Consider the following 144,179-nt stretch of genomic DNA (forward strand, 5'->3'; position numbering starts at 1 on the left):
AAACAAGCCTGAAGCTTCGTGCTTCCTTTAGATGCTGGCCGGTGTTGCATGTACGGACCGATATTCACCTGGTTAAAATTGACGGTTTGAATCAGGATTTTGGGCACATTCCAGCCAAAGCAAAAGCAGCCTCAGGAAAGGCTGATCTGGAGTGACAAGGGCTGTATCTTTAACCCTTCTCCTTCCTCAAGTTTCTCCCATCTAAAGCATATCCGCTGGGCTTTTGCTACATGTCTCTGCACGTAACATATAAATGCTTAGAGGAGGATTTTAGGTAAGCCCTTTTAAATTCCATTTAGATCAACAGGAAAGTTCTGCTTTTCATTAAGGGTCATATTAAACATTGCATGAATCCTGCTTTTTAAATAGGGTGCTTAATGCTGCTATGTTTATTTTCAAGGGAATGTAACTGTGGGGCCCCAATCCAGCATGCCCCGCCCCCGTTCTGGATAGGTTCCCTGTTGAATATCTCTCCCCCCCCCCCCCCGCAATTGTTGTTCATTCCTGCACATTTGCAGCCAGAGTTGTCAGTGGGAAACCTGAGTGAGATCGGTGCTGGATCAGGTCCCCACGGCTATTATTCCTTTAAAAGTGTCATGCTTTAAAAATATATATTTGTGAATGAGTCCCTCATTGAACATGATGGGACATCTTCTGTGTAAGCATACACAGGACCAGGTTGTATGTCTGCCCCTCTTTAAATGTTTCGTTTTAGTTAGATCACGCTTAGCATTAATTGGATTGCAAACTGCCTTGGCTTGCTGGAAGGGTGACGTTACACAATTTGCCCCGCCTCGAAACAAAAAAAGCAAAAAATAACCGCCACCCACACCCACATAAAAAAACCCCTTGGCTTCTTGTAGAATCATTTCCTCTATTTTTGTTTGCTTTGAATCATTCTCCACTTTACACATCTCCCCCCCTTCCACCTTCTCTCCATCTGACATATCATGCAGACAGAGCTTGAATGAGTAACCTTTGCAAAGTTGCATCACTTGTGTGGAGGAAACAGCCATCTTATTTTCTGTCTCTTGCTGACCCCCTTGGCCTTTGTTAACAATGTAAAATACGTTTCCTTCCTGTTCACAAAGGATTAGATCAGCTATGGGTAAAACAATACGTGCACAGACAATACAGAAAACACTCCATCGCTTCACATTTGACCTAGATGTCTGTTTTAGAGTTTTGCCAGTCTTCCGTCTTTTAGGATATCGAGAGGGATTCAAGCACTTACCGGATATTTAGGTTTTCACAATTAAAATGTATTGTCTCTTATTTTGAAATTATTAAAACTGTTAGTTGCTTTTTCTTGCCCAGGGCAACCCAAAGTGTCTTACAAGCCAACGAAATGTTGCAGGCTTGGATTAAAGGTGCATATTGGGGACTGATCAGGTTGAATGCTATAACAACGCATTATCATTGTGCGCACAATAGTTTCCAAAGTACAGTGGTACCTCGGAAATCGAACAGAATCCGTTCTGGAAGTCGACTTCCAAAATGTTCAGAAACCAAGGCACGGCTACAGAAGCCACGGAAGCCCCATCAGACGTTCAGGTTCCAAAGAACGTTTGCAAACTGGAACACTCACTGGTTTGCGGTGTTTGGGAGCCAAAATGTTAAACTTGCAAGGTGTTCAGGATCCAAGGTACGACTGTATAGGAGAACAGATCTCTGCCATGAGGAGGTATCAGTGCAAAAGTCCATATAGAAAAGAACCATGAGACCAGGTTCCAACATTAAGGCAAGCTAGACTTTTGCTTGTTCCTGGCAGCAAATGCAGGAAGAATTGTGGATTGGGAATTTTTCAGCAGTGTGTACTAGTACAGTAGTACCTCGGGTTACATATGCTTCAGGTTACATACACTTCAGGTTACAGACTCCGCTAACCCAGAAATATTACCTCGGGTTAAGAACTTTGCTTCAGAATGAGAACAGAAATTGTGGGCGCAGCGGCAGCAGGAGGCCCCATAAGCTAAAGTGGTGTCTCAGGTTAAGAACAGTTTCAGGTTAAGAACGGACCTCTGGAACGAATTAAGTACTTAACCCGAGGTACCACTGTATGCTGCACATTCACATGAAGCCATCACCTGTTTTAAGCTATGGTTTAATGCAGGGGTCAGCAAACTTTTTCCGCAGGGGGCCGGTCATCTGTCCCTCAGACCTTGTGGGGGGCCAGACTGTATTTTGGGGGGGGGGGAATCCCCCCCACGACTCTCCCCTCCCTTCTCCACAGCACTGAATGAGCCCCAGTGGCTGCGTACCTGTGCCTTGCGAGTGGCAGGGGTTGGCGGCGGCAGTGGTAGCAGAGGGACGATGAGCGGCAAGAAAGGGCTGGCTCTGGACAGGGGCTGCTTAAAATGGCGCTCAGCCAACCACAGCTCAACAAAGCCCAGCCCCCTTCCTCCTCTAGGCAGGGCGGGGAGAAGCCAGAAGGAGGGAGGGAGGAGGCGCCACCGGGGTGTGTGTGTGGGGGGGAGGGGAAATGGCGCAGCCCGAACGATCAGAATCCCCACGCCGATTCCCAAACCGTCCGCGGGCAGGATCCAGAAGGCAGTTGGGCCGGATCCAGCCCCCGGGCCTTAGTTTGCCTACCCATGGTTTAAAGTAAGATGGGAAGTAGACCACTTCATTCAAGCAAAGAATTGGGACCACTGCTTGGGAGATTGCTCATATCCCTACTACAAAATAAGGGATGCAAAAAGATTTTTTTAAAAGAAGCACAAAGTATACAATCCCACTCCCACCTCAAGACGCAACAATCAGAAGCCCTATTAAAAGTAAAGTGACCCCTGACCGTTAGGTCCAGACACAGATGACTCTGGGGTTGTGGTGCTCATCTCGCTTTACTGGCCGAGGGAGCCGGCGTACAGCTTCCGGGTCATGTGGCCAGCATGACTAAGCCGCTTTTGGTGAACCAGAGCAGCGCACGGAAACACCATTTACCTTCCTGCCGGAGCAGTAGCTATTTATCTACTTGCGCTGCGTGCTTTCGAACTGCTAGGTTGGCAGGAGCAGGGACCGAGCAACGGGAGCTTAACCCATCACGGGGATTCGAACCACCGACCTTCTGATCAGCAAGCCCTAGGCTCTGTGGTTTAGACCATAGCGCCACCCGCGTCCTATTACCTCCCTGCTATTTCTGGTCCTCCTCTTGTTTGTCTCACTCAAACATTTCCCCCTTGATTGCCATAGTGACTAGCTGAAACTTAAATCCTCTTCTGATTAGTGCAAATAATCTATCCGCTCATGTACAGTGCAAATCTACACAGAGAAGAAAAAAAACGGGAGAAAACCCCAAAATAGCCTAAAGAAGGATTTAGTGGGTGGGTGGAGGGGGCAATATTTTCATTCCAACCTTGAATGAACAAATGTGACCCTTTTCCCAGTGAGGAATTTGAAGAATTTATCTGGTTTCCTGAAGGCCAAGTGATTGCTCTGTCTTCTTAGCTCCAGTTGCCATTGAGACAAAGTGAAATTGTACCTTGGCATACCAGAGGACTCAACGTAAATGCATGGGATCGACTTACAAACTCCACCCAAACAACCCCAAAACTTCACCCTGGCATGGAGTGTGGGATTGCATCGTTTATGCTGTGGGTAAAGGATTTATTTATCTATAAAAAGCATTTATATACTGCCATCTCGTAAAACTTCAGGGTGTTGCACAGCTATACGCAGACAATAAAACATGAAAAACCATTGGGGGGAAAAAGAGTACAAAATAACTCATAAAATGCCTGGCTTCTCAAGAAGATGGTAAACAGCTATGGAGGACTCAAGAGAAGCCTGAAAGCCAAGAGTGAGGGTGCCTGTCAAATCTCTGGTGAAAGGGTTTTCCATAGCATGGGATAAACATTAAATGCTTAATTTCTGTTTGTTAAGGAGACAAGTCAGGAGATGAGGAAGGATTTTGTTAGCTTATTTATCTTGCTTTCTATTCAATTGCATGGGTGTATATTCTGTATTTACTGACATGCGTAATTGTTCTTAATTTGTCTGTTGGGGTGGAATTGTTATATTTGTTGCTGTTCATATGATATGTTATGAGCGGCCTACAAATAAACATACAGTGGTACCTTGGTTCTTTTTTCTTCTTCTTTTTTGTACCATGGTTCTTGAATGTAATCCGTAATTCCGGCACCCCGTAAACAATAGCTGACAGCCGCATCAGACGTTCGGCTTCTGAAAAACGTTCGAAAACCAGAACACTTATTTCTGGGTTTTCGGCATTCGGGAGTCGAAATGTTTGAGTACCAAGGCCTTAGAGAACCACTGTATATTGATGGTGGCTTTTTTTAAAGAATGGAATAAAAATCAAAGGGATGGTTTGCAAAATGAGACGTGAGACCCAATTAAAGCCACTGGGCTCTTTGCCATTTATTGCTGCTTATCAAGGCTGCGGAGGAGAGTATCTGACCTGCCCAAAAATCTACAGGAATGTGTGGAGAAACCTGTCCCAGAGACCCTCAATTTCTCTTTTCAAAACCGTGGCTTTCCCCCTCCCAAAGAATCCTGTGAACTGTAGTTTGTTACGGGTGCTGTGAAGTTGTTAGGAGGCCCCTATTTCCCTCGCAGACCTACAATTTCCAGAGTTCCCTGGTAAGAGGGATTGGTTGTTAAACCACTCTGGAAATTGCATAGCTCTCGCTTAGCATCCTTCAACTACCGTTCCCAGGATCCTTTTGGGGAAGCCATGGCTGTTTAAAGTGGTATGATACTGCTTTAGAAGCATAGTGCAGATGGGGCCCAAGTTTAACCCCTTATGTGACACAGACCCAGTAATAATAATAATAATTTATTACTTATACCCTGCCCATCTGGCTGGGTTTCCCCAGCCACTCTGTTGCCGTCGCTAAGTGCCTGGAATGGGAATAAAAAAAAAAATACTTCCAAAATGCACGCTGCCACTCTAAATGGTTGTGTCCCGTGCACCCCGGCCTTGAACACAGCTAAAGCCATAGCTAAATTAATAGATTTGATTGTGAATTTAGGGAACACAGCCAGCCAACACCAGTAGTTTAGCTCCTGGACAGGAGAGAGTGCCGGAATCTAGGTCATGTGGGCAAAGTCTTCCTTACTGTGGCAACACACCCTCCAACATTTCTCCAATGAAAATAGGGATGTCTTATTCAATCATAATAATAATACTGAACTCCAGGCCTACCTGGTGGCAAGTTCCCAGTCCGGGGTCAACCCACATGTCCAAAGTCCAAACTGAAGCACAGTCCTGCACAAATCCTGGAGCAGTCAAGCCAGTGCCAGATTACAAAATAGGCAGCAGCCTACAGGCCCCACGCCTTTTAGGAGTCCTGCAACAAAAGATCAAAATAACATTGATTTGACCTGAAAAGCAAATTACAAACAAGCTTTCTTAGTTCAATGGGGTGGGGGGTGGGGCTGAGATTCTGACCGCTTAGGGGCCTCCACAGGGTTTAATCCGGCATTGATCCAAGCTGAGGTCTAACACCAACATGGGAGCAGACACAGCACCTCAGCTCTGCTTCCCTTTTACACTTTGCTTGCTGATTGCAGCATCTGGACTTGATGAGGCCTGTGACCCTCACCTGTCCCAAACCTAATCCAGCAGAGCAATCACACACCTCCCAGATCTAGCGAGCCTCACCTGGTCAGCTAGGAAGCTGGGCTTGGCTGTGTGATAGGAATTTTGAAGTCTTAGATATATGGTAATGTTCATTAGTGTACCAACCAAGCACGTACATAGATCAGCACGGGAAGACCAACCTGGAACCATTTTTGATTCCCAAACTGAGCAAATGTTTTCTCTGCAAGGTCAAAGTGGGAAACCTCGCCATTGTCTCTTTCCTCACAAATCCTGTCTTAAGGGCACATTTAAGATATGAATAGGGTGTGAGCCTGTGACCTGGCCCAGGAACTAAGTATTTATCATTACAAAAGACTTGCCAGGCTCCCCAGGCAATCCACAACATGCAAATTTCTGTTTTAGACCGCCTTTTCTGTGATGTAGGTATGATGTATCTGAGGGGTGGTCTTAGGTTACACCCCTTATGTGATGTATGTATGTTTCTGGGGGTGGTCTTGATCTACAGGGTGGCAATTTCAAAAGTCTTTATAAGGCCTTGCGCGCCCTTTTTCTGGGTTGTCCTCCGTCCTCCTGCATGTGAGGGGAGCACCCTGTTGCAACAGACCAATCAAGATCAAGCTTACTAGCTGCTTCTCAATATTCTCTGGTTGGCCTCTGTTATTTTCTCCTACCAACAGGGAACCTATGTAAGGACACTATATGGGCTCTTGGGTACCCCTTAAGGGAAAAGGGCAATTTTTGTTTACAACAGCTGCCTCAGCCTCCTGGACTGCCCCTCTCGCTGCTCCCTATGCCTCAGAGCCACTGTGTTTGTGGAGACAGGGGTCCCTCTGGCTCTGGTGATGGGTCCTGCTGCTCTGGTTCTTGTGAACTGACCCCCATTCCCTTGCCATTCTCCATCACCCAGTGAATACTTCCTTCCCTGTCCCCTGCTTGCCCCGGTGTGTCCCAGTCCCTGTGACAACCCTCACTGGGATCATTTTCCTCCTCTTCTTCCTTCCCATCGTCCTGCCAATTCATGACAATAATGCCCTCCCAACCTATATAAAAACATAATAAAACAACAACAGCAACAACAACTTCATTATTTATACCCCGCCCATCTGGCTGGGTTTCGCCAGCCACTCTGGGCAGCTCCTAACAGAATTAATGATAATAATAATAATAAAAAAGCGATAAAACATCAGACATTAAAAGCTTCCCTAAACACGGCTGCCTTCAGATCATAGCAGTCAACTTTCCCCTTTCTTAAGGGAAATTCCCTTATTCCAAATAGGATTCCTCGCAAGAAAAGGGACAAGTTGACAGACAGCTATGCTTCAGATGTCTTCTAAAAGTCAGGTAGTTGTTTATTTCCTTGATATCTGATGGGAGGGCATTCCACAGGGCAGGCGCCACCACCAAGAAGGCCCCCTGCTTGGTTCCCTGTCACCGCACAACTCACAGGGAGGAAACTGCCAAAAGGCCCTCAGCGCTAGATCTCAGTGAACAATGGGGGTGGAGGCGCACCTTCAGGTATACCTGGCCAAGGCCTTTTAGGGCTTTAAAGGTTAGTACCAACACTTTGAATTGTGCTCAGAAACGTACTAGGAGTCAATGTAGGTCTTTCAGGACCGGTGTTATGTGGTCTTGGCCACTCCCAGTCACCAGTCTAGCCGCCGCATTCTGGATTAATTGTAGTTTCTGGGTCACCTTCAAAAAATACCCTTCCATACCTTCAAACATTTCACCAATAAAAATAGGGACCCCCTAAGGAAAAGTGGGACATTCTGGGATCAAATTAGAAACCAGGATGGCTTCTGTAAATCCGGGACTGTCCTTGGAAAAGGGTCTGTGGTGTGGCGTATCCACTGCTTGAGTATCTACAATAGCAATTATTTCTAAATTGAAAGCTATGCATATAAAGCAGCACATGTGGGTGTTATGCAAATATCTATCCTCTTTTTTATGATACATTCTCTCTCCCCCCCCCCCCATCCGTATCTCTCTCTCTTTCTCCAGTGCATTAAGTGGCCAACTTAGACACTGACCAGATTACGATAGAAACTGTGCCAATTCTCTCACTCATTAAACAGCTTTAAGGCCTTGTTCCCGTGGCTCCAGTCACTGGGTGGATTACTCCTTGAGCAATTTCTAGACCAATTTTCACCTGTTTATTTGGGCATAAAAGGATTCTCTGCCACACTCCTCTGATTGCAAAGTAAACTCATTTGCAGCTGCAGCTCTGTCAATCTGTGCAGGCAGATTGCAATTTGGAGTTCAAATGAGGTAGAACCAGAGAAGTCTCAAACATTCATAGGAATAAATTAAACTCCAAGCACTTGTCCAAACAACTGCTGTTTAATTTGGAATCATCATATTGAGAATTATTTTCATATGAGCCACATAAAAAGTCTACCTTGGAACAAGGCTTTTTTAATGCCTCAATTCTTAATTGTAGATGAGGAAAATTACATTTTTTGCTTCTTGGAAGGGTAAGGTTCATTGCAAAATGTTCTCAATGACAATGCCCCCAACAATGTTCTTTAAAGAAAAAAGAACTGTGATTTTGCCTATTCCACATAAAAGGGCTATATTTAGATGTTATCCATTATAATCTGCTAGTTTTCTCCAGGCCCTTATTTGGAACAAACTGTTGGGGAAGCTGGGAAGTGTTCTGCCATTGCTTCCCTGTTCCAGGTGGCTAATGTACTTTAAAATGTCCTCAAGCAGTCGGTGGCAATTTAAATTTTTATTCCTTTTTTCCCTTTTTTCCTTTGCTGGGGGTGGGTGGGTGGGTGGGATTGTTGGTTGGGGATTAATTTTAGTATAACTGTTGTGTTCCTTTTTGTTGTTGTTGTTTTATTGGTTCTGTATAGTTTGTGTTTTGTTTTTAAGGGGTGGGATCAGGGCTGCCTGGGAGTGGCTCCCCAGCCAACACGATGGCTGGGACAAGTTCCACAGGGGGGGAAGCACTGGGACATCCGATCTCGGTGATCATGGGCAGGAGGCGGAGTTACGCTAAGACCAGACCATGTCATTACCGAGGAGGCAGGTTTAGTCGTTGTTTGAAGACTATCCCTGCCTCCGGGTCTGGCCTTGACCGGATGGATACTGGAATCAGCAAGGGATACCCACATGACCTGAAAGTGTTGCTGTGCAATGCCAGGTCAATGATGAATAAAACCACTGCCATCCACGACCTGATTGTGGATGGAGGATTTGACCTGGCATGTGTGACAGAGACCTGGTTGGAGGAAGCAGATGGGCCTGTCCTTGCCGCTGCTTGCCCACCAGGTTTCTCTTACGCACAGCAACCCAGGTCATGTGGGCGGGGAGGGGGGGTTGCAGTGATTTTTAGGAAGTCACTAGCTTGCACCGGGCGTCCTACTGGGAAGATCCAGTTTTCTGAGTGCATGTTCTGGAAGTTGGGCAATAGGGGCAGTACAGGATTCCTTTTGGTGTACCGACCTCCCCGCTGCACCAAGGATTCCCTGTCCGAGCTGCTTCAGGTCGTGTCGGATTTTCTCCTGGAGACACCTAGTTTGGTTGTCCTAGGGGATTTTAACATCCATGCTGACACGACCTTACAAGGGGCCGCTCGGGACTTCGTGGAAAGCATGGCCTCCATGGGGCTGTCCCTGAATAAGTTTGGCCCAACTCATAGTCATGGACATGCCTTAGACCTGGTGTTCACCTCTAGTGACGTGGGTGATCTGACACTAAGTAAAAGTGAAACAAAAGAAGTGCCATGGTCAGATCACTTCCTGGTGCAACTGGACTTCTCCGCGACCCTTCCCCTCTGCAGGGAGGTAGGACCAATTCGGATGGTCCGCCCCCACCACTTAATGGATCCAAATGGTTTCCAGAGAGTGGTAGGGGATGCTTTATCCCATGTTGATGGCCTTTCAGCTGATTCCCTGGTGGCCCGCTGGAATGCGGAGTTAACCAGGGCTATCGACTGTCTGGCTCCGAAGCGCCCTCTCCGATTGCATGGAGCCCGGACAGCCCCGTGGTTTTCTTCGGAGCTGAGGGCGATGAAACAATCGCTGAGACGGCTAGAGCGTCGGTGGCAGAAAACTCACTCCGAATCTGACCGGACACAGGTTAGAGCTCAACGTCGAGCCTACCAAGTGGCGATAGCGACGGCGAAGAAGACTTTCTTCGCCGCCTCTATTGCATCTGCAGAAAATAGTAGCAGGAGACTCTTTCAGGTGGTTCGCAATTTAACGGAACCACCTTTACCACCGGGGCCTTGTAAAGACCCCAAGATCTCCTGCAACGATTTTGCAAAGTTTTTTGCAGATAAAATCACTCATATTCGGAAGGAGCTAGACACCACCGTGGGAGCAGGGCTGGGGCGGGAGAGTGCTGGAGCTCTGTCTGGTCAAGTTGCATGGAATCAATTTCAATCCGTTACCCCCGAGGATGTGGACAGGCTGCTTGGACGCGTGAAACCAACCACCTGTCTCCTTGATCCTTGCCCATCCTGGCTAATAAAAGCAAGCCGGGAAGGGCTGGGCGATGGGCTCTGCGGGGTGGTGAATGCTTCCCTCTGTGAGGGAACATTCCCAGATCCGCTGAAAGAGGCGATCGTTAAACCGCTTCTTAAAAAACCATCTTTAGACCCGGCCAGTATGGCCAACTATCGCCCAGTCTCAAATCTTCCATTCTTGGGCAAGGTGATTGAGCGCGTGGTTGCTGAACAACTCCAGGCACGCCTGGAGGATGCGGACCATTTGGATCCCTTCCAATCGGGATTCAGGCCTCACCATGGGACTGAAACTGCCTTGGTCGCGCTGGTTGATGATCTCCGGCGAGCTAGGGACAAAGGTGAGAGTTGTTTCCTGGTTCTGCTGGATCTCTCAGCGGCCTTTGATACAATCGACCATAACATCCTTCTGGACCGCCTAGAGGGGCTGGGAGCTGGGGGCACTGTCATACAGTGGTTCCGCTCCTTCCTCCTGGGCCGTGTTCAGAAAGTGGTGGTGGGGGATGAGTGTTCAGACCCCTGGGCCCTCACTTGTGGGGTGCCTCAGGGTTCGGTCCTCTCCCCCATGCTTTTTAACATCTATATGAAGCCGCTGGGAGAGATCATCAGGGGGTTTGGACTGGGTGTTCATCAATATGCAGATGATACCCAGCTCTACCTCTCTTTTAAATCAGAACCAGTGAAGGCAGTGAAGGTCCTGTGTGAGTGCCTGGAGGCGGTTGGAGGATGGATGGTGGCTAATGGATTGAGGTTGAATCCTGACAAGACAGAAGTACTGTTTTTGGGAGACAGGGAGCGGGCTCGTGTGGAGGACTCCCTGGTCCTGAATGGGGTAACTGTGCCCCTGAAGGACCAGGTGCGCAGCCTAGGAGTCATTCTGGACTCACAGCTGTCCATGGAGGCGCAGGTTAATTCTGTATCCAGGGCAGCTGTCTACCAACTCCACCTGGTACGCAGGCTGAGACCCTACCTGCCCGTGGACTGTCTCGCCAGAGTGGTGCATGCTCTAGTTATCTCCCGCTTGGACTACTGCAATGCGCTCTACGTGGGGCTACCTTTGAAGGTGACTCGGAAACTACAACTAATCCAGAATGCGGCAGCTAGACTGGTGACTGGGGGCGGCCGCCGAGACCACATAACACCGGTCTTGAAAGACCTACATTGGCTCCCAGTACGTTTCCGAGCACAATTCAAAGTGCTGGTGTTGACCTTTAAAGCCCTAAACGGCCTCGGCCCAGTATACCTGAAGGAGCGTCTCCTCCCCCATCGTTCTGCCCGGACACTGAGGTCCAGCTCCGAGGGCCTTCTGGCGGTTCCCTCATTGCGAGAAGCCAAGTTACAGGGAACCAGGCAGAGGGCCTTCTCGGTAGTGGCGCCCGCCCTGTGGAACGCCCTCCCATCAGATGTCAAAGCGATAAATAACTACCTGACATTCAGAAGGCATCTTAAGGCAGCCCTGTTCAGGGAAGTTTTTAATCTGTGATATTTTACTGTATCTTTGGTTTTTATGGAAGCCGCCCAGAGTGGCTGGGGAAACCCAGCCAGATGGGCGGGGTACAAATAATAAATTATTATTATTATTATATTATTTAATCACACCCAAAGTGCAAAAATAAAAGAGCCAGTGTTGTGTAATGATTAGAGTATTGGATTATGACCTTGGGAGGCAAGGATTCAGACCCCAGCTCAGACATGAAGCTCATCTTGAGCCAATCACCATCACTCAGCCTAACCTAACCTCAAAGGGTTATTGTGAGGATAAAATGCAGACCCTCCAAGAGTCACTATATTCCAGGGACTGATACAGATTTATAGAAGCTGTCCGGGTTCTGATTTAATCCCGGAATGTCCTGCTTTTCCTTAGGATGTTCCTTTTTTCATCAAAACAATGTTGGTGGGTATGGTAGGATGTCCCTACTTTCATTGAATAAATGTTGGAGGGTTTAGAGTTATGCAACCCCTGAGCCAAGGAGATAAGTAACTACACAACCTTTAGAAGACATCTGAAGGCATGTTTTACTATGTTTTTATATATGCTGGAAGTTGCCCAAAGTGGCTGGGGCAACCCAGTCAGGACAGGGTATTATTATTATTATTATTATTATTATTATTATTATTATTATTATTATTATTATTGAATAGGACGTCCCTGTTTTCATTGGAGAAATGTTGAAGGCTATGAAAATGAGGAGGGGTAGAACCACGTATACCACCTCAAGCTCCTTGGAGGAAAAGGTGGTATATAAATACAGTGGTACCTCAGGTTACATACGCTTCAGGTTACATACGCTTCAGGTTACACACTCCACTAAGCCAGAAATAGTGCTTCAGGTTAAGAACTTTGCTTCAGGATAAGAACAGAAATTGTGCTCCGGCAGCACAGCGGCAGCAGGAGGCCCCATTAGCTAAAGTGGTGCTTCAGGTTAAGAACAGTTTCAGGTTAAGTACGGACCTCCGGAACAAATTAAGTAATTAACCCGAGATACCACTGTAAATGTAGTAAGTGAATAAAAATATTCCTTGTTAAGACAGGAATGCAGATGCTGACTGATGAGCCCAGTCGAGGTCCCTTATCAGTAGAAATGTTTCTGATTTGTCGCCCTTAAAGAAGCTTGGTGCAGTATATAAATAAAACCAAAGTCAGTTGTTGACCACAGGATTGTTTAGTCGTGTCCGACTCTTTGTGACCCCATGGACCATTGCACGCCAGGCACTCCTGTCTTCCACTGCCTCCCACAGTTTGGTCAAACTCATGCTGGTAGCTTCGAGAACACTATCCAACCATCTGTCGTCCCCTTCTCCTTGTGCCCTCAATCTTTCCCAACATCAGGGTCTTTTCCAGGGAGTCTTCTCTTCTCATGAGATGGCCAAAGTATTGAAGCCTCAGCTTCAGGATCTGTCCTTCCAGTGAGCACTCAGGGCTGATTTCCTTAAGAATGGATAGGTTTGATCTTCTTGCAGTGCATGGGACTCTCAAGAGTCTCCTCCAGCACCATAATTCAAAAGCATCAATTCTTCGGCGATCAGCCTTCTTTATGGTCCAGCTCTCACTTCCATACATCACTACTGGGAAAACTTTAACTATATGGACTTTTGTCGGCAAGGTGATGTCTCTGCTTTTGAAGATGCTGTCTAGGTTTGTCATTGCTTTCCTCCCAAGAAGCAGGCGTCTTTTAATTTCGTGACTGCTGTCCCCATCTGCAGTGATCATGGAGCCCAAGAAAGTAAAATCTCTCACTGCCTCCATTTCTTCCCCTTCTATTTGCCAGGAGGTGATGGGACCAGTGGCCATGATCTTAATTTTTTTGATGTTGAGCTTCATGACCACAAGATTACAGTCTATTAAAGCATAGGAAATTTCATTGTATCGAGTCAGGCTAGAAGTTAATCTAGCCAAATAATGCCTTTTCTGAATGCCTGCAGCTCTTCAGGGACTTTGGTAGAGGTCAAACATCTCCACCACCTCAGCCTTTTATTGGAGATACCAGAGATTGAACCTGCAGCTAAAGCAATGTGCTCTACCAGTGAGTTACGAGCCTTCCCTTTACAGTCTGCTTTCGATATAAAGCACAAGGAAAGGGAAAAAATGAAAATGGATTGCAGAAGGCAATCAGCCTGAAAGTTCTTCAGGAAAAAGATAAGTTTAGCCAGCTACTACTAACAGAGCTTTGAGTGTTTTTAGTTTTTGTGTGTTTCAGTATGCTTCTTCTTATGTTAACAGTGACATCAGTAAAGTTTCTCCCATTTCCCTTGTGTAGCATTTGTATTTAGAGATTTCATATAACACCGGTCTTGAAAGACCTACATTGGCTCCCAATACGTTTCCGAGCACAATTCAAAGTGTTGGTGCTGACCTTTAAAGCCCTAAACGGCCTTGGTCCAGTATATCTGAAGGAGCGTCTCCACCCCCATCGTTCTACCCGGACACTGAGGTCCAGCACCGAGGGCCTTCTGGCGGTTCCCTCACTGCGAGAAGCCAAGTTACAGGGAAGCAGGCAGAGGGCCTTCTCAGTAGTGGCGCCCTCCCTGTGGAATGCCCTCCCACCAGATGTCAAAGAGAACAACAACTACCAGGCTTTTAGAAGACATCTGAAGGCGGCCCTGTTTAGGGAGGCTTTTAATGTTTGATGTAGTACAGTATTTTAATATTTTTTTGGGAAGCCGCCCAGAGTGGCTGGGGAAGCCCAGCCAGATGGGCGGGGTATAAATAAATTATTATTATTATTATTATTATTATTATTATTATTATTAAACATGGATGCTATAAGAAATACTGTTTAAAAAGAAGGCACACTGATAAATTGTTTGGTTTTGTGTGTATATATATATAAATGGTCTTTATGTATTTCATTTTTAGAACCTTCTTTATAATGAGTACTTGTAAGTATTTCACAAGTGGTGGTGGCATTGGTTTTAGATTGCCTCCAGAGAAGGAACTTATCAATTTCTGAAACATGTTGGGCTTTCAATAACTCAGGTGCCTATTTCTCCTTTGCTTGTTGTTTCCTATCAGAGCTGCAATTTCTGAGGCTGTTCATTGCAACTAAAGGAGCAAATTCCAATGGTTTGAATTCAGCCAGTCTGACCACTAGCTCACCATGAGACTTCTGATATCAGAGTCATGGGTTTGAGCCCCGTGTTGGGCAAAATAGGACACTTCCAACTTCACAATTCCATGATTCTAATTCCTATAGACCAAAGAGGTGTGGAGGACTTCAGCCCAAATGATCTTTGAGTGGTCCACATGGGTAACAAGGACCAGCAGCAGTTGTGCAGTTTTATTTAGCTGAAAAACTGGGACCTTAGACATGCAATCCATCATCACTCTCACTGTTTACCCAGTTGTATAAACTGTGGATGGTAGCATTCCTAGCAGGGAAACCGTGTATTGAACGCTAAGCAACAAGCTGCTTCAGCTTTTGAGACTTGCCCTGTATCATCTTTCTGCTTCTCCATGGGCTCGTTCCAACTTTCCGCCAACAATAGCAGCTGGATCAATTGGGCTCTCACTTAACAGCCCTATCACTTAGTTAGGGCAGATCCTTTTCCTCCACCAATCCCAGTTTGTGCTTGCTGAACTTGACATCTGTGGCATTCAGGGAAATGCCAATTATTAGAATAGATCTGAGGGAATGGAGAATTAAGCTAAACATTTCCCAGAATTACATTGTTTTGGAAAATCGTTCCAATTCCATTCCGCGCTATCTACATTTTGTAAATAACATACTGCCATGATTTCTGTGTTGCAACAGTCCTTGGCTGAAAGGACTGTCAGGCAACATTGTCATCCTGTTGTTAATTCAACTTTACATAGTCGGCATGAACTTGAGAGACATTGTTAATACATTGGGGGCTTGGGAAGATTTGTGCTGATCAGTTGTTGATACCACGCCTCCCACGCCAAGGATATTTTTAGAGCTAACGTTTTCCTTGATATTTTCACACAACTCCCCTAGGTCTCCACACACAAAAAGCACAATCCCCCAGAAAATTAGTTATTTAAATGGAGCATGGACAAAATTTCCTGGTAGATTCTGCTAATTATTTTTGTAGAAAGTTTTGAACCCTTTGCTGAAGACCAGTGATGCCCTTTCAGGCCACTGTAACATTTTTGGCTGTGTTGTTCCCTCTACTTCTGATGTTCAAGATTTGGGTGTCGTTGCTTACGTGGTTACAGCAAGAATACTTATCGCAAAGTATTGGAAGACCCAAGATCTACCCACCCTGGAAGAATGGCAGATGAAGGTGATGGACTATATGGAATTGGCAGAAATGACCGGCAGAATCCGAGACCAGGGAGAAGAGTCGGTGGAAGAAGATTGGAAGAAATTTAAAGACTACTTACAGAAATATTGTAAAATTAATGAATGTTAAAATGATGTTGGATGAAAAGTTATGTGGTTTTTAGCTATAATGCTATAAGGAGTATGAAAAAATTGGACTATTAATAGACAAAAATCTAATGTTACATTATTTTAAGATCAAAGATTAGGATAAGTAAAGAGGGGAATGATTTGCTGAACTAACAAATTAAACTGGAATACAAAAAGGGAGGTTTGAGGAGGTCCGGGAATTAAGCAAATGAAAGAATGTGATGGAAAGATGGAATTGTTTTTTACTTGTATTTTTTCTTTTTTTCTTTTGTAAAACTCTAATAAATATCTTTTAAAAAAAAAACCGAAGAAAAAAAAACCAGAATGGTATCACCTATGGACCAAGAGCAATAGGCTTGGGAGAATCCCTAAAACTGTTTTTTTAAAAAATCAGTGGGAACTTTAGAAACAGCTCAAGTGATAAACTGAACATGCTCAAATGGCCATAGAATACTGAAAGGAGGACAAGGGACAGACTGATTCCAGGAGTGGCTGAAATCCTGAACACTCCACATTGCAGAAATTTGTTGCAGGACCCACTTGTAAAATATAATTTCTATTGACGGCCACTTGTCTTTCACAAGCTAACATGTCTTTGTCACTCACCTGGTACGTTATCACTAATACTAGTCGTTGGGGCTTTAAAAAAAAAAGTTGAACAAATTTATTTTTATTTCTTAAGCTACTATAGTAGGAAGTAGGCACTGAAGTTTCTGGATTAAAAAAAAATAAAATCAGTTTTAAAAAATACTTTATATTTTGAGATCTGACAGATTTTCCCACCCCATCTTGGAAGAGTGAACAAATGGGCAAATCAGGTTTAACAACAGCCCTTCAAGAGATGGAGCATGAGACTCTTAATCTCAGGGTTGTGGGTTTGAGTTCCATGTTGGGTGAAAGATTCTTGCAATGAAGGCGTTTGGACTGGATTATCTTTGCAATTCCTTCCAACTCTACAACTCTGGGCTTCTGTGATCTCCTTAATTTAAAACTGAATGCAGTAGTCGTACCTTGGAAGTCAAACAGAATCCGTTCCAGAAGGCCGTTTGACTTCTAAAATGTTTGGAAACCAAAGTGCGGCTTCTGATTGGCTGCAGGAAGCTCCTGCAGCCAATCGGAAGCCCCGTTGGACGTATGACTTCCAAAAATAGTTTGCAAACCGGAACAGTCACTTCTGGGTTTGCTGCGTTTGGAAGCCAAAATGTTAGAGAACTAAGCTGTTTGAAAACCAAGGTACGACTGTACTCACTTATGTCCCAGAAAGTGCACTTAAAATTGCAGCCGTAGTATTCTGTAGCACTTTTCCTGATTGTTCAGAGCATTATTTACCAAAATCGTATCAGATGTGTTCACACCCTAGTAAGGCCATCCAGTATGTTGGCTGTTGATGTGTAGGTGGAAATGGTGATTGCCTGTCTCTCCAATCATTCTACTAACCATTACATTTGACCAGCTTACCTTGTACTTATCACATTATTGTCTTTTCACACATGGACCTCTCTTTAGGATACTGGTGGTAGCTGCTCGAGAAGGGAGGAGTACACCCAGTCATTGCCAAGCCAGCTTTTGCTCCTTTTTGGGCACCCTTGCTTCTGCCTGCATCCTACAAGAACATAAGAACAGCCTACTGCAGCCTTTCTCAACCTGTGGGTCCCCAGATGTTGTTGAACTACAACTCCCATCACCCCTAGCTAGCAAGGCCAGAGCTGTATGGGAGTTGTAGTCCAGCAAAATCTGGGGACCCACAGGTTGAGAACCACTGGCCTACTGGATCAGGCCAGTGGTCCATCTAGTCTAGCATCCTGTTCTCACAGTGGCCAATCAGATGCTTCTGGGAAACTCTTTGAGTAGCCAGGTATACTAAGGTAAAGGTACCCCTGCCCATACGGGCCAGTCTTGACAGACTCTAGGGTTGTGCGCTCATCTCACTCTAGAGGCCGGGAGCCAGCGCTGTCTGAAGACACTTCCGGGTCACGTGGCCAGCGTGACATTGCTGCTCTGGCGAGCCAGAGCCGCACACGGAAACGCCGTTTACCTTCCCGCTAGTAAGCGGTCCCTATTTATCTACTTGCACCCGGGGGTGCTTTTGAACTGCTAGGTTGGCAGGCGCTGGGACCGAGCAACGGGAGTGCACCCCGCCGTGGGGATTCGAACCGCCAACCTTTCGATCGGCAAGCCCTAGGCGCTGAGGCTTTTACCCACAGCGCCACCCGCGTCCCTGCCAGGTATACTAGGAGGCTTCTATCTATATGGACCCTGGGTTGGTCTAGGAATGTTGGGGTAATGTTGAACTGGCCAATGGTAATTCCTCTTTCCGGAGAGCTTGGTTTAACTTCCATGAATTTGGAGCATGAAGTCCAGGATGTTGAGCTCCTCCCCCCAACCCCTCTTCCTTGTCCGTGCTGCAAACAACAGAAATTTTGCATCAAGGCAAAATTTGTGAACTTTCATCCCTCTCTAATCAAGCGTGCTGCTTACGAGGCAAGTCCAAGCCCCAGAACAATACAGCATGAGAGAAATTCTGGAACTTTCAGCAAAGCACTGCCAAAAGTGCTAACTGACACCCTTTTCAAGTTTATTTCGATTACTGAAAAAGGTTTTGCAAAAAGAAAAAAAGGATTGGGTTTAGGGAAACGTCCTACAAGTGAAAAGCAAACTCTTATTTGGCCCCAACAACCATTTCCAACATTTCTCCTTTTGTGGAGAAACGGCAGAGGAGGAAGTTTCCCAAGGGAATTCGTTTTTACAAGGCTACGGTTACTAAAAAGAAATTAACTTTTCAAATAGCTTGTGTGTTGTTGTTTTCACTCCAAGTCAAGGACAGAGAAAGCAAAGCATGTTGTCTAGTGTTCCCCTCCCCTCCCCTGGAATTGTGAACAAAATATTAGGTTACGCACAAGGGGAAGTATTTTCTGATGGGGGAAAACTGGTTGTGCGAATAGAGGCCTAAACAACCGTGCACATGGATAAGCTCGGGGGGGGGGGGAGTTATTGTAACAATGTGATATTGTTATTTTAGCTAGCACTATTAAGAATTTTAGGGACGCGGGTGGCGCTGTGGGTTAAAGCCTCAGCACCTAGGACTTGCCGATCGAAAGGTCGGCGGTTCGAATCCCCGCGGCGGGGTGCGCTCCTGTTGCTCGGTCCCAGCGCCTGCCAACCTAGCAGTTTGAAAGCACCTTCGGGTGCAAGTAGATAAATAGGGACCGCTTACCAGCGGGAAGGTAAATGGCGTTTCCGTGTGCGGCGCTGGCTCGCCAGATGCAGCTTGTCACGCTGGCCACGTGATCCGGAAGTGTCTGCGGATAGCGCTGGCTCCCGGCCTATAGAGTGAGATGAGCGCACAACCCTAGAGTCTGTCAAGACTGGCCCGTACGGGCAGGGGTACCTTTACCTTTACTATTAAGAATTTATGGCTTCTGAAGCATAGGAATTATCTTTTTAGGCCAGATCGAAATTCAATTCTCATTCTAAGGACCAGTAACAAATCTGCAGGGTGAAAAAGTCATCACATATATAGCAGTCAATATCAACCAATGTTGTTGACGATTCTTTCTCCATTCTTTCCATAGCACAAAGAGCAAGTCCTTTCCCCATCTCCAATAATATAACCCCCAACATGTAACAAGGGAAATAAGAATGGGGTTTATAATTAACTTTCAGGAGTTCTGGCACTTTATTCATACTGCATGTTTTAATATTTATTTCTATTGTTTTTATACTGTAACCTGCAACGAGCCTTTGCAATGGGGGATTATAAAACACTTAAAAATGATCCTCTAATTTACTTCTAAACAGAGCCTTGTTTCATTTCTCTCTATATAATTCTGATTGCACACTTGATTCAACACTTGGATGGCTGACAGCTTAAGATCCCTTTTTCTTCCCCACCCGAACAGTGAAGATATTTTATTAAATCACCACCGTTCTAGAGTGTATATGAGTCAAAAGGTTAAGATTGGCTTATTATTTTATAACAATTACGCTTGATAGCTAATGAAGTTTCTGTATGCAAATGCATACAGTGAAAAAACACATTATTTAAATTCCAGCTAAAATTAGGGTGGCAAATCATGCATCGTCAAAAAAGAAGGCTAAAAGGGGAGATTTGCATAACATCTGCATATGCTGACTGGTATGGATATAGATTTAGAATTATGAAACTGTAAACAGAGCTCACCAAAAGTGAGGAAGACTGCAGCTGGCTCATTCTGTTGTCCAACTGGAAACTGGTCTCTCCTGCCTTTTGTTCTTATGGTTCCTTATCTTTAAGCCAGGCAGAAAGGCTGAACATGTCCTCTGACATAGAATATATGGATGGCCACACTAGATGAAACAAGGTATACATTGCTTAACAGGCACAACCTGTGCTTATGGTCACCTTTTCAATATTGACTCAGCTTTGACACCAGAGACTTTTGGATCAGATTTTTGAATGCCCAAGTCGACAGGATTACTATATTTTTCGCTCTGTGACGCACCCAATCATAAGACGCACCCAGTTTTTAGAGGAAAACAAGAAAAAAAAAATTCTGAATCTGAGGCCCCTCCTTGCGCTATGCATTCGAGCGCTCCTGAGCCTTGCCAGGGGCTGCCGCTGCTGCTTCCAGCATGTCAAGGGGCTTACGAGGAATAGAGCCAGGCACCGGCTTGGGGGGCAGCCAGGCTCTCAGGAAGGCTCAAGAGAAGCCCGAGGCAGCTGGGGAAAAGAAGAAGAGGAGGGAGGAGGAGGGAGAATCAGGTTAAGGAGCCACTGGTCCATCCGCCCGTTTGGGGAAGCTGGATCTGTTGGCCGCCTAGCAGGGTTGTCCCTGCAGGTGGGATCGAAGGAGGCAGGTGAGACGAAGCGACACTCTTCAGCGAAGCGGGAGGAGGAAAGGAAGGGAGCCCTGACGGAGCCCCTTCCTTTCCTCCTCCCACTTTGCTGAGTGTGATGGCCTGGGAATCCGATTCAGAGAGTGAATTGGAGGAATCCCAGCCTGCACAGGAGTCCCCGCCTCCAGGGCCAGCTGAACTGGGGCAGGGCCTTGATTCTGAGGAGCCTGCACCTGTGCCGGATCCTCAGGAGCAGGCACCAGGTGAATCCATTCTGGCTCCAGAGGTGGTTGAGGACTCAGTGCCTACAGGTGAGTCTCCCCCTGGGCCCAGTAACCCTCCGGCCTCTCCTGAGCTGCAGAGGCTTAGGGCAGAGAGGCGAAGGGAACTGGTTTCTCCCAGGAGGAGTGCTCGCCTTAAGGCCAGGAGAGGCGGGGCTCCTGGGGGCTTCAGAGAAGATAAAGGCCAGTCAGCCCGGTCCCAGGTTGCGGGAGCAACGTCGTCATTGAAGAGCTGTTTCGGCCAGCATCCAGTCCTGTTCCTCCAGTGTTCCTGTCCTTGCCTGGCTCCTCCCTGTGGACCCCGCTTCACCTGTGGAGGACTGTCTGCCGACCCTCGACTCAGGCCCTGGACCTCGCCCCACAGTAACCTCCCCCTGGGACCAGCACACTGAGGAGGCGCAAGAGCAGAGCAAGAGGGAGAGCTGCGCGGCACCTCTTGGTCTGCTGGCTTCCCAGCGAAGCAGGATGAGGGACGGAAGGGCTCTGTAAGGGCTCCCTTCCGTCCCTCCTCCTGCTTCGCTGGGAAGCCAGCACAACAAGAGGCGCTGCGCAGCTCTCCCTCTTGCTCTGCTGGCTTCAGCGATAGCTGCGCAGCCTGCACTCTCTCCATAAGACGCACACACATTTCCCCTTACTTTTTAGGAGGGAAAAAGTGCGTCTTATGGAGCGAAAAATACGGTAAGACAATCTTCATTAAAATGAAAATGTCAATAAACCAAAGATAATTCTTTGAGAGCCATGCTCAAGATGGAATTGGACCAGAGATTTTGAAGGCTGAGCTAACTCCTAACAATAATACAAAATGCAAAAAGGTTATTTACACCTGCTCAGGTCGGTAAATATATTGAAGTTCGGGACACAGCAGCAGCCAGGCAATGTTGGGCTACACACTAGTCTGTGTTTCCCGGAGCTTCTGAAATGCTGTTCAAGGTAGACAGCTGTTTAAATTCAGCCACTGTGAGAATCTGGTTTTGATAGCTCTAATTAGCCCCCACCCCCCGAAACAATATCTACTTGTAGTATTTGCCCTTTAGAGTTCCATGGCTTAGAAATATTGGCCATACATTATTGGGCTGATTTCCAAATTGTCAAGACAGAGAGCTGACTTGTGACTCGTGGTTTGCCAATATGATTGCACACTAAGCTCTGTGAACTGAAATGGCAAAGAAGTGAAGCCAGGAAACCTGTTCCTTTTTGTTACAGAAATTTCCGGTGTCTAGAACAACCGACTTACTGTGCTAACCAAGTGGCTGAACTGGTTCAAGAGAACAGCTATACATGCTATGGAACTACAACATTGACTCTCCATATCTGAAAGGCACCTCGTTTTTTATTTCCCCTTTATAAAGTGCACAGACAAGATAACAACTTCCATTCTAGCCGAACATCTAAATCTGTGTGAGAATCAGAACTGAGCAAAAGACCAAAACTGGCATGTATGGATTCCCTTGGCAAGACTGCAATACTTGGACGTGATCTATTACCAGCATGCAGCTTTGAAACATGGAGACAATAATTTAAACAGAGGAGTTGTGGGTGTTTTTTGCCTAGAATTAATTTTCATTAGCTTGTTTTGTGCTGGTGAACTCTGTGGGAATTGGTGGAAAATATAGCAAAGATGTACTCGAATAAACAATAAAGTAGAAAACACATTTTATTATGAATGCTGAGACTGATTAAACAAGCTGAATGGTTATCACTAGGATCAGTGAAAGGGATGATGGATTACAACAGTGTACATTACTTTCAGTAACAATACACTGAAAATATCTTTCCTCATTATTATTATTATTATTAAAAGAACACCCCCTCCCAAAATATTTCTGCATAGGGAAACAAGAATAAGGATGTCTTTTACTGCATTACACCTTATCCCTGCACCAAATACCCACAGCAACACTTTCACCTGTATGTAACAACAGTGATAAAAATGAAAGCCAGCTTTTGTACATGATTTCCAGAGAAATATTTGCAGAAGTGCTCATGTTCATTGATTATATACAAGTTAGCTTCTTTATCACTCAGCGCTTTAATTTTTCTGCCCTCTGCAGCATCTTGGTTGGAGAATATGGTCGAGTTTCGTTTCCCCCACTTTAATGGAAAGTGATAAACAGGCAGTTTTAAGAAAATACGGCTACCAGCTATTCCTGGAGAAGGAAGTTGACAAGCGCAGTTCTAGGAGACAATATGAACTTTTTAATGGTGCGTCCTTGGAGATATTCGGTCCCCAGCTTACTTTGAACAACCAGTTCACGAACTACTTCTGCGTCTCGGGATACTTGTTGAGGTACACCAACTTTTCCACAGGGCTTGTTGTTGATCTGGAAGGGGAAAAGGAGACAGAGATGAGAACTAAAAGGAGATGTCTACAAATGGGCCCTCAAGTTTCTTGTCCATTTACCACTATTTGCTAGATAAATAATTCAGGTATTATTCAGAACTTTCAATCCAATCATTAGACTTCTGTTACCTTGCGTCAGCCTACCTTTTTGTTACTGTATGTTATCACATGTATAAAGGTAAAGGGTAAAGGGACCCCTGACCATTAGGTCCAGTCGTGACCGATTCTGGGATTGCAGCGCTCATCTTGCTCTTTAGGCAGAGGGAGCCAGCGTTTGTCAGCGTACAGCTTCCGGGTCATGTGGCCAGCATGACTAAGCTGCTTCTGGCAAACCAGAGCAGCGCACGGAAACGCCATTTACCTTCCTGCCGGAGTGGTACCTATTTATCTACTTGCACTGGCGTGCTTTCAAAATCCTAGGTTGGCAGGAGCAGGAACCGAACAATGGGAGCTCACTCCGTCACAGGGATTCGAACAGCCGACCTGCTGATCAGCAAGTCACATGTATAGCCCTGGGCGAATTTAGCCAATCCAGTTGGGTCTGGTTTTAAAAAGAAGTAATGCGTAAAAGGTCAGAGAGGCTGCCTTATAGAATAAATGAATCACAGAACAGAATCACAGAGTTGGATGGCACCACGAGGGTCATCTAGTCCAACTCTCTGCAATACAGGAATCTTTTGCCCAATGTGGGGCTTGAAAACCTACGACCCTGAGATTATATAGCTCTCCCGACTGAACTATATTAGTAGTAATGAGAAGCCAGCTTGGTTCACGTGCCACATTAGAATAACTATGGCTTCATATGAATGAGTAGCATGCTAGTGCGTGCAGATGAAATTATGTGGGCTACACTCCTCCCGCAGTTCTGCTGCAAAACAAACCATGGTTTGGGTTTGTTGTGTCATGAAAACCTAAGTTTGTGCCTTGTCTCTCTCCAGATAAACCACAAGCAGTAAACCTGCTTGTTTCCTGGAAGTCACAGGATTGGGGAGGAGTGGAGTGTCCACTATTTCGGCAGTGTGCACTGGAACACTACCCATTTCAATCAAAGTTAACTAGGGTTTAAACAAGGATTCAATTTGACATAGGAATCAGATCACTAAGTAGACACTGGTTAGTTTTTAAACAAGATCAAACCCCAACTTTTCCTGTTGTACATTATCAATGTATTTTCCAGACAAGTTAAAAGTACCATCTTCAATACATACAGGGCCAACCTGAGTGAAGGCATTATAGGGAAAACAGAAGAGCTTTTACAAAAAAGATGTTACAGAAAAGTGAGAAGGTTGGACACGGGGAGATGAAATCTAAATGGCATAAAATCTGGGGACAAGAGTGCGCCCTAGAAGACAGGTTGCATCCAATTCTTCAATTCCAGGCTATTAATATGCCACCAAGGAAGCACCAGTTTTTTAAAAGATGCAGTGCTAGATGCTATGATGCCCTGCATCTGACGAAGCATGGCAATAACACCTGGCACAACAGAAAACCAGATATTTACAGTGGTGCCCCGCAAGACGAATGCCTCGCAAGATGGAAAACCCGCTAGACGAAAGGGTTTTCCGTTTTGGAGGTGCTTCGCAAAACAAATTTCCTATGGGCTTGCTTCGCAAGACGAAAATGTCTTGCGAGTTCCTGCAGGGTTTCCCCCCCCCCTTTTCCCCAAGCCGCTAAGCCGCTTATCAGCTGATCCGCTAAGCCGCTAAACAGCTGATCCGCTTAGCCGCTTAACAGCTGATCGCTAAGCCGCTTAGCAGCTGATCCGCTAAGCCCGCTAAGCCGCTAATGGGCTTGCTTCGCAAGACGAAAAAACCGCAAGACGAAGAGACTTGCGGAACGGATTCTTTTCGTCTTGCGAGGCACCACTATATTTCATTATGTCTACAGCGCAGAAAGCAAGGGAGGTGACCTGTTTCATGTTGATCCTTGGACAGACACAAATGGAACAACAGAGTGTGATATCAACAGTGACAGAACTACAACTGAATGGGTAAGCAGCATGGCATTAGCCCGAGATATTGACACAAATGTCAAGTTGGGACTTTGAATGTCAGAACACTTGTGGAGCTTTATAAATGCAAAATCTGGAACAAGATATTATTTCACCTGCTGATCTTGATTTGTATACATGAAACTGCCGCCACAAATGACAACCCAGTGTCAGCCCCACGCCCCCAAATAACGTGCCTCTACATGACTAAGCAGGTCACTTTCCTGCCCCAAACAGTGGCAACAAAGGTGTGCAATGTGAGCAGGTAAACACAGGGCCAGGTATCGGAACACAGTCTAAGCAGAATATATGCCTTTTTGGGGGGAGGGGGGAACTTGGCTGAGGAATGCCATTTGTATCAGCAGCTCTGGGTAAAGGGTAAAGGGACCCCTGACCATTAGGTCCAGTCGTGACCGACTCTGTGGTTGCGGCGCTCATCTCACTTTATTGGCCGAGGGAGCCGGTGTACAGCTTCCGGGTCATGTGGCCAGCATGACTAAGCTGCTTCTGGCAAACCAGAGCAGCACACGGAAACGCCATTTACCTTCCTGCTGGAGTGGTACCTATTTATCTACTTGCACTTTGACGTGCTTTCAAACTGCTAGGTTGGCAGGAGCAGGGACCGAGCAATGGGAGCTCACCCTATTGCGGGGATTCGAACCGCCAACCTTCTGATCGGCAAGTCCTAGGCTCTGTGGTTTAACCCACAGCGCCACCTGTGTCCCTCCGTGTCATGTAGTTCTGCTCTAATTATTTTCATGTCAGACCATGATTAGACTTCTCTGTGGGGTTTTGTACCAGTGGAAGAATGCCCCAGGCCCAATCAGGTCCTTTTGTTTCCACACAGTCTCTTGTCACGGCCCAGCTCCCACCCCATGTCTCTGAATCGCATCCTGGGTATGGGCCACTTCCACTCCCAAGGTCACATCGACTAGATCTAGGGCTGCTAAAAGGACGGACTGGAGCGCAGTGGTGTTACACAAACTCTCTGCACGCAAACCAAGCTGGCAATAGCTCTCCAGATATAACTGGGAGAGATTTCTGCCTGGAACCCTGGAGAGCCATTGCCAGCGAGGGCAGGTAATACTAAACCAGGTGGACCAATGTTCTGAGTAGGAGTGACTGACATGAAGGAGGAGTGTTGGTCCTTTGACAGCAACATCACTACTGGTTAACGGTTTGGTGCAGGAACAGGCAAGACTGGGGTGATGTCAGCACACTGGCGGAGCCAATTCTGCACTGGTACGTCCTTGCTACTGCCCAGTCCCCACATGGCCTTGATAAGTGTCAGAAATGCTGCTGCCAGGAGTGGTTCCAGGCTACAGCCCTTCCATGCCAGCTACTCCTGACTCTGTATTAAGACAGCCAGCTATGACTTTCCAAGTAGAAAACACACAGTGATCACGAACTGAACCAACTGGGGAGGCAGGATTAAGGTGAGGGCTTCTGTTCATTTGAAACCTAAGCTTCTGCCATTGCTGAGTTTATTTCGAAGGCAATCTGCTGGGCCTTAACAGCAGCAAAATTAACCTCCCCCACATACAACCTTCTCCCTGATAGGTGATGCAAGAAATTTTAAAGATTTTACCATCACAACCAAAGGAAGAGTACGTGTTCTTACCAGAACGGAGACTTGCACTATTTCTGGCAGCTGTTCAGACTTTGGGTCCACCGTAGGCCAGGACTGCTGCAATACGTCCATGTGCCAGAGATGATGAGTGCAAAGTTTGTTTTGAGCGTGAGACAAGCCTGAAACACAACATCAATGGATTGCTTGTACTTAAAACGAAACATTTGTTTTCACAGTTTGCTTGCTCCGTTTAAGCACTGCCCAGAGCAGAACCGTTGGGAGTTTGTTTTAGCACAGAACAGCCGGCATCCTGTAAGCTGAATGTGTACCAGATTGCGCATCACAAACCAAAGAAAGCAAAATAGCTCTGCTGTCTGAAATTCAAGCAATAGGTTAAGGGAAGATGAGAAAAATAGTCCTATGCTATTCTTAAAGGGCTTAAAAACAGATGGGGTCAGGAGATTTAATAATAATAGTAATAGTAGTAATAATAATCTTATTAGACTTTTTAGCTGCTTGTCACGTGAAGCTTGTCTCCAGGCGACTTACACCACATTTAAAAACAAATATATTTACTTATTTATTGAATTTATATATGCCCTATACCCACAAGTCTCAGTACATTATGGTACAAGATACCATAAAAACAGAAAAAACCACCACCCCTAGAAGCCACAGCACACAAGGAACATGACAAATATATCTATTCATTAAAGCTTAATTTAGGCTACATAACAAATATTTATGGGAGTGAGCCCCAAACATAATGGGACTGTATTCTGAGGAAATATTTACAGGATTGCGCTGCAAGAGATTGTTATGGTACAAAAGAAAACTATAATACTTTCAAAATATAGTCCAGTCAAAGTTAGACACATGCTAATCTTCTGTCCTGCTGAAATGAACTACCTAATGTTAGCCGGCTCATGACCCCAGTCTGTTGGATAAAAAGCTAGATACTCAGCTTTTTGTAAAGCACAGAAATGGTTTTGGACACAGAGTCCTTAGCCTGAAACAAAATAATAATTATTTTTTTGTGGCAGCCAATTTTATTTTAACCACTTGAATATTTTAAACCACCTTTTTTGTAACTCAACCAAGGCAGTGTGCAACAAATCAAAACAAAAGCATGATAATATTCATTAGAAACAAGTTCTCTGTGCAGCCACAACACGTGGTCTTCTTTGTGTGGAGTAGTTTTCCAACAATGTACTTAGCCAGGTGGCAAAATTAAGCAGTCTCAATCGCAAGTGCATGCGTGAAACCTTTCAAAGTGTAAAGGAAAGGAATAAGCTGCTTGAACAGTGATTCATTTTTCTTGCTGGCCCTTTCTGGTTAAGACTTTTCCGTTTGTAAATGAGCTCAGTTCTTTCCTAGACATCACATGTTAGATGGGAAAGCAGAAAACATGCAATTATAGGCCACTCCTTATTCTTCTGTTCAACTGGGATTTCTCACAACATAACAAACCCTCCATCCCTCACCTTTCTGAAAAAAATAAGAGATCAGTGACATGGCGAATCCAGATATATAACATTAAAAAACAACAACCTCATGGGAGGAGAACTCTGGGACAACAGCAATACTGCAACCTTGAGATTTGTTGACGAGGAATTGCTAACTGAAGGCATACTATACAAAATTGTGAAACGATGCCACTTAGGAAAGCTAAAACAAAGTTGTTTTCAAAACTTGGAAGTTTCTGTTTATTTAGCTTATTTGCTTTTCTGTGCCAATTCTCACTTTTGGAACCCAAATAGAAGCCATCGTTACCGTCCGTAGCTCCAAGGTGAATTGAGTTTTCATTACTTCCCATATTCATAAACATTATAAAAAAGTCACAATCCTATACAGTCAAACCTTGGTTGTCGAACGTAATCCGATCTGGAAGACCGTTCAACTTCTGAAACATTCGACAACCGATGAGAGCTTCTTGCACTCAAGTGGAAGCCACGTCAGACGTTCAAGTTCTGAGGAATGCTCGAAAACATTTACTTCCGGGTTTTCGGCATTCAGGAAACAAAATGTTCCAAAATGGAGCCGTTCAAGAACAGAGGTTTGACTGTACACATATCTGGGAGTGTTTGAGGGCTTACTTTGAAGTAGACCTGTATAGGAGAGCACTGTTTATGATCCAAAAGCAGTTCCATCTGCTTAAACCAGGGATGGGCAAAATGCAACCCTCCAGATGTTGTTTCCCCCTCAATCCCAGCCAGCATGACCAATAGTTCAGGGGTGATGGGATTTGTAGTCTAACAAGATCTGCAAGGCCACAGATTGTCTACCCTGGCTGAAACCATCAGAAAGAAAGATTTTACAGAATTAGGAATTACTTGTCAAACTTCTTAAAAATATTTTAAAAGTTTCCAGATTCCAAAATCTCCTTCCAGATACCTAGATATAGCTGAAATGTTGGGTTCTGTTCCAGGAACTTGATAACTTCACAATGTGAAGGACAACATCGGTGACTGAACTCAACAGAATATATTCTTTGGGGGTGGGGGGAATTCAGATACAGTGGTGCCTCGCAAGACGAAATTAATTCGTTCCGCAAGTTTTTTCTTCTTGCGAGTTTTTCGTCTTGCGATGCACGGTTTCCCATAGGAATGCATTGAAAATCAATTAATGCGTTCCTAGGGAAACCACCTTCAGACCAGGTCCGGGGACAGTCTGTTCCCCGACCTCTTCTGAAGGCTGGGGGGGGGGGGGACAAGGGCTTTTTTCCCACTGCCAGCCTTCAGAAGGCTGTTCTGAAGGCTGGCGGTGGGAAAAAAAGCCCTTCTTCCCACCTCCCGCCCCGCAAGCTCCGGGGACAGGAGGGCTTTGCTGCCGACCGCCAGCATTTTAAAAGCCCCTGCTGTCCCGGGGCGATTTTAAAATGCTGGCGGGCGGGAGCGAAGTCTCTGCTGTCCCGGGGAGATTTTAAAATGCTGGGGGGCGGGAGCGAACGCTTCGCTCCCGCCCGCCAACATTTTAAGATCGCCCGGGGCAGCAGAGACTTCTCGCCCAAAGCAAGGGGAGCTCTCCGAAGGGCTCCCCGTGCTTCGGGCGACAGGCTGCCGCCCCAAGCCTCGCGCACCCGGCGGGACCTCCTGCCGGGTGCGCGAGGCTTGCAGACACTCGCCCGAAGCAGGGGAAGCCCTCCGGAGGGCTCCCCGTGCTTCGGGCGACAGGCTGCCGCCCCAAGCCTCGCGCACCCGGCGGGACCTCCTGCCGGGTGCGCGAGGCTTGCAGACACTCGCCCGAAGCAGGGGAAGCCCTCCGGAGGGCTCCCCGTGCTTCGGGTGACAGGCTGCCGCCCCAAGCCTCGCGCACCCGGCGGGACCTCCTGCCGGGCGCGCGAGGCTTGCAGGCACTCGCCCGAAGCACGGGGAGCCCTTCGGAGAGCTCCCCGTGCTTCGGGTGACAGGCTGCCGCCCCAAGCCTCGCGCACCCGGCGGGACCTCCTGCCGGGTGCGCGAGGCTTGCAGACACTCGCCCGAAGCAGGGGAAGCCCTCCGGAGGGCTCCCCGTGCTTCGGGCGACAGGCTGCCGCCCCAAGCCTCGCGCACCCGGCGGGACCTCCTGCCGGGTGCGCGAGGCTTGCAGACACTCGCCCGAAGCAGGGGAAGCCCTCCGGAGGGCTCCCCGTGCTTCGGGTGACAGGCTGCCGCCCCAAGCCTCGCGCACCCGGCGGGACCTCCTGCCGGGCGCGCGAGGCTTGCAGGCACTCGCCCGAAGCACGGGGAGCCCTTCGGAGAGCTCCCCGTGCTTCGGGTGACAGGCTGCCGCCCCAAGCCTCGCGCACCCGGCGGGACCTCCTGCCGGGTGCGCGAGGCTTGCAGACACTCGCCCGAAGCAGGGGAAGCCCTCCGGAGGGCTCCCCGTGCTTCGGGCGACAGGCTGCCGCCCCAAGCCTCGCGCACCCGGCGGGACCTCCTGCCGGGTGCGCGAGGCTTGCAGACACTCGCCCGAAGCAGGGGAAGCCCTCCGGAGGGCTCCCCGTGCTTCGGGTGACAGGCTGCCGCCCCAAGCCTCGCGCACCCGGCGGGACCTCCTGCCGGGTGCGCGAGGCTTGCAGACACTCGCCCGAAGCAGGGGAAGCCCTCCGGAGGGCTCCCCGTGCTTCGGGTGACAGGCTGCCGCCCCAAGCCTCGCGCACCCGGCGGGACCTCCTGCCGGGCGCGCGAGGCTTGCAGGCACTCGCCCAAAGCAAGGGGAGCTCTCCGAAGGGCTCCCCGTGCTTCGGGTGACAGGCTGCCGCCCCAAGCCTCGCGCACCCGGCGGGACCTCCTGCCGGGCGCGCGAGGCTTGCAGACACTCGCCCAAAGATTTTAAAATGCTGGGGGTCGGGAGCGAAGCGTTCGCTCCCGCCCGCCAGCATTTTAAGATCGCCCGGGGCAGCGGAGAAGTCTCCGCTGTCCCGGGAAGGCAGGCGGGGGGAGCAAAGACTTTTGCCCTCCGCCAGCCTTCAGAAGAGGTCCAGGACCTCTTCTGAAGGCCGGCTGTGGGCGAAAGTCTTTGCTCCCGACCGCCAGCAATTTAAAACAGGTCCCCGGAGATTTCCCTATGGGCTTTCGTGTTGCGAAGCAAGCCCATAGGGAAATTCGTCTTGCGAAGCGCCTCCAAAACAGAAAACCCTTTCGTCTTGCGGGTTTTCTGTCTTGCGAGGCATTCGTCTTGCGGGGTACCACTGTAATTAAACTAGTTTTCTGACCAACTTAATCCAAGGCCACAAATCATACGGAGGGGCTTTTACACCATCTAGAAAGAACAAGAATGACCATCAAACATAGCAAAACAGGATACTGTGAACAGAAGGAACTTTCTTTATTATTTAGGCAAAGATAGCAGAGCCCCACAACCCTGCAAAATATGCGTGAACTTAAAGCAGGGAGATTACTTATATGGGATATATACATGACACATATATTCTCTGCAGAATACTTCTAATGCCCTTCATTTGTTATGCCCACATGTGGGAGGACTATGAAAACTGGCCAGGCAACATAACCGACACAAAACAAATAGGAAAATCTTAAATGAAAGTAAAGAAGACTTCACTCTTGTTAATGTATCTTTTGCAAGATAACTTTTCTTGATGGGACTCCTAGCATAACATAAAGCCTTCCAGATCCAGTAATCTTACATCCTTATCTGGATAGAAAAAAATATTTTATTTCGCAAACAGTGAAGTATCTTATATGTGGTGTCTGAATGTTACTCAGATGCAAGGTTCCAGGAAGGAAACACGGTTTCCTAATCCTGTTCACATTTGCAAATTGCCAAGTTATCAGTCTGGTGAACTCTGGCCAGCAGTAAAAGGCTGAGTGACATGTTTTGGCAGTGAATACGCAGAAGGGATGACACGTGGGCAAGTGGAACACTCTGAATTTAAAAGGAGACACGAAGAGCAAACGAGAAAACATTGCTGAGATTATCAGAGAACAATTGGACTCCGCAAAATATGAAATATCAGGACAGTCTAAACCACTCTTAGTGTTCACTGGTTGAAGTGGATTTCATTCCTAGAAAGCAATCCAACTGTTTTGCTGTGAGGGTTACAAGTACTTTTCGACAACTAAATTGAACAATGGTACAGTTACGGCTTGAACAAAATGGTCAACTTCCTTGAAAAGCTTTACTATCACTAAGAAAACTGTTGCATAGTTCTTTTAGCTGAAAACCACGTATTTATTTAATGTGGCTTAATATTACAAAACCTCTAAACAATTGGAATACAGTCGTATCTTGGTTGTTGAAGCCTTGGAACTCAGACGTTTTGGCTCCCAAACGCTGTGAACCCAAAAGTGATTGTTCCGGTTTGTGAACGTTCTTTTGGAACCTGAACGTCCGACGGGGCTTCTGATTGGCTGTAGGAGCTTCCAGCAGCCAATCAGAAGCCGTGATTTGGTTTTGGAAGTCGAACGGACTTACAGAACAGATTCCGTTCGACTTCCAAGGTACGACTGTAAAAATCAAAATGTGACAGTGACATTCAGTAAGATTTCTAAAAATCAGATAAGAACAAGATTAAAACCAAAACAAACTATCACAAACAAAACTGAGCCATGTAAAAAAATGGAGAATTAAAAATTAAGATTTCAGGAAAGATTTGATTGTACTGGGGGAGGTGGTCTGAAAGGTATGCTTTCCCCTCGTGGTTTAGGGTTTTAAATGCCAGCAACAATGCCTTAAACCCTGTATTATGGTAGGTAAGAGCAGGACTCTGGGAAAATTCAATAATGGGTTTACATAAGCTCTTCTGATGCACACCATGACCAGAAAATGAAAAGAAAGGCTTATCTTGAAGAATTTTCTTCCTAGCAGAGGAGGGAATCTGCCCATATATTAGGCCTGCTGATCACAGATAACTAAAATATTCTTTTTTATGCAGAAGCTATGCTTGGCTGCTTTTTGAAATATGATTTGAAGCTCCAAGTAACATAGGGATAACAAGGGGCACTAAAATCTATTAGCTCAAGGCAGGCTACTAGAACAGAGCAAGACACAAAGGTAACATGAAATAAGTTCTCAAAGGACATTATAGCACTTAATTCAGCCAAGGGGAACACAGGGTAAATAAGTACGAAACATAATGTACAAGCCTGCACTCAAATAGCCCCCTCCTTACTGATGTGCTGGGCATGTAAGAATTATGCAGTAAACACTTCCCTGCCACAAAATCCTGGGAAGACAAAAAAGTCATTTATCTTGAGGGCAGTTCAAAGAACTTAATATGAGATTGGATAAACGCCAGTGTATGCTTTCCTGTTTGCTATTTCTCTCAGCCAGCAGACTTTTTTTTTTTTTTAAAAAAATTAAAAATCCAGTGATCAGTATTTCCTACTACGGAACGAGAACTGCTAGACAGATCTAAGCATCTGTCCTCTTGCATTAAAAGATAGGTATTTCGAACTGGTAAGCTGCTTGACTGGCATGTGTCATTCGAAGGCACAAACCACTTCGAAGCCCATGGCAGAGGAAAGGTCAGCTCAGTGAAACAGCATCTGCTTTGTGTGAAGAAGGTCCCAGGTTATCGATCACCTGCGTGTCTAGGTAGGGATGAGGGAGACTCCCTGCCATAAACCCTGGAAAGCCATTGCCAATCAGCATTGGTGATACTGAGCTAGATGGACCAATGGGCTGATTCCATATATGGCAGTTCCCTCTTTCTTAAGGCAGCACAGCAGCATTTTTTAAAATTAAAAACAAAAAACAAAAACACTACCCTATCTTTCAACAAAAGTAGAGACATCACCTTGCCAACAAAGGTCCGTATAGTAAAAGCCATGGTTTTCCCAGCAGTGATGTATGGAAGTGAAAGCTGGACCATAAAGAAGGCTGATCGCCGAAGAATTGATGCTTTTGAATTCTGGTGCTGGAGGAGACTCTTGAGAGTCCCATGGACTGCAAGAAGATCAAACGTATCCATTCTTAAGGAAATCAGCCCTGAGTGCTCACCGGAAGGACAGATCCTGAAGCTGAGGCTCCAATACTTTGGCCACCTCATGAGAAGAGAAGACTCCCTGGAAAAGACCCTGATGTTGGGAAAGATGGAGGGCACAAGGAGAAGGGGATGACAGAGTACGAGATGGTTGGACAGTGTTCTCGAAGCTACCAGCATGAGTTTGACCAAACTGCGGGAGGCAGTGGAAGACAGGAGTGCCTGGCGTGCTCTGGTCCATGGGGTCACGAAGAGTCGGACACGACTAAACGACTAAACAACAAAATCTTTCAACAACCAATGAGATTCAAGTAGAAAAAATCCCACTGAATAAATACAATTATAAAGATGTTGAGAAGTGCCCAGCTACCTTAAAGGCAAAGCCAGCCTACAGGATTGCTGCTTAACACCTGCCATCTCCCCTCCCTTTGTGCCCTAACTCTTGCACAAGAAGAACACCACGATTGGTGGGTTCATTTTCCTCATGGGAGCGGGGGGCGCAGAAACTACCAGTTAACTCCTTTGGCTACTTAAGCCATCTATGGCTTTTTAACTGAGGAGAGGGTATTGTTTGTGTTGGTCACAATGGTGTGTATTTTTGTGTTTTTATGCTGTAAATCGACCTGTGATCCTTGGATGAAGGGTGGTCGAGAAATTTAAATAAATAGAAAATCGAGCGAATTCAGCCCGTTTCCCCCCTGCCTCTGCATGGCCAGAGCATACAAGATCTGTGGATTGTTCGAAATATACAGTCAAACCAGGGACCCCCAAATAAAGAAGCCACATTAAGATTAGTGATGGAGATTTATGGGAGGAAGGAGAAAAACAATAGGTGGTGTAAAATACAAACAAAACAATCCCCTCTCTAAGGTGGTCTCGCTAGCGTCACGGGTAATCTTTGCTCATCACAAAAAAATACATTTGCGATTCCCTTTTAAGATTTCTCTTTAAATAGCTTGTGCTAGCTGGACAATCTCAAATGTACCATATTTTTCGCTCTATAAGACACACTTTTCCCCTCCTAAAAAGTAAGGGGAAATGTGTGTGCGTCTTATGGAGCGAATGCAGGCTCCATGGCTTCAGCGAAAGCAACGCAAAGCCTCCGGAGCGCAGTGGGAGCTCCCGCTGTGCTCCGGATGCTTCGCGCTGCTTTTGCTGAAGCTAGGAGAGCAAGAGGGGTCAAGTGTGCACCGACCCCTCTTGCTCTCCTGGCTTCAAGGATAGCTGCCCAAAGAGTGCTGAAGAGGTGCTGCGCAGAGAGGGAAAGCTGCGCAGCGCCCCTTCAGTGAAGCGGGAGGAGAAATGGAAGGTGCTCCATTTCTCCTGCCGCTTTGCTGGAGAGGAGCTGCACAGAGAGGGAGAGAATATTTTTTTTCTTGCTCTCCTCCTCTAAAACTAGGTGCGTCTTATAGAGCGAAAAATACGGTATTTTGTGATGAGCAAAGATGACAACAAATGGGGAATAACCCCCCATTTTAATCATGGAATGGGTGTGTGTATGGATGTGGCAGGAGCTTCCAATTAAATAGGTCCATGTGTGCTTAGGACCCCTCTTAAGCGCAGAGTTTTAGATGCTCAGTATGCCCATCCCATAGACAAGGGGCTGCTGGAGTGGGACACACAACCCAGCGGTTCTCACAACCCAGAAAAGTAGAAGACGTGAACTGAGACAGTTTTTTCATCTACTCCTGGAAGACAGAACAAATCGAGGCTGTGCACCAGGAGAGTGTTTGACATGCAGCAAGAAAGTCTCTACCTAACGTGGAAGGCAAAGTATTTATGCCACTCAGTTTTAAGGAGACAGATATTTTATTCTTAGGCTCCCCCCACCCCCCGACAAGATTTCCTGTACAGCTACTTCATTATTTTCTTTTACTTATTTTGGTCTACCTCCCTAACCCTGAAGGGACGCAGAGAAGTCAAAGGGGCAGCAAAACAGAGCTTTCACATTACGTTACATTAAACGACTAGACCAAGCCAATACGGATGTGAAAGAGCCACTGCAGAAGGGGAAGGGTGGGTCGAGATGTCCAAAAGAAGGGGGGGGGAGTGGGTTTTGCAAGAACTTTTGCAGCTGCAGTACCCAGAGGGATAACTGCGTTAGTCTGTAGCAGCAGCAGCAACAACAGAATCTAAAGCCCTTTAAAGACTAACACATTTACTGTGTCAAAGTTCTGCAGACCACAACCCACACTCTGATAAAGTGAGCGTTCAATGAAAGCGGAGGCCAAACTAGTGTGCCAGTCTTTAAAGCACCAACAACAGTTTTTACTGTGACAAAAGACCCTTACTGACAAAGGTTCAGAATTTAGCTCTTTTCTGTTCTGGTTCTTATGTGGGCTTTGTTTAACCTTTGTGCTGACCTTTAAAGCCCTAAACGGCCTCGGTCCAGTATAGCTGAAGGAGCGTCTCCATCTCCATCGTTCTGCCCGGACACTGAGGTCCAGCGCCGAGGGCCTTCTGGCGGTTCCCTCATTGCGAGAAGCCAAGTTACAGGGAACCAGGCAGAGCGCCTTCTCTGTAGTGGCACCCGCCCTCCCACCAGATGTCAAAGAGAAAAATAACTACCAAACTTTTAGAAGACATCTGAAGGCAGCCGTCTTTAGGGAAGCTTTTAATGTTTAATAGGTTATTGTATTTTAGTGTTCTGTTGGAAGCCGCCCAGAGTGGCTGGGGAAACCCAGCCAGATGGGCGAGGTATAAATAATAAATTCTTCTTATTATTATTATTATTTCCTGTTTATTTGTTGGTTTAGTTTATGCGGCTGTATTAATTTTATGGATGCTTCAGTGTTGCTTTTTGTCCAAGAACCACTCTATGAAATCTGATTGTCAACGTTCTCCTACCTAAGATCCCAGAACCCTAGGTGGTCCCTTCTTTGTAAAGGACCTTCTATTGAGGACCCAACTCCCCTTTGTTACTCCCCTTTTCATCTCTGGACAGCCTCCTGCTTTTTATGATTCAGCATCCCAGCCACTCCATCTTTCCTTCCCCTCTTTTACTGGCCCACCCACTGGTGGTAAGCAGTCTCAGACCACTTTTCGCTCCATTGCTTTCCTTTCCTCCACCTCAAATACTCTCTTTTCTCTCTAACACTTCCTCCTTCCTCCCTCATCATAGAAACCAACTCCTAAGGGATGAAGTCTCTTGGGGCCCCCCATGAAATATTTGAAGGGGCCGTCCCCAAGTCGATGGGCGTGGCCATTCAAATAGTGCCCGGGCACCGCGTCTTGTGATCGTTTATGCGGGGCGTGGCTTACCTGGCTCCCCCCCATTTTATTAAAGTTGGCACCCCTGCCCCTCATGATCCTCATTTTCTCTTTGCCTCCTCTGCACCCGAGAGCAAACGCTCCCGAAAGCTGCCTTTGCTATGCTCTGGAATGCTCTCAGCATCCTTCCAATGCCCAGTGTCTCTGTGCAACCCGACTTCCTGGACAGACACCTCTGCTTTGCATTGTGAGAAGCTGCGCAGAGTGCGCCTGCCCTCCCCCCCCCCCCAGTAGTACAGTGGTACCTCGCAAGACGAATGCCTCGCAAGACAAAAAACTCACTAGACGAAAGGGTTTTTTGAGCTGCTTCGCAAGACGATTTTCCCTATGGGCTTGCTTCGCAAGACGGAAACGTCTTGCAAGTTTGTTTCCTTTTTCTTAACACCGTTAATACAGTTGCGACTTGACTTCGAGGAGCAACTCATAGAACGCGGTGTGGTAGCCTTTTTTGAGGTTTTTAAAGACTTTGGTGATTTTTGAAGCTTTTCCAAAACTTTCCCGATACCGTGCTTCGCAAGACGAAAAAAATCGCAAGACGACAAAACTCGCGGAACGAATTAATTTTGTCTCGCGAGGCACCACTGTATATGCAAACACTATCTTTTATTTATTTTAAAACAATTTCATACTATGAACAACACCCTTATGTCAGAAAGGCTAAAAATGACCCCTGTAACAATTATTCACAGATATTAGTTGCCTCTAACCCCAAACAGTTTCATTCAGGTACAATCAAATGGTTTAAGTCACGAATGCAGAGCTTTCCTTGCAGTTTTTTCCTTCTTCGTCACAGTGGTAGCAACAAACAAACAAGCCCACAATGGGGCAAGTTACCTTTCCAGATCTCCGAACTTATGTGGGGGGCCATCGGGGCAAGCATGACAAAGAGAGCTGCCAAAGCATCTTCAAATTCTGCACTGTGAAGAACAACCGGCTGTGAGGCTTGCTGCAAGAAAAAAAAGAAAGAAAGGGAGGGAGGGAGAAGAATGGACTGTAAAATGTAAACACTTCATAAAGCAGCCACTCATGAAGAAAAATGACAGTATGAAAGTAAAAAGGGGGGGAAATGAAGAGTTGTGCCTTGAAAAACAGTATTTAACAGTAAGATGTTAAAGACAGACGTAATGTTTCTGCCAGCAAAACCATGGAGAAAGAGAGCTATATGCACAATGCACACGTATACAAAAAATTCAGAAAAGTTAATGGATACTGTTAAGCATTCAGCAAAAGCAAGCCCTTGGGATTCTGTACGGATGCCAGAGAATGCTTATGAAGATCAGCTTATAGGATTAGAGCCTCAAAAAGTACACTGGAAACTGGAATTCACTGCTGTAGTACTAAATAAATTCATAATTCCGTTTGTAAATGTGAGAGATAAGCTAGGCAAGATGGATCACTCTGGCTGGGCCTGTGCTTTGCTTGGACTCTTTGTCAGTATTCCAGCTCTTTCCCCCCTACAGGGTTAGCCTTAAAAAAACCCAGATGCAGAGCTGTAGGAGAGGGAGTTTTCCAAGGGTCACCATTTCTTTTGGCAATGGAAAACAAATGTTAGTTGTTGGGCATTATTTCTTTATTACATTGATATCTCGCCTTTGCTCAAAGAAGCTTGAGGTTCCCCCCCTTTTAAAGTTAAAGGTAAAAGGATCCCTGACCATTAGGTCCAGTCGTGGCTGACTCTGGGGTTGCAGCGCTCATCTCGCTTTATTGGCCGAGGGAGCCGGCGTACAGCTTCTGGGTCATGTGGCCAGCATGACTAAGCCGCTTCTGGCGAACCAGAGCAGCACACGGAAATGCTGTTTACCTTCCTGCCGGAGCGGTACCTATTTATCTACTTGCACTTTGACATGCTTTCAAACTGCTAGGTTGGCAGGAGCAAGGACCGAGCAACGGGAGCTCACCCCGTCGCAGGGATTCGAACCGCCAACCTTCTGATCGGCAAGTCCTAGGCTCTGTGGTTTAACCCACAGCGCCACCCGCGTCATTACAATAATTCTGTAAGATAGGATAGCTTAAGAGACACTGAGCAGCCCCAGGTCAGCCAGTGAGCTTCATGGCCAAGTGGGGATTTGAAGATACACAAGCCCATTCTAAAGAATGCACAGAAAGGGGGAAAAGGCATCGCTGCAGGGCAATAGCCTTGCTTGCTACCTGTGGGTGCGATTATGGGTTTGTTTTATTTTTGTTCTCATTTTATTATGTACTTTGTGGTTTTATTTTACATCTTATGCTGTAAACCATCTTGAGATCTTTGGATGAAAGGCGGTATATAAACTAATCAATCAATCAGATGTTTGTGGTTAGATGTATCCTGCTGTGCTCTCCAGTTCTAAATAAATACAATTAAAAAGTTCAAAGAGTGACTGGAATAGACAGTTGTCTTACTTGTAATTAACATGAAAACAATAGGTACATCTGATACTCTGCAATTGTATTCCACTAAATAATCAGAGTAGCAAAAGAGGTTCTGATTGGCTGAAGACGCACGTTTTCCCCAAGTGCATAATATGGTGCCGTGACCAAGTACATGGAAAATGTGAGGTTCCCAAATTGTTAGCTTCAGAGGAGGTATGCAGGTTGTGTGCAACAATTAAGAAATAAAATCCATTTATTAAATGCACATAATCTCCCACCTAACCACACAGCAATCCCTCATCCTGTGAAAAGCCTCGTTGGCAGGTTGACATTCCTTCTAGGAATCCTATCACACCAACAACTTGTTTGACAGCTGCCTACAGATCTAGCAGAAACATTCATCATCAGACTCCTTTAAGTAACACTGTGTGTGTCTACTATAGTTACTACTAAAGGATCATTTCAAAAGTGAAATAAGAACAGATTTCACTGCTTTCTGATGAAGTAAACCTTCTTGGGCTTGTTCTAATCTTAGCTTTGCTACTTCCTGGTTTCAGGTGGGTGTGATAGTTGATATTATCAAATGCAGATTAAAAACTGTGCTATCACACTACTTAAATGCTCTTAGGTTTTATTCTGTACCCACCAATCTGTTAAGAGTGTGAACACATGGCCTATAGAGAAAGGCCTTGTTATTACATTAGACCCAAGGCAACTGTAGTTTCAGTTTCAACATGCACAATCTTTGCCAGGTGATATAGTCAACAGCTGTCTTAGCTCAGTTAAATTTCAATTTTCTTCAAAAGGTAAAACAAAACAATTGTTTTCCAAGGTAGGGGAAACAAAACAATATTAACAAGGATGAAGATTTGTTAAGATATTAGATTATTACTGGTCTTCATGATACTGGGAATGCCATATTTAAGCAATTCTAAAAAGGAGGATTTCAAACATTCCAAATTAAAAGGAAAAAATGCACTATGGATAAAAATGATCTTAGGGAAATGCAAAAACTAAAAGCTTTTAGAGCATTTAAACCACCAGCTGCACCCTTGCTGCTAAGCATGGATCTGTAGTGCACATCAGTACCGTAAAAGAAGTTATTAAAATATGATAATTTACATGGTATACTCACTGACAATGTGTTACTGAGGCCCATCAGTCGAGCAATTGCGGTATGAAATGAGAAATCATCCTGGAAGAATTCGGTTACCTAATTGCACAAAAGAAAAATGTTCTCTCTTTGGTTAATTCAATTTACTACAGCTCTGCAATTCTTGCTTATTTAAACAATGTCCTAGGCATCCCTTTATTGAAACGAACGAACATAAATGCTGGAAGTAGAAATGCAATGGGGTAGTCAAAACAGAAATTTATTGATCCAACACATTTTTAATCCCGACTAGTCCTTCTGTCCATTTTTAATTACAGAACATGTTCTATATACACGCAGGTACCACTATCAGAACACAATGAGTTCTCATGAAATGGGTCATTAGGCAAACATTCACATAATGAGCTGATGATTTCTATTATTTCCCATGGGAACATTTTTCATCCATGCTTCCTCTCTCCATGCTTTCTGCTTGAAACTGCTGCAGCCAATCCGCAAGAGCCCTACAAGAAAAATTGTTATGTCCTATCTCTCTTCTACCAATGGTTTCTGCCTGAAAAATAGCTGCTGTCGACGAGCACAACAGAAACAAGTAAGGAAATGGGCAAACCCCAGCTGTTTGGGTATCTGAGTCAACCCTTTGTGGAGCAAGGTTTGGGGATAATCCTTTGTGTTCGGATAACAAGCAATCTGATAGCGGGACCTGCATGAATTGTATAAAACTATCTTAACAGACAATATGTATGAAAGTTATAATAGTATTGTTATAGACATTATTATATTCATACTTATTTATTAAAAGTATTTATAAACAGTCCTTCATCCTAAGATCTCTGTAGATGAACGACTACAGTGGTACCTCGGGTTACATACGCTTCAGGTTACATACGCTTCAGGTTACAGACTCCGCTAACCCAGAAATAGTACCTCGGGTTAAGAACTTTGCTTCAGGATGAGAACAGAAATCGTGCTCCGGCGGCACGGCAGCAGCAGGAGGCCCCATTAGCAAAAGTGGTGCTTCAGGTTAAGAACAGTTTCAGGTTAAGAACAGACCTCCTCCGGAACGAATTAAGTACTTAATCCAAGGTACCACTGTATTATGAAAATACCTATAGTGTATGACTAGGATTAGTCCCATACTAGCAAATGTGCAAAATAATTCTAAAGTGGAGGAAGGTTTCAAAAGCAGCTTGAGCTATACCATTTTTATTTTAATTAAGCTTGAATATTTCTCAAGACAAATTTCTATAGAAAATTTCTCTAAAGAAATCTGGGCAAACCTGAATTAGTTCTTTGAATCCTGGCAAAACATTCACAAACATGGATTTGGACAGTCAAAAACAACTACGTGTGCCTCCCTGGAAAGACTTGCTTCATAAGAAGATTCCCGATTACATACTGGCCTCAAGTACAATTTTGTGTAAAATATATATTATTGTAGATAAATTATATATTATTATAGGTACAAAGTATAGGTACAATACTTTATGCACATAGGCATAAACGATCATGAGGCTCCAACCACAAACTGACTGAAAACACATCTTTGATAGGCTTCATAGGTTGAATCCTGACAAGACAGAGGTACTGTTTTGGGAGGACAGGGGGCGGGCTGGTTTGGAGGACTCCCTGGTCCTGAATGGTGTAATTGTGCCCCTGAAGGACCAGTTGCGCAGCCTGGGAGTCATTTTGGACTTACAGCTGTCCATGGAGGCGCAAGTCAATTCTGTGTCCAGGGCAGCTGTTTACCTGCTCCATCTGGTACGCAGGCTGAGACCATACCTGCCCGCAGACTGTCTTGCCAGAGTGGTGCATGCTCTGGTTATCTCCCGCTTGGACTATTGCAATGTGCTCTACGTGGGGCTACCATTTGAAGGTTACCCAGAAACTGCCACTAATCCAGAATGCGGCAGCTAGACTGCTGTCTGGGAGAGGCCACTGGGACCATATAACACTGGTCCTGAAAGACCTACACCGGCTCCCAGTACATTTCCAAGCACAATTCAAAGTGTTGGTGCTCACATTTCAAGCCCTAAACGGCCTCGCCCCAGTATACCTGAAGGAGCGTCTCCACCCTCATCGTTCAGCCTGGATACTGAGGTCCAGCGCCAAGGGCCTTCCGGCGGTTCCCTCACTGCGAGAGGTGAGGTTACATTGAACCAGGCAGAGGGCCTTCTCAGTAGTGGCACCCGCCCTGTGGAATGCCCTTCCATCAGATGTGAAGGAAATAAACAACTACCTGACTTTTAGAAGACATCTGAAGGCAGCCCTGTTTAGGGAAGTTTTTAATGTTTGATGTTTTATCGTGTTTTTAATATTCTGTTGGGAGCCGCCCAGAGTGGCTGGGTAAACCCAGCCAGATGGACGGGGTATAAATATTATTATTATTAATGATGATGATGATGATGTTCATTCATCTCCTCAAGATTCACCACTGAAAAATCCTTACTCAGTTTATCAAACCAATAATTCTCTCTGGTATAGTTCAGAACTGTTGTCATCCTCCAGAATCAGATCTCTACTTGATGGTTTCGTCTTGCCCATACAGCCAAGATCCAACGTTATGTTATCAAAACCTATATTGTATGGCACCGTTTAATTCTTCACACACTGGTAGGAGACCATGCCACAGCCACAGGTATCTAGACCAAATGATTTCCTTTTGAGTGGGGTCTGGCATAACGTGCGCAGGCCAGAGGAAGATGTAGAAGTGAAACCTGAATGTGATAAATTTGAAAACACTGTGCCTTATTAAATCATTTCTTCTCCAGTAGGTGCTGGAAGAGGCAGAATGGCTGTGTCTTTTCTCAAACAGTCTCTTGTGGCACCTTAGGGCCTAACAAATTCATTATGACATAATCTAAGTGGACCGTAGTTTATGAAAGCCTATGTCAACATTAGTTTGTAAAAATTTATGCCACAATAAATTTGTTGGTCTTTAAGGTGCCACAAGAATCTGTTTCTGGTGAAGAAAACTAACCCCTCTGGAAACTGTCTCAAATAATTAACACTGAGTGGGCTTCCAAGGAAGTTACTGCTAGATGTTTATCTTCCGCTTTTAAAATAAAGATGATGTATGGTAGATCTAAGTGTGCCTGGCTGTGCAGCGGGATAAGGATTATCACCATCCAGCAGCATTTTAGAAACTGTTCTTGCTTTCTTTATCGGTGCTTCAAGCTGTGCCACACAAAAGAGAAGAAATGGAAGCACTTATGGAATTTATAGAGCGTAACATTGGTCTATTACCTGCAGAGCAACAACTTAGTCTTTATAAACGCAGAGAGACAATTCCTCTATATTGCTTTATAACACTTCTAGCCTTTTCACATCTGGGGAGCGGGGATCATTATCAAATGCCATTATGGAGTCACATTTACTTTCCCTGGCTGAAAAAGGAGGGAGTTTTAAAAGCAGTAGAGAAAAATAATCAGAAGACTAATCTACTATATATCTTGGAAAGTGAATTGTCTGTCTGTCCATTTGTTTGTTCTCTATGGGTTCAGCTGCCTCTTAAGAGATTGTCGCCAAACTCGGCACAAAGGTTTCTGAGGTGGGGACAGCATTTTTTGTTGATGTTTGGATGCCGCCCGCCATTTTGAATCAAGATGGTAGACTGACACATCACTTTGGTGTGACTTTACCCATTTGGGGGTATAGGTTTAGTTGCCTGTTGAGATACTGTCACCAAACCTGGCATGAAGGTCGCCATTTTGAATCAAGATGGCAAACCAAACTGTGACTTTGGCGTGATTTCCCCTGCTTCTTGGTGTGACGGGTCCAAACTTACATATTACCACTATCCATTTAACGGTAACGAGGGTGAGTGGGTTGGGGGTTTTTAACACTCCCCACTATATTCTATTAAAATAAAAAGAACATTATATTGTTAAAAGCTTAGTGTGACAACGGACAAAACATCACTAACAACAAAAATGACTCCATCATTCTTAGAATAGCCTGAATTCTTTCTAACCTCAGAGACAGTGCTGTTCTTCTGCTCCCAGATACGCTTGGCTTCAGCCTTCTCTTTCTGATTCAGTAGCTGTGGACTTGGCAGAGTTCCAGAATTCCTAGCCTCAATAAATTTGGTTGCTAAGTTCCAGAGGCGAGATTGCCATCTTTCCACCCCAGGGATTGCATCAGCTGAATGAAAAATGACAGGAGAGCGAGGTTTTCATTAGCACGAGTTAAGATAACATTTTCAGAGGGAGAAAAAGAAGTGAGACAAAGAGTTCTCCCCCTTTTAATTAGTCAGCATTTAACAGTTTTGAAGCTAGCAATACTTTAACATACAACTTGCAAACGGAGTAAAATAAATTCACTACCTTATTGCTATGGCAGCTACACTTTATATCTGAAATATTCAGAAGTACTTTCCTTTTTGTTTTTAGGCTGAATGCCTGGTGACAGAAATGCCTTAACAGAGAAGGTGTCTTCCACCACTGACGTAAAGTGAGGACAAACACAAGTAGTCTCTCACCAGAGAGGTCAAAGCAGATGCAGCTTCAAGTGGTGCAACTTGAAGAGCAAAGATAAAGGCTGCCGGTGCAGAATTCAGCAGCCAGGTTGCTCACCAGAGCATGGGTGCAATCCTGCTCCTCTCCCATGTGTGGGCTCTGTGCTTTTGGAAGCCTTGTGTTCCCCCCCACCCCCAAAAGGCTATATGAATTTGACTTCAGCAATTTCAACAACTCAGGCGTTCAATTTAAAGCCCAAAATGAAAGAAGCAATCGCAGAAGCAATTTCCGGCGTCGCACTGCGCCAGTCTGGCCTACGGACGATCTCCGCAGGAGTGATCTAGCCCATGGCCGGTAAGCCTTGTCGCCCCCTGATCTAAGTCCTCAAAGGCATTTTGTACAAACACAAATCAAGGAAAAAGAAGAATTTGGGTGCTGGGAGGGTGCCTTACTCTTTGCATCCCACAAGATGTCCTGCTCTGGAGGGGAAGCAAACAGGATGTAGAGTCTGACTGTATCAATTCCATACTTCTGGACCATTTCTTCAGGCTCAATACCATTGTGCTTGGATTTACTCATTTTCTCCCACATCACTTGTAGCTTCTCTTTGGTTTTTATGTGAACAGGTTCAGGACCTAAACACAGAACAACACATTAAAAAAACCTGCTTTTGCTCTACATGTTTAAAGAAGAACTGGTTGCTTTCAATCCCTTCTCACACAATTATAATACACAATTGGATTGCTGCAACATGTTTTATGTGGGGCTGCCTCTGAAGACAGTTTGGAAACTTCAGGTGGTACAGAATTTGGTGGCCAGGTTGTTCTCAAAGGCAGGACAATTTGAGGATATAGTCCTGGCCCGACTGCATTGGACGCACTGGCTGCCAATTCGTTTCCAGGCTCAATTCAAAATGCTGGCTTTGACCTTTTAATTCTCAAAGGCACCAAGGCTCCCTGTTTGTGGAATGGTCTCCCCAGGGTTAGCTCTCCCTGATCCAAAGCAACTGTCCTCTAGGGACTGAGAAGAGGAACATCTTTCAAACATCCTGGTGAATGTACTTCACAAAACAACGCTTTTATGTAAGTCAGTGCCTTGGATGTTAGAAGGAAGTAGCAGGGAGCGGAAGAGCAAATGAGTTTCAATTCCACTTACCATGCTTCCGGTTCAATGCATGAACACTCCAAATAATTTACATCTGCTTCATCCATACGTAAAATATAGGAACAGACATCAGACCAAAATCTGCAGTACTCTTTTCCAGATAAACGTATAAAATGCTATTCAGCTACTCACAATCATCTACCGGGAATACCTTGCTAGATAGATGAAAGCCTTGCCTTATTCCACTGACCAAAACAGCATCATATATTGTTATAGTCAACTCAGTTCTAGCATCAGTGTGTGCAGTCTATTTCTTCCCTTAATACGATTACAGCAAGATTTGGAAAGCTAGAAAGCCTTGTCCACAAAAATATTGTGAAAATTGTTCAGAGGTTTAATGGACTAGCTTGGAGTGGGTCTGTGGTCTCACTGAGGGAAACCCAGCATTGTAAGATCAAATATTGGTTTTTGAGCCATGGTACCACCGCTATAATTGATAGAACCAGCTACCTATTGTTGCCAAGTTCTATGTACTCTGCAAAATGATCTTTCCCAAAACTGGTCATTTGATGTTTTAGGATATGGCTAAAGGAATGCAATGCCCATAACAGACTCACTTACCAGTAAGATCAATTTCTTCTCTCTTCAAATACTGCCCAGTTGTTGCTAGCCTGAAAGTCCGATTCTTGACAATACCTTGAACTAAGAGTTTATGAAAAGGCTCTCTGAGGACAAAGAAAAATAATTCTGCTGAAAGTAACAGTCGGAACATACTTTCAACATACTGTATACATGTAAGTTTTGGTGATGGAACATCAGGCTGAATACTCCAGGAGCAGAGATCTTGAGCCCCCCTGAAATTTGCACCCACCTCCAAAAAGCTGGCCTCACTCTACTTTTGTTCTCTGTGTGTCAACCAAAGGGAGCATGGCAGTCAAATGGTTTGGGACAACCTCCCCCCACCAAAGAAAACCTGCATGGACCCTCCTTTGGGTCCCCTGCCTCTGGAGGAGAGGCAGTTAGTAACTGAAGATCAAGCTTCCTTGGTGGTCGCTCCCCAAATTTGGAATATCCTCCCTATGGAAAACTGCCTGGTACCAAGCACAATGACTTTGGGGGCAAGGAGAAGCCCTTTTAATTTGCCCAGCCTTTCCCATCTTCTGGCTGCCTCTGAATATCAACTGCTGAAGATTATGAATGGGAGAGAGCTCTTGCCCTGATCGCGGCCTTCCCATAGGCATTGGGTTGGCCACTGTGTGAGCAGAACACTCAGCTAGAGGTAGGTCTTTGGTCTGATCCAACAAGGCTATTCTTATGCTTTAGTACTGTGTTTTAACCACTGTAATACTGGCTCTGTTATAAATTTGATTTCGTATTGCTGTTGCTTTAATATGTTTCAGCCTATTTAGAAAACTTTTGTGACCTGCTCCAAGAGTCTCCCCAAGCAGCTCACAACCTGTTTATAAATACAGTGGTACCTCGGGTTACATACGCTTCAGGTTACAGACTCCGCTAAAACAGAAATAGTCCCTCGGGTTAATAACTTTGCTTCAGGATGAGAACAGGAATCGTGCAGCAGTGGTGCAGCGGCAGCAGGAGGCCCCATTAGCTAAAGTGGTGCTTCAGGTTAAGAACAGTTTCAGGTTAAGAACGGACCTCCGGAACGAATTAAGTACTTAACACGAGGTACCACTGTACATATAAATTCATGTTCTAAACGAATGAGAGAACAGATAGCTGTCTAGTTGAAGAAAGGTAGGAGCTGTTGCAAGGGCCTGGGGACAGCAACCCAAGAGCCAGATTTCCCAAAGAATGAGTCTGGTTTCTACCAGGGGACTCATAGAATCACAGAAATGCAGAGTTGGAACCCCCTTCCAGGACAGATGGACTATCAACCTCTGCTTAAAAACCTCCAAGGAAGGAAGAGGCCACCACTTCCTGAGGGAGTCCATTCCACTTTTGAACAGCTCTGTCATAAAGATCTTCCTGATGTTTAGTTGGAATCTCCTTTCTTGTAACTTGAATCCATTGGTTTGGGCCCTACCCTCCAGAGCGGGAGAAAACAAGCTTGCTTCATCTTCCACGTGACAGCACTTTAGATATTTGAAGATGGCTATCATATCTGGAAGGACAGATCCTGCAGCTGAGGCTCCAATACTTTGGCCACCTCGCGAGAAGAGAAGACTCCCTGGAAAAGACCCGGATGTTGGGAAAGATGGAGGGCACAAGGAGAAGGGGATGACAGAGGACGAGATGGTTGGACAGTGTTCTCGAAGCTCCCAGCATGAGTTTGACTAAACTGCGGGAGGCAGTGGAAGACGGGAGTGCCTGGCGTGCTCTGGTCCATGGGGTCACGAAGAGTCGGACACGACTAAACGACTAAACAACAACAACAACAACATATCTCCTTCTCAGTCTTCTCTTTTCCAGGCTATACATGCCCAGCTCCCTCAACCGTTCCTCATAAGGCTTGGTTTCCAGACCATTGATCATCTTGGTTACCCTCCTCTGCACATGTTCCAGCTTGTCAATATCCTTCTTGACTTGTGCCTAGAACTGGACACAGCATTCCAGATGTGGTCTGCTTAAGAACAGGAGCCCACCCATTGCAAAGGTTCCTCTCCACTAAAAATACATTTATCTGAAACGGCCACACTTTACCATACATGGGAAAGGCAACTTAAGAAAAGCATTGGGGGGGGGGGGGAATGGGAAAGTCTCCTGGTCAGAGGTAATTTTTCAGGGAACGTTTATGTTTGATGACACAGTGTTAATTCACAAAAGTTCCCTTGTTGATACAAGATGAGATTTCGGCTCATGTTTGTTTGCAGGGGCAGATGCTGGTTAGAAGCACAAAATATTTTACCATGTATGGGAGTAACAATAAAAAGACAGATCTTTGTAAGTATGGGAGATTTCGGAGGGAGTGGGGAGAAACAGAAGGAAAATGTGCCTAAGAAGAGCCTGCAAAAGTCCGGAAAGCAAGCAGTGCTGAGTCACAATGAACTCTACCTTCTACAACATCTTTCCTAAATTTATTGCTCAGTTATTCACCAACAGTAATAGCACCCTCTCATGGCCACATGTAGAAGCACAAACTAGCTGCTTTTGTAGATCACTGGAAAGAGCTTGCTTCCAGTTTTATTCTGAGATATTATCCATACTGTAGTGCAATGTACGATTCTGTTATTTCTTCAAGCAGTCATTCTTGGACCTCTATCTATCTATCTATCTATCTATCTATCTATCTATCTATCTATCTATCCATCTATCCATCCACCTATCTATTCCCCAGTTCATAGTGCTCTGCTATTCCACACTCTTTTGGCCTCATCTTCTATTAAAATAGCCTCACTGCAACAATGACTGGGGCTCAGACAAAGCCTGCCCCCTCCTGTAGGACATGAATTGAAAATACTCCGCGGAGGGGGAAAGGATGGACCAAAAAGTACAGCTCATTATTTTTTAAAGAGAAACAGAAAACACCCCAATTCAGAATCAGTCACGTGATACAGACCTGGTAACATGATTGCAATAAGGAAGAAAGTGTTACAGGCAGCAACAATTTCAGGAGCATCCAACTGACATGTGATCGCCGATGCACAGGTGCTTTTGGACCCGGAAGAAGGCAGAACAGAGGGTGTAGGGGCATAATGGGGTGAGGAAGCCTATAAGGCTCCGCCGATGCACGTTGGGGCCAGGAACAGAACCCCTGCGTGAAATGCTCTCTGCCAGTACTTAAATATTTTTTCAAAAAACCCTTTAAAATAGATGAAAACCTGCTCCTTGGCAGTATCTGAGGACGGGAGGCAATTACAGACACTAGCTATAGGGTCTTGGAACAGTTACACTGAGATGCATGTTTCTTTTCTCCAGTAGTTCTAGAAGTGCTGCTGGGAGCTAACTGGTTTTTGTTGCCGTTGTTTTGCAGGTGCTGTCTGAAGCCCTATAAAGGTAAAGGGTAAAGGGACCCCTGACCGTTAGGTCCAGTCATGGCCGACTCTGGTGTTGCAGCGCTCATCTCGTTTTATTGGCCGAGGGAGCTGGTGTACAGCTTCCGGGTCATGTGGCCAGCATGACTAAGCCGCTTCTGGCGAACCAGAGCAGTACACGGAAACGCCATTTACCTTCCCGCCAGAGTATTTATCTACTTTCACTTTGACGTGCTTTCAAACTACTAGGTTGGCAGGAGCAGGGACCAAGCAACGGGAGCTCACCTCTTTGCGGGGATTCGAACCACCAACCTTCTGATCGGCAAGTCCTAGGCTCTGTGGTTTAACCCACAGCGCCACCCACGTCCCCTAAAGCCCTACAGAAATCTGCAAAACCAGTCTGACTAGAGACTACTGCAATACTGAAAAATGGGTACTGGTAGCTCTGCAATACTACTACCCTCAGTTCTCAGAAAATCTACCAGGTGTACAAAGCCTAAATACAATGAGAAGTGTTGTTTACAAGTGACCTTGTTTCCCCTGCAAGCTTTTATTACACTTAAGCCTTCCACTGTTCTCGCACTTACCTGTGTTTAGTCATCTTCTGATTATGGCAAAAATGGCTGAAGAATCTGGCATAGTACAAATGCATAACTGCATGCTCTTTTCCTCCAATGTACAGGTCGACAGGCATCCAGTGATCTGCCAAGTCTTTGTGAAAAGGTCTAGTAGAGAAAGCAACCAATGCGTAATGAGAAGAAGCATAGCTGACCAAGGAAAGTTAGAATGATTCCAATTAGCAAGAATCAATACAAATGGATTTGACTGGCTTACAGGAGCAAACATTTGGATGCTACCAGCAGGGGGCAACATGACTTCATTGTATTAAAACAAAATCCATCCTAAACATTCCGTGGCTGTAGTAATCCAAACAACACTTCATTATAAAATCAAATCGTCGTATTGCTTAGGTGCAAATGAATGACAGCAAAGGGTATCAGATAGCTCTGTTTTTTTAAGTTTTTGTTTATACTTTCCAAGTTTACACACTTCATTACTTTTACAGTCAATTTAACATTTCAAAATTTGACTTTCTTCCCCCTCTTTCTGTGGTTCCTTATTTATTTTATTTTTTAGTATCTTCTGCATATCCAAATTCATTTAACTTGCTCATTTAATTATCTACTGTAAATATATACTCTTGTGAAACTGCAGGTTATTACAATGATCCTGCTAATATTTTTATCTGTTTACAATCACGATAGCTCTGTTGGGGTTATTCAGGTTTACATATCTGACCAACAAGGGAGGTTTACAGTCAGTGAGGTCATGTAGGAATTTCTTTATGTGATTAAAACTACAAAGTTGTTGTAACGTAAAAGTTCTACTCTGAATGAAACAAACACAATTGTTTAAACAGTAGAAGTGTGATAAACCCTCTAAACAGGTTAACTCTAGACTTAACTGAATGGACTCTGATTCCTACTCTTAACATTCCTGCAGGTGTACAGTGAGACAGCTATGACTCTAAAAGCCATCCGCAAAACAAGGCGTTGATTTTTAAATGGATAGTGTAATTTGAAAGTTTTAGGGCTGCACACGCACCAACTCCAATCTGACCCATGCTGAAATCAATCTGTGGAGGGAGCCCATGTTTAACTAGGATTACTTTGGTCTGCCATTTTGATTCAAAATGGTGCCTAGTGTCCAAACATAGACGACGTTTGGTGGTGATACCTCAAGAGGCAGCTGAACCTATGGCAAAAAAACAGGCAAAATCATATTTCGGTTGACCATCTTGATTCAAAATGGTGGCCGGTGTCCCAACATGGAAGAAAAATGCTGCCCCACCTTGGGAACCCTCATGCCAAATTCGGCAACGATAACTTGAGAGACATTCCAAACCTATGAACAGACAGACAGAAAGACAGAAGGACGGGCAGAAAACCCACTTGCAAAAATATACAGATGATGAGCTCTTTATATCCTGGGAGGTTTTGACAAGGTGGTTTCAAATAGACTGCATTCTGAGGTGGTGAGAGGACTGCACCATGTCAGAAGATAAGCTAAGTGATGCAGTTTAAAAACAACCAACAGGCTAACTCCTTTGTATACTGGGGAAAGGGCACCACTGGCAGAACAAAAACAGACCCCTCACAAGAATCATCTTTTTATTGTGTTCAGTATGAACTTAAGGATTATCTACAGGAGAGCCTTGCCACTCCTTCCGAGTTGAGCTACGAATAACAGGACCAGCTTATAAGATTACATACCAGCCTGCTTGAATGCAGGCTGCCTAAATTACTTACCTCTCAAAATTATGAGGATCAGTGTACCTTAAGTAATACCAAGCTGAATCAACAAATGTATCCATGGTGTCCGTTTCCCTTTTTGCAGGCTGCTTGCACCTGAGGAACACAAATTTCCGTTATTAGGGTTCTGCAGAGATACAAGGGAGCCATCTGGGGAGCTTTGTTTGCATGAATTTTTTTGATGATGTCCCTTATGAGATTGAAGCCGCATTAACAGCCAATTTGCGAACTACAGATCTGCGATGCTCACTTGTTGTATAAGCCAAGCTTCTAACTGGGCATGCGAGGTTAGAGCTCACAGATCTCAGCAGAGGCGAGATCTACAAGTCTGTGCTTTGCAAATCTTATCAGAAGTGAGAAATCAGAAATGTGAGTAAGCCAGGAACATCTCTCTCTTTAAATTCTTGCATCTGATGAAATGAACTTACAACTGGAAAAACCAAGAGAATCCAAAATGGGTAGATTCATTCATTCCTACTGTCAAATCCAGCAACCCCCAGTTAATCTGAATGGATAGGAATTCAAATTGGTCCTAAGCCTTACAACTTGCATGAATGAGTCATAAATGAACGAACCTTTCAAGAGTCAATTCAGTGATCTCTTATTCTTTCAAACTACTGTCAACCCTCCAGATTTCCCAAGCAGCAAGGTACTTTATGCCTTTTACCAGCATTACACTGTAGGGTCCCTGAAAACTCAAAAGGAATAGCAGAAATCTATTCCTCTGAGAATGGGCACATGGATGGATGCTTGCTCCCAGCTGAGTGTTCACTGAAGCCTTTTACAACAATAAAATGTGGAAAGTAAATGCTATTACTCAAGATTTGCTATCATTTTATAAGGATATAAACTTGTGTGTAGATTTACAATACACCGATAATTAGTTTGGATCCGGATGAAGTATTTTAAGTCTCACCAACAAACTTAGTCTGGTTCAAGCTCATTCAAAATACTGAGCAGATGGCTCTCTTTTTCCTTTAAGTCCCAGCTTATGTTTAGCCTGGTAAATTGGATAGACATATTCAAAAATCTAAAGGGCTGTCACATGGAGGATGGAGCAAGCTTGTTTTCTCCTGCTTTGGAGGGTAGGACCCAAATTTATGGCTTCCAAGAAAGGAGATTCCAACTACACTTCCAACTAACCTTCAGAAAGAACCTTCTGACAGTGTTTGACAGTGGAATAGACTCCCACGAGAAGTGGTGGTCTCTACTTCCTTGGAAATTTTAAAGCAGAAGTTGGATGGCCTTCCTTCATGTATGATGCAGTTGAGAGTCCCACATTTCAGTGGGTTGGACTATATGACCCACGGAGTCCCTTTCAACTCCACAATTCTATGATTCTTTGATTCCAAGATCCACTGGACTAAGCAAGAGACTACTCGCACAGTTACAGAATTTTGGGCTTTATTGATTAATAAAATGCTGTGAGAGTGAGATATCCCTCTGTAGGCAGAGAAGAAAGCCAACATTTGATTCTTGTAGCCTTCAGATGGATGTGTAGCCAGGGCATAGTATCTTATATGTTTGTCTCTCCATTTGTATGAATGCTTTCTGGGCAATCCTCTTTCCCAAAAGCATGTAGGTTGAACATGGTTGCTAAAGGATTACATGTATATGTGTGTGCGCACATGCACACACAAATACAGAAACCAAGATGGAGGGTGGGGAATGACAAGTTTGAAGGCTTCACCATGTAAAAAGCAAGAAGTGAACAAAAACTAGTATGTCAACTTCATGTGATTCTTTTGTAGATAAGCATGGAGTGGTCAGAAAAGGCAGGTGCTCAAAGTAACTGTTCGTTATTATCATCCTCTCAAAATGGCCTAAGTTGAGTGTGGCATTGAAATCAATTTCCAATTCTTAATCCCTAGACATTGCTGAACACAGGAATCACCAAGTGACACCTTTTCGTACATTTTTAAAAAGGGATTACAGTCGTACCTTGGAAGTCAAAGGGAATCCGTGTCCGTTCGACTTCCAAAACGTTCGAAAACCAAAGCGTGGCTTCTGATTGGCTGCAGGAAGTTCCTGCAGCCAATCGGAAGCCCTGTCGGAAATTCGGCTTCCAAAAACAGTTCGCAAACTGGAACAGCCACTTCCGGGCTTGTGACATTCGGGAGCCAAAACGTTCAGGAACTAAGCTGTTAGACTTCCAAGGTATGACTGTGCTTCTGGCTCCATTCTGAAGTGAGACATTTATTAAGATGAATTTCTTGGCTGAGATTTGCCTGAGCATAGTTCTTTATATCAAATGCCTTTTGCAACAGCAACAAAATGGAATGAGTCTTTCTGAGTCACAGCACTGAGGTACCGCACTACCAAAAATAATCTATTCACTAGCTCTCGAATGACCAGACAAAGTGACAGGTTTACTGCTTCTATATTCTGAAGTGTGAATGACTTGAGATCACTTAACGGCTCCAACAAGGCAGCCTAACAATACAGAATTCATCATGTCAACTCTGCTGAGAGCAATGCTCCATTATACGCATGATGAGGAAACAGTCTCTCAAGGATACGGATAAATTCTGATCCTTTCCGCCAAGCATTAGCCATCCACCAGACCCTGGAGAATACAGATCTAGTTTCCCTAATGAAAATATAATTCTCCAAATCTGAATTAGATTCTGTTGAGCCAAGCAAACAAAAGGCTTAAATCTGGCCTGCATAAAACTCCTTTCTAATACAAATAGCTGCCTGACATAAACAACAAGAAGCTCAGATCTAAACCAAAAGCAGTGGTCCTAGGTGACTTTACACTTTACCATTTTCCAGTGCAGAGATAATCTTTTGGTACACAGAGCAGCAGATTCCTGATCCCTTTATTTGCAGCAAATAAAAACAAATGACCCCCCCTTGCCCTCGCACTTAAAAGAAGAAATACGTGAAGCAGCCCTGGCACCAGACTCATGCAAGAGAAGTGAACTAAGATCTCCCCATTTCCCAACGAAAAACAGCCCACAAAGCTTGCTTTAACTCCGTTTCCAACGGTAATACAGCTAACCTTGCTATGAAGAGGAAGACAAAGCCTTCCCTCCAAAGAAAAACCCTGTTCCTCTAATGACTGAGCTCAGTAGTAAGAAGAAACAGACACATAGCCTTTTACAGTTAAGATCTTTTTTTCTGCATAAAAAGAACTGGTGAATAGAAAGAACCTGAGACTGCTCTCCACTTTCACAGAAGGCAATGCTTTGGGAAGTAAGAGCACAAAGGTACCCTGGGGTGAGATAGTCAGATTTGTAGAACACTAAGCTTTAGTTTTCTGTCCTCTTTTTTTTTTTAAAAAAAGAAAACCAGAAGCCACAGCATCAACCAAATGTTTAACCGTAATAATAAAAAAAATGAAACAAAATTTACTCCTCTTCCAGCCAAATCACTGACCAGAAGCTGTAAAGAAAACGTGCACTCACCTCGGACACAAGCAGTTTACCCAGTGTGAAGCAGAAGCCAAAAGCGAGCCGCCCTTTCCTGTAAAGGATGTGACACTGGGCAATTGCACAGGTAAGTCTTCGTAAGGGACAGGAAGAGGACCGCAACTCTGGCAGTGAACGATTGGAATAGGCGTCCCCCAATAACGCTGCCGCGAGATCAGCCAATCTTTCAATTTACTGCTTGTTAAGTGTCCTCCTACTCCTTTATTTTTGGCTTCTTGAGTGATGGCATTTAACGCTTGTTGTCTACTCATACCTGTGAACTGAGAACGACAGATGTTGGTGTATTCCAATGTTCTCAACTGCAACGGTAGTCACAGTAATGTTCCTATGTATATGTCCCACCACCCATAGTCAAGAGAATGGAATTCTATCCAAAGTCCTAATATAGTCTCTCAAATTTTCTCCATTTTCATCTTCTGTTCAAGCCTCTCAGTTCCCAGCAGTCTAATGATCAGGCCACTACTGGCAGCTGCTCTGTTGGATTTTGGCATGGTGGTCTGGTGCGCATTTTCAGATGAATTTCCTGGAAAAATTATTTTAATCTCCTAGAGCAGGGATCTCCAACTCCCAAGAGACTGTGATCTACTCCCACTATTAAAAAAAACTGGCAGTGATCTACTGTTGAGCTTTTTTTGGGGGGGGGGGCGATCAACTAAGATCAACCAGGGACACACAGCGATCAACCGGTAGATCGCGATCAACCGGTTTGGACATGACTGCCCTAGAGCAATTGTTTCAATTTTATTTCTGGTCTTGCACTAAACAGGTTTAAAAAATAAAAGTACAGTGGTGCCTCGCAAGACGAACGCCTCGCAAAACGAAAAACTCGCAAGACGAAAGAGTTTTCCGTGTTTGAGTTGTTCCGCAAGACGAATTTCCCTATGGGCTTGCTTCGCAAGAAGAAAGCCCATAGGGAAATCTCCGGGGACCTCTTTTAAAATGCTGGCGGTCGGGAGCAAAGCCCTCCTGTCCCCGGAGCTTGCGGGGCGGGAGGTGGGGAGAAGGGCTTTTCTTCCCACCGCCAGCCTTCAGAACAGCCTTCTGAAGGCTGGCGGTGGGAAGAAAAGCCCTTGTCCCCCCCCCCCCAGCCTTCAGAAGAGGTTGGGGGACAGACTGACCCCGGACCTGGTCTGAAGGCGGTTTCCATAGGAACGCATTGATTGATTTTCAATGCATTCCTATGGGAAACCGTGCTTCGCAAGACGAAAAACTCGCAAGAAGAAAAAACTTGCGGAACGAATTAATTTCGTCTTGCGAGGCACCACTGTAAGTCTCTGTTGGGCAAGTGGCTGAGCAGCGATACTATGAAGCTGTATTGCTTTGCAACTTAAGAGATTGTATTAAACATGTTTGTACATAACAAGAAACCTGGATTTCAGAAAAGTATTTTAGGATGCATGTGGCAGACGTCCTGGTCCCAGCTATGCAGCAGGAGAAAGTCTGCAAGACCAAGGCTTTGCTCAGGCTCATTCTAGCTCATACATGTAGTGCTAAAGCAGAGTTTAGTATTTTCATACTAATCACTATCTTCTATTAGTACATATCAGATGACTACGATAAAAGCCAGCAGTGGAGACTGCCAGCGCTGGCTCAGTTCTTTCTCTGGTGCCAACTATATGAAGAAGAATCCATGCACTGCCAGAACCTATGTTCCTACACCCTGCAGAGTTAGGAAGTGCATTAGCCTTTGTAAATCAAGAATATCTTTAATAAAAAAAAGAAAAGAAAAAAGGAAGTGCATTAGCCTGAAGCATTTAAACCAAACCATGTATGTCTGCATCTATATTAATTTCACACTTTCATTTTCTGTTATGCACATTTTAAAAATTGTCTAACATGTAAAAATCAAATATCTGGGTACATGTTTGTGTGTGAGTTTTAAAGTTGTCATTTTTTCCCATGGAGGAGTGGGGATGAGAAGGCAGAGACTCACAGGAGTGCACTAACCTCTCTGGAGTTGATCAGTCTCTCTGAACCATCCGGCAGCGTTTCAATTACTTCCTCAAACGACAGACCCAAATTCCTAGCAACTTCAGCATCATCAGGTTTAATGCAAGGGATTCCTTGGAAGGGAAAATAAAATGAAAGAGTTTCTTAAACAGATTTTTTTTTTTAGTTTTTTATTTATACAACAAGAAAAAAGGAAGAAGAAAAAACACAAATACCAAATGACACACAAATTACAAAAATAACCATAGACACATAATTTTCTTAGCAAACAATAAAACATCTATTGGTCTTAACACTAAAGACCCAACCTCCCGTCTATTCCATATTTCAAATTCATATTACTTTTTGCCAATACACACTTTTAGCATAATTAAACTCATTCTCAATAAATCTAATTTCTTATACAGTGGTACCTCGCAAGACGAACGCCTCGCAAGACGGAAAACCCGCTAGATGAAAGGGTTTTCCGTTTTGGAGGCGCTTCGCAAGACGAATTTCCCTATGGGCTTGCTTCGCAAGACGACAGCCCATAGGGAAATATCCAGGACAGTGGGGAAGCGGGAACACCTCCGATGATCCGAAGCCCGGCGGCGGGGAGGGAACACCTGCCCCCGCCGCCCGGCTTCGGGACGATGCTCCGAAGCCGGGTGGCGGGGCGGGAACACCTGCCCCCGCCGCCCGGCTTCGGGACGATGCTCCGAAGCCGGGCGGCGGGGCGGGAACTCCTGCCCCCCCCCGCCCGGCTTCGGGACGATGCTCCGAAGCTGGGCGGCGGGGCGGGAACACCTGCCCCCGCCGCCCGGCTTCGGGACGATGGTCCGAAGCCGGGCGGCGAGGAGGGAACACCTTCTGAAGGCGGGCGGGGGGCGAAAGTCTTTGCTCCCCCCTGCCTGCCTGTCCCGGAGGGCTTGTCCAGGACCTCTTCTGAAGGCTGGCGGGGGGCAAAAGTCTTTGTCCCCCCTGCCTGCCTTCCCAGGGGCTTTTAAATCACCCCGGACAGCGGAGAAGTCCTCCGCTGTCCCAGGGCGATTTTAAAATGCCGCCCGCCAGCATTTTAAGATTGCCCCGGACAGCGGAGAAGTCCTCCGCTCTCCCGGGGTTTTTTAAAATGCTGGGGGTGGGAAGAAAAGCCCTTGTCCCCCCCCCCAGCCTGGTCTGAAGGCGGTTTCCCTAGGAACGCATTAATTGATTTTCAATGCATTCCTATGGGAAACCGTGCATCGCAAGACGAAAAACTCGCAAGACGAAGAGACTTGCGGAACGAATTAATTTCGTCTTGCGAGGCACCACTGTATCTACCTTGCAAGTACTACTGAAGTTCCTCGAATGCTGCAACAGAATTTAAACTACTATATTTATTTTTCAGATAATCTTTGAAAACCTCCCATTTTGAAACAAATTCCTGTTTTGATTTATTCTTTATTTTTTCTGATAAACCATCTAATTCGGCATATTCTGTCAGCTTTTGGGTCCAATCTTGTATAGAGGGGATTTCATTACTCTTCCATTTTGCTGCGATCAAAACTCTTGCTGCCGCCATCGCACATAAAAAGATACCCTTCCTCTTTTGTGGAATATCCAAATCTGTTATTCCCAGGAGGTAGTCCTCTGGTTTTTTATTGAAAGAGATCTTTAGCATTTTTTGCAGTTCTACATGGATTCTCTCCCAGAATACCTGTATTTTCCTACATATCCACCACATATGGTAGAATGTTCCTGATTCACCGCATCTCCAACAATTACTTGACACATTTTTATACATTTTTGAAAGTTTCCATGGTGTTAGATACCATCGATGTTGCATTTTTTGAAAGTTCTCTCTAATCGTGTAACAATTTGTGAATTTCCAATTGATCTTCCATAAATTTTCCCATTGGGCCATGGTTACTGAATGGCCAAAATCCTGGGACCACCTCACCATTGCCACTTAAACAGATTTCAAATAAGACTCACACCTGTGGGTTTTTTAAATGAAAATGCAATCAACAGCGTTCTGATTCAGAGTTCGGGCAGCATTGCTAACTACCATATTTTTCCATGTATAAGACTAGGTTTCCCCCCCTAAAAGATAATGTCAAAAATTAGGGGGCGTCTTATACACGGATAGTGCCAAGAGTGGACTGGTGATTTGTTGTTGCCGCAAAAATAGTCTTATACATGAAAAATACGGTATATACTTCTTGCATATACTTTCACTCTCTTCAACACATGTTTCTCTATTCCTTTCAGCCTACAAATCAACCTTCCAAATCAAAATGGATCTAAACTGACTCCCAATTCCTCTTCCATTAGAACAATATTCTCTGCATTCAACTCTATAGCCCTTGGCCGATTCAATTCAATACCTATTGATAAGATGAATTTGTCACTGACATCTTGGCTCTTTATTTTCCAATATGCAACCTCTCTTTTCTCACCCTGGTTTTCATATTAGCCAGCACTGGAGCTTTAAATTCCTGCCGCGAAATCAATCTCAAATGCGTTCATTTGCAAGTATTTCTCTTGCTGCAAAGCAAAGGCTAGATCTAAAGAAGCAGGGTGACGTTACTTCTGAGAGATGAAGGAAGGTGGGTTAGATGCATCTCTCTGACAGCAGCTCCCCATGCTGTATGGCAAATATGCTTTGGAAAATGAATTTGTGATACTGCAGGGGGCGGTGAGATGTTTTTAAAAATGAAATAAAATCCAAAACCCACACCTCCTAGGGCAAAACACCTCTGTGAGTTTTTGGATCCCAGTCATCAAAATCAGAATTAATGTTGATGTTTGGGTACTGATTAATGTAATTCTATTACTTTCCATTTTGAATATAACGCTTTAATTCAAGGGGAGCTTGTGGCCATCCATATGTTGGGGGGCTCTTACTGTCATTAGCCTTGGAAACTGCGGCCAAAGGTCAAGGATGATATGAACCGCAGTCCAGAAACATCTGGATTATCACAGGCTTCCCCACTTAACTAATGGCTCAAAGCTTCAAATTACATTCTTGTGTATGTCAAAAGCTGGAAAACAACAATAAATAGAGGGGAAAGGTTAACAAGTTTAGATGATTGTCGTTTAAAAATGGAAAAGCATTGTTTTACCATTTCACTGAAAAGAAATCAACTTGGAAGTTTATGAAATGAACTCGAGACACATACCAAGCTAATCTTTTATACAGGACACCAATTATATCAGGTGGACGGCATATGCTATAAATCAGTGTTTCCCAAATTGTTGTTGGACTACAACTCCCATGATCCCTAGCCAGCAGGACCAGTAGTTAGGGATGATGGGAACTGTAGTCCAAAAACAGCTGGAGGCCCAAGTTTGGGTAATATTGCTCTAAATGATACAAAAACATGTGTCTCAAGTACTTTGGGTTGCCCGACTGAAAGCTGGAAAACAGTCAGAACAGCAGCCTCGCTCAATCAGACCAAAGGCTCTCTACAGGGAAGTTACAGGGAACCAGGCAGAGGGCCTTCTCGGTAGTGGTGCCTTCCCTGTGGAACGCCCTCCCACCAGATGTCAAAGAGAACAACAACTACCAGACTTTTAGAAGACATCTGAAGGCAGCCCTGTTTACGGAAGCTTTTAATGCTTGGTGTATTATAGTATTTTAATATTTTTTTGGAAGCCGCCCAGAGTGGCTGGGGAAGCCCAGCCAGATGGGCGGGGTATAAATATTATTATTATTATTATTATTATTATTATTATTATTATTATTATTTAGCATCTCATTTCCCAGTGGCCAACTAGATTCTGCTGGGAAGCCCACCAGCAAGCCATGAGCACAATTGCCCTCTTGGTCTCCAGCAGGCGACATTTAGGGGCATGCCAAAACTCATTCCCCCCATGATAGCCTTACCTCCCATTGGTCTAATCCCTGTTAAAGGCATCCAAGTTGGTGGCTAATCTACATCTTGTGGTAGCAAATTCTATAGCTGCAAACCTTCAAATCAGGAGCGGAGAAACAGGCAGAAGCAGCTGCATGGAAAATTTTAAAGTATATGACTGTTTACCAGCTTTGACTCTGGCAACCCTAGCAGTGCTTAATGTTGTTGTCGTTTAGTCATGTCCAACTCTTCTTGACCCCATGGACCAGAGCATGCCAGGCACTCCTGTCTTCCACTGCCTCCCGCAGCTTGGTCAAACTCATGTTTGTAGCTTCGAGAACACCGTCCAACCATCTGGTCTTCTGTCGTCCCCTTCTCCTTGTGCCCTCCATCTTTCCCAACATCAGGGTCTTTTCCAGGGAGTCTTCTCTTCTCATGAAGTGGCCAAAGTATTGGAGCCTCAGCTTCAGGATCTGTCCTTCCAGTGAGCACTCAGGGCTGATTTCCTTCAGAATGGAGAGGTTTGATCTTCTTGCAGTCCATGGGACTCTCAAGAGTCTCCTCCAGCACCATAATTCAAAAACATCAATTCTTCAGCCATCAGCCTTCATTATGGTCCAGCTCTCACTTCCATACATCACTACTGGGGAAACCATAGCTTTAACTATACAGACCTTTGTATTAAGCAGTGCTTAATACATCAGCCTTTATTTTCCCTTCCATGGATGCTTCTAGAACCCACAGACAACCATTTTTACAGTTTCAGCTGCGCAAGACTTATTTTTTCAACATGTTTCCTGTACTCACCTATTTTAGTATCGACAGAGCCTTCAAACTCAGATTTTGCGGAAATGACTACAGGAATCTCTTGACTGGTGAGCAAGTTCAGAGCTGTCACTGAAGTAAGAGACTCTACAAGAAAAAAGCAAAGATCATAATAATAGGAAGACTGTGCCAAGAGTGTTCACTTACTGCTAAGAGAGCCTGCTGCTCTCTTGTGTTACTAAAAACCTAATGAAGCAGCCCTTGAAGATCCGGTCTTAGTCTGCTTGAATCAATAGCAATAATTCTGAATGTAATTAGTTTCTGATGGAAACAAAGCTTCTTGCACTTTTGAAAGATTTCTCTCCCAATCTGAACCTCACGCTTCAATTATCCCACCCCCTGGAAAAAATAATTACCATTCTCCAAGGATACATGAAATATTTGTGCAAGGAAATGAATATCTAAATAAAAGCAAAAACAAAAACAAAATGTAAAGGGCAGCATATATTTTGTCATTATACTGGAAAGCTTTCCCTCTTATGCCATTTTTGAAAGATTGTCTCTTTTCATTTTGCAGAATTGTCTGCCATTCCTTGGTTTAAAGAGATCTCGTTCTATGTTCGATCACTAGTTGGCATTTGCAATTTCTCTCAGGGAAATGCAATTCTGTGGTCTCTCACTAGGTGTTGCTATTCTATGCCCTTTTTATTTCTAAGTGATAAAAGGGTACTGTACAATGCTCTGTTCCAGCCAACAGGAGTGTAATGACCATCTCCCAGGCTTCCTGGATCCAGCTGCCTTCTGGGGTGGGGTACCCCTCTCTGAACACAATTGAAAGTGTTGGTGCTGACCTTTAAAGCCCTCAACAGCCTCGGCCCAGTATACCTGACGGAGCATCTCCACCCCCATCATTCAGCCCGGACACAGAGGTCCAGCTCCAAGGGCCTTCTGGTGGTTCCCTCACTGCAAGAAGTGAGGTTACAGGGAACCAGGCAGAGGGCCTTCCCTGTGGTGGTGCCCTCCCTGTGGAACGCCCTCCCATCAGAAGTCAAGGAAACAAACAACTATCTGACTTTTAGAAGACATCTGAAGGTAGCCCTGTTTAGGGAAGTTTTGCTGTTTTATTGTGATTTTAATATTCTGTTGGGAGCTGCCCAGAGTGGCTAAGGAGGCGCAGCCAGATGGGCAGGGTATAAGTAATGAATTTTATTATTATTATTATTAATAATAATAATTACTGAGTCCACCCTTCCCTTTAATAAATTGCTGCCAAGAGATAAAGTGGACAAAAAAAACAACCAGTGGTACCTTCGGTTAAGTACTTAATTCGTTCCAGAGGTCCGTTCTTAACCTGAAACTGTTCTTAACCTGAAGCACCACTTTAGCTAATGGGGCCTACTGCTGCCGCCGCGTGATTTCTGTTCTCATCCTGAAGCAAAGTTCTTAACCCAAGGTACTATTTCTGGATTAGCAGAGTCTGTAACCTGAAGCGCATGTAACCTGAAGCATATGTAACCCAAGGTTCCACTGTACTCAGAAGTAAGATTCTCTTCTAATACATGACAAAGCCATTTTTCAACTTCTCACCCCTTGCTTTTTCCTGTAAGACCTATTGCAGTCATTAAGAGTCGTCAACAGGCTCATCACGGCTATCTGCCAATCACCCATTCCCACCACCCTTCTGAGTAATACCCCTCCCCACCTTCTCACTATATAGAAGGATCTGGCAACTTCTGTTTCAGTGTATCTGAAGAAGTGTGCATGCACACGAAAGCTCATACCAAGAACTAACTTAGTTGGTCTTTAAGGTGCTACTGGAAGGAATTTTTTTTGTTTTGACTATGGCAGACCAACACGGCTACCTATCTGTAACTAAGATTCTCTTGTTCATCAATTACTACTGATCATCTTGTTTAGACAAGCAGGCACTCTAATATTCATTATTCCTATATTTTTTTCTATTTCCTAATAGAGAGGAAGGTTGCAGCCCCTCTCGGCCAAGGCCCAAGAACCACAATACGATAGCCAAAGCAGAATCTGTTCCAGCATCCCATTTCCCAACAGAGACTGGCCAGATGCTTCTGCAAAGCCCAGAAGCAGGGCACGATGGCAACAGTCTTGGCTCCCCAGCAAGTGGTATTTGGTGGTATACTGCCTCTGCACATCACATGGATGCTCTACTTTGCCAACAGCTGCCAATACATTTCTCTTTCACGAACATCTGCACTCCCCACAAAAGGGATCTAAGCCAATAGTCAGCATCCTGTGACAGTGGATTAATTTTGGGTTAAAAAGCACTTCCTAAAAAGCTATTCCTAATCAAGTTCACTGCATGGTCCAAAGTTCTAATATTATCATAGGCTAAAGAAGACTGTGCCCACCCTCCCTCTTCTTTCTCCAATACAGTAGTGCATAATTTTATACACTTTTAAGAGGAAGAAGAAGAAAGAGTTTGGATTTGATATCCCGCTTTATCGCTACCCGAAGGAGTCTCAAAGCGGCTAACATTCTCCTTTCCCTTCCTCCCCCACAACAAACACTCTGTGAGGTGAGTGGGGCTGAGAGACTTCAGAGAAATGTGACTGGCCCAAGGTCGCCCAGCAGCTGCATGTGGAGGAGCGGGGAAGCGAACCCGGTTCACCAGATTACGAGTCTACAGCTCTTAACCACTACACCACACTGGCTCTCAGTCTCTTCTCTTTTAGCAAGTCTTTAAATGGGGGAACAAAAACCTCACAGAGCTGGTGATCCAGCCCCCTAACTGTTCTGGCTGCTTACTCTTCATCTTTTCTAGCCTTACAATGTACTTTTCACGATGGAGCAACTGCAAGTGTGCACAGCATTTCAAATGCAGGGACACCAATAATTAACACAAAGACATTATTATACTAGCCATTTTATTTTCAAGCATTAAATTTGCAGTTTGCATTTTTCGCTGCTGCCACACACTGCCTCTCGTTGTACTCTGTAGGGTGCTGCAAGTCTGAAGTCAGGGATTCTTGGTTGTCAGACCTTACACTATGTGACAATTTGCCAGAGGGGGCAAAAAGCCGCTAGCACAGTATCTGCTGCACTTGGGCACCACCGGAGCTACGTTCTTCAACAAATAAAACTTCAAACGGAGACCCCAGCATAGAATTTGTCAAGAAGTGTGATTCCACTGAATTCAGACAATGGTCTCCTCTCCCGTTGCAAGTGTTAATTAACAGAGCCAGACTAGAATGACTGTGTTGCTGTTTTGCTCCTGTAGTGAATGGTCATTATGCTCAGTTTATATAAATTTCAGCTTTATACTGAATTGGCCCAGAACTGTATGTCTTGTATGTAACGGCCATTTGATTTTGCTGTTTGCAAAGCTTTTCTCATGCATGCATGAGTGTGTGTTCATGTTTGCGCAAGCTAATACACACAGACACACATGCGCAAACCTCTGTCAACTGAAAATATACATATGCTGAAGTGGACTCTACAGGGGGGGAAACCCAATTTCTTAATATTCAAGGTGTCACAATACTTTGTTGTTTTCCTGGAAGGAAATTCTGTAGTTTGGTGGTTCAGCAGTTTTCAGTTGCTACAAGGTACTAATCCGATAAGGGATTCTAGTCTGGTTTCTCAGTCGAAGCAACTTGTCTTTACAGAGAAGATCAGGCTGCTGCCATATGTTTAAAAGGCATGCTGCAATGTTTAAAAAATATTACATGTGAATTGTTTTGCACAAGGCTGACCATGTTAAGCTACACAAGCAACTGCCTAGTCTTAGTAAATCAAGCACTACCAGAAGAAAGAAAGAAAGAAAGAAAGAAAGAAAGAAAGAAAGAAAGAAAGAAAGATAGATTCACCTTTTCCTGGGACAAGCTCCTTCCGGAAGATTTCCTTTAAACAGCTATTTCCATGTAACAGTCTATGATTAGGCAAGATATGTAAATGAGATGCACCATAAATGGCTTCAGGTGCGCATGCATAGGCTGATATCGTCTCTCCTGTAGGGTTATTATTAGTCTGACAAAAGACAGGGAAAGGGTTACTGCAATTTCCTCCAGAGCAACACGCACAATTTTCACTTGCAGGCCCCAGCTTGCATTTATGAATTCTACAGACATTTTCCAGAATCAGTTCCAAAGGCCACAGTCCACACCTGAGAATACAACGGCGAATTTGGTCACACGGCCAATCCAGCCGTGTCTCTACATGCCCCATGCCAATGTCACTTACGGTATCAGGGGTATGTGTTCTGAGCAAAACAGCCTTGCAGACTAAAAGATCCCTAGCCTTCATTTGCACCCACCCCTCACATGTAATTGCTAACATTTCTAGTTTTATTCCTAACAGTTTTCAGTCTCCGGCAGATCAGGGCACGAATATCTCATCACCAAGAAGGGACTTGCTCACCTTTAGCATGAAGTCAAAATAGCATCCAACACAGTCTCCTAACCAATGAGCTTGCATTTCCTTTATTCCATACCACTTGGGGAGATCTGACAAACCATCGAGCAAAGCCTGCAACAAAAGCAGAGAAAATGGTAGGCGTTCAAACGTGGGTGGAAGATGTTTGCCCCATCCTGACTCTGCTTCTTCCTCCACACATTCTCCACCTGACAGGAAGGAATATTCCCCCACTCCTTTTTTTTAAAGGGGGATTTCCTTTGTTTCCCCTGACTTATGACACCAAGAATTTGCATGGTATGCTATAAAGCAGTGTTCCCCAACCTTGGGCCTCCAGCTGTTTTTGGACTACAACTCCCATCATCCCTCGCTAGCAAGACCAGTGGTCAAGGATGATGGGAATTGTAGTCTAAAAACAGCTGGAGGCCCAAGGTTGGGGAACACTGCTATAAAGCAATCTGTGGTCCTAGGGTCTCATATGGCCTTCAGCCTAATTTCAAAAGCCGCCTGCAAACTATCAGTTCAGACCTGTGGTAGAAGTGATCTGTCTCTCCCGTGGCAGCCTATAGGGTGAGGAGAAAGAGGGAGAGACGATAGAGGGTGGTAGGATAAAAGGGGTCCGTGTATTTTTTTGATCTGGCTCCACCCATAGTCAACATGTGACCTCTGACAGATTATCTGTGACCCTCGACAGAAAAAAAGGTTGCCCAACCCTGGCTCTTCTCTATAGATGGCCATCCTACGTTTGAAGAGACTAAGCGCTTGCTCAAAAAAGTCTCCACAAATATGGAACACACCTGCCTCGCGCAGTTTTTAAAAAGGCAAAGCAGTTCAAACTCAAGCCCGTTAAATAAAAGGAATAAGCCAAGGATCAGGTAAATGAGTTGAGTCATGTAGCCTTCAGTGAAACCACTGAAATAACACAGATATGTCCTGGGTCACTCAAATGCAGTACAGTGGTACCTCGGGTTAAGTACTTAATTCGTTCCGGAGGTCCATTCTTAACCTGAAACTGTTCTTAACCTGAAGCACCACTTTAGCTAATGGGGCCTCCCGCTGCTGCTGCACCGCAAAGTTTTTAACCCGAAGCAATATAACCCGAGGTAATATTTCTGGGTTAGCGGAGTCTGTAACCTGAAGCATATGTAACCTGAAGCGTATGTAACCCAAGGTACCACTGTACATTTTCAGTGAGAAACTGCATGAATACAGTCAGCAATACAAAAATAATAATAATCTCAGACACATTATATATTTAAACTGCACCCAACCCCCAATAATCATGGGACCTGCAATTTGTTAAGGGTGATGTGATTTGTTGCTCTGTGGTGTGAACTGCAGTTCCCATGATTCCTTGGGGGCACAGGTGCCTGTGCTTTAAATGTATGGTGTGCACAAAGGCACAAGGAATTTGAATAATGTCCTGACACTATTCAACATTAAACACATGACGAAAGAAGCAAAAGATGAGCAAAAGATATGGTCCAAGACTTTTTGGTGCCTGGGGCATCTCCTTACAGCAGAGGCAGCCTCCATGTAGCCCCTCAAGATCGGGAGGACCCCAATTTCCATAACCCATGACCACTATGACAACTGTAAGGCTATCATTGCCCTATAGCATTTAAAAAGAAAAAACCTCCTCAAAAATAGACCATTGGCTGCTCTTTAATGCTAGCACCAAACTGGCCACTAAAGTCAGTCTGCACCTGGTTGACCGCTGGGGGTAAATTTAATGGAATGGGCACACAATCCAATCTTGTGGAAAGAAAAGCAGCAGAAATTGTACTTCGTGAGAGCTTCGTAAGCCCACACAAATCACTAAATAAAATTCTAGCTAAATGACAGGAGCAGAGATTCAATATAAGGAAATGAGTCTGACGGAGAAATAAGGACGTAGCTAAAGGTTACAATGGAATTTAGCACACATTAAGAGCAAATCAACAGTAAGAAGCACTCACATAATCTACCAAGAGAGCAAAGGTAACAGCAAGTCATAATTTGTTCTCAGAAATGAAAACAATGAATGTCAGAGCAATCCACACCATCGGGCAGGGGTATGTAAAAGCAGAAGAAGCCATAGCCAACACCAAGATTTTATGTGAAAAGGTGAGTCAAGAAGTCAGAACACTGCACAACTACTCTGAGGCTAGGAGTGACCCATTCATTAAAAAGACATGTTTTAAAATGGTGCTTCAAAATAATAATGGGTTCACAAGTTGGCTTAAAACATGCAGATTTTTTTATTTTTTATTTTAGGGAAAGAGATGAGCTTATATTGCTCTGGGAACAGGTTTCATGACTAGCTGCTGCAGTGCCAAACTGTAATCAGAGAGAATATAGAAATAACATGTTTGTCCTTTTTCAAAATAGAAATTATACACAGTGAAAATGTATTTGCCACATTAATGGTCCTGGTCCCCCAAAAAAGCATGTTTCTTGGCCTGGTAACAATCAGTGTGTCCATATACTACTTCCTTGCCATTTCCACTGTCTCCTGTCCTCATGTGCCCAAGCTCTGGGCAAGTTTGCCGGGTTTCTTAAACCACAGTTTCCCAGGACATACAAGCCAGGAAATTTGGGTTTCATGGATTCCTTGTGAGCCAGACAATTAAACCAGAATCCTGGTTTTGAGGGAGACCTTAAACCACAGTTCAGAAGTCACAGAAACTGTGGCTTAAGACATCAAGATAGTTTGACCAGAGCTTGGGATGAGTTAAGGGGTGAAGGAGGAGTGTATACACACATTACTGGATGGTTACTGGACTGATAGTTTATGATTCACTAGACTGGGATTGTTTTCTCTGAACTGGGCCACAGGAAAAAAATACCCAAAATTTAGAATGGCTGGAACTAGATAGCAAACCCATACTCCTATCTCAAGAAAGGACAGCAAGGAAGCAGCACTGGTGAAGAAGGCAATTGAGTTGAGGTTAACAAAATGCAAGTCAAAAAATGAGTTTGCTTTTAGCAAGATAGCACTGAGATGATGCCTCTTATTAGAATAAAAAAAAGCTCTAGAAATGAGCATTCTGAGGCCAAAGTAGATAGTATGGCGACAAATGCATCCAACAATAAAAGCAACAATCTTGCAGACTCAAATGCAAATATGTTAAACAAATCAGGAAAAGGAAACAGTAACTCATAGCAGAAAAATAAAGCAAAAACCTTTAAATCTTCATGTAAAAAACAATTTAAAAGTTGGGGATTTTTTTTGCCAACTTTTCAGATCTGACAAGGAGAAACGAGAACTGCATTTACAACTGAGCGTTACAAAAAGAGGCAGCAGTAGAACAGCCCATGATTAAATTTATGAAGGTGAGCATCCATTAAAGAGAATCCAGAAACACAAGAGGAAATTTTGATATTGTTTGGAAGTGGCAGTCAACAGCACCAGTTGCTAAGAGACAGAGAGATGAGGGAATTATAGAGCTGGGCAAATCTAGCAAAAGGATGACCTAGATTGAAAACATATCTGAGATGTTGCAAAGAGAAAAGATTTGTGTCCAGAGGTGAATATCTCAAATTCTATTCAGGATCGTTGCATTATGAGAACCCACGTAAACAATATGAGCAGTAAAAGTCTATGGAAGAGAAAAATGTATCATTTATCAGAGAGATGAATACCAAAGATCCCCTTTCCTTAAACACCAGGTTGAAAAAAAAGTTTTATCATAGTTAAAAACCCTGCTCTGAAAATAAGAATTTTAACACTATCATGGCATTATATATACAGCCTTAAAGCTTAACAGTAATCACATTAAATCAATTTCTTATGTCAATTGAAAAGCTAATTAATACAATGCGAGCATCAGAAAAATGACCACTCCAAACGCCATACCGTATCTAACACAAATATTGATTTCTAAGACAGTAATGAAGTGAAGCTATCTGATAGGCTAGAAAATTATTTTCTATCACCCTTTGTATCACAGTCTGCAGCCTGAGCTACAACCTGTAGCACATGGTCTATGAAAGAGCTATGAGTCTGATTTTAACTGCGAGAGAAGAGGTGAACTATAAGTTTCATTCCACAAGATGGGGCTACCATATCATGAAGGCAGTTAATTGATGAACATCTGAATTTACATAGATTTATACCACAATCCCACCCAAGTTTACTGTGAAATAAGCCCTACTTATTTCACCAAACTTATTTCTAGAGAGGCTCCTGGAGAGGAACTCACAATCACCTTGCCTCCTCTCTAGTCATTTTTTCTCCTAAGCCTGTACCAGCATTTAGGATTAAGGCCTCTCCTTACGAAGGACACACCTTGGCTACAGTTCACAGCCAGCGAGGAGAGACCTTAACCTTTTATATTTCCTCCTCTTATCTTACCAACAAGAGAGATGAAGCTTATCTTTTATAATGATTTTTACTACTTTTTTGTAAAGTAAACTGAATAAAAATAAAAAAGCTCGAGAGCAGCACACTGTGTAGGAATTATTGGTCTGTATCAGGCATAGGCAAACTCAGCCCTTCAGATGTTTTGAGACTACAATTCCTATCATCCCTGACCACCGGTCCTGTTAGCAAGGGATGATGGGAGTTGTAGTCCCAAAACATCTGGAGGGCCAAGTTTGCCTATGTCTATATCACTTAAGGTAAAGGTAAAGGGACCGCTGACCATTAGGTCCAGTCGTGGCCGACTCTGGGGTTGCGGCACTCATCTCGCTTTATTGGCCGAGGGAGCCGGCGTACAACTTCTGGGTCATGTGGCCAGAATGACTAAGCCGCTTCTGGCGAAACCAGAGCAGCGCACGGAAACGCCCTTTACCTTCCCACCAGAGCGGTACCTATTTATCTACTTGCACTTTGACATGCTTTCAAACTGCTAGGTGGGCAGGAGCAGGGACCGAGCAACAGGAGCTCACCCCGTCGTGGGGATTCGAACCGCCGACCTTCTGATTGGCAAGTCCTAGGCTCAGTGGTTTAACCCACAGCGCCACCTGCGTCCCATGCCTTTCTCTTACTGAGGCCCTATTTGATTTGCTGAATTAATGGCCTATACCTTGCCTAATTTCATGATGCAGGGGGCAAGGGGAAGGAGGAGGAATATGGTGGCAGAGAATGAGAAAGAAAATGGGGTGATCCACCGATTTTGGGCTCTAGCTCTGCCCACCACTAGCATGCACCACCCCCCAAAAAACCCCAGAATACAGCTCTCAAGCTGTATTCCCCACACCTGACAAACAGAGAAGAGAGCACTTGCTCATTCAAATGCAGAGCCATTCAGACCCTTGATTGCAACTTTCTGGTAAGTGAAACACTAGCAGTGAGCAGTAATGAAGGATGTATCCCTCAACTTTAAACAACAGAGGGCTAGACAGAAATATGCACATTAACCCCTCTCTCTCTTTCCGTGTGTGTGTGTGTGTGTGTGTGTGTGTGTGTGTGTGTGTAAGAAATTGTCCCATAGAGTTTGCAACAAAATACTGTAAGCCACTCTTAGATTTCAAGACAAAATGGGAGTATTTTCAACACAAATACTGCATAACCAAGCAGAAACCCGTGTGAAGTACGAGACTTTTCAAGGATTCTGCATACATTATTCTTGTAACTATGGAAACAAAATAATTACAGTCTTAAAATACATAATTAATATTAGACTCTTTTATTTTAAAAAAGCCTGAAAAATAAAATTAAAAAACACCCAAATCCAGTAAAAATTGCACATAGTTAGCATAACTGCTTGGGCATAACTTCTGTGGCTTTAGCAAAAGGTAGCAAAAATAAAATAACCAGTAAAGAGAAGATTATGTTGACACACGAGCAGATACATATACACAAATAACTGAATTCTCCGTAACATATAAAGATGATGCAAGCACCAAAGGCTGTAAGCAACGCGCTAAAGGCTTTCCTTGAACTTCATGCAGTCTCGTGCCATTAACAAGATCTGTATAGCATTTTCAAGTGTTCAAAGAGCTTCACATGCATTATCTTACTGAAATCTTTACAACAACCCTGTAATATAAGTCAGGGAAAGGTTTCCTTAAGGCTCCCTAGTGAGTTCATGGCAGAATCGAGTTGGAAACTGGGGACTTTTGATTTGTAGCCGTCTCTTAGGCTAGCCGTTCCAGAGGAAAAGGCCACACACCTGCAGCCTATGACTCTTACACTGACTAAACCACCCATATATCCTAACTGTTAAAATCGCCGTAGAAAGCACTGGAGAGGCTGTAGAAGGAAGTCAAGTTGTGAAATGTTGACAGGGCTTATGGTACTCGCTCAGGAATTCTTACTCCAAAAATATTTTAAATTTTGTATTTGCAGTTTTACAAGTCAAGTCATCTTCCCAATTTGTCACAGTGAGAGGGGGGGAAATATTGCCAAGAATAATAGTTCTTAAAAGGTTCATGCATCACACATATTCAGTTTCTCTTTTTCATGCTCAGAAAGATGTTTTTGTCCAAATAGAACAAACCTGGGGGGGAAACGCTGGATTATACTAAAAGTTATGTTAGCGTGACCTGCTAGCTGAACACATTTACATCACAAGATGTTCTTTAAAGGTGAAACAGGCCAAAACTAAATGGTGCTGTAGTTACATTATAATGATGTAACTCTATCCATTTTTGCAGCAGCGTAGTTATAATGGCACCATAGTTATAATGACAGACACTTATCGACAGCAGGAAGAGAAAATGATCTTACATACCACCGAAACCTACAAGCCTGTTACAGATCGGGAAAAATACTTTGACGGGAGGGTCTCCTCTGCAAAATAATTTATACTCACACCTTTGCATAGGCAGATGTTTTAATGAACCACTGTTTGAGGTATTTCTTTTCCACTTTTGCTCCCGAACGCCACGAACAGCCATTTTCATCCACCTGTTCATTAGCAAGAACAGTCTGATCCACAGGATCCCAATTAACCATTGCCTAAAAAGATGCCAGGAATCAAATTGAGAGGGAATTCTGGCATTAATAAGCATATCAGTAAAACGCAGAGTTATTAGCGGGGTGTTGGGTACACATACACTTCATTATACACCTTTAGACTCCAGGCGAAAACGTTCCTCTTTAACCAGGCCTTTGGCTGATTGACATCCGACGCCCTTTTAAATGTCTTTGTTTCTATTCACTGAAGATACAGTAAGCTCACAATTCACACGCATTTAACTCATGCACATTCAGCTTTACACACTTGGCAAAAACATAAATTAAATAAAAAATGTGTAGAAAGTTGGCAAGCATCTAGGGGGGAAAAATGTTTGGCAATCCCACCTGCCACTGCACCGAATATGTTTTCACTATACGCAATTTTGACTTCGGGCGTGATCCCCAGAGCATAAGTTGTAGGCTTACTGTATACAAACTAGTCACACAAACATACTGCACAGCAGCATGTTTTAAACTGCTTTGAGGTTTTCTACATTCAGAAAATATATGAATTTTATGAAATAAAATTAATAAATCATTTTTAAGAAGAGAAGGTAAGTCATGTAGAAACGATTTGGTGGTTCAAGGGCATTTCTATTGCTATATCTGATAACAGATAAATGAGGAGAGCCATATTTGAAGCTATTCCTACACAAATGACCTCACTGTTCACATCACCACTGTGCAGAAGGTATCATGGTGCTACTGTACAATGCACAGCCTTCTGTGCATTATCTGATGGCTGGCAGGATAGTATAACAATATAAATTAAACCAACTCCAAATGAATGGGAATCTATCATAGAAGAACAGAACCACCTTTCATCTCTCCCGTAGCAGCAGCATCTTAACCTTTGCCTTCCAAGGGAAATTAAAGGTTACACATATTATTAAAAGCCCACTCTGTTCAGTACTGAACAGAACATTGGTTTGGATCCATAGCTTTGTTTGTGTGAGCTAAAGCTCTACTCAGACATGAGGAGTGTGGCTCACTGACGTTCTCTCCCCACCATGGCAAACCATACTGTTACGCTGTTGCAGAGGGTGCCAGCAGATGGACATATACACAGAATACTGTGGTATTAAAATTATATCCTGAGACGAGAGGTATCTTACTGTTCTTAAAAAATAAATAAAAGGAATTGGACAAACTAGGCACTGGACAACTAGCCAGCAAAACATTGTGGGGCTAAAACTTTTTTTTTTTTTAATGCAGTGGAATAATCTGTCACTAATAGCATAGTATGATTTGCTCAGTCACAGAGTTTGCTAGCCGGCAGTCTGCGATGGAGGACAGCAAACGCAATCCGCATACTCTCAGAAGAAGTTACTTCTGTTCTACTCTTTTGAACGCTGCGGAGTTGAACTCTGCCTTTGAAAAGAGCTTGCACGACTAATCCCGCACTCAAATTAAGTCAGTCTCTGATTCACTGCATCATCCTTTACACTTGCTTCTAAAACTCATTCCTTCACAGACACTTCTCTTTACAGATGTGTGTATATAAAAAGAAGCCATCCGATAAAGACAAGTCTTTTTGGTTGCCTCGCAATTAGATTCCTAGACAGACTGAAAAAATCCTGCCTTTGGCTTCTGCACCCACTACTGCTCAAGGGCTAATGAGATTGACCTGTTGCAAAGCCTCACTTCCACAGACTCCTGTAACAGGAATGACTACATGTGCATGTCCTGCCTTGCAAAAAATAATAATAATACCCAATTCTTTCCACCATGTATCTGGCATATCTTCGCTTCCAAAACTAACATAGCTTTATATTAACAAAAAACAGTCCCCCAATGATTTCAGCAATGGAAGAATATTGCTTTTTGAATGTAGGACCTCCTTTGGGACATTGAAGTCCATGGAGTGAAGGGATTCATTTGCCAAATTAGAAAGTCTCCTACAGAAAAAAATATTATCCCACAAAGCCCACAAGAGTCACTTTAATATAGGTTACTATTCCTGCCACAGAACTAAACCAGGCACAGCAAGCTGGCTTCCCATTACTTTCTGGGTTTGACTACTGAAATGCATTATACATGAGGCTGCCTCTGAAGATGGTTCAAAAGTTTCTGCCAGTTCAAGTTCTGGCTAGTCAGATCATCTCTCATTATCTTTTAAACAAGTTCACTGGCTGGCAGTCTGTTCCCAAGCTGATTCAAATTGCAGATGCTCACATTTAAAGGCTTGGGGACCCAGGAACTTGAAGGACCATCTATTCCCACTATATCTTTAGATGTCTGCCAATGCCCTCCTCCAGATGCTCATCTTCCTTCAAAGCAGAGGCACCAGAAACCAGGAAGAAAGCTTTATTGATTGCAGTGCCCCTACCTACTGGACACGCTAGCCTTCAAAATTCTGGTTAAATTGGTTTTCTGTGGCAAATTCAATTCTTGATTTTACTGTTGTGCTATTTTTATTTGCTATTATTATTATTATTTTGTTTGTGTTTTGTTTATTTGCTTGATTGCATCATTAGCTGCTTTGGAAATAGTAATTCAGAAGAGTTGGGGTAGAAAAAATTATAGAAATAATCATCATCTTATGCAACATAGAACACCACAGGCACTCTCTCTCTCTCACACTCACTCACACTCTCACACACACAGTTTTCTACAGCTGTATGGCTGAAAGTCACCACACAAGCAATAATCACCCAAAGCTTTTAAAGGCATATCCATAATATAAAAAGACACAGTTCAACTTACTTCATTTTCATAGGCTAACCCCGCTTCATAAAGCTTAATAAAAAGATACTGTGTCCACTTATAGTACTCTGGCAAACAAGTGGTTATTTCCTGTAAACAGAATAAGAGCAATTTCAGTATTGGTTCCTCAGAACAGTAAGTGGTTCATTCAAAAGATGACCACCCGATTCAGTATTCCATGTGCACTCTAATGAATACACAGCAGTCCTGAATATCACCCACTAAATCAAGGAAGCCATTTTAAGTAGATAGGGGAATCCATGGCCACAAACTGTCAGAGTTTTAAGTGTGCCTAAACCCATACACTGTTGCTTCACAATTTGAGAGCAGGGGGCAATGTAAGTTTCTTGGCAGAGCCAGTAAAGCCTTTACAGCGTATTTATATTGCTGGGTTCGATGTACAGTGGTACCTCGCAAGACAAATGTCTCGTAAGACGGAAAACTCGCAAGACGAAAGGGTTTTTGGTTTTTTGAGTTGCTTCGCAAGACGATTTTCCCTATGGGCTTGCTTCGCAAGACGGAAACGTCTTGCAGGTTGTTTCCTTTTTCTTAAAACCGTTAATACAGTTGCGACTTGACTTCGAGGAGCAACTCATAGCACACGGTGTGGTAGCCTTTTTTGAGGTTTTTGAAGACTTTGGTGATTTTTGAAGCTTTTCCAAAACTTTTCTGACACCGTGCTTCGCAAGACGAAAAAATCGCAAGGCGAAAAAACTCGCGGAACGAATTAATTTCGTCTTGCGAGGCACCACTGTATAGGGCTACGGCAGGCAGCACAGACACATCCTCTCAAGCTTAATGGGCTTAAGTGACAAGAGAGTACACTTTGGTTCGACATTCTTGAAGGTAAGAGCAGTGTGACAATGGAACCAGACAATGGTGAGCCACCTGCTGGGAGAATGCACCAACTCTGGATAACCTGCATCAAGCTGGTGATTGAACTAGAAGGTCTAGACGTCTCCCTCCAATTCAGTAATTCAAAGTGGTTCACTCACTAACAGAGGAGATTGTTTCATTGGATGTGAATTCGGCACTTGCCCACCAACCTCAGCCTGTCATTAGCCAGCTCCCAACTGCCTGCTGTCTTTACTTACATTCAGTTCAAGGGGTTGGCACTGGCTGTCAGCTTCCTTAGTCTCAGTGTTACCATCACAGAGCTCAGCAGGTAGGAAATACCGTATTTTTTGCTCTATAAGACTCACTTTTCCCCTCCTAAAAAGTAAGGGGAAATGCGTGTGCGTCTTATGGAGCGAATGCAGGCTGCGCAACTATCACAGAAGCCAGAACAGAAAGAGGGATCGCTGCGCAGTGAAAGCAGCAATCCCTCTTGCTGTTCTGGCTTCTGAGATGCAGAATATTTTTTTTTCTTGTTTTCCTCCTCCAAAAACTAGGTGCGTCTTATAGAGCGAAAAATACGGTAGTTGGCTCTGCCTTTCATTGGCTCTGGCTCCAACTACTGTTGGCCTCCGTGCCCTTCAAGAACCAAGGGGCACCGGCCACTACTGCCTACTAAAGTGCAACTCTGATAGAGTCTTGATATCACTTGTGAGCAAAGCATAACAGCACAAATAGATTTCTAGGTTCAGGGAAGAGGAAGTAAGTCAAGCTTCTCACCAGTGACACAGATGATCAGCTACCAAGTGATTCTCTGGCCATTTTTTATACTCTGCTTTTTTCCTCATGCTACAAGCCTGACAGCAGGGCTCCCCCTTTGTTAATCTCATGTACTGTGCAAGGCACAGTGTGTAGGTCAGGGGTAGGCAAACTAAGGCCCAGGGGCCGGATCCGGCCCAATTGCCTTCTAAATCTGGCCCACGGACAGTCCAGGAATCAGCATGTATTTACATGAGTAGAATACTGTACAGTGGTACCTCGGGTTAAGTACTTAATTTGTTCCGGAGATCCGTTCTTAACCTGAAACTGTTCTTAATCTGAAGCACCACTTTAGCGAATGGGGCCTGCTGCTGCTGCCGCGCCGCTGAAACATGATTTCTGTTCTCATCCTTAAGCAAAGTTCTTAACCCGAGGTACTATTTCTGGGTTAGCGGAGTCTGTAACCTGAAGCGTATGTAACCTGAAGCGTATGTAACCCGAGGTACCACTGTATGTCCTTTTATTTAAAATTCATCTCTGGGTTATTTGTGGGGGCTGCCTGGTGTTTTTACATGAGTAGAACGTGTGCTTTTATTTAAAATGCGTCTCTGGGTTATTTGTGGGGCACAGGAATTCATTCTTTTTTCCCCTTTTCTTTTCAAAGTACAGTGGTGCCCCGCAAGACGAATGCCTCGCAAGACGAAAAACCCGCTAGATGAAAGGGTTTTCCGTTTTTGAGTTGCTTCGCAAGACGATTTTCCCTATGGGCTTGCTTCGCAAGACGAAAACGTCTTGCGAGTCTTGCGATTTTTTTCCGCTCCCCCCCTTTTTCTAAGCCGCTAAGCCGCTAATAGCCTTTTAGCCCCTAAGCCGCTAAGCCTTTAATAGCCGCTAAGCCGCTAAACCGCTAATAGCGCTAATCCGCTAATAGGGTTGCTTCGCAAGACGAAAAAACCGCTAGACGAAGAGACTCGTGGAACGGATTATTTTTGTCTTGCGAGGCACCACTGTATAGTCCGGCCCCCCACAAGGTCTGAGGGACAGTGGACTGGCCCCCTGCTGAAAAAGTTTGCTGACCCCTGGTGTAGGTTAAGAAATATTATTGTCATCATTATCACTCATGCCCACGTTTTCTCCTAACCCTACGGTTTAGCCCCCTAGTTCTCATTCCCTGCTGCAACTCAGCCCCAGTACAAGCAACAAACAGCTGCATATTGCCTCTTTATTTTAGCCCTGCCCCCACCTCTCTCGCCTTCCTCCACTGCTTCCCCTGTGTTGAGACTGTAAGCTCCTTGCATCAGGGACCTGTCCGTTTGTGCCCTACAGAGGGTCATGCACACTGATGGTGTTTCGTGCAACGAATAATCACATCGTAAGTCATAAAGCACGTCATGACTCCTCGGCTAGCAAGGGGATGTCAGTGCTGAGTTTCTATTTTTGTCCACTGGTGAGTGGGTGGGTGTATTGTTCTGTTTATTGTTAGGGTGCTGCCAATATTTTCCACCATTATTATGTGGGGGTTGCTGTGTGTGTTTTAAAATGTTGTACGGAATATTAATGTGTTACACAATTCCTGCCCTCGTCTATGGTATAATGCAATTATGTACATTTTTATCAATGTAAGTTACTTGGAGACAAGAAACTAATAGGTTTAAACAACAATAGTAAGTAAACTCATCCTAGAGAAGAACTTTCTTAAAACTGACTTCAAATTCATGCATGTTAACAATATGAAACACTTATAACGCACACACTTCAATAATGCACAGACAATTAAGTTTCATGAAGTATACATATTAAAATAAAAAAAGCTTACCCGATCCCAACTAAAATACAAGCCTAACGCTTCAAGCTGTTTCCGCATGTGCCGAATATTACTGAAAGACAAAATAAAATCCATATTTAAACAGAAAAGAGTATTTCAGAAACAACTGCTCCCAAGAAAAAGCTCCTAAACTCCTCCAACTTGCATTGGGTCAACTTAAACGGCCTCAGAGTTCCATCCACCATTCACTTTATAAAAATCCTTTGCCAGATTGCTACTTACTGAACCCCAATTCAATTAGATTAACTAAAACCAAATAATTTTTAATATTAATATGAGTGACACAATTTTAAGAAAAAAATCTTATTTCTGGTCCAATATGGGAAGGGAAGGTAAAGGTAAAGGGACCCCTGACCATTAGGTCCAGTCGTGGCCGACTCTGGGGTTGCGGCGCTCATCTCGCTTTATAGGCCGAGGGAGCCGGCGTACAGCTTCCGGGTCATGTGGCCAGCATGACTAAGCCGCTTCTGGCGAACCAGAGCAGCGCACAGAAACGCCGTTTACCTTCCCGCCTGAGCGGTACCTATTTATCCACTTGCACTTTGACGTGCTTTCCAACTGCTAGGTTGGCAGGAGCAGGGACCGAGCAACGGGAGCTCACCCCGTCGGGGGATTCGAACCTCTGACCTTCTGATCGGCAAGCCCGAGGCTCTGTGGTTTAACCCACAGTGCCACCCGTGTCCCTATGGGAAGAGTGAGCTGCAAATTCCTAAATACGTAGTGTGTAACTGATGCTCCTCGTACATTCACACAGTTGTATCATCCCATGTAGGAGAAAGCTTGGCTTAATACCTGATGAGCTAGAGAAAGTATGCACAATCCTAGGTGTTGGTACCAGGCACAGTTATAGAAAATTCTAATGACAGAGACATTGCTAGGTGCGTATCTCTCTAACCTGGGGCATTTTCTGTAGAGCAGAGGCTAAAAGAACATGGAAAGGAGGAAGAGCAGCAATATTCTGCTTCAGAACTGACACATGCATAAAGCAGCAAGAAAACCAAGCACCTTTGTGTCCAGTCTGCTGGATGCAAGCCATGATCAATTGCCGCATTCTCTGCAGGTAATCCAAATGCATCCCATCCCATTGGATTTATCACCTGTAACAAAAATAAGAAATGTCACCCTTTGTCACTTTCCAGAGTGGATTTAGCAACACCTCCAGGGCTCAAAATAATGAAGCATTTTTCAAAATTCAGCATCTTTGCTGTTTCATTGAATCATCCAGACTGTGCCTGTCACAAACAATTTAGCTTTAAGCGCAATGTACAGGATACTTTAAAAAAATATTATCTAGTAAGAATCAAGCCTGCCCTTTGTGTACTCTGCATGCATAACACCTCTCCAAAAAAAGGTAGCACTGTATACAAATTTAACTAATAATAATAATAGGTTGGCGTTGGACTTAAATTAGATCTGATTAAGCTGGAAAGAGCAGAGGTAGAGCGCATCACGACTATGATTTAAAATAGGTACAAAGCATAACTTAAAATAGATATGTGTTTTATATGAAATTAAAAGATATATTTATCAAAGTAATATATCCAGCAGTGCAAAATGCCTTTATTAACACTTCTATTATGACGTGACATTGGTGCTGTTAAAGACTTTACTGTTGAAGACTTTGCTGTTACAACAATGAATGTTTTAAGAGCGCAACAGTACTGTAAAGCACATTAGATAACTAGAATTAAACTTTTAGAGCAATTACCAGCAGGAATTAATTACTATTTATCAAGGATAGGCAATCACATCTCCAGGTCTTTGAAAAGTTCACTAGGCTGTGAGGCCCAAGCCTACACTGATTATGCTAAAAAAAACACGACGTTAGATTTAATGGAATGTTTATACAGTACTTTGCCTGTATTTGCAAGGGGAGAAAAACCTGAACAGACTTTAGCTATTGTATTTAACTCCCATCTTAGCAAATTTGCAGTGTGATCTTGCTATATTAAGCACTGTATAAAGTATTAGTTATTGCTCTAGTAGGCCTTCTTTCTGCTAATGCGTCAATCTCACACTTCAAGGGAAACAACGGAAGAAACTGAGGAAGAGTATTTAATGAGCAACATTTCAAAGTGCAGGGACGCGGGTGGCGCTGTGGGTAAAAGCCTCAGCGCCTAGGGCTTGCCGATCGAAAGGTCGGCGGTTCAAATCCCCGCGGCGGGGTGCGCTCCCGTTGTTCGGTCCCAGCGCCTGCCAACCTAGCAGTTCAAAAGCACCCCCGGGTGCAAGTAGATAAATAGGGACCGCTTACTGGCGGGAAGGTAAACGGCGTTTCCGTGTGCGGCTCTGGCTTGCCAGAGCAGCGATGTCACGCTGGCCACGTAAACCGGAAGTGTCTCCGGACAGCGCTGGCCCCCGGCCTCTTGAGTGAGATGGGCACACAACCCTAGAGTCTGTCAAGACTGGCCCGTATGGGCAGGGGTACCTTTACCTTTACCTTTAATTTCAAAGTGCAATGTAAACCTCACAAATAAGGTTTTCTCCACTGCACATCAAGTAGGTGCCAACAGTAGTTTGCATGCCAGATTTGGTTATTCTTAGCCAGTGCTTGTGTACTGAGCCGTGCCTTGCTTTCATTTAGCATCTTAATAAATATTCATGTTAATAGATGAGAGTGAAGCACACCCTGTAAAGTTCCAGGACAAAGACATAAAATACACCCCTCCCTCTTCTGAATTCTCTGCACATGCCAGAAAGACCTGGGAAAGGGATAATGGAAATACAAGGTACAAAAATGGCTGACTAGAATACTAAGCCCAAATTTGTGGCCACTTATGTATCTCATATAGGACGCGGGTGGCGCTGTGGGTAAAAGCCTCAGCGCCTAGGGCTTGCTGATCGAAAGGTCGGCGGTTCGAATCCCCGCAGCGGGGTGCGCTCCCGTTGTTCGGTCCCAGCGCCTGCCAACCTAGCAGTTCGAAAGCACCCCCGGGTGCAAGTAGATAAATAGGGACCGCTTTCTAGCGGGAAGGTAAACGGCGTTTCCGTGTGCGGCTCTGGCTCGCCAGAGCAGCGATGTCACGCTGGCCACGTGACCCGGAAGTGTCTCCGGACAGCGCTGGCCCCCGGCCTCTTGAGTGAGATGGGCGCACAACCCTAGAGTCTGTCAAGACTGGCCCGTACGGGCAGGGGTACCTTTACCTTATATATCTTATATAAATATACATCCTGTGGACCTTTGTGTAAGGAGGACTACTGCCCATTCCTTAGTCTCTGCAGCAGATGTATTTAGCTGTTACTGTAGAGTTAACTGTATTGAAACAAAATACATTAGGGGAAAAACCATTTCAAGCCTACTCTCAATTATCCATAGATTAATCTCAGAAGCAGATGTATTTATCTGTTACCATGGAGACTAATGTAGCCTTCAAGATACATTTGGGGGGTTGGGGGTGGAGAGACATCCTTTCAAGTGCATTGTCTTTTAGCTCCAGATTGTGAATAGATTTAAAAGGTGTTATAAAAATGCACTTTGCTGAACTTGTGACAGGCCAGCATTCAAAGAGATGGGAGTGCAAATAAGACCAGGGATGTTGCTGGAACCGAGGGTGTCAATGCTTCAATTTCAAGTAATAAAATATTGTGGGCAAAGTTACAGAGACAGTTCTTTTCCTAATTTGTAAGCAGCAAAGGGGAAGGGGAATACAAATGTAGAAGGCAACATATGGAATGCTCCCACCAGTCCCTCAGTTTCTGAATCACTGTTCCTCGCTACTGGAACTGGCATCGCCATCCAGTAACATAGATCTGCAAGTAAGAAAGTCTACTGAATTTGAATTAGGGCTACAACCTTTAGCTGATCGGCTAAATTAATGCCAGCGTGAATCAGGGATAACCAAAGTGGTGATCCCCTGATATACTCATATCAGCCCTAGGCAGCATGGTCAATGGTCAGAGATGGTGTAGCCATATCCAGAGGGACCCACGTGGGCTATTCCTGTTATAGACAAAGGGCACATTTGCACATGCTAAGCCATGGGTAGGCAAACTAAGGCCCAGGGGCCGGATCCGGCCCAATCACCTTCTAAATCCGGCCCACAGACGGTCCGGGATTCAGCGTGTTTTTACATGAGTAGAATGTGTCCTTTTATTTAAAATGCATCGCTGGGTTATTTATGGGGCATAGGAATTCATTAATTGCCCCCCCCAAAAAAATATAGTCTGGCCCCCCACAAGGTCTGAGATACAGTGGACTGCTGAGAAAGTTTGCTGACCCCTGTGCTAAGCTATGGCTCCTGTCTTGCATAAACTACAATGTCCTGTGTGTTATTGCACCCAGCTCCTTTGCTCCTGGTTAGCTCCTCTCTTTGCAGGAAGCAATAGTCCAAACCTCAGGTTCCAGTTTGATGCTCCCAAAGAAGTCAAGATTTCTTCCCCCTACCTCTCACACTCAGGGGGAATTCCAGCAAACCAAGATTTCCATCAGCCAGGCTCTCACCCTGGTTGAGAGTCACAGGACTGTCTCACGCAGCACCTAGCCTACAGTTCTATAGCCTGACTGACAGCACGAAGCACCTTTGCCCCTGCATCTCCCCAAAGTGGCTGACCTCGCTGCCTGCAGCAGGGCTGCTGTTATAGTAAGGCAGGCCCTGGACCACACCCCAACCCCAGCTGCATTCACTCGGCTAGTAATTACACACTAACCCCCTACTACAAATGACAGCAACACTGTTACCTGCAGCCAGATGATGCACAGGTCAAGCAACTATTGCAGTGCAAACAAACGCTCTTGCCGGCTGGGAGAGCAGACCACACAGGGACCGGGATGGTGCAAAGCCACCCTCTCCTGGTTTGTCTGCTCTCCCTCTTGTGCCAGTTAGTTGTAAAATAAGGCAAGTTTGCAAATTGTACAGGTTTTTAATCAGGCATAAGCATTACCTGGGGGACGCGGGTGGCGCTGTGGTTAAAAGCCTCAGCGCCTAGGGCTTGCCGATCGAAAGGTCGGCGGTTCGAATCCCCGCGGCGGGGTGCGCTCCCGTTGTTCGGTCCCAGCGCCTGCCAACCTAGCAGTTCGAAAGCACCCCCGGGTGCAAGTAGATAAATAGGGACCGCTTACTAGCGGGAAGGTAAACGGCGTTTCCGTGTGCGGCTCTGGCTTGCCAGAGCAGCGATGTCACGCTGGCCACGTGACCCGGAAGTGTCTCCGGACAGCGCTGGCCCCCGGCCTCTTGAGTGAGATGGGCGCACAACCCTAGAGTCTGTCAAGACTGGCCCGTACGGGCAGGGGTACCTTTACCTTTACCTTTAAGCATTACCTAAGAGGAAGGAGTATTTGTTATATGCCCAGGTTGCTGTATATTAGGATAAGTATGCCACTTTTACCGGAAAGGGCCAGGTGGAGTAGAGAGGCAGAGAACACCACAAGCAATCTGAAGCGAGGACTATGCTGAATAATTACTTATAACACAGCCCCTAATTCCGTTATAATCTGGTTAAGGTCCTCCCAATTTGTGCTTTGTGATTAGCTGTCATTAAATAAAGGTTTGAGGCTCGGCCTGTTCCTAAGTGTGTTTTCACTGTCCTCAAAAGCCACAGAATACTCATTTCCAAGCACCCGAAATATTATCCAAACAAATGTCAATAGTTACCTGAAATCCTCTCATTTTCTGAAACCGTGCTATCGTGTCGCTTATGGTGTAGACCCGAACATGGCCCATATGCAGCTTCCCAGAAGGATATGGAAACATTGAGAGGACATAAAACTTTGGCCTTGATTTCTAGACAAAATGATAAGCAAAAACAAAGTCTGCAAGATAGAACTTGGGGGGGAAACGTTCAATTTTAAATCACATTTAATTTTTTTTACAAATCACGCTTTTGTCTTTAACCCCCAATTTTTAAAGAAATCTTAAAAACAGGACTGCACTTTGACCAGCAAATCAGAATATAGCAACAAAAAGGATGTCACCTTTCTTATGAGCAGTAATCTTTGTTTATTAAATTACAAGTTCTCATAATTTAATTCAACATTCTAAAAAGACACCTCCATTGAGAAGCAGGTAATATGCTATTATATTTAATGCAATGGGCAAATCCTAAGTCCATTTAGCTGTGTTGCAGTATACAGCCATTAACTTTCCTAATGCACCTAATACAGAGGGACAAAAGGAATTCAAGAGCGCATGTTCAATTTTGACATATTCCTTACATCTATTTCTGAAGTTTGGTCAAACTGTTCCTTTATTCTGGAATGCCACCAGTTTTCAACTTCCTTCCTAGTCTCCACTTTATAGCTTGTTTCCCACTTCCCGGTTTCGCTGAATATGGACCGAATGAATCTTGGAATTAGCCTTTTCTCCCACTTAACTGGGCTGAATGATCCATGTAATTGTCTTCTCCAGTGTTTGGGGCACATGAGACATCTATGGTAAATGAACCACATTTTGCAGCTTTTGTTGAAAGCCCTGTAAAAAAAAAAAAAGGAATGATCCTAACTTAATTGTGATAACCAGCAGCCTTGTTCTCTATTTTAACAAAACAGTGTTAACCTTTCTTAAGGCTTCTAGAAGTGAAAACAATCACATTTAACGGCAACAGTAGGCTCAATAGACTGATGAGGCTGCATTCCTCTGTGCTTTTAAGAGGCACATGAAAACTTCTCTAAGATTGCAGAGGCAAGAAAATGAATTTTGAGTCTTATTGTTCGGAACCGTGATATTGTTTGCTGCTGTATGACAGCATATAGCCAGTGTTATTTCTATTTTATTATGGGAAACCTCTCTGAAAAGAAAACTGATGTGTCTTTATTCTTTAAAATAAAGCAATACAGGTGAAAGCCTGGATAAGAGGAGCCTGCATAACAGGAGACTAAGAGGAGATATGATAGCCATCTTCAAATATCTAAAGGAATGTCACATGGAAGATGGAGCAGGCTTGTTTTCTCCTGTTCCGGAGGGTAGGACCCTAACCAATGGATTCAAGTTACAAGAAAGGAGATTCTGACTAAACATCAGGGAGAACTTTTGAACAGCAAAGAGCTGTTTGACAATGGAACAGACTCCCTTGGGAGGTTGTGAGCTCTCCTCCCTTAGAGGCTTTTAAGCAGAGGTTGGCTGGCCATCAGTCACTGAACTCAAACTTGCTGTCCACAGTGCTCCTGGCTGGAAGTTGTTTGGAAAAGTCCCAGCAAAAGAAAACCTACAGAAGTACTCTAAAATAATTCAGAAGAAGTCAGCTTCCTCAGCGAGGAAATGCAAAGAAAGAGCCTTGCCACCCCAACCCTCAATCAAGTCCAGCTGAGCCATCAGCCTCTCTCAGGCCATGACTTTTAAGAACAGCAGAAGCAGCTGGGAAGGGAGGAGTTCAGGGATTAAAAAATAATAATTTTATAAGTTGTGTGTCTTTGTTTCTCAATTTGATCATTTTACATGGTTTTGAATATACTGCGGTATTTTATGCATTGTGACTTGCAGTTATTGTTTAGTAATTATTTACTGTAATTGTTAAGAGTGAATTTCTGTTTCATTATTTGCTGATATTTTGAGAATTTTATTGTGTAGTATTATTTTCTAATAGGTTATTGTATATTTATTTTACATGTTCCATTTTAAACTTACGTTTTATTATGACTTTCTGTATAGGATCAGATTATTATAATAGGGAGTGTGTTCTTTGTTGTTTATTTTGTTGCTGTAAACCACCTTGCGTATAGTAATATAGAAAGGCGGCATACAATTTAAAAGTGAAATGAAGTAGTTGAGATTCCTGAACTGCAGGGGATTGGACTAGATAACCCCTGGGATCCCTTCCAATTCTATGATTCTGGGATTTAAATGCCTTTTGGCCTGTTTATGATTCCTCCCTCTCTGCCTATGTGTATTTCTAGCTACCAACTTTGGGTTACAATTTAGCTAGCTATCTAGTGAAGACCACGAAAACCAAGGACGCACCACTGTGTGTTGTTATCTTCACTACACTACTAGACTCTCTTGAATTAAAGTCATTATTACTCCAGAATGCGGCAGCTAGACTGGTGACTGGGAGTGGCTGCCGGGACCATGCAACACCGGTCCTGAAAGACCTACATTGGCTCCCAGTATGTTTCTGAGCACAATTCAAAGTGTTGGTGCTGACCTTTCAAGCCCTAAACGGCCTCGGCCCAGTATACCTGAAGGAGTGTCTCCACCCCCATTGTACAGCCTGGACACTTCCAGCTCCAAGGGTCTTCTGGCGGTTCCCTCAGTACGAGAAGTGAAGCTACAGGGAACCAGGCAGAGGGCCTTCTCGGTGGTGGCGCCCGCCTTGTGGAATGCCCTCCCATCAGATGTCAAACAGATAAACAACTACAGTGGTACCTCAGGTTGCATACGCTTCAGGTTAAAGACTCCGCTAACCCAGAAATAGTGCTTCAGGTTAAGAACTTTGCTTCAGGATGAGAACAGAAATCGTGCTCTGGCGGCGCGGCAGCAGCGGGAGGCCCCATTAGCTAAAGTGGTGCTTCAGGTTAAGAACAGTTTCAGGTTAAGTACGGACCTCCGGAACGAATTAAGTACTTAACCTGAGGTACCACTGTACTCAACTTTTAGAAGACATCTGAAGGCAGCCCTGTTTAGGGAATCTTTTCATGTTTAATAGGTTATTGTATTTTAATATTGTGTTGGAAGCCGTCCAGAGTGGCTGGGGAAATGCAGCCAAGATGGGCGGGGTATAAATAACAAAATTCTTATTCTTATTATTCACTGGCTCCAGGGATAGCTGATGAACTCCAACACTGAAATGCAGGTTCTATGAGCTAAGCCTAGGCTTAAATGAAAGACCTGCTATTTGGGGGCGAGGCAGAAAACTCATATCAGTTTAGGGAAGTTTTTAATGCTTGATGTTTTAGCATGTTTTTAATATTCTGTTGGGAGCCACCCAGAGTGGCTAGGGAAACCCAGCCAGAGGGGCGGGGTATAAATAATAAATTATTATAAATTATTATATTGCAGCGAATCTGCCCCACACGTGAAGAGCAAAGGATCCCGATACAAAAGTGGCTGAGAGGAAAGGATTAAGATCAGAATAGCTATATTTGGATCATATATGAAATTACGTGCAGGACTTAAGAATGATTATCTCCGGAGGACCAGAATACAGGAAGTCACACAATTTGCTTAATGTGGAATGTATAACTGGCTTTATAAATTGTATTATGGTTTGATATTGTAATAATGTGGCCCATAATGGAGTGTTATTAATGAAAAATTAATAAAAATCAAATTTTAAAAAAAGAAGAGAAAAGGATCCCATGCAAGGCAGGTTTCCACCTTTGAGGAATCTGCTTCGTTTTGTTATAAACACCCCCGACCCTCCCTCAAGCTCCAAATAGCAGCTTAGCAAGTGGGGGCGGGAATACACATATCTAAAGAAAAAAAGGCCCCTCTTGAGCGCATATCCCAACCAGGCACACGATCCTCTCACACCCCGCTCACCGCAGCCCAGTTTCAGACGAAGGTCGGGGGGGGGGGAGAAAGTTGTTGCCCCGCAACTTTAAAAGCGCCCAATAATAATAATAATAATAATAATAATAATAATAATAATAATAATAATAATTCCTTGGTGGTGTCTATTGCAAGCCGCCTAGAGAAGTGCTCGTGAAACAACTCCCCCCCCCTCACCTCCGGTGCTTGTTTACCCAGGAGAAAAGAGACAAGAAGGCTCGGTGCCCAAGTTCCAGCCGACGGGCGGCCCTGGTGTGTGTGTCCCTCACGCCTCGGACCGGCTGGGCGCCGCCATCTTTGGCCCTCCGCCCCCTCGCGAGTGCGCAAGCGCGCGGGCAATTCGGCGGCGAGGGGGCGTGGTCAAGCGGGGAGCCAGCTGACGATCGAGGCGGGGCAGCGCGCGCTGCTTGAAAAAGGAGGTTCCGGCCGCTGCGGAGCATTTTGGAGGGAGAGGCGGCGCCGCGCGCCCAGGTGAGTTGACGGGTGGGGCGGAAGCATACCTGCTGTTCCTCCTTGGTGTGTTGTGAGGCTCTCATTTCCCTTGATCAGAGATAGGGAGAACTGTAGTTCAGCGGCGCCTCATACCAGCCATGGGCGTAGCCAAGAGGGGGCAGTTGCCTTTTCTTCCTATCAATACAAATCAATACAAATATGAGATTCTGCCCGCCTCCCCACAACAAAATCCTGGTTGTGCCCATGGTACCAGCTTTTCTCAAGTTTGGGTCCCCAGATGTTGTTAGACTACAATTCCCATCATGACCAACTGCTAGCATGGGTGGTTCCCAATTTTTTTGGGGGGGGGGCCATGTCCCACCTAAAGGTAAAGGGACCCCTGACCATCATCATCATTTTTAATTTGTATACCGCCTTTCTATCTTACAATACTCAAGGTGGTTTACAAGCTGAAGAAACAAAAAATGTACATATTATAACAATCTAATGCAATACAAAAATGTGATAATAAAACATTAAAATAGGCAACCTCCATCAAAAAAGTAACATTCAACAATCATTAGAATAGTATAAAATAATATCAACATATAAAAGTTAAATAGAAATCCACTCAACAGTTACAATAATATCTAAACTATAATCAATTAAACAACGGCAAGCCACAGTACATAAAACAATACAGTACACATTGAGAAGCAGAGGGTAGAGCAAGGCAGGTGGAAGGAGGCCTTGCCTGATGGAGTCTCTCCCCTCACAGTTCTTCCTCCAGGCACAGCTTCCTTATGAGGAGACCCAGGGTGGGGCAAGGCAGGTCCAGTCGTGGATGACTCTGGGGTTGCGGCACTCATCTCGCTTTATTGGCAGAGGGAGCCGGCATACAGCTTCCGGGTCACGTGGCCACCATGACTAAGCCGCTTCTGGTGAACCAGAGCAGCACACGGAAACACCGTTTACCTTCCTGCCGGAGCGGTACCTATTTATCTACTTGCACTTTGACGTGCTTTCGAACTGCTAGCTGGGCAGGAGCAGGGACCGAGCAGCGGGAGCTCACCCCGTCGCAGGGATTTGAACCACCGATCTTCTGATAGGCAAGTCCTAGGCTCTGTGGTTTAACCCACAGCGCCACCCGCATCGTTAGACTACAATTCCCATCATCCCCGACTGCTAGCATGGGTGGTTCCCAACATATATTTTTTTCCGCTATGTCCCACCTAAGCATCTCTAAAATCCTAATACCCCCCTCCCTCGTGACATATAATTCTTATTATTCGAAAAGTGAATTCCTGTTCACGTGGAGGAAGCCTAAAAGGCCATTCACTGTTAATAACTCATTCTCAAATTGCCCTCCTTAAAAATCAAATTGCCCCTCTGTGGGGCGTGTGCCCAATGTTGGGAACCACAGGCCTAGCCAGAGGGAAAGCGGGTGACAGATCCTTTAAATAAATAAAAATACTTAACTAACTGAGCAATCACATTGCAGATAGCTCGGCTCTGCCCACCCCCCCAAAGCAAAAATCCTGGCTATGCCCCTGACCGCTGGTTCTGCTAGCTAGGGATGTTGGGTAGTCCAACAACATCTGAGGACCTGAGCTTGAGAAAGGCTGCCTTATGCTGACCACCTTGGATGAGGTGAGATGGAGGCTCACTATGCTATTTCCCTCTATTTCTCTCTCTTTCTCTTGGCTTAGGATGTCTCGAAAGAGCCGCAGAGTTGTCAAATTGGCATCCAAGACTCCTCCAGAAATGAGGATCAAGGGGGACTCTTTGTGTGGTTCTCCTTCCTTGGATTACAACACCTTGAAAAGGACGGAATTGCAACAATGGTGTAAGAAGTTTGGCCTTCGTGCTACAGGGAAGGTGAGGGGACGCCGCCACAGTTCATACCGAACTTCTTGCCCTGTCCTCATCCCGCTATTGGAAGTTAAGTGGGAACAGAGGCTGCACATTTCCAAATTTCTCTTTGGTTATATCCTCATTGTGAACAGTGATGAAGGAAATCATCTTTTCTCAGTCCAGGAAGCCCTGTCTATTCACAAACAGCAGCAGCCATTCTAAGGCAGAATACATTCTGTGGTAATATCTAGCTTCTAATAATTAAAGACATTTTGATTTCCAACATGCTTTTCCAGCTGGATGAATGGGTTTTGGCCATATATTTCCATTACATTATTTTCTTAAATATTTCTGCTGCCTCTTAGTTGTTTTTATTGTGTCTTGTACAACAGCTTCAGATGTGCGTGAGGAAGATGAGTAGTAAATTAATAATAACAGTGAGCAGCTACTCCAAAGGTTGCTTTCCACTTACCTATTCCTTATTTCCTTTGGTATTCTGTCTGTTAAATTATTAACCTGTGGTCAGGGTCTGTCTTATATTTCAGCTTATATGCAGAACTTAGAAAATCACCTGTGCTTTGCAGCTGTTAATAATATATTTTAAAATAGTCCTTAACCCAAAGATCCCTGATAAATAGACTGGCATCATTTACCTGGCATTATTATTGAACAGGGGTTGGGAGCTGAATGCCCTGTCACAGCCCAACACTGACATACAGTGTGCTCTTTTCCCTCCTCAGTAGGTGGAACTAGCTGCCATATTTATTTTCCACAATGCCCTTCAATTTGTGGCATTGTGTGGAGCTAATAGCTCCCAGTGCTACTAAGCCTCTCTTGCCAGGTAAGCCTTCCACTGTGCCCAGGAATGTCTCAGACCTGGAACTGGCCCAGATCTAGGGTTAAATGCATACTTATTTCCCTTTCTCCACCCGTCCCCGACCCCACCCCGCTGCCCAGAACGCAGAACTTGTGGAAAGGCTGAAAGCCTTTCACAGAGACCCTGAGCCGAGAGCAGAAGAAACAAGTAAGACTGACGTGACTCTCCACGATCCTGAGGTAAGTAGCTCCAGGTCAAAGATGGTGGGGCCTCAGATATCCATATGCTGCATAGATCAGCCACGGATGGAGTGGGGAAATGCAAGTCTACGTTAGAAATAAGATCCTGGTTTCTGGGTGGGATAAGAAAATTAGGGGTATGGAACATAAGAAGAACCCTGCTGGGTCAAGCTAAAGGCCCATTTTGTCCATCACTCTGTTGGCCAATCCAGATGTCAATGGGAAGCTCAAAAGCAAGATCTGAGTCCAACAGCCTCTCCCAAGCTGCAGTTCCAAGCAACTGGTGTCCAGAGGCAAACTGCCTCTAACAGTGGAGGTAGAACATGGGGTGAGGAACCTTCTTGGCTCTTAGGGCAAGATCTTTATCTGATTCCTCCCTACAGGCCAAATTTGACTGGTGGCTGAGACATCCCACCAGTCAAGCACCTGACGTCATTGTGACTTTGTTTATTTTATCTGGAAAAGTATTTATAAACCACCCCCTTGAAAAACATCAGGTCAAGGCAGTGTGCAGCAACCTAAACCTTTAGGAGCAATGCAGTGAAGGGTTACATGATTGACAGGTGGGTTATCCTGCTCATCTGTCAAAACGCCTTCTGTGGGGTTTCCAAGGTACATTGTAAGGAACCATAGGCTCATCTGCAGAGTTAACCTCGGAACAAGTGCCACTGCAGGCCTCGGCTTGGCAAGCACCAAGCCAAAGGCCAGCAAAGTTTTGGCCACATGTGCAGAATTGAACTTGCCCATCAACTGCCATACATCAGCTGACTGACAGATGGGTGTGGCTCGGGGGAAATGGCCTTGCAAGCTAAACTGAACCCCTGGCGGGCCAGGATTGACCCGTAGGCCAAAGGTTCCCTACCTCTGAGGTGGAACAAAGCCGAAGGGAGTAGAAAGGGACTGATAAAAGTAGGGTTACCAGACATCCCTGGTTCCGGGGACAGTCCCCGGATTTGCAAATCTGTCCCTGGACAAATTCCATCCCCGGAATGTCCCCAGATTTGCAAATCTCTCCCCAGGAAACGTGGCAGCGGCAGCCTCAGCAGCCCAGAGCCAGCCTAGTAGCACAGTTGGCTCTGGCTGGCTTCAAGAGCTGCTTGCTGCTCGCTGCCATGGCGCTTGCCATTTTTCCTCGCCAGAAGTCCCCATATGATGTGTTGCGCACAAGATATGGAGACTTCCCGGAGGCAAACTGGCGGGCACCACAGCAGCAAGTAGCTCCTGACGCCAGCCAGAGCCAACTGCGCTACCAGGCTGGCCCCAGGCTGCTGACTGCCGCCGCTGCTGCCACTGCTGAAGGGAAACCGGGGACGTCCAGCAGTACAGATCTCCTGCCCCCTTTGTTTTGACTGATCGGGGGAGACTTGGGAGTTGCAGGTGAGCGGCCGTTACCCAGTTTTTAAAAAACTCTGTGTGTATATGTTTCACAGGGTGCGAAAAAGGGCTTTGCACCTTTATACAATATGCATGTGTGCTTGGGCCCAGGGTCTTTTGCCTCACCATCTCCACTACTGACTCCCTGTTGCTACTCAGCTTCAAAAAAAAAAAAAAATAAAAAAATAAAATAAAAATGGCCCCGGATTCATTGAAAAAAATCTGGTAACCATATGATAAAGTGTCCAAAATAGCACAAAGAAAAATGGGGAATTTCCTACTTTAGTCATGGGGGAGCAATGGGGTGAATGGTTTTAGGGGATAAGGGAAAGCATAAAGTTGGGAGTGAAGGGGTGAAGCTGAACTGTCACTAACTCTTAACACACACACCCCCTTCCAGACCCCTCTGACAGTTCCTCCTCTGGACCTGGCCAAGGATGTAAAAACTGAGCCCTCTGCAGAGAAAGCAGGTGACTAGTTGTTGTTTTTTAAGGAAGGGGCTCTACTTAAGTCTTGAAAACAAAAGCAGACTGGTGGGAGGACTCTGAGGCTGTGCAGAACGGGGTTTGAAGAATATCGGTGAAGGCAGGCCTGCCGAGATGGGCAAGGTTAAGCCGGCCCTACTTTTCCTTTTTTTTAGATGTGATCCATGGTTGGTGTGTGGTTCACGGCATGGTGCTGTACCACCCTGTGTCCAGCTGGGCTCCACTGTTGCTCCGCGGAGGTTCTGTGTGCGTCCAGGATGGGGAGGACATTGTCCCCTTTCACCTGACCCCGCTCACGAGCCCTGTCCCCGATGGCTTCTCCGACAACTACATCTGTGAGAGCTGTGTGCTCAGGTAATAATCATAATAAAACTTATTTATACCCCGCCCTCCCCGGCCAGAGCCAGGCTCAGGGCGGCTAACACCAGTAAAACTACAATAGAAACATAATGGGGGGGGGGACCAATTTAAAATACAGGTTAAAATGCAATTTAAAATGCAGCCTCGTTTAAAAAGTAGCCCATAGATCAAAACCGTAAGGGGAGGGAAACATAAGGGTCAGACCGAGTCTAAACCAAAGGCCAGGCGGAACAGCTCTGTCTTGCAGGCCCTGCAGAAAGATGTCAAGTCCCGCAGGGCCCTAGTCTCTTGTGACAGAGCATTCCACCAAGTCGGGGCCAGTACTGAAAAGGCCCTGGACCAATCTAACCACTTTGCAGCTTGGGACCTCCGAAGTGTTGTCATTTGTGGACCTTAAGGTCCTCTGCGGGGCATACTAGGAGAGGCGGTCCTGTAGGTACGTGGGTCCTAGGCCACAAAGAGCTTTAAAGGTCAAAACCAGCACCTTAAACCTGACCCTGTACAGCACTGGATGAATGTGATCCTGCAGCAAGGACCCCGTAAGGAGCGTGGTATCGCTGGTTCTTCTCCTTCCTGTGGATCCCCTTCCCCATTCCACCTTTAACTCGTTCCTGTTTCACCGTCACAGGAACAGGGAGGAGCCAAAGAGATGTCCAACATGCCTGCAAATACAAATGAAACGAAACCGGGCTACTTTGTCCCAGGGCCAGACGCTTCTTCGGGGGAGTATGTCTCAGTCATCATTCCTTGCAGGCGGAGATGTCTCTAAAGACAGAAGGAGGTGAATAGAGAATCCACAGAGCTGCCTTTTCCAGACTATATGCATGTAGGGGGGAATATGAAGGAGCCTGACTCTTTCAGTAAAGCGATCAAGTGTCTCTGGTTTCGGTTTTTGGGGATGGATGGATGGGACAGTGGGAGATACATGAACTATGCAAAGTTTGAGAAATGCTGGTACTTGAGAACTGTGCATTGCCCAGGAGAAGCTTGGATTTTCACACACGTCCTGCAGATAAAACGAATAGTGATCAGAAAACACCTTAGTATGCCTGAAGGAGCATCTCCACCTCCATCGTTCTGCCCAGACACTGTTGTCCAGCTCCAAGGGCCTTCTGGAGGTTCCCTCTCTGTGAGAAGTGAGATTACAGGGAACCAGGCAGAGGGCCTTCTTGGTGGTGGCGCCTGCGCTGTGGAACACCCTCCCATCAGATGCCAAGGAAATAAACAACTGTCTGACTTTTAGAAGACATCTGAAGGCAGCCCTGTTTAGGGAAGTTTTTTATGTTTGATTTCTCTTGCGTTTTTCATATCCTGTTGGAAGCCGCCCAGAGTGGCTGGGGAGGCCCAGCCAGATGGGCGGAGTATAAATAATGAATTATAATTATTATTAAATTATTATTAGTGGCTCCTCTTCCTTTCACAAGACAGTTGAGACCTTGTGTGCAGAATGGCAAGTCGGTCTCTTCTCCACACACACACCCTTTTTTGCTTGGAAATGGTTGTTTTTGTTAAGTAGAGGGGAGTTAGCTTAGGATAGATCAGTGAGGTTACATCCTGCCACTTACCTAGTGCTTAACATCTCTCTTCCACCCTCCCCTGGCTCTGCAGGACCTTTGAGATAAAAAAGCTGTACCAGCCCCAAGAGGACCAGGCTTATGCCGAGCGGGTGAGTCCCCGGCAGCAGTGCTGGCATCCATCTGACAAATGCAGTTGTGCAGCAGCAGGATGAGAGGCCAAGGTGCGGGAAAGGTGGTAAAAAGGTGATCTATGCTGCGGGTGCTTAGGAAAAGGCCCACCACACAGGCTTTGGGAGAAGATAAAAGGGGGAAGAGGAAGACAGTGTCCATGGCCTTGAGTTCCTGGGAGGAAAATCAAGCTACAAATACGCACCATCATCAACAAAGATGTGCCTGGGTACACCACTCTCAGCAAAAGATTTATACAGTGGTGCCCCGCAAGACGAATGCCTCGCAAGACAAAAAACCCGCTAGATGAAAGGGTTTTCCGTTTTTGAGTTGCTTTGCAAGACGATTTTCCCTATGGGCTTGCTTTGCAAGATGAAAACGTCTTGCGAGTCTTGCGATTTTTCCCCGCTTTCCCCCCCTTTTTCTAAGCCGCGAATAGCCTTTTAGCCGCTAAGCCTTTAATAGCCGCTAAGCCGCTAAGCCTTTAATAGCCGCTAAGCCGCTAATAGGGTTGCTTCGCAAGACGAAAAAACCGCTAGACGAAGAGACTCGCAGAACGGATTATTTTTGTCTTGCGAGGCACCACTGTACACACAAAATAATTTGCCAGCCTTGATCAACAACAACAGAAGACCTCTGTGTTAAAATGCAATCTACAGAAATTTTAACTTGCAACCATAAGGTGCTAAATTATTTTATGGTTGCATTTGCAGATCATTTTGTATTTTGTATTTTTGTTCCTGTATTTTGTTCCCTGTATTTTGTATTTTGTATTTTTGTTCCCGTTCACAACTAGAGGTACCACTGTATTTATTTCCCCCAATCTGAACTATAAAATTGTGATTTTTCTTGAGCCAGAATGAGAGTATTATTTGTTCCATTTGTGAATGGCAACCTTTTGCCCATTTCCCTTTTCTTTTCATTTAGGTGGATGGGATCCTTTCCCAGATGGCCAGTGGAGAGCTTGGTATGGACCGAGTGTTGCGTCCCCTCCATCCTTTGGTTGTTCATTCCCCAGCTCCTTTTGAGAGATGAGGAGTACCTAGAAAGTTGGAACTGGCAGCAACAGACTAGGGAGATCCAAGGAGCTCTATGATAGTAACCAGATAAATGTTTTTATCTAGTCCACAGTGTTTCCTGTTAACCTTTTTTCATGTGTTGTAATAAACGTAATAGAAAATAAATACCGGATCATTCCTGCCACCATATTCTGAACGGAAAAGACTGTTTAGCCTGTTGATTTCCCTCCCCATTTGCTGGCTGACAGTTCTGCGTCAAGGCCTAGCATCCTTTTTTGAAGGATGTACAGTGGTACCTTGGTTTTCGAACATCTCCATCGACAAACATTTGGTTTTTAACGCCATAAACCCGGAAGTAAATGCTTCTGTTTTTGAACATGCCTCAGAAGTCTTAACAGCTTCCGCTGAGTGTAGATGTTATTTTTCTCAATTTTCTCTATTAAATTGGCAGACTGCCCTTTGCGCCTCGGTTTTTCAAACGTTTTGGAACTCAAACAGTCTTCCGGAACAGATTATGTTCTAAACCCGAGGTACCACTGTATTCCCAAAGGCTAGGTAACAGTTGCTCTCTAAGACTTCCAGAACACCTTATTTTGTTTCACCTGTTGGGGGGCCACTAGGGGCGCATTGGAAGATGGCCGACAATACCATCTCTCCGACCCACACGGGGTAATTAAGAGGCTGTTATGGGAGTAGGCAGCCTCCCTTGTTGCCCCAAGGAAATGGGGAACACTGCCCTTGCCTGCTGTGCCCATAAATCACCCCCTAATTTGAAAGAAGGGGGTGAGGGCCCTAGGCAGAATGCCCCCGTGTGGACCTCGGCTCTCCTGGACGCTGTCTCTGGTCGCACACTAGCTGCAGCAATTTGGAATAATTAATTACAAAAGAAGCAAATGCACATATTTCAAGTGAAGAAGGGGAGTGAAGTCTGCTAATTTAAGTGACCTCTGTGAAAGAAGACGACGGGTTGGAGAAACAGGAATATTTTACGATGAAGATACACCAAAGGCTGGGTATGTTGACAACGGGACTGAATGGGGACGATGACTTTTTTTCACTTTCCTTCTATGTGATTTACAAGAACCCCTCCTCATCAGAATCGTCGGTTGAACTGACCCAAGCAGGATGATTAAGGTCTGTGTGGAGATAAACTTTAACCAAAAGTATGCTTTATGGAGATCGAGAAGCAATAAGAGCTTTTGGAATGGCGCAGCAATTAATTCGGAGTCGCCATCTTGCCAAAGGATTTATAGCCGGGAGGAGGAACGGACTTGTTTTCAGACTGCATTCCTGGTGAATCTCCTCAGAGGTTTTGAGAAAGGAGGCAGATTGGTGAAGATTAATGACGCTAAGACTGTTTTGATGTATGAAAGTGATGTTATATGGAAAACGTCTGGATATGGCTACTGGATAAAAATAATAATATCCACGCAGGATTACAAACTGTTCTAACCAGCTTGTGGAGACTATCAGAGGTCACAAAGAAAAAGGGAAAATATATGAAAATAACAACAAGAGATGTGGAAAAACAATAAGAAAGGACTGGATAGTACTGTGAACATCATAAGGTTAGATTTGTGGACATTAAAACAGCAGTAAGTAGCAAGAAGTTGATTGGATCCCCTTCGGAACTTGAAATATGGGTACCCCCAACAAAAATTTAAAATTCGGCTGTGTAATTTGGAATTTATGTAATTTGGTTTCATTTGATGTGATTGGTCGGTTAATAAAAAATTATTCTTAAAAAATATATATTTTGTTTCACCTGTTCTTTGGAGCGGGTGATCTTGACAACTTTCTGCCAGTCCCATAGCAGCAGCTGGATCCTTTGCAGACATGCAGGCGCTGTCTACTACAGGTTTCAAAAGCAAACGTCTTTCATTTTTTACAGTCAAAGCCTGCAACTTCCTGTTTGTTACCAAACATTTTAACAATGGGATTCTGCTTATATCTATCAGTTCAATGTGGCCTTCACTGTTTATGGATAGTAACTTAGGAAGTTGCCTTATTGACCACCAGACTATTGATGGTCCATCATCCATGGACAACATCAATCCAGAGTATGAGGGAAAGAGGGCTTTTGTATCACATGCTACACGCTGTAGGTGTTTTAGACTGAAGACAATGGATAGTAAATATTTAAGATGCCTGAAAGCTTTGAGTCGTATCTCCATTGCTCACAGGGTAAGCTCTCCATGGCTATCCAAAGCCAAGTGAATTATACATACTTTAAAAAAGCACTGGTTTTATTTAATTTCCATACTAATAAAAAAACTTTTCTCACGTATTAATATGAGGCCCGGACTATGTGCTTTCTTGCCTTTTAGCCCTGCAAAAGTTGCATCACAAGTTAAATTTGAAAGGAATGGATGTCAACTGATACAGGGAGACGAAAATCAATCTTCTTAGGTCCCAAAAAATAGTTTGGGTTTTCCTGCCTCCCCCCTTACATGAAGTTTCCTTTTTTTCAAAATTGTGAGAATGGTCTAACAATAGGAGCTAAGATTTTTGCACCGAAAGCTTATCAGCCTCATAGCAGATGGCTCCAGGCTACCTCTTCCCTATTCTTCACAACTGCTTCATCCAAAAGGCCTACTGAACAGGTAAGCTGACAATAGAATATGCCTTGTCCTTCCACATCTTCTGTAGCTTCTGATGAAAGTTTGTGGATGGAATGCCAAGATTCTGGATTATGAAGTGGCATAGATCTGGAGACAAATGTGGAGGTTTGATAGCTCTGTGGGTGTCAGGCAGACATTGGCTACCCTGGAGGGCATGGCATAACACAAAATGGCTGTCTAAAGGCCCCAAAGGCTAATTTTTGCAACGTGGACTCCTCCCATAGCACTCCAAAAATGTCACAGGGTCTGTACGCCTATTGTGGTGGTACTATTCTAATTTCAGACAAGGGATGAGACTCCTGTAGGAAAGAATTTAAGTTTTCGCCCCTGTGGGCCCTGGTCTAATATTACAGATGAGTTCAGGAAGAGTATTTCAGTGGATCCAACACTCTTAAAAGGGTAATCAGAGAAGGGCTTTAGGTTCTCTGTCCTATAAAGATCAGACTTTGAAATGCGATTGATGGAGAGTAAAGAAATAACTGCTTTCTAAAATGTATAAATTATTAGAATAGGAAACGAAAGATGATTTGGTTAAGATTATACTGTGGGCATAACATTGATATGTTTGCATGGTTGAAGTTATGGAAAGTGGATATGAAATTTACTGCCTGTTATACTTTGAAAGGAAACCATATGAAAATGACGCATAGGTTGTCTTTTACACCATATAAGTTAGCGAAAATGTATAAGACTGTATCAAATATGTGTTGGAAATGAAAATAGATGGAAGGGTCACTTTTTTCATATCTGCTGTTCCTGTAAAAAGGCCAAGGGCTTCTGGGAAATGATATATAATAGGGTTGCCATATTTCAGGAAGTGAAAATTTGGACACAACAGTTGACCCCCCCCCATGCTGTCATACCTTGGTTTTCGAACAGCTTAGTTCTTGAACGTTTTGGCTCCCGAATGCCACAACCCTGGAAGTGAACGTTCCAGTTTGTGAACTATTTTTGGAAGCTGAACGTCCGGTGGGGCTCCCAATTGGCTGCAGCAGCTTCCTGCAGCCAATCAGAAGCCACGCTTTGGTTTTTGAACGTTTTGGAAGTCAAACAGACTCCTTTCGACTTCTAAGGTACGACTGTATCCCAAAAACATTTTGACATTTTGCCCTCTCTTAAACACCCCCTCCTCCCTATCTACCCTTTTTCTCCCACCCCACTCCTGATCTGCGCTCTCTTTCTGTCATGCCCTGCCCCAACCCTGTGCTCTTTTTAACACCCCTTCCTCCCGATCCGCTGCTCTTCTGCCTGCACAATCTTTGCATCACAGCCTCACTGCGGCTATCGGAAGTGGGGCATCTTCATCTGGATGTGCTGCACCCACGTCTGTGAATATGATGGTGGCAGATGTCAACCACAACGGCAGTGGAGTCTATGGCAGAGGCTGCCTGCCCAGGGCAGTTGAGTGGTGGGTATATGAGAATGTCTATGCTGCACACGAGTTGCCATACGCCCGGGTTTCCCCAGACATTTTAAACGGCTGCCCAAATTTCCACCCAGAAAAGATGTTTAAATTGGTGATTCTCAAAACACCCAAAGCCTTTTCAATTAAAGAACCTTTTAATGAGGGAGAAAGAGGAGAGCGCAAAATATGGTCTGAAACTCAACATCAAAAAAACTAAGATCATGGCCACTGGTCCCATCCCCTCCTGGCACATAGAAGGGGAAGAAATGGAGACAGTGGGATATTTTACTTTCTTGGGCTCCATGATCACTGCAGATGGTGACAGCAGTCACAAAATTAAAAGAGGCCTGCTTCTTGGGAGAAAAGCAATAACAAACCTAGACAGCATCTTCAAAGGCAGAGACATCACCTTGCCGACAAAGGTCCGTCTAGTTAAAGCTATGGTTTTCCCAATAGTGATGTATGGAAATGAGAGCTGGACCATAAAGAAGGCTGATCACCAAAGAATGGATGCTTTTGAATTATGGTGCTGGAGGAGACTCTTGAGAGTCCCATGGACTGCAAGAAGATTAAACCTATCCATTCTTAAGGAAATCAGCCCTGAGTGTTCACTGGAAGGACAGATCCTGAAGCTGAGACTCCAATACTTTGGCCACCTCATGAGAAGAGAAGACTCCCTGGAAAAGACCCTGATGTTTGGAAAGACAAGGAGAAGGGGACGACAGAGGATGGGAGAGGTTGGACAGTGTTCTCGAAGCTACCAGCATGAGTTTGACCAAACTGCGGGAGGCAGTGGAAGACAGGAGTGCCTGGCGTGCTCTGGTCCATGGGGTCACGAAGAGTCGGACACGACTAAATGACTAAACAACAACAAAAAATTGGGATGGAGGTTCCGAAGAAGCTGACTAATTTTTTAATGTATGCAACAACTAGCAGCCAGAATCTTATCTGCACAGAAATGGAAAGAGGAAGAGATTTCAAGCAAAGAAGAATATTTATGAGGCTCAGGGTACATTCTATCAAATGTGGTAGACCTGTAAAAGGGTAAAAGAGTATTGGGAAATAATTCATAATGAATTAAAAAAAAATATTTAAAAGTACTTTCCCAGAAAAATCAGAGTCCTTTTTGTTGGGGATAATTCAGACGGAAATTCCCAGGTGTCAAAAAAGGTTATTTTCTGTATGCCACTACTGCGGCCCGTGCTATGTTAGCCCAAAAATGGAAAATGAGTGTGAAGTCCCAACTAAAGAAGAATGGTAACTTAAACTGATGGAATATGCGCAGCTTGCGGACCTAACACATAGAATAAGAGAACAAGAAGAACATACGTTTAGAGACATTTGGAAAATGTTTATTGAAAATATGGGGGAAATTGTGTACACTTGAAAACATTGGCAGCATTAAGATAAATTCAGCAGTAAATAAGTGTTGATGTTTGTTATAATGGAATACTGAATGGTTTAGTTTATGTAAAATATGCAGGGATTTTTGTTATGCAAAATGAACCATGGAAAGAGAAGAAAGGAAGTCATTGATATATTTAAGGTGGTTTAAAGGAATATTCTAAAATGGAAAACAGAAAATTTAAGAAAAATTATATAAAAAAACAAAAAACACAAACAGAAATAATATTTAGGCTTTAACAGGTTTCAATACTTGTTTTTATCCCAAATCACAAAACACAGTGGCTTCAGTGTATTTACTTTTGAGTGGGCTGATTGATAGTTTGAGTCGTACTGTTGAGCTCTGTCATTCGCATTTTGATGCATGCATTTTTGTCTCCCTAGTTAACTGTACCAACCAGGATGCACAGCTGACAAACTGCCTTTGCTGGCCTTAATACATTTGAAGGGCATTTCTAGTGAGCTTCCTGCCCCTGGTCCTCACCAGGGGCAGGGAATGTAGAATCCCCGATCCGTCTGTAAACAGAAAAAAGCTCAAGCAACTTCCTCATTCTGAAAGGTGACGCAGAATGACCGTAGTGGTACTCTGAGTAGCAGGATTTGAGAGGCAAGGATTTGAGAGTGAGCGTGGATGATGGTAGTGCACATAATAAGAATGGTTTATAGGAAAATGCTGCGTACATAGGAGAGAAAAAGGAAAATCTCTCCAAACATGACAAGTTCTGCTTCTTAAGCTTCGAGCTTTGGCTTTGTAATCTTCAGTAACTAGTGTGCAGATCAAAAGGTCAGCTGGTCTCTCGAGGCATCTGTATATGAATGCTCACAAAAAAGAATATCAAGTGTACGAGTGGCTTTGGGAGAATCCTGGTGTTGGATTTTCTACATCTGCTTTGTCCTTTCTGGATTCTAGTGGCAACAGTCACTAAAAAGCTTTTCGATCATTAATGTTTTATTATGTTTTTATATATGTTGGTAGCTGCCCAGAGTGGCTGGGGCAACCCAGTCAGATAGGCGACGTAAAGGTAAAGGGACCCCTGACAGTTAAGTCCAGTCGCAGATGACTCTGGGGTTGCGGTGCTAATCTTGCTTTACAGGCAGACAGTTGTCCGCAGACAGTTTTTCCGGGTCATGTGGCCAGCATGACTAAGCCGCTTCTGGCAAAACCAGAGCAGTGCACGGAAACACCGTTTACCTTCCAGCTGGAGTGGTACCTATTTATCTACTTGCACTTGATGTGCTTTCGAACTGCTAGGTTGGCAGGAGCTGGGACCAAGCAACAGGAGCTCACCCCGTCGCGGGGATTCGAACCGCCGACCTTCTAATTGGCAAGCCCAAGAGGCTCAGCGGTTTAGACCACAGCTCTACCTGCTAGGTACTATTATTATTATTATTATTATTATTATTATTATTATTAATATTAATATTAATTATTTTATTTATATCATTCTTCTTAGCTTTCCCTTTTGCCCTTGCCCCATCGAAAATCCTCACATTCCTTCACAAAAGCATTTTGCGACATGGTATAATCCTGCCTCCTTTCTCGTCCCTTTCTTTGTATTGGTAAATGGGACAGCGAAGGAACCGAGACTTTATTCAGCTGAAACTGGGTCACCAGCCAGGAGCCTGGAGGTGTCAGTGCACTTGTCACCATATCCTATGGCATCTATGAAAGATCTCAGTAAATATGCCCTCAAGAATCCACAATGCATAAAATACTGTTTGCTCCTTTTGCTCTGTTACTGTTTGAACTACAACTACAACAACAACAACAAGTTTTATTATTTATACCCCACCCATCTGGCTAGGTTTCCCCAGCCACAGCATATATCAGAACATACTAAAACACCAAAAATTAAAAACTTCCCGATACAGGGCTGCCTTCAGATACCTTCTGAAAGTCAGATAGTTGTTTACTTCCTTGACCTCTGAAGGGAGGGTGTTCTGCATGGAGGTCACCACTACCGAGAAGGCCCTCTGCCTGGTTCTGATGTTGCTACACTAAACACCCCTGCCAAACATGCCCCGATTTCATTGGATGCCAGGATTGGACACCCGCCCTCTCTTCCATTCCGAGCAGTGGTGCAATGTTGGCTGGTGTAGGGGCCTTTTCCCCACAAACCATTTCCTGCCCCATCTCTCTTTCTGTTCTTTCCTCCTGGCTCTTGATGCATGCCAGACAGATCATCTCAGAAGGCTGCGATCTTCCTGTGCATCAACCTGACATCAAGCAATGCAGCACCATCAGCATTGATAGCTGACTTACTGAACCTCTGGCTTAATGGCTGGATCAAATAAAATACACTCGTGTCGACCAGCCATAATCAGTGCATAGCTCTCAACCTCCCCCCTTTTTTGTGGGAAATTCCCTTATTCCAGCGCTGTTTGCTGCTGCTATCCCAGATTGTTAGAGATCCCATAGACTGTCCCCAGGCCAGGTGAGGCTGCTGATCCCTTATTTTCAAATCTGAAAGTTGACAGCTATGACTGGGAGGGGTGGCTAACACCTCAGAGGACAGGATCACACTTCAAAATGACCTTGACAGATTAGAGAACTGGGCCAAAACAAACAAGATGAACTTTAACAGGGAGAAATGTAAAGTATTGCACTTGGGCAAAAAAAATGAGAGGCACAAATACAAGATGGGGGACACCTGGCTTGAGAGCAGTACATGTGAAAAGGATCTAGGAGTCTTGGTTGACCACAAACTTGACACGAGCCAACAGTGTGACGCGGCAGCTAAAAAAGCCAATGCAATTCTGGGCTGCATCAATAGGAGTATAGCATCTAGATCAAGGGAAGTAATAGTGCCACTGTATTCTGCTCTGGTCAGACCTCACCTGGAGTACTGTGTCCAGTTCTGGGCACCACAGTTCAAGAAGGACACTGACAAACTGAAACGTGTCCAGAGGAGGGCAACCAAAATGGTCAAAGGCCTGGAAATGATGCCTGATGAGGAACGGCTAAGGGAGCTGGGCATGTTTAGCCTGGAGAAGAGGAGGTTAAGGGGTGATATGATAGCCATGTTCAATTATATAAAAGGATGTCATATAGAGGAGGGAGAAAGGTTGTTTTCTGCTGCTCCAGAGAAGCGGACACGGAGCAATGGATCCAAACTACAAGAAAGAAGATTCCACCTAAACATTAGGAAGAACTTCCTGACAGTAAGAGCTGTTCGACAGTGGAATTTGCTGCCAAGGAGTGTGGTGGAGTCTCCTTCTTTGGAGGTCTTTAAGCAGAGGCTTGACAACCATATGTCAGGAGTGCTCTGATGGTGTTTCCTGCTTGGCAGGAGGTTGGACTCGATGGCCCTTGTGGTCTCTTCCAACTCTATGATTCTATGACCCAGTGCAGTGGGGTAGCTGCACTCAATATGGGTTTGGTTTAGATATATGTATCTAGATTGGGTTGGAGCCGAGAATGTAGGGGAGGCAATACAGTCGTACCTTGGATCCCGAACGCCCTGGAACTCGGACGTTTTGGCTCCCAAACACTGAAAACCCGGAAGTGATTGTTCCAGTTTGTGAATGTTCTTTTGGAACCCGAACATCTGACAAGGCTTCTGCGGCTTCTGATTGGCTGCAGGACCTTCCTGCAGCCGATCAGAAACCACGATTTGGTTTTTGAACATTTTGGAAGTCAAACAGACTTCCGGAACGGATTCCATTCGACTTCCAAGGTACGACTGTACTGTGGCAGAGAACCTCTCCGGCAAACTTGCCCGTCCTTCCACCTGCATGGCACACGGCGCGCAGTGAAAATAAAAGCAAAGTAACCTTTTCAAGAGGAGAATAGACATGCTAAATAAAGTTCAACCTTCTCTCTCTGATAAGTACACATGGCAGGGTGGCGTAAAAGAACGGAGAAAAGCAAATAGCAGAGAAATTAAATTGGATGGGGGTTTCCGTCGGTTTCCTGGCCAGGCTGGATTTGCTGCAGCAAACCACACACACAGCAGGTGCGAGAACTCAGCATGGGGTTGAGCAGACACATGGCTACTGTCAAAACCTGCACCTCCACCCCCACCCCAGGGCAAGCCGGCTTGGGGTAAAACAGCAAACGATAGCCACCCACTCACACCTGTCAGGGTCCACAGGACCCAAGGCTAGAAAACCTCACAAGTGCCTCTCCCCAAAAGGGAAAAATACTACTGCATTTATTTTTATCACTGCAGCATACTGCCTGTTCATATTGACACCCAGGACCAGCCACCTCACGATGCCTGATGGTAGGGTTTATAATGTAGCTAGGTAGCTCTTTTTTACCCCAGTTTGAAGCAAAGCTGGTTGGGAAGAAAATCCCCCCCCCAATGTATTTCATTTTTTAAAAACACACAACAGGGTAGATGTTGGTTGCGGTTAATGTTGTGTGGTATGCTCTCCACTCCCAAAAAAGGTAAAAAAAGGAGGTAAAGGGCCCCTGGAGAGTTAAGTCCAGTCAAAGGCGACTCTGGGGTTGTGGCGCTCATCTCGCTTTCAGCCTGAGGGAGCCGGTGTTTGTCCACATACAGCTTTCCGGGTCATGTGGCCAGCATGACTAAACCGCTTCTGGCGCAATGGGACACCGCGACAGAAGTGCCAACCTGGCAGGTCGAAAGCACACCTGTGCAAGTAGATAAATAAGTACCACTGTAGCAGGAATGTAAACGGCGTTTCTGTGCGCTCTGGTTTCCCTCACAGTGTTTTCTTGCACCAGAAGCGGTTTAGTCCTACTGGCCACATGACCAGGAAAGCTGTCTGTGGACAAACGCCAGCTCCCTCTGCCTGAAAGCGAGATAAGCGCCGCAACCCCATAGTTGCCTTTGACTGGACTCAACTGTCCAGGGGTCCTTTACCTTCTCCCCCCAAACCAGTGGTGGGAACACACTGGGTGCAGAGTAAACAGGTGTGTGTACACAACCTCATTTTCCTGTGTGACGGGGTGCTCAAAGTGTAAGAGGCAGACAATGAAGTAGCTTAAGTGAAAGGGAAATCTCAAATTGGTGCTTTCATATGCTGAGTCTTGCCAATCAGAAGGTCGGCGGTTTGAATCCCCGTGACAGGGTGAGCTCCTGTTGCTTGGTCCCAGCTCCTGCCAACCTAGCAGTTCGAAAGCACGTCAAAGTGCAAGTACCGTATTTTTCTCTCTATTACACGCAGATTTTTTCTCCTAAAAAGGAAGGGGAAATGTCTGTGCGTGTTATGGAGCGAATGTGGGGGGGGGGGGTCCCTGGAGCCGATTAGGGGAGCGCAGGAACAAAAATCAGCAAAAATCAATCGTGCTTTTTGTCGGAGAGGGAAACCTGAAAAGAGGAAGTGGTTGCTTTCCTGCATTCTGCCTCAGGGTCTTACTGCCCACCCTCCTCTGTTTCGTTGCTGTGTTTGCTCAAACGGAACAAAGAGCAGGCAAATCCCCTCCCCTCCAGGCAAGCAGAGGGGAAAGCAGAGGTCTTTCCTTCTAATTCCTCTCCGTGCTTTCTTAGCCAGCTGCTTCTCTGCACACCGCTCTCTTGTCCCTTCTGTGTTTTTCCTTCACTCCCCACTTAAAATGTAGTTACAAAGCATGGATCCACATGGATCCTCAGGATCTTTGCATTGGGCCACCCCAAATTCACCATCAGATCACATAGCAGCCTGCCCCCCTAAAATCACACACCCACTGTTGCCTGGGGCTGCAATGGTGCAAAAACGTGGTTAAAAAGCATGGATCCACATGGATCCTCAGGATCTTTGCATTGGGCCACCCCAAATTCACCATCAGATCACATAGCAGCCTGCCCCCCAAAAATCACACACCCACTGTTGCCTGGGGCTGCAATGGTGCAAAAATGTGGTTAAAAAGCATGGATCCACGTGGATCCTCAGGATCTTTGCATTGGGCCACCCCAAATTCACCATCAGATCACATAGCAGCCTGCCCCCCAAAAATCACACATCCACTGTTGCCTGGGGCTGCAATGGTGCAAAAACGTGGTTAAAAAGCATGGATCCACATGGATCCTCAGGATCTTTGCATTGGGCCACCCCAAATTCACCATCAGATCACATAGCAGCCTGCCCCCCAAAAATCACACACCCACTGTTGCCTGGGGCTGCAATGGTGCAAAAATGTGGTTAAAAAGCATGGATCCACATGGATCCTCAGGATCTTTGCATTGAGCTACCCCAAATTCACCATCAGATCACATGTCTGTGGCCACAGCATGAAGCACAAAAATGATACATCCACTGTTTCATTCAGAATTTTTTCCCTTGTTTTCCTCCTCTAAAAATGATGTGCGTGTTATGGTCAGGTGCGTGTTATAGAGCGAAAAATACGGTAGATAAATAGGTACCACTCCAGCGGGAAGGTAAACGGCATTTCCGTGCACTGCTCTGGTTCACCAGAAGCGGCTTAGTCATGCTGGCCACATGACCCGGAAGCTGTATGCCTGCTCCCTTGGCCAATAAAGCGAGATGAGTGCCGCAACCCGAGTCGGTCACAACTGGACCTAATGGTCAGGGGTCTCTTTACCTTTACCTCACGTATCTGACTGGGTTGCCCCAGCCACTCTGGGTTATACTCTCTAGTTCTGAGTTTAAGTATTGCTGTCCAAAGTAGATATTTGGGTTCTAGTGCTGCCCAAAGGTAATTATAGCGACTGACATCTTGAGATCTGAACATCTTCCTGCACCATGGAAGCTGGCAGAAAACGGAAACCATAGCTTAGTTAATTGCAATCATAAACTTGTGAATTGTTCCTGCATTATTGCTTGTAGATGTGCGTGCTATTATCTTGTTTTGCTTAGCCCCCTCCCTGAGAAAATTCTATCCTTAAGTTGCAGCTACTCTATTCTTTTGTAGCAGCTGAAGTTGGAGACTGTTATTGTCTTCAAGCTGCCAACTGTTAATGGAAAATGCAAATTTCAAGCAAGAGGTTTTGGGAACGATAGAGCTCACATCCCATGGGAAAGGCGATACAATTGCCAGTGTTTGATTGCAATGGGCTAGTTAGGGAGAAGAGCTTATTATTGTATGGAAAAGGTCATGGTGCTAACTTTAGATTTGAAAGCACCTGTCTGGTTGCAAAGTAAATCCGGGTATAAGTGGAATTGTCAGCATAAAAATAAACCAGGCTGATTTAATGCTTTCATTAAATGACTCTTACCCACATTTTCATCTCTCTAATAAATGGCAGAACTTCGGCACTGGGTAGAATATCTGTGATAAAGATGAATATATTGCCCAGAATGATGTTTTTGTTCCAAACAATGCCTGTTATAGCTAATGACTTAAAGTTCAAACAACGGCAAAAGATTTATCCCGGTTTTTTATGGCAAGGGAGAAAAACATGTGTTAAACTTATTAAAAGATGCAAAGGGAAGAGAAGGATTGAGTGTACCAAATCTAAATTTGTATTTTGCAGCTTGTTGTTTAATGTGGATGAAGGAGTGGCTAGCATTGAGAAATGAGAGGATATTGGAAATAAAAGGACACGACCTAAGGTTTGGATGGCATGGATATTTGTGCTACGATTAAGCTAATGTGGATTTTTTAAAAATCACTTTATTAGAAATGCCATATTAAGCACCCTTGCATTCCATGTTTCCTTTAGTCCAGGCCTTCCAACAATGCTTCACAGGGCTCTATTGAATTTCATGCCACGTTCAAATAAGTCTTTTCCTTAGTGGAATGTGCAGCTGGAGGGAACAACTGTTTTGACAGCCTTTTTCTGGAAGAGAGATTCTCTTCCTGACAACTGGGCAAGATATTCTGCAACTAGGATGAACATTCCTTATCATATGGCTATAACACCACAGTTTCCTGACGACTGGCTCATACATGTGTCTGCCTCACTTTTGTCTGGCACTGGTACTGTGGTACCTCGGGTTACATACGCTTCAGGTTACATACGTTTCAGGTTACAGACTCCGCTAACCCAGAAATAGTACCTCGGGTTAAGAACTTTGCTTCAGGATGAGAACAGAAATCGTGCAGCAGCGGGAGGCCCCATTAGCTAAAGTGGTGCTTCAGGTTAAGAACAGTTTTAGGTTAAGAACAGACCTCAGGAACAAATTAAGTACTTAACCCGAGGTACCACTGTATAGCTGCATGTTTGCATTGCTGGGCTCTGTTGAAAACAGCTTCTCCATGCAAACCAGGAAGTGACCTCTCCAGACAACAGAATGACTCTTCTTTTCTTATCTCTGCGGCTGCAACGTCCTAGGTGGTGTGGATGCCATTGGACAGTTGAATGTGCATTTATATTCCATCCATTTCTCCTCCATACGGCCCCGGGCCCTGGTAACCCTTGTTACACCACTGCAACAACAGCGACACAACTGCCATGTGATAGACGTCAGTTTTGCCATGTATCACTCTTCTGGTTCCCACTGCTTTTTAGAGACCCTGTGGATCTAGATAACCTCCAGAAGACTTGCTGTGATAGGCCATTGCTCACACAGGCCGGATCACCCCAGATTTAGAAACAACACTAGCATCTTGGACCCAGGCTAGGTGCAAAATGCGCCTTGTGCTTGGCTAATTTCGGACGCTGCTTACAGATCTCACCCCACCAAAACCAGCCCAAATACCTGAAACCCTTCAGCTAATACTGCTGTGCTGGGAATTATTTGCTATTATCCCGAGTTTCTTTTGAATTATGGTGCTGGAGGAGACTCTTGAGAGTCCCATGGACTGCAAGAAGATCAAACCTCTCCATTCTTAAGGAAATCAGCCCTGAGTGCTCACTGGTAGGACAGTTTGTGAAGCTGAGGCTCCAATACTTTGGCCACCTCATGAGAAGAGAAGACTCCCTGGAAAAGACCCTGATGTTGGGAAAGATGGAGGGCACAAAGAGAAGGGGACGACAGAGGACCAGATGGTTGGACAGTGTTCTCGAAGCTACCAGCATGCGTTTGGCCAAACTGCGGGAGGCAGTGGAAGACAGGAGTGCCTGGCGTGCTCTGGTCCATGGGGTCACGAAGAGTCGGACACGACTAAACGACTAAACAACAGCAACATCCTGAGTTTCGAGTCCAATCACACTGTTTCCTCCTTCATATTATTTCCCACGTCTAAACTCCCTAATTGCCTCTAAATTATTATCTCTTGTTGCCTCTTTTATTTGATTACACCGCAGCTGTTCCGAGGTCAGGTGGAAAGAGCTGTCGGAAAGCGCTGATGAGATTTAATGATGTTCTTAAATATTTCATGTTGATTGGAGATTGAGAGAGCCGGGTTTTCTTGCAGTTGTCAACACAGTAGGTGCCCTTTTTATACCTGGCCCCGCGAAGGAAGCACATGCACAAAGAAAGGCGACAAATCCTTGGCAGTGCAAAGGTGAGGAGCCAGTTCACTTTTTTGCACCAAGGACCTGATTGGGAACTGTGTGGTTGAAGTCAGCACAGACAAAACTCTCTTAGATCATGCAGGCTTGAAAGAGAAGCAACACATGAAGGTCCAAGAGAGAACATCTTGTACAGATGTTGAGCAAATGCTTTCTATGCACTAGGTTAGTGGATAGAGACCTGTGTTGTTAGTTCAAAAGAGGTCATGGGCCATAATTGTATAAGTTGTGTGTCTTTGTTTTTCAATTTGATCCTTTTTCATGGCATTGTATGCATTGCGGTATTTTATGCATTGTCACTTGAAGTTACATTTATTGCTCATAGTTTAGTTATTATATATTGTAATTGTTGAGAGTGAATTTCTGTTTAGTTATTATTTGCTCATGTTCTGAGAGTTAATTTTATTGAATACTACTTTGTTTGATGTAAGTCATTCCATTCTAAAGTTATGTTTCGTTATGATTTTTTGAATTGGATCAGATTATCATAACGTTGCGTATTTTGTTGCTATAAATCGCCTTGTGTAAGAACTACCAACTGTGGAAGAATGGCAGATGAAAATGATGGAATATATGGAGCTGGCTGACCTTACTGGAAGAATCCGCGACCAAAAGGAAGAGGAATACCAAGAAGAGTGGAAGAAATTTAAGGACTATTTGAATAAATACTGTGATATTAAAAAATAGAAATTACTTGAAAGTACCAAAATAGGCCTAGGATTAATTTAAGAGTTAATTAAATAAATAAGATTTAGAACTTTAAGGAAAGTTAAGAAATTTTATTTTAATTGGAATATTGTGTTTTTAAAAAATGATATCAGAAAACTGCTACATTTTAATTACAAGGAAATTCAGATGGAAGGGCTCAGAAGAAGCCCAAAATATGTTTATGAGGTTAGAAGTCTAATTAATTAATTAATTTGTGTTGTTTAGGTGTTTAGGTTGTTTAGGTATTTACTGGTACCTTGTTTTTACTCTCTTTTTTGTTTATATTTGTGATCTTGTCTTTTTTCTTTTTGTTTTTTCCCCTGTTTTTCTTTTGTTGTGATATGTGTTATGTCTGTAAGAAACTTAATAAAAGTTATTATTATTATTATTATTATTATTATTATTATTATTATTTTAAATTGCCTTGTGTATACTAATAGAGAAAGGCAGTATACAAAGTAAAAGTGAAATGAAATGATCCAGCGAGATTTAATGAGTTTTGGGCCTCAATGATTTCAGTGGAAGAGGGAGCTAGGCTTGTTCTCAATGCTCCCACTGAAATCAACCACATTTTAACTTGGACTGGATTGTATCTGGTGGAAATAATGTTAAGTACTACTACCTAGGCAGAGTGATTGCAAAATTAATTATTGATTTTGCAATAAGCAAAACACTTCAGAAAATATGAAAAATATAAATGAAATGCTTGATTGTACAGTACAGCTTTTTTAATCCAGGTATTTTGGTCTGAGCTTACTATAGCGGATGTGACAACAATAGCAATTTTTAATTTCTGGGAAAACTACGTCAAGGCTGAAGCCTAATGAAAGCTATTGTACGCTCTTTCCCATCAGCTCTTTCAAGTGGAGTGGAGTTGAGCTGTGAGGAGAGAGTGGTGAGAAAATGCATTATGCCCATTCCAATAATCACAGGTCTTCTTGGTTATTCTTATTGCAAAGAGTGACCTGTTTTCGAGTGAACGGCATAGCTTCATATAGCAATTACGTACAGCAGAAGTGGGAAGAGCTCTCATATCCTGTGTCGCTCCAGCAGAGTTTTTTTTAAAAAAACAACAACAACCTGAGTGATTTTTAAGGCTAATGTGCTTTTGGAAAGATACAGATTTTACAGCAATTTGCTGTGCTGATATACTGCTGTAAAAAGGTGCGTGTTGCTAGGCTTTTGTATTGGAGTATAAGCAGGGCTGGATTTAGGTTTGATGAGGCCCTAAGCTACTGAAGGTAATGGGGCCCTTTATATGTCCAGCTGTCCTTTGCCAACAACAAATTGTCACTGTTTTTTTTGTGTTGAATATAGGAAATATGGTAATTTATGGACCTAACAGGTATCTAAAGCCATTTGCACATAACAAAATGTGTATATCATAGGAGCCTACACAACACAAAACACTGTTTTATTTTATTCGTTTTTTATATTATTTTGGAAATGTACATCCAGGGGTTTTTTTCCTTTAAATTTTTGGGGGCCCCCCAAGAAAGTGGGGCCCTAAGAGTTTGAAGAAGAAGAGTTTGGATTTGATATCCCGCCTTTCACTCCCTTTAAGGAGTCTCAAAGCGGCTAACATTCTCCTTTCCCTTTCTCCCCCACAACAAACACTCTGTGAGGTGAGTGGGGCTGAGAGACTTCAGAGAAGTGTGACTGGCCCAGGGTCACCCAGCAGCTGCACGTGGAGGAGCGGAGACTCGAACCCAGTTCCCCAGATTAGGAGTCTACTGCTCTTAACCACTACACCACACTGGCTCTATAGCTTGTTTAGCTTATACGTAAATCCGGCACTGAGCATAATGAACCTGGGATATTTGGTGACTAGAGAGTCGGTTATTGGAAGTAACAAGAAAGTAAGGAAACACTTTTGAAGTGTTAGGGCCTAGCTAGTCAGAACAGGCTAGTCACTTATAAAGTGGGGTGTGTCTAATTTACTGTCACAAAGAGCACACACACGAATGCATTTCCTCATATTCCTGTCAGAGCTTCCGTACGACCGAGCTGAAATGGCTCTCCTCCTCTGTCGTATCTTCGGAATCCATCGAGCTCTGCTCCGACGGTTATTAACGACCTAAGCCTTTAATGAGGCTTCAAGCACGTTCCCATTACGCAGAGTATACAAGCTGCAGGAGGAGATGGAAATGTGTGCTACATCGCTACGTTTTATTTCTAACTACGCAGGACAGAAAAGAATATACACCTGCTCTCTGTGAGAGCCAGTGAACAACTGGAACAAAGAAACAGGAAACCACTAACATCAACATCCGTCTCCCATGAGACTTCCAACAGTCTGGAATGTAAACAGAGTCTTGTGACTCCAAGCACTGCACAGTGGCATAACAGAAACCTAACAATTCCTTCCTCATCGCTTCAGGAACTTTTCTGCTCACTGCCGATATTGGAGTAGTAGGCTTAGAGAAAAGTGTCATGGGTAGTGCAGACCCTCCAAGTGTCCCTATTTCCCAGGGACAATCCCGGATTTCAGAAACCATCCCCGTTTCTGATTTGATCCCGGAATGTCCCACTTTTCCTTAGGACGCCCCTGTTTTCATCGGAGAAATGTTGAAGGGTTTGGAGTTATGCAAGCCTTGAGCCAAGGAGATGAGTAACTCTATAACCTTTAGAAGACATCTGTAGCAGTGGCGTACGGAGGAGGAGTAAAGTGCTGCCGGTTTTGGTAAAGGAGATTGGGGGAGGTGCATGGGGTTTGTATGTGTATGGGGGTTTGTATGTTCGTATGAAGAGAAGTGAGGTTACAGTGAACCAGGCAGAAGGCCTTCTCGGTAGTGGCGCCTGCCCTGTGGAATGCCCTCCCACCAGATGTCAAGGCAATAAACAACTATTTTACTTCTAAAAGACAACTGAAGGCGGCCCTGTTTAGGGAAGTTTTTAATGTCTGATGCTGTATTGTTTTTAATATTTGGTTGGAAGCCGCCCAGAGTGGTTGGGGAAACCCAGCCAGATGGGCGGGGTATTAATAATAATAATAATAATAATAATAATAATAATAATAATAATAATAATAACAATAATAATAATAATAATTTGTAAGAGCCTCATGCCTTCCATTGTGATGTAGGCAGAGGGGCCATTTTTGCCTCGGGCACCAAAATGTATTGGGCCACCCCTGACTGTCAGTACCCTTAATAGACTTCAGCTCCCATCATTCTTTGGGGAAGCCATGACAGTTTAAAGTGGTATCACACTGCTTTAAATGTATGGTGTGAGCTGTGACCGCATGGGAAGAAGCCACGTGGGAACAGATCCTTAATGGTAGTGATTCTGAGCACAATGGCTTTGATGCTAACTAGATTCCCTGGATTCACAGGCAGAACCAAGATCCATGGGGTCCTGAGAATCCTGATGGCAGAAAGGGGAGACATTTATCACCAGTTCTGAAATATACTCGGAGTCGAGAGTGGATTTCATGCTCTTTATTCAGCTCATAGTGGTGAGGAGGAATGAATGTTTCCCCACAATATCTGCTTTATATACATTATTTACACAATGGGCTGCACGTGACTGGCTAATCCCGGAATTCTCCTGTAGGCCAATCAGGTTGCGGATTCATTTCCACCTGGAGCTGGATTGGGTGGCTCCTGTGGACCAATCATACTGCAGCATTGTTCTAGGACCAATCAGACTGCTGCATTTTGGATCCTATTGTTCTAGGACCAATCAGACTGCTGCATTTTGGATCCTATTCAACTCAGTACATAACCAGTTCTCCCTCCTACAGCACCTTAGGCCACCTCTCAAGTAGCCCAGGAGGGATCTATTATCCTCTGGACCAGATTTGAGGGGGAGCACAAGGAACTGTAGGTGGATGGCGGAAATCACTAATGGTACCTCCTCTCTCCTACTTGGCAGAAGCATCACTGTGGGAGCAGGCTGAGGGTCCCAGCATAGGCGCCGACTCCATGGGGCCTGAGGGGGCTCGAGCCCCCTCAAAAAAATTTTTGGGGGGGCTCAGCCCCCCCAATAATCTCGGGCGCCCTTCCAGCAGAGCGCCGCCGCCGTCCCCCGCCTCCTCCCCACCTGCTCCCTCGCCAGCCAGCCAGCCGCGCGCCCTAGTCGGAGAGCCCCGGCCGTCCCCCGCGAGATTAGGGAATCCCCGGGGGCGGGGGCTCCTGCCTCGCTGCTTCGCAGCACCACCGCCACTGCCAAGGCACTGCCGGGGGGAATTTCCTTCCTCCTGGCCCCCGCGAGAACAGGGGAATCCCGACTGGCCACACCTCCCAGCCAGCCGATTGGCTGGCTGGGGGGCGTGGCTTGCCCTATTTAGGGCCGGAGCCACTTTATTTGCATATTCATGAGCTTATTTATTATTCATGAGCTTTCCCGGGCCCCCCCAATATTTTTTATAAGTCCGCGTCCCTGGGTCCCAGCTATTATCAAGTTTAAAAAATAAAATAAAATGAGTGACACTGGCAGGGGTGGGAATTTAAACATCAAAAGAAAACAAAGATCACAGCTAAGGATGAATTACTCAAGCTTTGTGCATCTATTTGGCACAGTGTTCTAATCTTTGGAGGCACTTTGGTTAATTAGCAGGATTCGACTGTACGTGTTAGAATACTGAAAATGGTTGGGAAAGTCTCCAGAGAGGGTTTCTGAGCAGGCATTTGAATTGCTTCTGCACATGGTAATACCTTGATAATTTATCAGTAAAATTAGTTAGTTTTGTTGCATAATTTAAAATGTGACAGTAGGTGGCAAAGGGACTGGAATTCATCAAAAGCTTGCCTTTTGAACAAATGTACCGCTTGTGTATATATATTTTTTCCCTTCTTCTTTCAGGATTGTAAAATTGTTCTTTCTTGCCAAAAGGCATATATCATATGATGTTCTAATAAACAAAGAAAAAAAATAAGCGCAGCTGTTTTGTTTGGGAATTCTTAACGTTTTCTCAGCTGGAATAATTCTGGTTGGGTCGTTTCCAGCTGCTTGACGTATTGCAGCTGCCTTCTACATTTTCTTAGTTAAAACAGGAACTAGTTAAGCCTAAATGAATAAACATGTCAACCTTCTTATTAAACTGGGCTTTCCTGGAGTTACAGAACGTTTTTTTCCGATGATTTCTGCACTGTTTGCAGCAAACACATAGGAACATAGCATGCTACCTTATACTGAACCTGACCCTGGGTCATGTGGAAGAAAATAGATATAGATCACCCATGTGGTCATAATTAATAAAAGACTTGGCTGGATCCTAGATCCAAAGAGTGGGGCTAAACACACTCTCCCATAAGACAGAGCCCCCAGCAGAGTTTTAAAGTCACAGTATGCTACCAAAGCTTCTCCATTTCTACCCCTCTTAGCATTAAACAGACCACACACTTTAGTAAGTTTAAAATTCTTTACTTACAAATTTACTTACAAAAGGCAGGTTCATGCATGGACATAGCCGGGATTTTTGTTAGGGGGAGCAGGCCTTTTGTTAGGGGTGGGGGGCAGAACCTCAGTTTGCTATGTATTTTTTTTAAAATATTTTTTTATTAAATTTTTCCATAAAATCTCCAATCACTCAATTTTCCACATCACATATTTTAGTTTGTTGAACCTCCCTCAACTCCTCTGACAATCATCCATAGTTATTCTCCTGTCTGCACATTTCTTAATTGTAATATCGCCTTTAAATAAAAATTTTCTATCCTCGTTTACATTCTTGCAATATTCCTTAATTTTCACAAAGCTTCTTTAAAACACAGTAGCGTTGTATTCTCCTCACATACAGTTTTCAAATACTCTCTAAATTTTCCCCAGTCCTCCAAAAACTTATGGTCTCTTTGAAGTCTGATTTTTCCAGTTAGTTTGTCCAGTTCCGCATAGTCTGTTAGTTTAATTCTCCATTCTTCCAGAGTCGGTACTTGTTCTTGTTTCCATCTCTGGGCTATCAGCATTCTCGCTGCAGTTATTGCATACTGAAAGAGTTTAAAGTCCCTCCTATTTATTTCCTTTCTGGTTATCCCTAGTAAGAAGGTCTCTGGTTTCTTTACAAAGCTATACTTCAGCATTTTCTTTAACTCATTGTATATCGTTTCCCAGAACCCCTTCACTTTCTTGCATTCCCACCACATGTGCATAAATGTACCCTCTTTCTCTTTACATCTCCAGCATTTGTTACAAATTTTGTACATTGTTGCCAACTTAACCGGTGTCATATACCATCTGTATACCATTTTCATGGCATTTTCTTTTAACGTAATACATGCTGTAAACTTCAGATTTTCATTCCATATTTTTTGCCACTCTTCCTGCTCTACACTGTACAGTTTGCTATGTATTTTTAATTGATTTTCTTGATTGTGGGGGGCAGGTGTCCCTTTCTTGACTACGCCCATGGGCTCATGCATTTATCCATGCAACTGCAAGTAAACACAGGCAGTAATTTTGGGATACAAAAATATGGTGAACTAGCTCTAAACATATGGTCTAAGCTTGTAGTTCATGTGGGGAGAAACAGAATGAACAAAGGACGAAACTTGATTTCCTTCCTTCCAGATGAGGGGTGTGACCTAACTGAGTCTAGGAATACAGCTCTGTGGTTTTCCCCCCCTTCGTGCATTACCTAACCCTATGTTTGCTACTTATAAAAGTAAAGGGACCCCTGACCATTAGGTCCAGTCGTGGCCGACTCTGGGGTTGCGGCGCTCATCTCGCTTTATTGGCCGAGGGAGCTGGCGTACAGCTTCCGGGTCATGTGGCCAGCAGGACTAAGCCGCTTCTGGCGAACCAGAGCAGCAAACGGAAATGCCGTTTACCTTCCCGCTGGAGTGGTACCTATCTATCTACTTGCATTTTGATGTGCTTTCGAACTGCTAGGTTGGCAGGAGCAGGGACCGAGCAACAGGAGCTTGCCCCGTTGCAGGGATTCGAACCGCTGACCTTCTGATCGGCAAGTCCTAGGCTCTGTGGTTTAACCCACCCGCATCCCTTGCTAGTTATATTTGACTGCAATTTCCCACAAGTCCACCCAGCGCTGTACTCTCTACACTGACTGGCTGTGGCTGTCCCAAGTTTTCTGGCAGGAGTCTCTTAGTAGCCCTACCTAGGGGATTGAGCCCAAGATCTTCTGCATGCAAAGCAGGTGATCTGAGCCACAGCCTCATCTCTCTACATCAGGGCAAATCGTAGTGAGGGGGGGAAATTTGCACTGGAAGAGCAGGAGAAAGAGAAATGATTCAGCTCCCTCCCCCAGTGCCATGGACTCAGTCCAAATCTCTCCTCCTCCTCAGTGACTGCTTTAAAGAAGCTATGAAAGGGATCCAATCACAGACAGATCTCTAGCCTAGTTTACCTAGATCTTGCCTAGTTTGGCTTTGAGAGGCAAGGCACACTATGATAAGGTTACCAGATTTTTTCAATGAATCCGGGGACACTGTAATTAATTAATTAATCAATTAATTACATGCTACACGTTCGGGACATTGATGCTGCGGCGATGGCGGTGGCAGAGGGGCTGCCGCCGCCTTGACCTCAACCGCCACGTTTCCCCTTCCTCCTAGGCTTCTATCTCCTTTCTCCATGAGCCTGGGCAGCCCCTGAGTTGTTGGTTCTTCGGGGGGGCAGGGAGCGGTGCGTGGTGGATCAGGCATGGAAGGTGGAGAAGAAGGGCCAAGAGCAGCAAGGCTCGGACAGCGCGATGCCTCCCTTCCTATCGGAGCAGACCCAATCCCATTCCTACCTGTGTGGAAGCAGGAACGGGTGGGGATCCCTCAGCTGGGAAGGGAGGCTTCCCATTGCCTAACTGAGAGATCCCTGCCCCCTCCTGCTTGCACGCAAGCTCTGATAGACAGCGTGAAGCCTCCCTTCACAGCTGAGAGATCCCCTCCCCGCTCCTGCTTGCACGCAAGTAGGAGTTGGGAGGCTGCTCCGATAGGCAGCATGAAGCCTCCCTTCACAGCTTAGTTGCTGGGGTCAGGGAAGGTGGAGGCAGCCCATAAGCTGCCTCTTAGAGCCCCTGCACCACCATCATATGGGGACTTCCGAGCAGCTCCTGAAGCCAGCCAGAGCCATAGGCGCCGACTCCATGGGGCTTGAGGGGGCCCGAGCCCCCTCAAAAATTCGTTTGGGGGGGCTCCGCCCCCCCAATAATCTCCGGCGCCCCTCCAGCAGAGCACCATCGCCGCCCCTCCCCCAGCCCAAAATGCACAGGGAGGGGCGGGCTGCATGCCTCCTGCCCTCCCTCCCGAGCAAAAGCTCCACCCAATTTCCTTTGGAGCTGATTAATAGGCACAGCACGCTCTCCCCTATTCGCTCACGAGGAGGCGGCGCCACTTTATTTGCATATTCATGAGCTTATTTATTATTCATGAGCTTTCCCGGGCCCCCCCAATATTTTTTATAAGTCCGCGTCCCTGGCCAGAGCCAACTGCTCTGGGCTGCTGAGACTGCCACTGCTGCGTTTCCCGGGGACATTAGATGAAATCCGGGGACATTCTGGGGATGGAATTTGTCTGGGGACTTATTTGCAAATCTAGGGACTGTCCCCGGGAAACGAGGATGTCTGGTAACCCTACATTATGACTTCTCTCCCAGGAAGAGAACAAGGATGCTGGACTGGAGAGGCCATTGGCCCTTCCTGTGTTCTTATAATCTCATCTCCTTAGCAATGAAAGCATCTGCCATAACAAAAATCACATTGAACCAGCACAACCAAACAGCAGTTGGAATGGGGCTGGGTACATGGCGTTAGAGGCAATGTCAGGGGGGGGGGGTGATGTCTGCATTTCCCACACCCCGAGCCTTATGGAGCCATAGCAGTGATCCTCTTCAAGCATGGGTAGGCAACCTAAGGCCCGTGGGCCGGATATGGCCCAATCGCCTTCTCAATCCAGTCCGCGGACGGTCCGGGAATCAGTGTGTTTTTACATGAGTAGAATGTGTCCTTTTATTTAAAATGCCTCTCTGGGTTATTTGTGGGGCCTACCTGGTGTTTTTATATGAGTAGAATGTGTGCTTTTATTTAGAATGCATCTCTGGGTTATTTCTGCCCCAAAATATACAGTGGTGCCCCGCAAGACGAATGCCTCGCAAGACGAAAAACCCGCTAGACGAAAGGGTTTTCCGTTTTTCAGTTGCTTCGCAAGACAAATTTCCCTATGGGCTTGCTTCGCAAAATGCTTCGCGATTTTTTTCGCTCCCCCCCCCTTTTTCTAAGCTGCTAAGCTGCTAATAGCCTTTTAGCCGCTAAGCCTTTAATAGCCACTAATCCGCTAAGCCGCTAATAGCGCTAATCCGCTAAGCCGCTAATAGGGTTGCTTCGCAAGATGAAAAAACCGCTAGACGAAGAGACTCGCGGAACGGATTATTTTTGTCTTGCGAGGCACCACTGTAGTCCGGCCCCCCACATGGTCTGAGGGTTGGTGGACCGGCCCACAGCTGAAAAAGGTTGCTGACCCCTGTCTTAAAGCTTATGGGCAGTTTGCATCACGGCTTTCAGCTCAAGCACCTGCCAGAATGAAAGTGTCACAAAGCGCTGTTATACACTGAAATAAAATTAGATGAAGATGATGTACCATTGGTATTTAACTACCAGTAAGTTAGCGAAATTGTATAAACTGAATAAACAAAAATGATAGAGATCCAGCGCCGAGGGCCTTCTGGTGGTTCCCTCATTGCGAGAAGTGAGGTTACAGGGAACCAGGCCTTCTCGGTAGTGGCACCCGCCCTGTGGAACGCCCTCCCTTCAGATGTGAAGGAAATAAGCAGCTGCCTTATCTTTAAAAGACACCTGAAGGCAGCCCTGTTTAGAGAAGGTTTTAATATTTAATGCTGTGTTGTTTTTAACACTCGATTGGGAGCCGCCCAGAGTGGCTGGGGAACTCAGCCAGATGGGCGGGCTATAAATTAATAATAATAATAATAATAATAATAATAATAATAATAACCTTGCCTCTCTTCAGTTATCCCTTTATGCTGCATCGGTAACTGTTTGCAGCAATGCTAGTGAGGGAGTTAATTTTTTTCGTTGGAATGGGAGGTTTTGACTGCAGAGAGACAAGCACAGATGGTATCTGAATGCAACCTCCGCACATACCTAGCATTGGTATGGTGCGGTGTGTGTGTGTGTTACACAGCTTCGTCTTTCACAGAACACTTCATTCTAAGGAGCAGAGGCGGATGAAGAACTCTAGGTTCTCTTCTGTCTTTGATTTTTATTGGTGACTAGCCAGCACAAATTGCTACTGGCTTTGAGGAGACGGGAAGCCTGTGCTGTGTGCTCAGAGCCAACTCTTGGATAGGCTTCCCAGCACCTGGCACGGAAGACCCCACCTGAGTGCCCCTATTTTCAAAAAATCACCCACGTCAGTATCCTGGTAGGTGGGGGTAGATTCCCACGGCATCCTTTGATTCATAGCTATTAAAAAACCAAGAAGGCTTTCTTTAAGCAGGAGCTTTCATTGGCATTGAAATATACTCGGAGTCAAGAGCGGATTTCATGCTCTTTATTCAGCTCATAGTGGTGAGGAGGAATGGAAGTTCCCCCAGAATGTCTGCTTTATATACATTATTTACACAATGGGCCCCACGTGATTGGCTATTTCCAGGATTCTCCTGTAGGCCAATCAGGTTGCGGATTCACTTCCACCTGGAGCTGGATTGGGTGGCTCCTGTGGACCAATCAGACTGCTGCATTCTGAATCCTATTGTTCTAGGACCAATCAGACTGCTGCCTTCTGAATCCTATTGTTCTAGGACCAATCAGACTCTGGATTTTGGATCCTATTCAACTCAGTACATAACAGGCATCAATCAACATTTTCCTGCATAATAGGCTGTAAGGTTGCCACCTCTCTACAGAGGGGCTGTTCTGCCGCACTCTTCCATTATGCGCAAGCAGCTGGGGTAGCTTAGTCAGCAGAGCATGAGACTCTTAACCTCAGGGTTTAATGGTCCAGCGAGGTTGTGGCTGGATACTTCCATGGTTTCATTATTTTCACTAAAAAATCCTTTTGTCTGACATCCTGGGCCCTATATGGTAGGGCAGGCAGCTGACAACCTGGGGGAAATAGCAACACACAATGGTTTGCGGGCCAAAAACTATAAAATGCTGGTGGAGGTGAAAGTTTAGGCTGTGATAGGAAACAGAATTGGGTGTCATTATCTTGGAAGGGAAATGGGTGAAGATCAGATGTTCAGCTCCTCACTTAGGCCCTATCTGCACTAAGCATTTAAAGCAGTATCATCCCACTTTAAACAGTAATGGATCCCCCCCTCCCAACAGTCAATCCCTCTTCCCAAGGACTTCTGGAAATTGAAGCTCTTTGAGTGGACATGGGAAGCTTTCTGGGTCATGTGGCCAGCATCACTATACCGCTTCTGGCACAATGGAACACCATGACGGAAGCCAGAGCGTGTGGAAATGCCATTTACCTTCCCACCACAACGGTACCTATTTATCTACTTGCACTGGTGTGCTTTCGAACGGCTAGGTTGGCAGGAGCTGGGACAGAGCAACGGGAGCTCAACCTGTTGGGCGGGTTCAAACCGCTGACTTTCCAATCAGCAAGCCCAAGAGGCTCAGTGGTTTAGACCACGGCGCCACCCTCATCCCTTGCACAATAATAGCAACAACAGGGTTCAGGTGCTGATTTTGTTAACTGGATGGAGGATCTCCCAGGAGATTTGAAATGTTTAATTAGGATTTTGTTAATTGCTGCAGCAGCATCAGCAGCAGTGTAGCCGTGTAAGTGGAATTCAAAAGCTCCATCTACTTGGGAATGGTTACTATTGAAATGTTTGGAAATTGCAGAAATGGATAAACTGACTGATTAGATACACAGAAGGAATACAAAATTTGCTGGATGTGTTTCGTTAATTACTGGAATATGAACTATGGAAGTGTGATATTTGAGAGGATTTTTTTTCTGGTTAAAAATGCCCTTCTTTTCATTGTAATTTTTTAATGATTACATTAATCATTAAAAGATCACAAATATATAAAGGTAAAGGTAAAGGTACCCCTGCCCGTACGGGCCAGTCTTGACAGACTCTGGGGTTGTGCGCCCATCTCACTCAAGAGGCCGGGGGCCAGCGCTGTCCGGAGACACTTCCGGGTCACGTGGCCAGCGTGACATCGCTGCTCTGGCGAGCCAGACCCGCACACGGAAATGCCGTTTACCTTCCCGCTAGTAAGCGGTCCCTATTTATCTACTTGCACCCGGGGGTGCTTTCGAACTGCTAGGTTGGCAGGCGCTGGGACCGAAGAACGGGAGCGCACCCCGCCGCGGGGATCCCCGCCGCGGGGATTCGAACCGCCGACCTTTCGATCAGCAAGCCCTAGGCGCTGAGGCTTTTACCCACAGCGCCACCCGCGTCCCACACAAATATATAATCTCCTTTAATACCGATAGTTACTAAACGGTTGCATCATTTGCCATAATTTTAAAGGCAGATCCTCCAAAAAAACATTGGTCCAGCACTCTGAAAGTTCAGATGTCTGGATTCAACCACATCTTAAATTTCCTACAATGACTCTGGTTTAACGTTGCGGGGCATAGTGTGGTAATTAAAACGGTGGTTGAGCCTAACCCTTAAAAGGGTGTGCTTACTACTTAATGTGTTTATTTTCTCTCACTTCCCCTGAGGGGCATGAAAAGGGGTGCTCATCAATGGTTCCTCTTCATCCTGGAGAAGAGTGACTAGTGGGGTGCCACAGGGTTCTGTCTTGGGCCCGGTCTTATTCAACATCTTTATCAACGACTTGGATGATGGACTCAAGGGCATCCTGATCAAATTTGCAGATGACACCAAACTGGGAGGGGTGGCTAACACCCCAGAGGACAGGATCACACTTCAAAACGACCTTGACAGATTAGAGAACTGGACCAAAACAAACAAGATGAACTTTGACAGGGAGAAATGTAAAGTATTGCACTTGGGCAAAAAAAATAATGAGAGGCACAAATACAAGATGGGGGACACCTGGCTTGAGAGCAGTACATGTGAAAAGGATCTAGGAGTCTTGGTTGACCACAAACTTGACATGAGCCAACAGTGTGACGCGGCAGCTAAAAAAGCCAATGCAATTCTGGGCTGCATCAATAGGAGTATAGCATCTAGATCAAGGGAAGTAATAGTGCCACTGTATTCTGCTCTGGTCAGACCTCACCTGGAGTACTGTGTCCAGTTCTGGGCACCACAGTTCAAGAAAGACACTGACAAACTGGAACGTGTCCAGAGGAGGGCAACCAAAATGGTCAAAGGCCTGGAAACGATGCCTTATGAGGAACGGCAAAGGGAGCTGGGCATGTTCAGCCTGGAGAAGAGGAGGTTAAGGGGTGATATGATAGCCATGTTCAATTATATAAAAGGATGTCATGTGGAGGAGGGAGAAAGGTTGTTTTCTGCTGCTCCAGAGAAGCGGACACGGAGCAATGGATCCAAACTACAAGAAAGAAGATTCCACCTAAACATTAGGAAGAACTTCCTGACAGTAAGAGCTGTTCGACAGTGGAATTTGCTGCCAAGGAGTGTGGTGGAGTCTCCTTCTTTGGAGGTCTTTAAGCAGAGGCTTGACAACCATATGTCAGGAGTGCTCTGATGGTGTTTCCTGCTTGGCAGGGGGTTGGACTCGATGGCCCTTGTGGTCTCTTCCAACTCTATGATTCTATAATTCTATGATTCTAAAAGCAGAAGCACACATCAATGTTTTTCTTCGATCTTTCATTCGAAACCCTTTAAGAAACAGAAACAAGGAGATGATGAGTGGCTCTGAGGTAAGTAACGGCAATTACAAGGGTTGGGAAAGCGTTGCGAGACGCAAAAGATGAACCTTATTTGTTTTAGAGAGAAAGGGAAGAGGTGCCGGATATAATGGAAGGCACAGAGAAAGTAAATAGTTGCTGCTATTTACTCTTTCATATAATAATACAGGATCCAGGAAGCATCAAATTAAACTCCAAGGCAACAGATTAAAAACCATCTCTCTGGCACATCTTTAATTTGGAGGTGAAGGAAGGGAAGGGAAGGGAGGGAAATATGGCTCTGAACTAAATGAATGTATTCCTTGACTAAACCATGCAGCAGAGAAGAGACAAAGCCATCTTTACCTGGGGGTGCAAGGGGTGCGGGGCACCCAGGCGCCGAATTCTGGGGGTGCCAGGCGCCCGCCTCTGAAGCCGCCTAAGCTCGTAACGATCTACCTGTTATGAAATAATAAATAATTTTGATCAAGCTAGAAAAACAAAATACATATATACAGTGGTACCTCTGGTTACGTACTTAATTCGTTCCAGAGGTCCGTTCTTAACCTGAAACTGTTCTTAACCTGAAGCACCACTTTAGCTAATGGGGCCTCCCACTGCTGCACGATTTCTGTTCTCATCCTGAAGCAAAGTTCTTAACCCGAGGTACTATTTCTGGGTTAGCGGAGTCTGTAACCTGAAGCGTCTGTAACCTGAAACGTATGTAACCCGAGGTACCACTGTACCTAGGTGTTACCGAAATGTATACCTACTGCTTCATTAAAGGACTTTTGACTTTGTGCGCTCATTTACCAAAGACGAGGCGGCGCTTGTCATTCACAACAGCGGCGCTTGTCAGACTCAATGACGACGCTTGTCATTCTCAATGGCGCTGTGCTCATGAAATTAACTCTTACATCAAAATATTATGTTACGTGTTGTATTGAGCTGCTATGCGGCAGGGTCAGCAGCACTTTTGACATGACTGATCTCACTGCCTGTGTTGAATAGTGGGTAGACATGGCAGACGACACAGCGATTTCTCCAAAGCAGCTCTTTATTTTGTAAGCTGGAACAGAACACAGCCTCCTCAATGGCTTCCTGTAGCGTGAGGTCTGGCTTGGCGAGGAGACGCCGTTGCAGATGGATGTCCCGGACCCCGCAGACGATTCGATCCATCAGGGCATCGTCTAAGTCTCGGAACTCGCAGTGCATTGCAGCCTTTCGGAGGGCGGCGGCGTAGTTGTTGATTGACTCCCCCTCTGCCTGGTTCCGGTGGTAGAACACATGGCGGGCAGCAATCTTGGACGGCTTTGGCGCGTAGTGGTTGCGGAGCTTCTCTTGGATCGTGTCCCATGGTGTTGCCTGGACTGCTTCAGGCGCAACCAATGCTCGGGCCCATAGGCGCCGACTCCATGGGGCTTGAGGGGGCCCAAGCCCCCTCAAAAATTCGTTTGGGGGGGCTCCGCCCCCCCAATAATCTCTGGCGCCCCTCCAGCAGAGCGCCATCGCCGCCCCTCCCCCAGCCCAAAATGCACAGGGGGGGCGGGCTGCATGCCTCCTGCCCTCCCTCCCGAGCAAAAGCTCCACCCAATTTCCTTTGGAGCTGATTAATAGGCGCAGCACGCTCTCCCCTATTCGCTCACGAGGAGGCGGCGCCACTTTATTTGCATATTCATGAGCTTATTTATTATTCATGAGCTTTCCCGGGCCCCCCCAATATTTTTTATAAGTCCGCGTCCCTGCTCGGGCCGTGTCAAACACCTCAGGCCCACAGAGGCTGAGGAATAGGCCCCGCTTCCGTTCCTTTGATACTGCTGTCAGCTCGTTGGCTTGGAGGTAGCAGTCGAACCGAGCGAGGTAGGAGTCCCATGATTCAGAGGCTGGCGCAAACGGCGGTAGAGGCACCATGTGAAGCCATGATTCCGATGCCGGCGTGAAGGGCGATGGATGGAACACAGTGCCCTAGCCAGAACGGTCAGCTCTGAATTGGTTCTGTCCAGTGATTTCGCTCAGTGATTTCGCTCTGTGATTCAGCTCAGTTCAGAGGATGGCCGCATCTGGCTGTGCTCTGATGTCCACCGATCCCACCTTCGTCGCCAGTGTTGAATAGTGGGTAGACATGGCAGACGACACAGCGATTTCTCCAAAGCAGCTCTTTATTTTGTAAGCTGGAACAGAACTGAACAGCAAACAGCTCAGCCGGCCTGCTTTTATAGGCAGCCGGCTGTCAACATTGTAGCAACAACAACCCAGGGTTTCCTGCCTAAAATAACTGACGTGGACCTGAGTGAAAACTATCTACAGTATCCCCCTGCTGGCTCAGGGTGAGGACTTCAGTACATAACAGCCTACCTGCCTGCGCAAGATCAGTCGTGTCAAAGGTCCCACTGGCCTGGAGTGAAACATTGGAAATTGCGTTTTAATTTCATCACTTATAGTTCAAATTCATTTAGATAAATTGTTAAGAAAATTATGTTTAATTTGGGGGCTAAACTAAATTTGGGGGCGCCGGGAGGATCTTTGCACCCCCAGTGGCGCATGTGCTAAAGACTGCCCTCAGAAGAGAACAGGCCTGGGATGAATTAACTTGCTTCAGACTTTCCACAATAATTTTTTATTTTTTTATTTTATTTCTATACCACTTCATATTTTTAATAAAAGACTTGGCTGGATCCTGGATCCAAAGAGTGGGGCTAAACATGCTCTCCCATAAGAGAGAGCCCCCAGCAGAGTTTTAAAGTCACAGTATGCTACCAGAGCGTCTGCATCTAATATTGCCCCTTTCTTAAATTCATTTATTGATGTGTGCTTTTCTTTTTGTAAATCTACCAGAGAATAAGATAAAATAAAATCTGGATTAAGGTTGTCCCCCCCCCCCCCTGAAATGTGGAGAGCATGTGTGCTGTGTCCTATTGGTGTTTGATAGGAAATGCTCTGCTGGGGGGGGGACACCCAAAATGGGGTTGAGGATGTTTAGTGGGTGGGGGGTGAGAAATGTCTCTATTTTCACCTGAGGAATGTTGGAGGGTATGCACTATCAGTACAAGTTATTTAAACCATTTCTTTCCTCCCTTTTGAATAGCCAAGTCATGTCACTGTTGTCATTCTCTCTGTTGCCATAGATAAGATGTTGACGTCTAATGAATTCAGTACCTCTCCTTTTCATTCTCTTAAATTTCTGTGGGAGTTGTGGCACAAATCTATAATGTTCTCTACCTTTCACACTGGGGTGTAGAGCCTACTGTAAAAAAACAAAACAACCCAAAATACAACAGAACACACACAACAAATTATATTACTCTGAATTCTACCCAAATCTCAGAACAAGCAAATAGAAGCGTGGGCAGTAAGTCACCTTTCTCTACAGGGAGTCCGCCTTTTGCAGTGAATGCAATTTTTGCCCATTTCTCTTCTCTGATGAATGATCCCTTTCCTCCTTCACTGACGTGTGTCTAGCTCTTTTCTTTACATTAGTTTAAAGATAACTGTCAGCAGTCGTGGTCTATTTATTATCAAAATGACACCGCACAACTAAGCAGGCTCCTGTGGATTAGCCAAGCATGGGGCTTTGCTGAAGTCTAGATTTGACACCTGTAATAAAGACTGCAAGCTCCAGGCATTGAGAGCCTCAACACAGGATTCCCTCTAAATCATAAGATTGGCTTTTACACCATACTGTATTAAGGAATATTTTTGTTTGTCATGCCTTCCTTGAGTCCCACAATGACCATGTTTTTGAGCTTTCAACCAGCTTCAGGAGCAAAAGCACCTTTAGAAAAATTGAAATCCATATGCTCATGTAATGCCGCCGGAAATGTTAGTTACCGGTATACTCTGGGTATTTTTATGCAGCTCACTGGAAGGACAAATCGTGAAGCTGAGGCTCCAGTACTTTGGCCACCTCATGAGAAGAGAAGACTCCCTGGAGAAGACACTGATGCTGGGAAAGATGGAGGGCACAAGGAGAAGGGGGCGACAGAGGACGAGATGGTTGGATAGTGTTTTCGAGGTTACCAGCATGAGTTTGACCAAACTGCGAGAGGTAGTGGAGGACAGAGGTGCCTGGCGTGCTCTGGTCCATGGGGTCACGAAGAGTCGGACACGACTAAACGACTAAACAACAACAACATTTTTATGCAAGAAGTTTAAGGCTGGAAATTTGTTCTTGATATCCACCAGAGCATCGTTGCCAGCTGGGCGTCACTACCTACACAGCTCCTGGTTCATGAGTGGTTTCCCCCCACAATCTTCTCACTTTGTAGCTACACAAAGTAAGCCTCTGATGTCCAAACCACAGAACCACAGGTGGAATACAGAAAACCAGATGTTCACACCCAAGAGGTTTGATGAGGACCAAGATCTTGAAATCTGCAATTATGCAGATGGCGAGACCTCAGTGCCATTTCATGAAAATGATGTCCTAGAGAAATAGGCCCACACTTACGATGGAAAGGACACAGATTGCAGCTCAAGCTGTAATATAAGGGTTTGGGTGTTCAAGTTGCTGGCTGGGGTTGATGGGAACTCTAGTCCAAAACATCTGGAGGGGAAATATAGAGTCAGACCCCCACCCAAACTAGTGGTATTGAATAATTCCCCCTGGAACAACATAGGTTTAAACAGCAAAGTTAGCAGCAGTAAGGTTGAGCATTGCACAATTCAGGAAAGTTATGAAAGGCAGTTACAAAAGCTTGCTGGTTCAGCAAAATATGGAGCATTGCTTTAGTGGGGAAACGGACAAAGAAATTAAGAATGGCCGGGGGGGGGGGGGAATGAAAGTCACTCTGAACAGCTTTGATTTTGCTATGTCTTATCCAGAAATCTGACATTTTTGGTAGGTTTAAAAGAAGAGGTGCGAAAATGCCATTGTTGCAATACGCTGATCTTTGGAACTTTTGACCATTTGTTCATGATGTAATACTGTACGTATAATGGCCTCAATCATGCCAGATACCGGAAACAGATCAAATAAAACCACTGGGGGAAATCTTTTCTAATTGCAGGACGACGGGCCCCATGCAGTGATCTCTTTCAGGCACCTAAGCAGGCCCTGGAGAGGCCTGCTCTCACTTGCCCCTTCTGCACAGAGAAAGGCAAAAAACCAATTACCAGGCAGGTCCCAAAATTCAGTAAATCCGAAGGCCTTTGTTACTGAAAGCCGGCAGCTCCAGAGCGGCAAATTATTTCAGTGCATGCCACTTTCTTCTCCAGAATCCTTCTCCAGAATCTGGCTTTCCTCCGTGGCCTGTGAACAGATCTTTTCCCCAGCTGTGATGACCCCAAATCTTATGGCAGGAGCAGAGGAGGCTTTCAGGGCTGCTAGCCAGCATCCCTATGCTCTGCCCTCAATAGAGTAAACCCTCAATTAAAGAGCTATTTTTTGAGATGAAACGAAAATTTGGGAAAAGGAATACAAAAATCAATGTCAGAGCTAAAAAGCTAATCTAAATAAAAACAAAATAAAGGGGACGTCTTAAACATGGGGGTGTCTTATCCATGGGAAAATACCGGATTTCAGTCTGTACTGCTCTCTCGCCTGGGGATCCTGAACCTGACCTTCCTGGAGGCCCTGATCCGCGTTTCTCTCGGGCGTCCTACTGAAGGAATCATGTGCTGGTGGGCTGGAAGGCCTGGGGGTGCCGGCTGCCGCTGGATCTTTCGAACCAATCTGTGGGTCGCAGGAGAGGATGTCGTCTGCTGGAGATCTGCAAAAGTGGCACATTCTCATCAAGTCCAGAAATGGGATCCTGCCTATGTGTATGTGTTTTAACTGATGGTTTTAATCATTTTATTCTTTTTGCAAACAGCTTTGAGGTTTTGTAACAATAAAACGGTATATAAATAATGTGAAATGAAAAAAAAAGAGCTCCAATGCACCATTAGTGTCGGACTAGGACCTGGGAGATGAGGGAAAAGCAGCCACCTTTGAGGTCAAGTTTTCTCCCTCCCACTCTCCCTGCCCCAGACCCCCAAGAACTGAAGCTCAATCCAGATAAGACAGAGGCCCTGTTAGTGGTGTCAGAGCCTCTGCTACGACCGAGCTGGAAAAGCTCATCCTCCGGTCGAATCCTCCGAAATCGCCTCCAGTGATGATTAACGACCTGAGCCTTTGATAAGGCTCCAAGCATGTTCCCTCATTCAGCAGAGTATCCAAAACAGCAGAAGGACGAGAAATACGAGCTACATTGCTAAGAGTTTTCTTTCTAACTACGCAGACAGAAAATACATCCTCTCTCTGTGAAAGCAGAGAGCAACCGGGAAAACAAAGGAACAGGAAGCCAGTAACATCACACCCGTCTCCTGTCTTCCGTGAGACTTCCAACAGTCTGGAATGTCTGGAATGCAAAACAGAGTCTTGTGACTCCAAGCACTGCACAGTGGCAACACACAAAAACCTAACAAGTGGGTGGTTCACCTGAGAAATGTGGGTATGCACTATCAGTACAAGTTATTTAAACCATTTCTTTCCTCCCTTTTGAATAGCCAAGTCATGTCACTGTTGTCTTTCTCTCTGTTGCTATAGATGAGGTGCTGACGTCTAATGAATTCAGTACCTCTCCTTTTCATTCTCTTAAATTTCTGTGGGAGTTGTGGCACAAATCTATAATGTTCTCTACCTCTCACACTGGAGTGTAGAGCCTACTGTAAAAAAAACAACAACCCAAAAACAACAGAACACACACAACAAATTATATTACTCTGGATTCTACCCAGATCTCAGAACAAGCAAATAGAAGCGTGGGCAGTAAGTCACCTTTCTCTACAGGGAGTCCGCCTTTTGCAGTGAATGCAATTTTTGCCCATTTCTCTTCTCTGTTGGATGATCCCTCTCCTCCTTCACTGACGTGTGTCCAGCTCTTTTCTTTACATTAGTTTAAAGATAACTGTCAGCAGTCGTGGTCTATTTATTATCAAAATGACACCGCACAACTAAGCAGGCTCCTGTAGATTAGCCAGGCATGGGGCTTTGCTGAAGTCTAGATTTGACACCTGTAATAAAGACTGCAAGCTCCAGGCTTCCCTCTAAATCGTAAAATTAATAATAACAATAACAATAACAATAATAATAATAATAATAATAATAATAATAATAATAATAATAATTTATTTATACTCTACCCATCTGGCTGGGTTTCCCCACTCTGGGTGGCTTCCAGCAGAATATTTGTTGTTTAGCTGTGTCCGACTCTTCGTGACCCCATGGACCAGAGCACACCAGGCACTCCTGTCTTCCACTGCCTCCCGCAGTTTGGTCAAACTCATGTTAGTAGCTCAAGGGCCCTAATATTCCTAATGCTATATTGCTATATTGCTACTTGACTTTTGTGTGTTTAGACTCTGCTCTTGAGGATTCTCTCCTGCTGGAGAGTGTGCAAAGCCCCATGTTTTGAATCCAAGCACGCAGCCGGTTCTTTTGTTATTTGCCCCCTTCCCCAGTGGGTCACAGGGATTCATATTTCCCTTCACAATCATGACGTTATGCGGATGGCCTCCCTCGCTCCAGCTTCTTTCAAAATGTGTAGCAAAGGAGGAGGACATTGGAAGAATGCCCCCCTGCTTCCTTTCAGCTGTGTGTGCTTTTCTTTTTCTGGAACTCATGCTGGTAGCTTCGAGAACACTGTCCAACCATCTCGTCCTCTGTCATCCTCTTCTCCTTGTGCCCTCAATCTTTCCCAACATCAGGGTCTTTTCCAGGGAGTCTTCTCTTCTCATGAGGTGGCCAAAGTATTGGAGCCTCAGCTTCAGGATCTGTCCTTCCAGTGAGCACTCAGGGCTGATCTCCTTAAGAATGGATCGGTTTGATCTTCTTGCAGTCCATGGGACTCTCAAGAGTCTCCTCCAGCACCAGAATTCAAAAGCATCAATTCTTCGGCGATCAGCCTTCTTTATGGTCCAGCTCTCACTTCCATACATCACTGCTGGGAAAACCATAGCTTTAACTATATGGACCTTTGTCGGCAAGGTGATGTCTCTGCTTTTTAAGATGCTGTCTAGGTTTGTCATTGCTTTTCTCCCAAGAAGCAGGCGTCTTTTAATTTTGTGACTGCTGTCACCATCTGCAGTGATCATGGAGCCCAAGAAAGTAAAATCTCTCACTGCCTCCATTTCTTCCCCTTCTATTTGCCAGGAGGTGATGGGACCAGTGGCCATGATCTTAGTTTTTTTTTTATATTTTGAGCTTCAGATCATATTTTGCACTCTCCTCTTTCACCCTCATTAAGAGGTTAATTCCTCATCACTTTCTGCCATCAGAGTTGTGTCATCTGCATATCTGAGGCTGTTGATATTTCTTCTGGCAATCTTAATTCCGGTTTGGGATTCATCCAGTCCAGCCTTTCGCATGATGAATTCTGCATATAAGTTAAAGATATAGCTTGTTTCATTGCCATTTTTGCCCCCAGAAAGAAGTCTAGGCGGAGAGGGCTACCACCTCTAAACACCCCAATAAATCCTCATAAGACTGACAGTTGTGGAAATAGTGCAAGTTTTGAGATCTGCAACCATTTTGTAGATTACAACATGCATTTATGTTACATTTATGTTATGCATTTACAACTGGCTCTTAAGGCTCTTGCAACAGGAAGGAAAACATGATCTGCTCCCGTGCTTTAAAAAAATATGATATGAAGAGACCTGCACATCTAAGCCTGTGCTCTTCTCACTCACGTTCCTGTAACCTTTACAGTTTCACACATTTTCTATCATTTCCCTCTCACCCTTTTCTAAAACAGCAGGGAATGTCTTGCATTCAAGGAAAAAATGTAGATGATTTACCTTCTGCAGGGTGGCAGAGGGGGGTTGGCTGGAGAGAAAGAAAATGCTTCTCACTCACTTCCTACCCTTATTCAGAGCTGAGAAATCAATGTAACACAAAAGAGGTTTAGAAGATGCCTGGTGCCAGGAAAGAGGCAGCATTTACATGAAAAAGAAGCAGCCAATATATTTTTTAAAACTGCATTCCCCCCCCCTCTTCACCTGCTATGTCTCTCACGTAACTAAGATCAGAAGTGTCTGGGGCAGCCCTGTATAGGGGAGGTTTTTTTAAATGCTGAATGTTTTATTATTATTTTTATATATGTTGGAAGACACCCAGTCAGAAGGGTGGAGTACAAATAATAAAATTGTTGTTGTTGTTTGTTGTTGACTGGGACGTCCCTATTTCCATCAGAGACATGTTGGAGGGCATATGCTAATTCCAGGTTAAAGGTAAAGGGACCCTTGACCATTAGGTCTAGTCGCGGACGACTATGGGTTTGTTGCGCTCATCTCACTTTACTGGCCGAGGGAGCCGGCATACAGCTTCCGGTCATGTGGCCAGCATGACTAAGCCACTTCTGGTGAACCAGAGCAGTGCACGGAAACGCCGTTTACCTTCCCGCTGGAGCGGTACCTATTTATCTACTTGCACTTTGACTTGCTTTCGAACTGCTAGGTGGGCAGGAGCAGGGACCGAGCAACGGGAGCTCACCCCATCGCGGAGATTCGGACCGCCGACCTTCTGATCGGCAAGTCCTAGGCTCTGTGGTTTAACCCACAGCACCACCTGCGTCCCAATTCCAGGTTAAGGAGGGTCAATTTGCACAAAAGTGCCAATTTGTTGTAGCTGGCATTGTTCATTTAATCTAGGAAAAAAATCTGTGTGCCCAAAACACACACATCCCAGATTTAAGATAGCAGCATTATCCTTGTCTGCTTTTTTGGCCCACGATGAATTTCAAGTATGCTCAATATAGAAACGTTAGCTAAATGTATTAAAAGCTATTGCTGAATGCTTTGGATGATCAAAACACAGCCAGCTGTGGTATGAATTGACTATGATAGGATAATGATGCAACAGACCGTTCTTTAAAAGATGTGCTTTTGACGTTGCAATTTTGATAGCTTCTATAAAATATATGTGCATAAATAAAACAAGCACTGCGGTGCTGTTCATTTTGAACTCTGTCTGGTGCTGGGAAAACAGTTTTGCAAGTGTTCCTTGTTGGTTATGCAAAAAGATTTGTTAGTTGCATGGAAATCTTGTTAGTTGCAAGTTCAATCACTGTCGGAAGCAGGGTGTCTCTGAATGCGAGTTGCTGGAAACTGAAGGCGAGGAGAGTATGGTCGCATTCGGGTCTTGCTTGCCAGCTTCCTTCCTAGAAGCATCTGGGCTGACCTCTATGAGAACAGGATTGTTTGGGGACAGTGCAGGGATGTTCTTTTTTAAAAATAATAATAATATTTTTTATATGGTTTCACAAGTATAAAATTATAGCAATACAATCATACACATACACATTTACAGATTCCTCCGAATCTCTGGACTTCCCACCTCCCCTCCATCGGTCCTATTATTAAACCTTTTTTGGGACGCGGGTGGTGCTGTGGGTTAAACCACAGAGCCTAGGACTTGCCGATCAGAAGGTCGGCGGTTCGAATCCCCGCGACGGGGTGAGCTCCCGTTGCTCGGTCCCTGCTCCTGCCAACCTAGCAGTTCAAAAGCACATCAAAGTGCAAGTAGATAAATAGGTACTGCTCCAGCAGGAAGGTAAACGGCATTTCCGTGCACTGCTCTGGTTAGCCAGAAGCGGCTTAGTCATGGTGGCCACATGACCCGGAAGCTGTACGCCGGCTCCCTCAGCCAATAAAGCGAGATGAGCACCGCAACCCCAGAGTCGGTCACGACTGGACCTAATGGTCAGGGGTCCCTTTACCTTTTTTACTGCATCTTTTCAAATAATCTATGTTTTATATAACTCCACTGTGCTGGTCCTGGGGGGAAGGTTACTGTTACCGTAGTCAAAGTTCAGTCCTGAGTCACTAGCCTGGAAATAGTCCACAAGGTGCGAGGCGAGGTCCGAAGCAGGAAGCCGGGCGGGGACAGGAACACTGGAGGACAGGACTGGATGCTGGCCGAAACAGCTCTTCAATGACGACGTTGCTCCCGCAACCTGGGACCGGGCTGACTGGCCTTTATCTTCTCTGAGGCCAGGGGCGGTCCCGGCCCCCAGGAGCCCCGCCTCTCCTGGCCTTAAGGCGAGCACTCCTCCTGGGAGAAACCAGTTCCCTTCACCTCTCTGCCCTAAGCCTCTGCAGCTCAGGAGAGGCTGAAGGGTTACTGGGCCCAGGGGGAGACTCACCTGTAGGCACTGAGTCCTCAACCACCTCTGGAGCCAGAATGGATTCACCTGGTGCCTGCTCCTGAGGATCCGGCACAGGTGCAGGCTCCTCAGAATCAAGGCCCTGCCCCAGTTCAGCCGGCCCTGGAGGCGGGGACTCCTGTGCAGGCTGGGATTCCTCCGATTCACTCTCAGAATCGGAATCCCAGGCCATCACATCCACTGTCTCCATAGTACTTGCTACATTCCAAGTGTTATTTCAATCCTCAAATATTTTCATCTGCTTACAGTAGTCTCCAAGAGAAATTATGAATTTTCCCCATTCTTTGTTAAAGTCTTGGTCTTCTTGGTTCCTGAGCTTCCCAGTCAGCTTTGCCATTTTTGCATAATCCAACAGTTTAATTTGCCATTCTTCTCTGGTAGAGAAGATTCTTTCCATCTCTGGGCTAATAGCATCCGAGTGGCTGTCATCGCATATATAAAAAGTCTTTTCTGCTCCCTTGGAATATCAGCACCTATAATTCCTAATTAAAAAAAGCCTCTTTTTTGTTTTTGTTTTTTTAACAAAAGTTGATTTAAACTTTTCCCCCATCTCATTATGTATCATTTCCCAGAATGCTTTTATTACAAGACCACCACTTATGATAAAAGGTGCCTTCCTTTTCTTTACATTTCCAACAGATATTTGCAGCTGTCTTATACATTTTTGCTAACTTACTGGGAGTCAGATACCATCGATACATCACTTTCATATAGTTTTCTTTCAGTGTACAACACACCATGAATTTCAAATCAATTTTCCATAACCTTTCCCACTCTTAAAGTTGGATACTGTATTGTGTCCCAAATTGGTGCAGGGATTTTCTAAGTTTACCCCAAAATTACTCCTCCCCCAGCAAACTTCAATTTTGTCTGACCATGTTGTTGTTATCGAGAGCCAGTGTGGTGTAGTGGTTAAGAGCGGTAGTCTCGTAATCTGGGGAACCGGGTTTGCGTCTCCGCTCCTCCACATGCAGCTGCTGGGTGACCTTGGGCTAGTCACACTTCTTTGAAGTCTCTCAGCCCCACTCACCTCGCAGAGTGTTTGTTGTGGGGGAGGAAGGGAAAGGAGAATGTTAGCTGCTTTGAGACTCCTTAAAGGGAGTGAAAGGCGGGATATCAAATCCAAACTCTTCTTCTTCTTCTTCTTCTTCTTCTTCTTCTTCTTCTTCTTCTTCTTCTTCTTCTTGTTGTTGTTCATTTCATTCATTAATTGCTTCCCTTGAGGCATTCTGAAGCAATTTACACCATAATAAAAGCATGTATAAAACAGTTATATCTATATCTATCTAGAACAGTTAAACAGCTGCATATATAAAACAGTTTGAAAAACCCGTTATATATAGACATGAGCCTTTTAAAACAACGTCAGCAGGAGATACATGAGAACAATTCACATCCCCTCAGGTGTGCCAGCTTGAATAAAATATATGGGTTGGGGCAGGTAATCCCCACCCCACATAGCTGATCACATGATGCAGCGTGCACGCACACACACACACACACACACACACACACACACACACACTATTTGAATGGCAATGCCCAACAACTGGGGGCAGCACCCTCAAATATTTTAGTGGGGGGTGCAAAGACCCTTCGGCCCCTGAGACCTGCAGGTATAGGGTGGTATATAAATTAACAACAACAACATCTGTCAGGCTTTGGGGAATTGGCTTCCTCCCCCTGTGGCAGTAAATAAAAAGATCAAACGAAAGGAACGTCTTTCCAGTTAGTTCGTCAATAATCACAGTGAGATAGAAAAAGAACACATCTCCCAGAAATGGCGGTGCTCCCAATTAAGGCTCACTCCCCCCTCCATCCCTATTAATCTACATCACTCCTACGTCTTGTAACCTGAGCTTGTAGCCTCTGCGCTTTCTGTTCTAACACTCTCTGACCTCTCTGTGTCTTTGGAGAAGGGGAGATGAATACTATCCAGAGACTGTGAATCTGTTAACCCTCTCTCTTCCAGTGTTTCTTCTGCTAGCTGTTCCCCATCCAGTATTTCCCAGCTACTGCCTTCTGAACTATGACCCTCTGCAAACCACTGTTCCAGATCTATGCTGTCCTCCTGCTCCTGGGTAGATTCAGGATCAGGGGGAGGGGGTGGCTCCCACCATTCTTTCTCACTGCAGCCCTCCTCAGCACGGTCCCTGACAGAATCCAATACAGATACCAACTGTGATAATGAAAAAAAATATCCATTTGAAGGTATTGTTGCTGCACTCAGGAGAAGGAGGTAGAAATTGTTGTGCATTCACCTTATAGGTCAATGCAGAAGAGCTTAGGATCAAGCAAGGTTGTAGCTTAGCAACCACAATGTGCTTAATTATATCCCTTCCCCGTGGCCTGAATATTTTGCTGGATGAAATGTGCAGCGATGGGTCACCAAAAGCAGCAAGGGGAAGCTTGTCAGCTAGTCAGCATTTCACCTGTGTATAGTTTTTATATATATATTAAGTTTTACATAACAAATTTAAATTCATATAAAACATCCATCCATATCATAATTTAGGATTCATTGAATCCTTCGACTCCCCTCTGCCCTTCCATGGTTACCATTATCAATCTATTTTTCCCCAACTGCTTCTCTTCTTTTCTTTTTTAAAGAAAAAAATCCATTTTTACCATAGTTTTTCGTATATTACAAGCATTACTCAAATCCTGCCAAAGTTTTTACCTGTTTACAGTGTTCTCTTAAATACATTATAAATTTTCCCCATTCCTTCTTAAAATTCTTCTCTTCCTGGTTTCTGATTTTCCCAGTCAATTTCGCCATTTCGGCGTAGTCCATCACCATCAGCCATTCGTTTCTGGTTGGAACTTTATCTTCTTTCCATCTCTGAGCCAGTAGTATCTGCGCTGCTGTCTTCGCTTACATGAATAGTAGTTTCTGCTCCTTCGGAATCTCTGCATCTAGAATACCTAGCAAAAAAGCCTCTGGTAACAAACGTGGACGCGGGTGGTGCTGTGGTCTAAACCACAGAGCCTAGGGCTTGCCAATTGGAAGGTCGGTGGTTCGAATCCCTGCGACGGTGTGAGCTCCCGTTGCTCGGTCCCCGCTCCTGCCAACCTAGCAGTTCGAAAGCACAAAGTGCAAGTAGATAAATAGGTACCACCCCAGTGGGAAGGCAAACGTCTTTTCCGTGCGCTGCTCTGGTTCGCCAGAAGCAGCTTAGTCCTGCTGGCCACATGACCCGGAAGCTGTACTCCGGCTCCCTCGGCCAATAAAGTGAGATGAGCTCCACAACCCCAGAATTGGCCACGACTGGACCTAATGGTCAGGGGTCCCTTTACCTTTACTAACAAACGATATTTTAAACATTTTTTTCAACTCATTGTAAATCATTTCCCAGAATGCTTTTGTTATCTTGCACGTCCACCACATGTGGTAGAATGTGCCTTCTTTCTCCTTGCATTTCCAACAAACACTTGAAGCAGTTCTATACATCTTTGCTAATTTTCACCTGTGTATAGTTGTGTTAGGGACGTGGGTGGCGCTGTGGGTTAAACCACAGAACCTAGGATTTGCCAATCAGAAGGTCGGCGGTTCGAATCCCCGCAACGGGGTGAGTTCCCGTTGCTCAATCCCTGCTCCTGCCAACCTAGCAGTTCGAAAGCACGTCAAAGTGCAAGTAGATAAATAGGTACCGCTCTGGCGGGAAGGTAAACGGTGTTTCTGTGCGCTGCTCTGGTTTGCCAGAAGTGGCTTAGTCATGCTGGCCACATGACCCAGAAGCTGTATGCCGGCTCCCTCGGCCAGTAAAGCGAGATGAACGCCGCAACCCCAGAGTTGATCACGCCTGGACCTAATAGTCAGGGGTCCCTTTACCTTTATATAGTTATGTTGTCTGAGGTAAGACAATGTTTCTGTGACGCTTTATCTGCGATTGACCAGAAGCTCCACCTACAGCCCATCATATACCACCTTTGCTGCATCCTCGTATTCTGATCAGTGGTGCAGCTAAGACTGGACCTCCGAGCTAAAGTCCATGCCCCACCTATGGACATCCAGAAAGTGGCAGGTGATGGCAGCAGCGACAAACAAGTTCAATATCAGCACCCGAGCCCACAAAAGCCCACCAGAACTGACATTGGTTGCCACAGCATCCTTTCTTTCTTCTTCTTCTCATTTTTAAAAAATAAAGTCTGTGTAGTCTGGGGGCGGCTGGCTAAATATGTACAGTACATGGTTATAAAATGCTCATTTTATTATTTGTACCTTTAAAAATAGATTATCCTTATCTACAGCTAAATCTCACTTCTTCCCCAGTAAATGTGTTTTTTACCAGCAGGGCAGCCCAAGCAATTCCATTTTGTTCCTGAAGTCATGATGGTGCTAAGATTTAAGTGAGTGGCTCTTTTTAACAAAAAGGCTGGCACACTGAAGTGTGTGTGTGTGTGTGTGTGTGTGTGTGTTTTATTCTAACATAATGGGAATGTAGAAGTGGTTGTGAAGCATGGGGGGGGGAGGGGATACATGTTAATTGTGTGCTTTGCATGTGAAGTAAGTGTTTTAACTGATTTCAATATTGTGTTTTAATATTGTTGTAACCTGCCCTGGGGACTTTATGATGAAGAGAAGGTAAGAAATTGAATAATAACACTATTTAACACATTTGAATCATACACTCAATGCAAGCTTGAATTATTGTCTAAACTCTAAAGGACTTCGAAATATTTTCCTGGGCTTTCAGAAATCAGCCTCATATAACCAACATGCTTGTCTAGTTAATGCATGAAGGGGTTAATACCACAGAGTCAACTGTCCTGTCAGGTTTAGCTATGTCACCTCCCCTTACTTTGGGAGGAAATAGGTAATCAAGCCTATTGTTTTCCCCAGTCTACCTGAGAAACTCAGTGTGTGAGGAGGTTTGAGCTGGTTGCTCCAGCTCAACCGCATGGCTCTCACCAGCCACTCTTGAATTCCTGTACTAGGAATCTAGGAACTTTTACCACTTTGTAACTCAGCTACGTTTTACTGCCTGTGCAACTTTTCTGACTAATGTATGGAAAAGCACATGAATCTGACATTTGAAGAGCTTGTAAGTCAGGCTTCCCCAAACTCGGCCCTCCAGCTGTTTTGGGACTACAACTCCCATCATCCCTAGCTAACAGGACTGGTGGTCAGGGATGATGGGAATTGTAGTCCCAAAACAGCTGGAGGGCCGAGGTTGGGGATGCCTGTGTAAGTAAACCAATTTTTAACTTGCCAAACATTAGTAGTTTCCTATGCTGGGGGAAAAGTGAAACTTTGGAACTCTCTTGGAAGGGCATATTTTAAATGTCTACCAACCTATATCTCCATGTTTTCCTTTCCTGCATATTTTGTGACTTTAATTGTCATCTGAGGTTCTCTCACAAAAGAGTACTTGCCCCAAACCTGGATTTTGGCAACCAGGGAATTCTCCTTTTGTACATATACAATACTTTTGCACCAACAAGAAAAACATATGCTATGGATACATCCACTCCTTGCTTGTCGAGTGTTTGCTTTACATAAGATACGCAAACCATTCAAAACATTTTTGTAGTCAAGATCTCAGACTGAACTCTTAATTGGCTTAGATGAAGAGTCAAAGGTCTTTAACAATGTCTCAGGTTCTCATAATTTTCTACCTGTGCTTCTCCCACAGACGCTATTATCCAGAGATCTGCATTACTGAGTCATATTTAACGGAGCTGATTCAGCCTAATCACAGCTAATGGCATAAACTTTGCTTTAACTGGCACAATATTAACATAAATTCTGCTTCGTGAGGTTAGTAAATTTCTGGTGCCATCTAAGTACCGAGGCAAGTTGTTTTCAACCTTTAAGCAAAGTCCTAGCCAGGCAATGAATGGCCTTGCAAAACGATGAACTGCTTTGAAACAGATCCCATCACTTTGCTTTCCTCCCCAGAAGAATATCCCCCCCCACACACTAATGTTTATTTATATGACACTAAAATATAACTGCGAAACATGCGCTGAGCCATAG

At 44.8% G+C, this 144,179-nt stretch overlaps 2 protein-coding genes and 1 long non-coding RNA gene across 7 annotated transcripts; 2 read left to right on the forward strand and 1 right to left on the reverse strand.

Moving 5' to 3' along the window:
* Positions 1-3,407: 3,407 nt before the first annotated feature.
* LOC114607918 (uncharacterized) lies at positions 3,408-22,794 on the forward strand. Its single transcript, XR_003709251.2, has 2 exons — positions 3,408-3,593; positions 22,207-22,794. It is a non-coding gene; the product is annotated as an uncharacterized LOC114607918 (long non-coding RNA).
* On the reverse strand, positions 22,640-90,003 carry LARS2 (leucyl-tRNA synthetase 2, mitochondrial). 4 transcript variants are annotated; one of them, XM_028751625.2, is made up of 21 exons: positions 89,845-89,977; positions 86,380-86,635; positions 85,820-85,948; positions 81,234-81,325; positions 80,220-80,280; positions 76,811-76,900; positions 73,961-74,104; positions 67,225-67,332; positions 66,675-66,834; positions 62,878-62,982; positions 58,253-58,368; positions 56,282-56,565; positions 52,869-52,967; positions 51,147-51,284; positions 47,249-47,352; positions 45,976-46,158; positions 45,040-45,209; positions 41,088-41,165; positions 38,435-38,546; positions 26,956-27,083; positions 22,640-23,324 (listed from the first exon to the last, which is right to left on the reverse strand). In XM_028751625.2, the coding sequence occupies exons 2-21, from the start codon at positions 86,611-86,613 to the stop codon at positions 23,145-23,147; spliced, it is 2,715 nt and encodes a 904-aa protein (XP_028607458.2). In that variant the 5' UTR covers positions 86,614-86,635; positions 89,845-89,977; the 3' UTR covers positions 22,640-23,144. The 4 variants fall into 4 exon arrangements, with proteins under 4 accessions (XP_028607458.2, XP_077772537.1, XP_077772539.1 ...); XM_077916411.1 differs by having other exon boundaries at positions 89,828-89,975; XM_077916413.1 differs by lacking the exon at positions 86,380-86,635 and having other exon boundaries at positions 89,845-90,003.
* Positions 90,004-90,040: 37 nt separating this feature from the next.
* On the forward strand, positions 90,041-98,111 carry LOC114607735 (uncharacterized). 2 transcript variants are annotated; one of them, XM_028751167.2, is made up of 8 exons: positions 90,041-90,121; positions 91,792-91,960; positions 92,894-92,992; positions 94,767-94,836; positions 95,007-95,205; positions 95,840-95,992; positions 96,820-96,877; positions 97,824-98,111. In XM_028751167.2, exons 2-8 carry the CDS (start codon positions 91,793-91,795, stop codon positions 97,929-97,931), a joined length of 855 nt encoding a protein of 284 aa, XP_028607000.2. In that variant the 5' UTR covers positions 90,041-90,121; position 91,792; the 3' UTR covers positions 97,932-98,111. The 2 variants fall into 2 exon arrangements, with proteins under 2 accessions (XP_028607000.2, XP_077772540.1); XM_077916414.1 differs by lacking the exon at positions 95,840-95,992.
* The last annotated feature ends 46,068 nt before the right edge of the window (positions 98,112-144,179 follow it).

Source organism: Podarcis muralis, chromosome 12, assembly GCF_964188315.1.
Source record: "Podarcis muralis chromosome 12, rPodMur119.hap1.1, whole genome shotgun sequence".
Taxonomy (NCBI): Eukaryota; Metazoa; Chordata; class Lepidosauria; order Squamata; family Lacertidae; genus Podarcis; species Podarcis muralis.

Coding starts and splice junctions, on each gene's coding strand:
- LARS2 (XM_028751625.2), bottom strand. CDS start 86,613: ATGTGGTTCATTTACCATAGATGTCTCATGTGCCCCAAACACTGGAGA. Junction 85,949..86,379: donor ACCAAACTTCAGAAATAGAT/GTAAGGAATATG, acceptor CATTTTGTCTAG/AAATCAAGGCCAAAGTTTTA. Junction 27,084..38,434: donor AAGTTCGGAGATCTGGAAAG/GTAACTTGCCCC, acceptor GTTGTGTTTCAG/GCTTGTCTCACGCTCAAAAC.
- LOC114607735 (XM_028751167.2), top strand. CDS start 91,793: ATGTCTCGAAAGAGCCGCAGAGTTGTCAAATTGGCATCCAAGACTCCT. Junction 91,961..92,893: donor GCCTTCGTGCTACAGGGAAG/GTGAGGGGACGC, acceptor CCCGCTGCCCAG/AACGCAGAACTTGTGGAAAG. Junction 94,837..95,006: donor GCCCTCTGCAGAGAAAGCAG/GTGACTAGTTGT, acceptor CCTTTTTTTTAG/ATGTGATCCATGGTTGGTGT.